The 136,970-nt window shown below is 41.5% G+C and overlaps 6 protein-coding genes across 7 annotated transcripts; 1 reads left to right on the top strand and 5 right to left on the bottom strand.

Moving 5' to 3' along the window:
- Positions 1 to 30,943: 30,943 nt before the first annotated feature.
- On the top strand, positions 30,944 to 36,459 carry cplx2a (complexin 2a). Its single transcript, XM_070827719.1, has 3 exons — positions 30,944 to 30,974; positions 33,986 to 34,164; positions 36,268 to 36,459. The coding sequence occupies exons 1-3, from the start codon at positions 30,944 to 30,946 to the stop codon at positions 36,457 to 36,459; spliced, it is 402 nt and encodes a 133-aa protein (XP_070683820.1).
- Positions 36,460 to 39,213: 2,754 nt separating this feature from the next.
- tmod1 (tropomodulin 1) lies at positions 39,214 to 58,372 on the bottom strand. The gene is made up of 13 exons (XM_070828109.1): positions 58,106 to 58,372; positions 53,617 to 53,697; positions 53,385 to 53,469; positions 52,946 to 53,082; positions 49,386 to 49,542; positions 47,909 to 48,025; positions 46,678 to 46,767; positions 45,900 to 46,030; positions 45,242 to 45,349; positions 44,862 to 45,005; positions 44,232 to 44,376; positions 43,339 to 43,438; positions 39,214 to 41,323 (listed from the first exon to the last, which is right to left on the bottom strand). Exons 4-13 carry the CDS (start codon positions 53,066 to 53,068, stop codon positions 41,305 to 41,307), a joined length of 1,134 nt encoding a protein of 377 aa, XP_070684210.1. The 5' UTR covers positions 53,069 to 53,082; positions 53,385 to 53,469; positions 53,617 to 53,697; positions 58,106 to 58,372; the 3' UTR covers positions 39,214 to 41,304.
- Positions 58,373 to 60,404: 2,032 nt separating this feature from the next.
- Positions 60,405 to 71,447, bottom strand: tdrd7a (tudor domain containing 7 a). The gene is made up of 21 exons (XM_070828066.1): positions 71,244 to 71,447; positions 70,892 to 71,036; positions 70,439 to 70,553; positions 70,123 to 70,203; positions 69,647 to 69,684; positions 69,131 to 69,171; positions 68,751 to 68,921; positions 67,746 to 68,531; positions 67,234 to 67,424; positions 66,344 to 66,545; positions 65,921 to 66,032; positions 65,528 to 65,739; positions 65,028 to 65,162; positions 64,319 to 64,402; positions 64,081 to 64,215; positions 63,800 to 63,910; positions 62,721 to 62,904; positions 62,280 to 62,449; positions 61,643 to 61,836; positions 61,089 to 61,249; positions 60,405 to 60,637 (listed from the first exon to the last, which is right to left on the bottom strand). Exons 1-21 carry the CDS (start codon positions 71,445 to 71,447, stop codon positions 60,405 to 60,407), a joined length of 3,705 nt encoding a protein of 1,234 aa, XP_070684167.1.
- A 1,486-nt stretch (positions 71,448 to 72,933) lies between these two features.
- On the bottom strand, positions 72,934 to 79,365 carry stra6l (STRA6-like). Its single transcript, XM_070827630.1, has 18 exons — positions 79,258 to 79,365; positions 78,910 to 78,982; positions 78,477 to 78,577; positions 78,091 to 78,221; positions 77,867 to 77,987; positions 77,620 to 77,665; positions 77,317 to 77,442; positions 77,126 to 77,199; positions 76,731 to 76,839; positions 76,451 to 76,604; positions 76,149 to 76,224; positions 75,975 to 76,056; positions 75,537 to 75,585; positions 75,298 to 75,415; positions 75,086 to 75,205; positions 74,626 to 74,789; positions 73,702 to 73,842; positions 72,934 to 73,576 (listed from the first exon to the last, which is right to left on the bottom strand). Exons 1-18 carry the CDS (start codon positions 79,284 to 79,286, stop codon positions 73,344 to 73,346), a joined length of 1,947 nt encoding a protein of 648 aa, XP_070683731.1. The 5' UTR covers positions 79,287 to 79,365; the 3' UTR covers positions 72,934 to 73,343.
- Positions 79,366 to 79,837: 472 nt separating this feature from the next.
- spink4 (serine peptidase inhibitor, Kazal type 4) lies at positions 79,838 to 82,214 on the bottom strand. The gene is made up of 4 exons (XM_070827553.1): positions 82,110 to 82,214; positions 80,934 to 80,965; positions 80,606 to 80,718; positions 79,838 to 80,029 (listed from the first exon to the last, which is right to left on the bottom strand). The coding sequence occupies exons 1-4, from the start codon at positions 82,159 to 82,161 to the stop codon at positions 79,984 to 79,986; spliced, it is 243 nt and encodes an 80-aa protein (XP_070683654.1). The 5' UTR covers positions 82,162 to 82,214; the 3' UTR covers positions 79,838 to 79,983.
- Positions 82,215 to 82,417: 203 nt separating this feature from the next.
- On the bottom strand, positions 82,418 to 121,953 carry LOC139198642 (phospholipid-transporting ATPase ABCA1-like). Of its 2 annotated transcripts, none has more exons than XM_070827551.1 (49): positions 121,852 to 121,953; positions 117,885 to 117,993; positions 116,605 to 116,698; positions 114,950 to 115,091; positions 114,641 to 114,759; positions 109,877 to 109,998; positions 107,684 to 107,875; positions 106,233 to 106,322; positions 100,852 to 101,095; positions 100,612 to 100,751; positions 100,405 to 100,521; positions 98,803 to 98,997; positions 97,098 to 97,306; positions 96,832 to 97,008; positions 96,504 to 96,726; positions 96,026 to 96,247; positions 95,654 to 95,858; positions 95,393 to 95,506; positions 95,069 to 95,243; positions 94,822 to 94,953; positions 94,560 to 94,699; positions 94,277 to 94,414; positions 93,953 to 94,182; positions 93,703 to 93,775; positions 93,395 to 93,597; positions 93,183 to 93,234; positions 92,911 to 93,024; positions 91,480 to 91,628; positions 91,252 to 91,376; positions 90,467 to 90,565; positions 90,141 to 90,330; positions 89,932 to 90,026; positions 89,779 to 89,811; positions 89,566 to 89,671; positions 89,330 to 89,404; positions 88,726 to 88,895; positions 88,444 to 88,621; positions 88,157 to 88,272; positions 87,908 to 88,052; positions 87,648 to 87,771; positions 87,404 to 87,533; positions 87,040 to 87,223; positions 86,752 to 86,858; positions 86,478 to 86,619; positions 86,214 to 86,348; positions 85,980 to 86,083; positions 85,745 to 85,837; positions 85,382 to 85,625; positions 82,418 to 85,286 (listed from the first exon to the last, which is right to left on the bottom strand). In XM_070827551.1, exons 2-49 carry the CDS (start codon positions 117,948 to 117,950, stop codon positions 85,143 to 85,145), a joined length of 6,816 nt encoding a protein of 2,271 aa, XP_070683652.1. In that variant the 5' UTR covers positions 117,951 to 117,993; positions 121,852 to 121,953; the 3' UTR covers positions 82,418 to 85,142. The 2 variants fall into 2 exon arrangements, with proteins under 2 accessions (XP_070683652.1, XP_070683653.1); XM_070827552.1 differs by having other exon boundaries at positions 92,920 to 93,024.
- Positions 121,954 to 136,970: the final 15,017 nt, after the last annotated feature.

Here is a 136,970-nt window from a genome sequence, read left to right as displayed (position 1 = left end):
GCTGTAATGATGTATTTGTTCTGAACTTGCATATTTTCATTTCATGCTACTTTATACTTGTGACTGATGCTTGAAGTGTAGTTAGAGTTGATATTTATTTTGCAGATTCAAATTTCTCATACAAGACGTGCTCATCTGTTGATAAGACATGCCACACAATTGATTCAGTGCAGCACACTATACTAAGTGGTCTAAATAAGCTCTGCCTCCATGTTACAATAATGCTAATCCAAAAACACAATATACACAGTAATATAACACTTTGAAAGGGGCCATTCTGCATGATAAGTGATACTAATTTTCAACTGATTAAAAATAGTGTTGCAACTTTACCTATTTTACGTCGTCAAACGTTTATTTCTTTATCCCTGGACGGAAGTGGCATTGCTTTATTTTGACAAGCTTTCTTCCGCCTCAGAATGGCACTCAGCTACGTCACAAAACCTGGCAACGCTGCTGAGTTGAGGGGAGCAGAGATGTGAGAGGGGTAAGGCCATGTACTGCTGGCCTCACTGGATACTGTGTGCAGCTGATGTGGCTGATGAGTGTAGAGCTGGCAGTACATGAGCACCTTGAGGCTCAGTCACATGTGAAATCTGCAGAGAAAAAAAACAAGCAAATCAGTATTTTAACACATTTGTCCAGAACAGATATGCAGAGTCTGTTTGTTGGATCTAAACTGTTTTATGTATAACCAGTTTTGGAGGCGTTTTGATATGGAGTAAATGATCTCAGTATGGGATGAATGCATGAACCATATGAGTTGGATGTACTAAAACAGTCCTGGCAGCAGGTTAAACTGATTTGACCTTGAAGACAAACAAGCAAAACACCCATTCCTGTTTTAGGGCATGAACCCAGCCGCCCACAGAGAAACTCTTTCACAGCAGCCAGCACCAGTGCAGAGCAGTGACTGTGCAGCAGTCATGGAGGCGGCAGCGTTTTGTCTCGGCTGCAGCCCCCATAACGGCTGCTCCTATTTTATAACTGTGCTGCATTGCAGGGCTGCTTCCCCCCACAGCCATGGCTGTGGTTGCATAAGAACTGATGGCATCTTGGTGGTTTGGAGAAGCCCCTCGAGGGAGATGGGTGGAGTGGGCTTGGGTGGGATTTGCCTGAAGAAGGAAGGGAAAAAAAAGTTTTTAAAAGGACGAAGGTCTGAAGTTGAGATGGAAGAAGAGGGGGAAAGACAGAAAGAAAGAAAGAGGGATGATAGCAGGGCATCGACATACTGGTTCTTGGGTGTGTGTGTGTGTGTGGAGGTTGAGCAGAGATGGGGTAAGGGGGGTTGCCTGAGGGATGAGTCGCAGTGAAGGAATGTGAGTGTGAGTGTGAGAGAGAGAGAGAGAGACGCAGTAGGACGTGCACAGACACAGAAATGCACTTACTTTATCTCACTCCTCTGCTCTCCTCCTCCTTCCACTCAGTCCTGAGATATCACTAAAACGCCGCTATATATTACAGTGTGTATGTGTGTTTGCGTTTGTATGTCCGTGTGTGTGTGTGTGTGTGTGTGTATGAATCCGGAGGGATACTCTCAGCGTGGGCAGTGCAGTGGGGTCTAGCACTCTGTGTCACAGTTCTCAGCAGTGACGTTGCACTGCAGGGCTGCCTGCTGTCTCAGCTGACACGCTTCATTTCCTGTAAACTGCACATCCTGACAGTCAACATGACACACTGGTTATTATTCAGCCAAATTAGGTTTTTCTTATGCATCAGACTGACATATGTTATGTCAGTCTGGCAGGAATGATTTTCTTCTTCTGTCCATAAACTCTATATCTGTATGAACCCATGCTGTCTATGGTATACTCCACAAATACCCCAAAAGGTTACCTAATGTTACCCTCACAAGCATGACCAGTCACACTTGTCAGGTCAGGTTAGTTTTGGCAGAACAAGCTCCACTTGTTTAGGGTGGATGTCTGAATGATGTATCTCTTATTCTGTAGTTTTCTGCTGGTTTCCTGTAAAGATATGTGTTCTTAGTGCTGTTGTCATGAAATGTAAAACGTGTTGCCTTTGTTTCTTATTGACAGTATATCATTGTGCTGTTCTTTATCAGCTTATTCCTACCACCTGAGTACATTATTCTACCCTGCAATGGGTTCAACTGCAAAATTCTCCCTCTAAAAGGTATAAGAACTGCACAGTGTAGTCTCCAGGAATGAGGCATGGCCCTCCTTCACCCTAACATGTATAGAGTTTCACAGTGGAGGAACTGAGCCATGCGTTAAAAAGAGAAGATGTATCTAGAGGGCTTGGCTGCACTTTACTGCAGTCACAGTGTCTGTGATTTGTGGTTTAGTAGTCGATGAACTGGCAAAGTGCACAAACAACATGTGGCTTAGCCCATATGATAACTGTATGCTTAAAAATGACACAGATACATATAGGATGCTTTATGAATACATAGCTAAAACTGGCATGTCGTTCAACCTGAAGATAGTGAAAAATGTTTGTAAATGTGGATATTTTAATGTTTCACATATTATCATGTTTTCATATTTTGCCATGTTTTTACATAACCGAACATTGTTGTTACACGATTGAACACTGAGCAATATCTGCTGTGAAAATGATGGAAGAGAGAGAAATAAAAGAGGGTTTGAAAATGTGTCGTGACATCACATGGATGCAGAGAAGTCAGGAGCCCACAACTTGTGACTTAGTCATGTGGTTTTAACTCAGTGGTTCTCAGTGCCCTTTTTATAGTCCATACTTTAAAAGTGTTTTTGTGAATTTTCGGTCTTCTGGAGTAACAAATGTTAATTTAATGAAATCGGTGCTGCTGCGACGTTCCTCTGATGTTAAATTCAATAAAGATTTCTAAACCAAAGACAAAGTGACAGAAAAGCAATGATGGATGGTTGACAAGCTACTATTATCCAGTGATGGAATATGAGATACAAAATTTACATTTTAGTACTTTAGTCATTCTGCAGCAGCACCCATCAGCCCCCCCCCCCTCCACTGTACATTTGTGCTCATGTGATGCAGAATACCCACGAGGCATCGCTCGTTCTTCCCCTCTCTTCCTCATCTCATCCTCACATGCAGACACACACCTGAGAGGGAGAATCCCCCAGATGTCTTTTTTTCTTCTTCTTTTTTCGGGGTGGGGTTTAGAGAGCAGCTTATCACAGCAGCTGTGTGAGATCACAGCCAGGAGAGAGAGCAGGATTTCCCTGCCTGAACAAGTACACAACGACAGGAGCAAACAAACGCAGCAGATAAACAAAATCCCATCAGCACGCACAGATTATCAATTGTTCCTGCTCAGTGTCGCTTTATCTGCTCTCCTTGAAATGTACTATCCATTTCTCCTTTCTTTGATCGCCACTTTTAAACACTGTTCCTCCTGCATTATTGATGAGGAGATAAAAAAAGGGGGAGAAAAGATTCGCCAATACGAGGAAACATTTTAGTGACCACAGTCTCTTTTTCTTCCTCTCTCAAAGGAGGACAAAGTGATTTTGCTTTGACATCTTATTCACCCAGATAAACATCAGGAGGTAAACTAACATCGTGCTGATTTAGACCCAGCAGTGGTACATGGTGTTGGGACAGTGTGGGGCCGGATTTTAAAGAACGATGACCACAAGTAAGATAAATACCTCTTCTGCTGGCCTCCAATGATATTAATAACGTGTTCATTACAAGTAGGAATGTGGGATAGACTGTAATTAGAGTCTTTTTTGCACTTGTTTGCTTTTGGAGCAGTGAGGTATTTGAGTGGGAGCAACGTCAGTCAGTTTGCTGGTATGAAGCAATCGTGTCACGCAGTAAGATTCTTAGCAACCTGTTTTTCAGAGGGGAGTTTTGCTGTTGAGATGCTCAAGAATTTTCCATCAATCAGTTCAATGAAAAATACACAATACTGATCATTTTGCATGGATGTATGATGATTAGTCACAGTTAAATAGCACAAAATATATCAAGCCAATCAAAGGACTACAGTGCCCACACACTAGTTTAGGCTAACATCGTGCACATTGTGTTTTCTGGTTTGTATCAGACTGGGGCAGTTACAAAGATATGAAACTGGGCTAAAACAAGCTTTTAAAAACTGATTCCAACAGGTCTTGTTTCACTTCTTCATTGCTCTTGTCACAAAAATGGCAAACAACAAATCTGTATTTTCATAAATCATTTGTTTCTGTCATCGGTTCCTCATTCAGAGACATTTTTATTGCAGAGATGAGATTTTAAACAGCTTCTCTACCACCTCACTCATGGCAGATAACTGGTGATTTATGATTTACGACTCAGAGTATTACAATCAGTGAATTAACCACTGAATGCAGTTCCATTACGCCATGTAAAAATGTGCTGTGATTGGATGCACTTCTCCTTACTGTCCACAGAGAGGCAGCAGCATAACCAGAGTGCTGCTCTTATTGCCATGACTGCAATGCAAGCCAAGGTCTCTTTCAAGGGCACACATCATATCTGCAAAGTCACATGTAAAGCAGGGAGAGGCTGTATGGGCGTTTTCAGCCGGAGCCAACAGAGTAATACACAGGAGGAGAACCAGCTTTTAGTCTAGACAAATTTGTTGAATAGATCTGTAACACTGACACAGCAGCTCACACTTGCTGTAGCTGCAAACATTTGGGGTTGAAACTTTAAATAGAAGCAAAAATGTATGTTATAATTACAGAGAGGTGCAACCAAAGGGTGTTTAGCAGGACTCCTGACTCTCTTTTACTATCTTTTCCAGACAACTTGTGGACGTGATGGCTGCTACTTATTTTGGCGTAAATCTGGGTTTCTACCAGGGCAGTGGCATAAAATTTGTGAGGTATTGCTAATAATGATCCATAGTTTTCTAAGGTGGAGAGTGTGTTGTACAGAGAATGAGCAGGAGAGCCATGAGAACTCTCCTCCTGCCTTACCTTTTTATAACCATCAAATATGCATGGCCCCTCTGAGTGTACATACTATATAATGTATTCACAGATCTCCGCTGCACTGGAAAGCTCATCATCAGCAATTTATGTGTGTGTGTGTGTGTGTGTGTGTGTGTATGTGCTCCTCTCCAGGACAAGACACGAAACAATCAATAAACACTGATTGATGGTTACTGGAAGAAGGGAGCTGAAAAGCAGAGAGAGGAAGAGTCTGGTTTTAACATGTTCTCTGTCTGTAAGCTATAGTGTGTTTTTAACCCATTTCCATTCAAACACTAGAATACAGTAGATCTTGGTGGTGGATGGTTGTCAGTGTTTCTCATAAGTAAGCCCAAATTTGCCACAACCCCCCCCTTGCTTCCTGTTCCTCTGTGTCCAACATACAGTAGCATGGAAGTGACATTTCCATCAGTCCCTTCAACCGCCCTGTTTGACTGTCTGCCATCCCCAACGGTGGAGGAAGTATCCACATCCCTTCAGTGAAAATCACAAGATCACAAAATAAAAATCTCCATTGAAAGCAACATTCATGCATTCAAAAAATTACCTCAACAACCTAAAATTGATAGTTTCATAACAATGTTTCAAAGGACAATATGAAAACAATGTAACAATATGAAATTTGTTGCCTGGCTGCCCGACAAACCCGGACAAGCGCCCATCAGGATTATCACCTAATTCTGCAGCACCATTGTGCCTTTAGGAAGCTTCAAGAGTTTGCCCACAGCCTTGGTTCCTTCTCGCTGCTCTCATAGTGTCATTTTTGCGTCCACCTGGCAGCTGTTTTCAGCAAAGAAGTCTAAAAACTCACTACTCACACTACACTACCTGCTCAGCAGCAAACCTCAGAAAGACAAACTTAAACACAAGCAGCTGAACGCAGCGGAGCATTTAGCCGCTAAAGAGACAAGTGTTTCCCTCAGGAATAGGTGGAGACCAAAAATAGAGCTAAAAGAAAGAGAATATTGGACTTATAGTTTATTCATGAGGTGGATACAAACTACAACTAAATGATTGGTAATGTTGCTTTGTAACTGCTGACTGTGCAAATAAGCAACTGTGGGGTAACCACCAGCAGTAGCTGTAAACTGGAAGGAGAGGAAGAGAATTCCCTCTCTGTCATCCTACAGCAGTGGACTTGGATGGAAATGCACACATTCACACACACACACACACACCAACATACATGGACACACACTGACACACCCATTCTTATTGGACATGGGCTGTGGGGTGGCTACTGTAAGAATGCTCTGTCAGCGCAATCTTTACCACTGAAAGGATGGATTAAGTGTGTGTGTGTGTGTGTGTGTGTGTGTGCGAGAGAGAGAGAGAGAGAGAGAGAGAGAGAGAGCGAGAGATAGATGGCAAAACAGAATAGGATTTAGGTGACTGACACATAAAATAAAAGGTGACTGGATGACTGCACCTCATAAAGCTACAAACTATGACCCATGGAGTATTGATCACTGCACAGAGGTCTACTTTAATCAGCACCACTAACGCAGGCACACACACACACACACGCACGCACACACACACGCACACACACACACACACACACACACACAGACCACTCATTCCCTGTATTGCTGATATAGATTCTCTCTCTGTGTGGTTAATGTTCACTATTATTCAAAGATCCTGCAGTTTAGTGTAGGTTAATGAATGCATGGATAGATAGATAGATAGATAGATAGATAGATAGATAGATAGATAGATAGATAGATAGATAGATAGATAGATAGATAGATAGATAGATAGATAGATAGATAGATAGATAGATAGATAGATAGAACTTGATGTCCTTATTTTGTGGGAAAACAACATTTTCATTGTTTTAATGAATAGTACTTTGTAGCATTTTGTCTAGGAAAGCACTCTGCAAAGTTATTTAACATATCTGTGACTCTCAGGAACATGGGTGCAAATGTGGCTAGTTTATCCTGCCAAGTTGGACAACAGAGCGTTTTCTAATTTAAGGAACCCCGCTTTCAGCCAAACACTCTCGGCTATTAATTAGGACGACTTCACAGAGCAGCCAACAAACAAGTACACACACATACACTTTCCTTGGTCTATTTTCTGTGGTCTTTCTCACTTGTTGGCCTCTCTTTGATGCTCCCATGCTCACGAGAGAGCACACACACATGTTTATAGATGCATAGATGCACACACACAAGCACACAGACACATAGACACACACACAAGCATGCACACACGAGTAGGCACTCTAAAAGCTGGGGGTGGCAAGTCTCATATCTCACGCATCACTCTCCATGCCGCCTCTTCTTTGTCCTCTTGTTTTCTTTTCTCACCTGAGTCAGAAGCCCGTCCAGCTTTTCTACTCGACCATTAATTCAAAAAACAGCAGGTTGGACACTTCAAATGTGCTTTTAATACAGGTAAAAAAAAGACCTGTCGATTAAAGTCCTGTCTGATTTCTCTCCATTGAACAGCCATGAAAAGATTAGATTTGGGCTGAAAAGGTAAAAGTCATATTTTCTTTTGCTGTCAAACTTCAAGCTGCCACACAGAATTAGTAGAAAACTCTAGTGGACCTATCCTCGAATAGGACGGGACTTTTTATGATACATTTTATCTTTATCATTGATTATACTAAGTCGTTTTTCCTCTTGTGGAATACAATTACAGGCAACTGTTACCTGTTCAGCACTCGTTGTGTAAGTGGTTGCAAGGGCAGTACATCTGACAGTAAGAAACAGTCCTCTCGTTTACCCCAAACGAGCATTTGTTTCGACAGGAGCGACCTGTCAGAGGTGCTCTACAGGAAACTGCCTCCAGTGCAGTTTGTCTCCTCAGGCAAACACGACACTTTGGTCCTAATCCAACTCTCTGTGCTTCCTTTGCTTCTCTTTGGAGGGGATGGAAAGGGGGTGAGAGGGTAGCATCACTTTATGACTTTGTTAAGTCTCTAATGAAAGTATTCACAGCTGAGCTAGCGTTAAAAATTCTACGATACAACCTCAAATGATGTCATTTGAGGTGCATTGCTGAAAGTTGATGAGATAAAGTGGCCAAACACTGATGCTGCAATGCTATGGCCATATTCTCATTTATTTTTCACTGTGTCTCTCTCTTTTATGGTGTCCAATAAAAGATGCAATAAAATCTCTGCAAAAGAATAATTAGACTTATATTAAGGAAATTAATCACTTTCCACACTTTGCCCATGATCGAGCTCTTAAAATGTAATTCTTTAGCCGTCCTTCAGGTGGTTATGGAGGACAAGTTTACTCTGTTTCAGCCACAGGAGCTTTCTTTAACCCCCTCAGGGTTACTAGGACAGTGCATTCCCATTTGCACTGTTTACACTGTTTGAAACCCAAACAGGTTATTAGAGTTTGTATAGGAAAACTGAATCTAAAATCTGCTCAGAGTAATCCAAATATCTGCTCTAGCTGTCCACTGCACTACCTTCATGCACATATTTGGTTGTGTGGTGGGCGTGAATCCAGCTCCCACCGTCCTGTCACGTTCCTCTCTTCCCTGCATTGCTCCGTGACAGTTCTACTGCACTAGCTTTCTAGGGCACGATGCGCTCTGCTCTGGATGCTTTCCAAGTGTTTTTGTACAAGAGAGTGGGGGGCCCAGCACTCCTGCAGCATTTTATTCCTATTTCAGACAGGTACAGAGGAAGACAGAGGAGAGTGAAGGTAGCAGGAGAATTTGCACTGCCCACACCCTGCAGTCAGAGTGTACGGACAATACAGTGGAGTGACTGGACCACCAACGCACAGCGAGAACACAAACTTGCTCTGAGTGTGGAGTACCTGCATATTTTTTTTTTAGAAGTCCAGTCCCGGTCATGTTTTTCCATCGACAGACGGCACAGTGATACCTGCTGCACCATGCTGTGACTCGGTCTCTCAGCTACACCTTTCCCTTCCCTTTGTCCCACTTATCAAGGCCAAGTGAGGAAATCCAGTTAGGCATATACAGAAACCTCACAGTTTTACTCTTGTTTATGTCATTTGTCATGTTTTGAACACAAGCAAGCGCCGTCTCTTCGCTCTGGAGTGTTTCCAGTTGTCATACTGAGCTACTTCCCTCACCCCTCCTTTGGCCCGCTGTTGGACCTCAGGGAGCGAATGATCTCTTGACACCACAATATGGCACGCTGATGTCACGCTTGAGAGAAAACCTCGTAACTCCAATTTAGGTGAATTATGTGATGTGTTTTTGTGATGCAGCGTAGGTTTTATTTACAGACACTTTTTTTAAAGACAAAAATGTTAACTAATTTCTGACTTGATATTTTGGAGATAACGGGTCATAACTTGGGTCAGGTTTGGAAATCACTGGTTTAAACGTTGCAGATGCGATGCTGCAAAATTGTTGCTACAAAATTATCCAACAGGCTGCAGTAGATTTATTTTTGTTACTTCACAACAGATTTATTATGGTTTTGTTTTGCCTTTTGGTTCCTGCTTACATAATACATCTCAGTGTTTGGGAGGAGTGAAGGAGTAGGTAGTGGTTCTCACCCATTGCTATGCAGCAGACTATAGGAAGTAACTGTTGAAGGGAAAGGAAGGATACATTGGAAAGGACGAAACTTTCATGTCACTGAGTGTATGTTTGTATTGAGACGCCACTCTGAGGTAGAAGAATCAGGACCAAGAAATAAACCGTTATACATGAAGAAGACGTCTGTGTTTCAGTAACATAAATGTGGAAATTAATTATCCTCATCAGATGATTCAGATTTAATTCAAACACTTTACATGTGAACCATTATTCAGGTCTCTCCTCCAAGCCTGGTTATTGTAGCTGATAATTTTAACTGTGCACAGTTAATTCTCTTGTGGACCTGCACGATGGCGTCACCTGTGGTGGATTGGAGATGTGTGACTTCAAAGTCAGCTAGGTAATAAGCTATTCTCCAAGCAGTTCGGTTCATAAGGCCATTCTATTAGCATAGTGTAAATCCCCGAGGCAGTCACTCAAACAGTCAGTCATTCAGCCTTTCAGTCAGTCAGTCCGCTCACTGCATGAAGCCGTGAAGCTGTGATGCCTTTACGCATTGCAGCAGTACACACCTCCCTCTTTCTGGGACTTCAGAGGTCCTTTACGGGTTGATGGACACACACACACATACACGCACACACACAATTACATGCGAGCCCTCCGCCTCCTTTCCCTCCTTCTCTCCCTCCCTTCACCTCCTCCTTTTCCACTTTCCAGTGTCTCTGGAGACCTCAGAGTGCAGCAGGGATGATGGACAGCAGACTAATATCCAAAGCTAACGACTCCTCCCCTCTGACTTCACAGAATAGCCTGACAGAGGCCACCGTGCCCTTCAGATGGAGGAATATGACCCACTACAGTATAGAGGAAACCTTGGTGTTGATAGTGCCTGAGCAAAAAGAAGGGGAGGTACGCTGTGAGATCATTAATATTGTAATATGTACTTTAGAATATGAATACTATGCCTCTGCACTGGGGAATGTGAGATTTGAAATTTTATAGTCATGCAGTCTGTGCAGAAATCACATTTTGTTCACCTCACAGTGCACTGATTCAGTGAGGAGTTAATACAGACTAATACAGAGAGGTCCAAACAGTCAACGCGCCTTCGCTCTTATACATTTGCCACAAGATGCCACAAGATACTTTTGAAAATCTATCTTGTGGCATCTGCGTTTTTTGGAACAAGAGCCTCAAAAGAATTTTTCGAAGAGGTGAATCGCACCGGTTCTTTATCATCATGCAGATCATTATAGGTGCCTTTGACAACACACAGTGGGTGACGTACAGTATGAACCCTTTGTGCTATTTTGGGACAGTAACTATGTAGACACTTGCCTGGGTCTGCAGGGGGATAAGGTGAGAGCAGGGACATAATGGGGTTTATCAAGGATGGTTAGTTTAACCCTGTCAGCTGGGTTTCAAGGGCAATTGTGAAATTAGTTTCACGAGCAAACAGGCAAAGATCAAAGACGGCGCAGCTTGCAGTGTGTTCATCCAGTCAGGTGTGTGAGGGGTTCATTTCAAGGAGAGACCTTGTCAATCATCTACTTTTAAAACAGTGTCTCAGAAGGCTCACAGTCTTTGCACAAAACATTCAGTGAGGATTATGCAAAAAACACATGACAAAGATTGGCCAGCAGAGTAACACTAAACTGCAATGGGGAAAACAAAATCACACTCAGTGGCCTAATGGTCAGTCTCCAGAGCCGGGGATTGTGGGTTTGAATTCCACCTGTGCTGCACTCGTGTGCAACTCTGAGAGCCAGATAATCAAAATATGTAAATGCTAAAGTCACGGCTGAAGAAGAACACTGATGTCTGTTGCTAAAGCATTTTTTTTTTTTTGTAAAAGATGAAGCCACTTTATGTGCTTGACAATTTTTATTTACTGCTTTCTGCTGAAGAACCTCTTACTCCTGCAGTGGGTGATGCACAGTATGAACCATTTGTGCTATTTTGGGAGGCATTAGACAACATCATCTGTCATCAAGTTTACAGACATTACTAAACATCATATGTATGGAAAGTAAGTAGATGGAGCTTTTACTGGAAAATATTTCAGTTGTTGCATGTAATATGAAATGTTTGGACGACACCTTTAAAATGACATGCATGCATACATGCAGGATTAAAGGTTTTTCCACGCATCAGACCTCAAAGGATGTTTTTGGCTGCCACTGCAGACAGGGTTCATCCTCTGAATAATCTGTCTCGGGGTATATGGTGTACATCAGACAATTCATAGCTCCAAAGTGACTGTGTCCCTGTGGCTGACATTCTGCTCGCTTGCATATTATTTCACAATGAATAGGATTTGATACATGTTCCTTAAATATCCTATGCCCTGCTAGTTGATACTTCAGAGGTGGTATAGAGGCCATGAGGTGAGACAGCTGGTTCTTTGTCAGCAAAACTGTTGTTTCTCATGTACAGAGGTGACTGCTAATGAGAGACCACACATTTTATAAGCTCTTTCAATCCTCTTTTTTATGGGAAGATAAGATTAAAACCACCAACATTAGCTGAAATATCTTGACAATGTAAGCACACAGACGTACCCATCCAGCAAATGGGTCTGATGTTATGCTGCTGATGGCAGGTAAGATTGAATGAATGCCTTCAAAGGAACCTTGAAAGGATTTGAAAAGGCCATTCACAGAGGATCTCCTGAAGCAGGCACCTAAATCGCTACCTTTTTGCTACATTCTGCCTTGAGAAATGGCACAGCAGCACTAAGGTGCTGTCCTGTGACATAATCCACCTTTCATTTGACTACAGCAGGACCGACAGGCACAAGTTCAGCATCCAATACTATGCTGTATTTCAGCGTCAGCTCCTCTTTGTCCCGGGGAAACAGCTTCAGTAGATCTAATGCAGGTCAGTATTTCCACAATGTGCTATACAATGCACATGTGAAAGGGGGTAAACATATTTACTTATTGGTCATAAGAGGTTCTTTCCTAACTAAACCCTAACCAAAGTAAGAGGTGTAGTGATACATGGGGACAGTAATTAACTGGGGATCATAGTCAATCCTCTTTTATATTTACTATTCCATCATTGGTGCTTTCTCTATGTTAGCAAATATACTTCTATTTACAGTGCATGAAAGGTGCACTGCCCTTAACTGTTTTCATATTGTTTCCCCCTGAGAGTTGATGTAAATTATAGTATTCAAATATGTGGGAGAATGTGTATTTTTGTCAAAATATTAAGAAATAACTAAGTGGAAGAGAGCAAGAGAAACAGCACCAGAGCTGTGTTTTCAAGTGACGGCAGTGCTATGTTAATTTGCCCTTTTTTGAATGGCATGCGGTCCCTGTGGAGCTCTGCCATACATATTTTGGTATAAAATGCTAATGCAGTTTTCAAATGGCATTCACTGTAATTGTTTGTGTGTCTCATAGGTTGCCACAGCATCAGCGTATTCAGTGTATTCACACTGTGTTCATTCCAGTAGCTCGGGCATAGACTGGTAACTTCCTCTATTTTGGCACATACTCCGGGTGAATCGGTACCTGGACACAGGCCACATGCTGACATGTGGACAATTAATACAAAGATTTGAACTGCTGTTGTGAGACTAACAAAACTCAACCAACAACAAGAAGATACACATATCACATAACACAAAGAGAAAGACCAGACCGGGGTGCCAGATTACAACCTGGCTGTTTGAATATTGTGCTATTAAAAGTGCAAAGTGTCCGTAGACACGTGGAGTGAAATGTTATTAAAATCCTAATAGTTTACAGTGATAGAGATTTGTAAAACATTCGTATACAAGAGCTTTGTGGGGTTGTAGGTTTATGAGCATTTTGCATTAAGTTGTGACAGACAAAGATGCGAAGAAACAAAGTTAGAAGAGAATATTTGTTTTATCATACATCATACGTCTTGAAACAGTGGCACAGTGGATATGGGTCAAGAGCAAAAATGGCCAACTTCTGCACTTAAAACCAGGAGACTATAAATCATAGTCCCATAAAAAATAAACAAAACTATACTGTAGTGATGGTGGACAGTCAGAGGGCAACAACAGCAGTGTGTGTGTGTGTGTGTGTGTGTGTGTGTGTGTGTGTGAGTGTGTGAGCATGCGCGCTGCTGCTGTTTCGAAGCCTTTCTAGGCTATAAACAAGTTGATGGATGCTTGTGCCAGAGTGTGTTGACTGGACACAGCCTCCTGTGTCTTGATTAATTGATGGGAGATACAGCAGTTTAAGGTCCCCCTGGTCCTCTGTGTGCACTCTGCTTGTCTGCCCCACCATGTGTGCAAAGTGTGGCTACGTCACTGTGAGGAAAAAAGCAAGGACGTTATAAGCACTTGCAGGGGCAGGAAAGGCTTATTTTAGAGCTGATGGTTTAGTCGAGCCTCAGAAACAAGGTTAGGTTACAAAGAGAAATATCACATTCTTTGCCCCTTACATGTATCCTCTATCTGCCTGTGTTGCACTGTTTTTGCTGGATGCATAAATATATCTATTATACCATATTGACAATAGCTTGTAAAGATAAGATTGAATTATGAATTCAACAAGAACACAGACTCAAAGTGAATTAAAGTGTGCCACCAGTCATTCAGCCATATCGAGAAGTACCATTTGTTCAACAAAAGTCAGTGAAAGCAGAGTTGGACAGGATGGCCTGAAAGTGATCAAAAAGATTGATGAGCCAGCAGAGTGGGTGAGTTCCATCATCATCGTGGACAAAAAAAAGAGAAAACCCAGAGTCTGCAAGGATCCAAGGAAACAGAGCAACAGTAAGAAAACACTTCAAACTTACTACAAGAGAGGAAATAATGTCACAATTTTGCAAATCCAAAGTACTTCAGCAACCTAGATGCATCATCAGGATTTTGAAATGAAGATGAATGACACAAGTTCAAAATTGCGCATGTTCAGTCCATTTGGTAGATATAGATTCCTTTGATTCCCATTTGGCATTGCTTCAGTGCCTGAGATGTATCACAAGACAATCAACATGATCTATGAGCATTGCGAAGGTATGGACACATCTATAGATAACCTCATAGTATTGCAAAGCATGAAAGCTGAACAACAATGAAAAACTTAAGAAAAAGTCCTGGAAGCCTGAACCTGAAGCTGAATAAAGAGAAATCCCGGCCTGGGATGAAGGAACTGACATTTTCAGGGAGACACCCTGAGCAGTGAGGGTGTCAGACCAGTGGGACGTATGAAAGTTTAATGGAATGATAAAGTTCATGCCAAACCTCTCAGAACAGATGGCACCCCTGAGACAACTGACTGAAAAGGCGATTGAAAAGGAGTGAAATTGTTAACTTGAGAAGTCATGGAGCAACGTAACGACAGTGAGGAACTAGTTCTGAAGTTTTATGTGAGAAATGTCAGGATTTCATCAGATTCACTACAGAGTGGGCTCGGAGCTGTTCTTCTTCCAAAGTATGATGACTTGCAACTGATCACATATGCACAGAGCTCAATGACAGATGCAGAGACGAGGTACTCACAAATTGAAAAAGAACTACTCAGCATAACAAATGCACACAAAAGATTCCACCAGTTTGCGTCAGGACAATCAATCAGTGCTGAAAGCCACTGACTGAATCCCAAGAATGATCATCCAGTTGCAACACTACACTAAAAGTGATGTGCACCCTGGATAAGCTTATGTAGACAGCCGACACGTTGTCCAGAGCTGTTGACCCAGTGGAGCCAAGATTAATGCAGATGTGAAGATTGGACTTATAAAAGCTAGGATAGAAATGAAACTCTAAGAACATTGACAAAAACTATCATAGATAGGTGGCCAAACATCAAGCAAGACTGCTCACCTGAGTACCACAGAGTATTGGAACTGCAGAGCAGAGCTGTCAGTCGACATCTACAAGGGAAGTAAAACATTCATCCCGAAGAATATGATTGTGCTCAAGAAGCTCCATGGAGGACATCTGGGGACTGAAAAATGCAAGAGATGATCATGCGAGATGATGTACTGGTCATGGATCAATCAAGATGTGTCAAACTTCCTGAAATATCAGGCAGGCAGTCCTGCTGGGCCACTAAAGTCACATTGAGTGTCAGACAGACCATATCCGAAGGCACTGACCTTTTTGCTTCTAAAGGGAAAGACTATATTGTGGTTACATATATTGTCCAGACATGGTGTGCCAAGCAAAGTCATTACAGATAATGTACCACAGTTTTCCAAAATGAAACTCTTGAAACCGAACTCTTTGCCGAATACTGAGACTTTGTGCACACAGGATCGAGTCCTCACAACCCACAGTCCAACGAGTTGGTGGAAAAGTCACCCCAGACAGTGGAGAGGCTGATGCATGAGGCAAGGGATAGTGGACCAAACTTCTGTGTACTGCACAATGATGCTTGAGTGCGGTAAATCACCAGCGCATCTTCTTAAAGGACGATGCCTAAGATAAAACCTATCCCATCCAGGAGGACATGCTGATGGCAAAAAAGAGGGAAAAGGTGAAGAGATTCAAGGAACAGCAAAAGGTGAAGCAGAATTGCTGCTATGACAGAAGAACACAAAACGTACCTGAACTTCTCAGTGGCGACCGAGTGAGGTTCAAAAGACAAACACAGAATGCAAACGTTCTCAGTGAAATCAAGCCAAGGTCATATAACACTCAGACAGAAGATGGAATTATAACGATCTTCTCATGGGACAAACTACTGGACTAACATTGGATGACTGATGCTGCTGAACAACTCCAACACACACCTGAGAATCCATCACCTGAGGCACCAGGTCCAGTTCAAGAACAAACCATCAAAAGATCCTCAAGACACATGAAGCCACCTGAGAGACTCAAAATATTTAATACTTTAAGTTTTAGTGTCATTGGACAAGTTGAACAGACTAAGATCAGGTTACCTAATTAAGTTGGTTAAGAGTTAAAGTTGAATTTAAAAAGTTAAAAATGTTTATTTTCATACCAGTAGAATATTTATATTTTAAGAAAAGATGACAAAATGATAAGAGGACATAGTGATTTGCCTGTTCTCATTTGTATTCCTATCATACAGAGCCAGTGTAGAGACTAGAGACTGTGAGTTAGGTGAACAACTCTCCTGTCAATATGTTACTAACTGAAGTTACCAAAGATCCATCTCTTTCAAGTGTGACTCTGGTGTCGTTATTGATGAACCCACGGCAGAAACAAAACACAGGTGATGCATCCATTAGGGGAAAATCTAATACTGACTTCTGTGACTTGCTGTAGCATCACATTATGTGCTGCTGCTGCAGAGTCTTTTCCAGCCTGCCAAGAAAACATTTTCCAGGGACTGTTGAGACAGCTGGCATTACACCACAGTGGATCTCTGGTCTGCCGGAGGAAAATGAAACATAAAGGTTTCAGATATCTTAAGGACCTGATTGTACCTGCTAGAAGGTTGAACACTGTCTTCCCAAGCCTCTTATTATTTTAACTATTTTTGAAACTTGTCATCTTGTCAAGAGGCTTTGAGACTAGAGACACAGATCTATTGGTGAGCTATTTTTAAATAATGCCACTCCCTGACTGACACAGTTATCCACAGATCCTTGTCTTATCTATGCGTAAAGCAAAAGAGAAATGTGTAGACTGGACCAAAAAGTGGAACAGAGTAAAGGTACAAATCAAGAATGAAAATGTTAATAGCAAACAATGAAAAACAAACCACATGTCAGCTGCGCTCATATTGTTGTATTAACAGTGGTGCAAAATCACTAATGAGAAGAAACCCATAGTGATTCATCAACCAGCTCTGCAGTTCCTCTCAGCTCTACAGTGTTTTAGCATCTTTCAGCTCATTGTTTTGGTTTTATCAACCTGATCTCACAGAAATATGTGGAATGACCACAATGACCTTTTAACACCACAATACGTAATGGTGGTGAAATATTTCTTAGATTAACATGCTGAAACCATTATATGCCACATATAACCGTTGGAGAGTACCAGCAAACGGTGCACCAGACCGTCATGGTTGTGGTAACAATAACATTCCAGTAACAGTTGCAGTTTGGTTAGGTTTAGGCACCAAAACTACATGATCATAGCTTGGGTTAAAATAAGTTTTTTAGTTTTGTAAAATGACATAAGCTATGATAAAAAGTTATGTTATGTACGTGACATTCAAATCAAGTCAACATTGACTTTTGGTTTCATATTGGACATGAACAGTGTAATTTAAGTGCTCACCATGTTAAAGGCTCCTCCTAATTGGCTTTCTATTGATATTGTTTCTGTAGTGCCTGCGCACACTTCAGTGTTGAAAGGTTGTGGTTATTTCAGTATTTCAATGAGGCCAGTCTGAGTTTTACAGTCTGCAACTTCACTGTTTTGTTTTCTCGTCACTCTCGTTAACCTTGTTTCCAGCAGCAGGCGGCCCAGCAAACGTTCTGACAAACCCATTGTACACAACCTACCCAATACCACACAGCAGACAAAGTTAGCAACTGGCTGGGCAGCATGGTGGAGCAGCTCAAGAGTCACATGTTGGTGAGTTGGTGAAGACCAAAAACAGAGCTAAAAGGAGTTGTTGGATTGATGTCTGTAAGGTGGCCACATGACTACAGCTTAATGCCAACGTTGCTGTGTGTCTGCTGGACGTGTAAACCAACGCCACAATTTAACAAGGTGATAATATGAAACGCTGTATTTACAACTTGTTCTGCTGCCCTCCTGTGGCCAAAACATTCAAACACTGCTGCTTTAAACCTCCATATCCTGTCGGTTTTTCAGTACGCACATTTTGTGAAGTGTTTTTTTTTTTTTTTTTTTTAGTTTAGTGGAATGTATGCAAGTGTGATTTTTATTTCTAAAGCGTCTTTTGAGATTTGTCTGTTCTCTATGCAAGAATTCCTTTACTCAGAGATTTTTCATTCAAGAGACAATAAAAGCGACCCTGAACCTTAAAGGCTCTGATACATCAACCAAGAACTACTTAGCCTAATTAAGACCTGTGAGGACATGAAGGCAAACCTTATGTAAATAGCTGACTGGGTGTTTATCTTATATGTTGCCTTTGACTTTATCTGGGCTCACTTGGAACCTTTAGGGTACTTTTTATTTTTAAATAAATCTGTCTTTTCTGTTGAAATCGTGAAATTGAAATAGAGCCTTCACATGGGTGATATTAGATTCATGTGCTCCCTCCCTCCCCCTCTCTCCCTCTGCATGCTCTCATCTCGTCCTGCAGGAATAGATTCTCTTCCTCCGCCGCTGCAGCCCGACTCTGACACAACCGGCATGTCTGCAAACTGAGAGCCGCGCACTGAGACACACACAGAGGCACAATCCCTCCTTCAGCACGCACAACTTGTGATTTCTTTCTCCCCTGCAGAAGGAAAAAGAAGGAGGGTGCTTGTAACGCTGCGAAGAGGCATTTATTTGGAGGAATCAAGACTTGGAGGAGGATCAAAACAAGGTAAATGATGTCCGAACAACCGAAAGACAGGGATATGTGTGTGCGTGTATGTGTGTGTTTGTGTGTGTGTGTGTGTGTGTGTGACTGTACTGTACGGGACCGGATGGTGATAGGTGCGTGCGCTTGTAAAAGATGCTGATGCCTCCATACACTTCCAAACATATGTGCATATCACGCATTGGCTTTAGAAAACAGCATCTACGCCTGTGGCTGCAGTATTTTAACAGAGAGCACGTACTGTACCGTATTGTGATGCTGCAGCGCACCAGGAGCGGTGAGTTAACACTGTAAGGGTTCATGCGAGGAGACACTGCTGCTGCTGCTGCTGCTGCTGCAGATGATGATGAAGAGGAAGGAAACCAGGAAATGATTTAAAGACGCTCGGCTGCGTGGTGCAGATTCGACTTTGAGCGAATGGAGATGCAATTCTGACATAAAAATGTGCAGCAAGTTTGTAGGATGGGGCTGTTTTTTTTCTTTTCTTCTGCTAGCTTTTCTTGTAATGGCAGAGCTGTAAGTGCTGTAAAATGCAGCAAAAGCGCCCGTGAGGCTATGTCGTAAAAATACAAAAAAGTAAAATAAGCAAATAAATGAATGAAAATAAAATAATCGTTATTAAGTACAATAAGGTTGAAATAAACATGGTCTTGAGGCTCTGCCAATCTCCTAGAAAGATCACAGGAATATTCTAATAATAAAGTAGGAGATTTTAAAGCACCCTGATGTTTGTAAAGTCACAATTGAGCCCCTGAGATGTAAAGTCTCAGCAGCAGAAACATGGCAATAAGGTTATTGACCATTGAGCAGGGTAACTTTACATGCCAAGGTAAATGGGATTATTATGGTCATATCATGGGGAATAAAATGCCATAACGCTCAATAGAAACTCATAAATGAGAAACATAGATAATGTAGTATAAGTGGAAGCAAGCATCTTAAAAAAGTTTGGGTTTTTTTTCTGTGTAATGCTCTGCAGACTGTGTGATGTGATGCTCTCTAAGGCTCAGGAACGGACACAAATCATGGTTTCGCTCGCTCATCTTTGACCCTGTCTTTGTACGCCTTTTATTCTGGGAGTTGTTTCCATGAGGATACATCACAGGCAGCCAGGCAGCGTCAGCATAAATCCACACAAGATGGAGTGTTGGTTGTAAATCGAGGGCGCAGGTGTCTCGAAAAAACTCAGGACACAGTGGTGCACTGGGGGTAAAGCCATCTTAACCCAGTTTAATCACCCTTTTGTTCCGTGGAGTAGAGGTGATGATATTTTGAGGCTCTCTAAAATGTATTTTCATAGTACTCAGGAAGTAGAATTAAAGTGGTCTAATGTATATAAAGATATTATGACTATTGTTAAAGTAAAAAAAAGCATTTTCATGTTTTTTTTGTCCTTTGCTAAACAAGGATCTCCAGCTCAAGGTCGTGTCTTGTCCGCATTGAGCCTCATCATCATCATCCTCCCCCATCCCATCAAACTCTTGTATATGAGAATCACTGGAGTGAAACTGCATGTCCTAACAGTGGTATTCATGCAGTCATAGCTTGTGTATTCTGTCCCCTGGCTGCAGGTCTGTCGCTGATAACGTGACCACTGAAGGAGGAGAACACAGAACTGCTTCATCATGAATTTTGTAATGAAAGCTGCGCTGGGAGGTGAGTGGTCTGCCGGGCTGGTGGTTGATTTAACAGCACTGCAGTGTAAAGGATTTAAAGGGCTGTTCAGTAGCAGCACTGCTGTACTAGTACTGGCCCCGTGGTTATGGGGACACCGGGCTGGGATAATCCATCCTGCACCAAACTCCTGATTTCAAACATCAGATGCACAGTCCTTCTCTCTTTCTTCCTTTCTGCATCCGTCTTTTAAAAACAGGGTAGGGCTTAATTAAAACACAACGTAATGTTGGCAGACTTTTATACCCTGACAAGATCAGAATTATGGAAACCTGTTCATGCTTTGCTGCTCTGCTTTTGTCTTTTCGACCAGTGATTCCCTAAAAGTGTATGAAGTCTCTCTAAACAAGGTTAGAACTGCTGCAGATGAAACAGGACAGCAGCAGCAACAGTAGGTCATATACTGATAATGTTCCCTAAGATATGCAAATAACTTACACGTCCAAAGTGTCACCTTCTCAGGGCAGCAGGAGCCTTATTTTAGCTTGATGGACGTGTATTTTTTAGTATGCACCGTGGAATTTGAAAAGGAGTTTATAAGCACAAGGGAAGTTTAAGATTTTCTCCTAATCCTCATTACACTGTGATAACATGAAACTCCCCAAAATTAGAGTTATGAGGTTTTTACATGACTTTACTAATCAGGCAGTCTATGCTTTTTAAGCCAACTGCTGGCGTCTTTTCAGGCAAGAGAAATAGAGACAGGCTATTTTGCCAAGAACTATGACTAAAATTTTTTTCACGAGACTTTTGTCCTTTAAAGCCTTCAGGCATTATCCTTTAGAATATTATCTTAGTTATTATTTGTCCCCTAATTAGTCCTCATTATAGTCCTGTAATTCATCCTCCTTGTCAGCTATAGCTTCAAGGGGAAAGGCAGGAAAGTGGCACCAGTAGTTATAATGCAGCAATCCGACACATACCAGTCGATTGTGCGTGATGATCTGTTGTCGCCCCGGTTACAGAGGTGCTAGGCAGTTACAGTTGGGATGTGGAGTTGAAGCTGAGCCCCTGCTCCTCATTGGGATGCAGAGGATGCTGGCGCTGCCTCGTTCTGCATAGCTGCTGTGCCTCGTGTCTGCGCTATGAATTCTTAAATCAACTGCATTGCATTGGATGCTCGGTTTACTCCGCATAAGTCGGGCTGCACTACGCCTGCGGACTTTGGGAATAGATTTGACAGTGCGGGTGTTTGCATGTGTGCATGTGTGTGTGTGTGTGTGTCTATGCCTGTGCTGGAGAGATGTTTTATAGATATCATAAAGGACAGAGTGTGTGTGTGTGTACTGCATCTCCAGGCAAGATGAATTATGGAGGCTGCACAAGGCCCTACTTTAGGATATAGATTTGTGCGTGTGAGAGAAAGATGAGAGTGATAAAGGATGCGGGAAAGAGAAAGTGCCAGTTTCTGTGTCTCATAATCAATATGTATGCCTCCTAAGGTGATTATTCTGCTGTCTATGCATTTCAGACATTGTTGGCGGAGTCCTGACTGTCTTTGGTTCTGGTCCATGTGTACTGACTGGGACACAGTGACCTCTTTCCACAGAACTGTCTGCAAAAACGCTGACGCTGCACTGGATCATTAAAGCGCCCTGTGGGGGGAAAATCAGATAATGAAACAAAGCAATTAACCAAGTAATCAATCAGTTCTGCGATCAATCTGATGGTCAGTGTCTGTCAGTCAATACGCCAATATTAGTGAAATATTTTGTAATCAGTTAAGCTGCGTTATTGGGCGTGCCTGTGGTTTAGTGGTCTCAGCTCAACCATGTAACCGTGAAGTCAGTTTGATCTTGGCTGGTGAGTTTTGTTGCATTACATTGGATTCCAACATTTCCTGCCGTGCTTCACCATCAACTATCAAGTAAAGGAGACAAGCTAAAGACTATATGACCTCTAACTTGCAAAAAGAGGTGCCAGCATTTTCACTAGACACACAAGCACTGTAGGTCTAGTGATGGCAATGTTGGTCGATCGGTCAACCACTTTGCTCGAGACTGAAAAACAATTAAATTAAATGAATTCATGGTTCCCAGAGGATGAATCTTACTGACTTTGGTGATCCCCTCACTTTTCCTCTAGTGCCACCATTAGGTTGACTTTTTCAGTTTTAAGTGAAATATCTCAACATCTGCCAGGTGGAGTTGTGAAATTGGTGCACACATTCATGTCCTCCTCAAGGATGAACTGAAATAACTAATTGAATTAGAAGCGGAATAAATCAAGCTATGTTTTTTCACTCTAACTCTGAATAGACAAGGGATCAGATCTCATGGCCTATTGTTTCCTTGCTCTTTTCCATCCTGTGATTGTTTTGCTTCTGTTTGGGTGTAGGTTCGCTATACTGTTTTGCTGAGTATGTTAGGTGATGAGCATGTGGATGAGTGTCTGCGAAAGAGAGGATGCTGCCAGTGCATTAACTAATCCTCCAAGGCTTCTTTGGTTACAGATACTTGGAAGAAAACAGCAATGTTTTCAGCGACGTCTGTGATGATTCAACAGAACTCAACTCCAGAGCCACACATCTACAGAGTTCACACGAGGCAATGTCCACTGCAGATGTGGCCAGTTGTATTAGAGATGATAAAAACTCACAAACAGCTTATTGAACAGACTGGCTTATTGCATACTTGAGGGTCAGATATGAAAAGCAAAAACAAAGTTGGTTTAAACTTGTTCTAGTGACCTTGGGCTTGCTGAGTTTAGGGAAGTGTAGTGTAGAAGATAGAAAGATAGTCAGGCCTATTTTACATTCTTAATCCTCACTTACCAAACAGCAGAGATAAGATGAGCTCTCAGGTATTGTCTTCTTGCATAGCCATTTAAAATCTTATCGTAGGTCAGTGGACATGGATGTAATTAAAGTCAGTGTGTGTACTACATATCTTGTGTTAACTGGCCCCTGGTTTAGACCTGCAGGAGACAAGAGTGAAACTAAGCTCCCTGAAAAGTGCTGGAAAACCCCTCAAAAAGTCATTAAGCCCAACGTACGTTTAAAAGCAAACCAAGAGATGCATCAACATGTTATTTTTGTGCCAGTCATGTGTCACGGCAGGTGGTCAACTCAGCCACAGAAAGCCTTTAAGGTGCATGTGGCAAAAATGTTCCTCCGACATCTCAACGTCAACGTCTAGAACCCCCCCCCCCAAAATGGTGCATAGGTATAACTAATTATGAGTGTGTCAGCACAAAATGGGAGTCATTTTCTTACCTGAATTCATTAAAATTAAAAGAGAAGTATTTGTTTAAACTGATAATACTTAATACCTCTTATATGTAACCACTAAATCATATTGACTTTACTTGTAGATGAAGTCGTTTGAAATTAAAATATACTGCACCTTTGGGTCCCTACATTACAGTTTGTGAGTCACCACAGGAGCACTAAAAAATTCTCACCCTGAACAAAGATGATTAAGTCCTGCTTCATTCCACCATTGGGATTATTATTAATCAATCAAGCGCTGTTGTTATTTGGGAGCCATTAAACAAGCCCCTCGCACAGCTTTTGCGCCCGGCCTTGAAGCCAGGAACCATTGAGCTTTCCTTGTGCATTGATTGCTTCTGCTCCTGAGTGCTTCAGTGCTGACTCGGCACTTCCAAACTCCTGAAAGCTGAAGTTAGTTTGACAGAATAGGTGGCTGTTAAGTGAGGTAGACATCAGTTCAAGCCCAATCAAACCCTGAGGGCCTCATGCAGCAGTCAAACTTTGACAGTATCAACCGAAAAGTTAGCCCTGTACAGCCAGTAAGTTAGATTTACAGTAAAGTTTAACATTGGTTTTATTTCTCATTATATATCAGGACAAATATATACCAAGAAGAACTGTGATAGCTTCTTTTTCATTGTAGTTATACTAATATTTGACATTGAATTAGACAATAAATTGATGATATTCAAAAGCGACCCAAGTAGCTCCGTTGTTTGATGTTATTTTCCTGCAAAAGGGTTTCTTTTCATATTATGGGTGTAAGAATAGAGGGCGTTCCAGGGGCTGTAAAAGACCTTCGAGGCAAATTTGTGAGTTGCGTTTTCGGGGTACGTAGGTAGAATTGGCTTCGAATAAAAAGGGGAGACAGCTCTTATTTTGGCTATATGATGATGAATGATAATATAGATTTGAATAGGATCTCTGACTCATTTTTCGCTCTCTAGGCTGAAACCAGAAGTAGTAAAATGTATGTGCTGTTTGGATGAGACCCTTATTGGCTTGTTGGTACTGTGGGATACTTAAAATAGCTTATGACAGTAAGTGGCCTTGTCCTCACTAAAGCTTTGCGGCAGAAAAACAAAACATATTTCATTTTTAATCCTTTTGGAGGCTCAGCTGACAATAGAACTTCCCAATGCAAACCTTTGCCAACGTGTTTCTTTTGTTTTTCGTTTTGCAAAATGCTGCAAAAATGATGTGCTTGTAAATAAAACGTTTTTGAAAAGCTTGCCACTGCTGCAACTTGCAAAGGATGAAAGACAAGTGAACAAGAGTTGATCCCAGCATTCTCAATGTTTTGTATTTTTCTATGACTTCTCATGGGTTACATCCACACTTAGCAAACAAGCTAATACTAGTTTGTCATGATATTGAAAGGCAGCTGAACTACCAAAATGTAGTTTTTGAGTGTAGTAGAACTCCATGAAAAGACTAAAAACGCAACAAATCAAAATAATCCTTAATTGGAATAAACGTGGACTCTGCTATTGTGTCTTCATCCACAGCTGAAAATAGTCCCCAACAAATGCTCTGTTAGCTGACATGTATGCTAACATAAATGTGCTGCCAAAACCTTCAACCTATTCTTACATCGTCCATCATTATTAATTCTTAAACCCAACTTCACCATGTTTGATCATATGTCGACATGGGGGCTCAACACCGTTTCAGCAAATAGATCAATTCCCATTAACGGATGACATTTTCAGTGCTTAGATGTGACAAAGCTGTGTGATCTGAGGTGAAATGAAAACAGAAAACACCTTGAGATGTTCTTCTCTCTCCTCGTTTCCTCAAAGAACAGATCACATTTAGCAGCACTCTAACATGATTGGCTGATGGGAATCAGGTCTTCATCGCCTGATTGGTCCACAGGGTTACCGCTGGAAGACACACACACACACACACACACACACACACACACACACGCACACGCACACGCACACACCTCCCCATCCCATTCCTCCTGTGCATTACTCCAGTAAATCAAATTCAGTTCATCAAATTGACCTTGAGCTCCTCCCAGAGTACAAAGAGTGTGTGTTTATGGTGTGCTTGACATATACTGTATGTCCAGATTCTATATAAATAACACCTTCAACCATCCAAGTTACAAATGGTGAGAGAGACTGACAGAGAAAAAGACAGAGAGAGGCTTTAAAATGAAAATGACTTTTACATGAAAGCTTTCTTTTAAACTATATATAAATCTGTTTCACTTGCTCCAGCATCCACTAAACACATACTGCGAGGAAAGGACTCCCATCTTAACTCAGTCACTTTATTTTCTTGAAGCTAGTGGATAATGAATCACATTGCCATGATCAGTTCACTTTTTCTATATCTGTTCAAATATAATACTCAGCAGTCTGTAGTGAAACAGGGTAGGAGTAGAAAATGACACTTGACTGAATAAACATTTATGAAACAATTGGACTTTAATTGTAAACCTGAGATTGTCTCACTTGTTTGTAGCTGAAGTATGAAGTTTATCCTGAGGGTGATGCTACAGAAAACCCCATGGGAGGAAGCAGGAATGTGCTTAGCAAGCATCATTGCAATACCTGGTGCAGGAGGAAAACATTGTCCGTACTGGGAAGGGATGGCATCGCCAAAAAGCATCACTGAAAACATCAAAATCCACATCTAATTTCAGGAAAATACAGCCACTAGTTTAGATACTTTTATCAAGGAGAAGTTTTTACCTGAAGGTGGCCGTGCACAAAGCACAACATAGAACTATGACAGACTGTAGTGACAAGCTGTTGTATTAAACAAGTAAAAGATTGTTCATCTTGACTGTACAGACCAGACCTACCGCTCAATGAAAATGATTTAAATCACCATTACCACTCTATGGAGTATTATTTTATGGCAAAATAAAATCTATATTTACAGAATTACAGCACATTATATATGTGAGCTCCCACGTTTTTCCTCTGTTAGATTTGGCTACCTGCTCCAAAAAGTAACCTTCTTCTCCCCTCCCTCCTCCTCTTCCTCCCCTAAGAATGTATATGTATATATATATATATAATGTATAACCACTGCCTCATCTCATTCAAGGGTCAAGGTTAATTTATTTTTCATTTTACAACACAAGGTTGCACGATGATATGAAAGTTGTAGTTCTATTCATGCTACACACAATTCAATTATCTGTATATACATGATGTATATATCCAAGCTAGGTCCATTTGGTCCAGTTGGCATAAAGCTAATCTGGCCACTGCATCTGGAGTGTTTTGCGGGATGGTTTGTGTTGCAGTAAGTTGTTTTATTTTATCCAACCATGCCTCTTACCAGCCACAGTGTGGTGTGTCTGCCTCACAGTCTGCCATTGGACAGGCTAAAGAGACGCAATGCATTTTGGGGCAGTTGAGATACTCAGAAATTCTTGCTAATCTAATATATATCTGGGAATTTCTCTCACCACATACTCAAAGTTGACATCGTACCTAGTGTGAATAGTATGTTGAGATGCAATTTCAAACAGAGCCCAAGTTTTCAAGCATTAACGCCACCAGTGTTTTCTAGTGTAATAGCCTGAAACCAGTAGCAGGAACACATACTGTGTCACCAGTGTGTGTGCATTCTCGTAGGCATGCACGTTCTTAACAAAATGGAGACGCACTCATAAAAATGTCCACAGGGTGCCTTTAAAACAGTTTTTTAGCTGCTGTGTGATGTTTACCACAGTAAAATAGCCAACAGTTCTACGTCTCTAAATAGAATGCTGCAAAGAAAGAAACAAGTATCTAACTGGTTGGGTCAGGCTATACTGCTCCTCCTGACTGTCTATGTCGAATACAAATACGTCATCACTTCTTCTTTAGTGGAAAATAAACTGAAGGCTTGCTGCCCACGCCAAAAAACTGGCACTCAGAAAGCAGCATTGTATATACAGTAAGTGCTGATGGCTGCTGGACTGACTGACTGACTCACGTCTTGTTTCCTCCATAATGCATATTAGACTGACTGGAGAGCCTGAGACACAACAGCAGAGGTGTCAGCAATACGTCCAGGGCTACAAGAGGAAACCAGTATTGGTGTAATGACAGCAACACAGACGTTGGACAACTTATTGCTGAAAAAGAACAGCAAAAGTAGCACGAAGGCTCTGTCCTGACAAAACTGCGTGGCAGAATATTGAGACCTCTCTAAAGCTACACGTCAGCAGCTACGCTGTGCAGCAGCAGTGATGAGTCCCAGCCTTTTATGGATGAAGCTGGAGTGAAACGGTGGGTGACATTGCTCCCACCGTGTTTCCATTCCAATTTGCAAAATTCTGCCCTCTGACATTCAAATGTTGTACAGAACGGACGGCAGGTCGATTCAGTGTCCACAGACTCAAATCCAAGGCCAAACCCTCCCAGATAGAGCTGCAGTATGCTGATGATTATGTAGTAGTAGTAGTAGTAGTAGTAGTAGTAGTAGTAGTAGTAGTAGTAGTATGGTTGGGGTTCAACAGCATTTTACATTTACTCCAGTTTATTTATTTAAATTCAGTTTAGAATTCTGAACCTTTTAAATCCTCAGATTGTAATTAGGTGTCCTTAATGTATAAAAACATAAATATAAGATACTATAAAACACAAAGATTTAATTTTGTTGCACATTAAATCTGACACATTGATATAACAGTAACAAATTCACATTTTGAGCATCATGCATCTATTGCAACATGGACTTCCCTTTTTTCTAGAGAGCAATGTGTGATTGCAAGTGGCGTGTAGAAATTACACACACCCACACCCTTAACTTTCCTTTGACACTTGACCATATTTCTTAAGCTTGCATTTATGAACTCCAGCCTCACAGCAAAATGAAGCCGTCTCCCTTGTCCTGCTCGATACACGTTGTGCAAAGTTGCTCCACCTGAGGGAAATTTAAGCGGACTCAAAGCATAACCGCCACCAATTAATGCAGTGGAACAACAGTGAGCACACTTTCTCCTCCTTCTCTACTAATTTCTTCCCTGCCACATTTTTTTTCCGCCGTTAAATAAGCTGTGTTGAGACAATGATTTCTGTCCTGAAGGCCAAGCCTAGATCTTTATACTCATCTGCGTTCCCACCGCACTTTGGATTTAGAGAGGGATTTGTCTGAGAACCCTGAGTGGGAAAAAGAGTGGATAACTACTGTTTATCTGATGCTGTCAAATGTTCAAGGGCTGGGAGAAGGTTAGCTAAGGTTAGTCTTCTTTCCTCCTTTCCCTCATGACTTTTGATTTAACAAAGATTTCAGAAAAGAACTTTCAGAAGGAGAGGATTAGGGAGATGACACCTTTTATCCAAGCAGCAAAGTAATGCCCAAAAACCGAGAAAAGGCTCATAGAGTAGTATGACTGTGGAAGGAGGAAGATGGTTGCCACAGGAAAAAGTCTTATAAAGACAAATTTGGCAGATGGACAAAAACCTTCGATGATCTGTATGTTGGACAGCTTGTTTATCGTGGAATAACTAGTGTGAGAGACCTCTGACTAAGCTCCTACACAGCATCTTTTTTTGTCCGCAAGTCAAATTCCAGACAAATATACATGTAGACTAAACTGGCTTTGGACTGGCACGGTGGAGAATTTCTCTGCAAAGTGTCTTTTTGTCTTTGCTGATGTTGACTCATCTATTATAATGTTGATTATGCAAAAACGATAAAAGGGCGCAAAAGGCCAACCTGTCAGCTTTCCATTACAGCCTTTTATCAGCTTATACAGTGAATATCATTCAGGCAACTATTACTTCTACAGTACGCAGGGATAAAGAGTAGAGACACTTTAATCAAAAACATAGCTTGACACGGCTTATGTGATGCCTCAGAGCTTAATAGAATTATTCTGGTTTGAATGGACATTGCTGTATCTCTAAAACGGTTCACAAAGCAGGAGCGGGGATCATACACAGCTCAGTATAACTCACGGCTTTGTCTCCCGGGATCCTCTTCTTTTACATTTGAACAAAGACGATCCAAATGTGCCAAGGATTTGGTGAAACCAGACCAAGTTTGTCTCTGTTTATTATCTTTTGACAACAAGGCTTAGCTGGTTGTGAGTCACTGCTCCACTTACAGGATTCAGTAGCAGTGTTTACATGAACCCTGTTAAGGATATTCAGGTACCCCGATCATAAGCTGATACTGAATCCTGTTTGCTGATCATCACATAAGCTCTTGTTGAGAAATCTGAACCCTGCTGAGACATTACCGAGGACACCGATGCCTGTCAACATCAACGAGTTACACTTTGATTTTAACAGTATGTGCAAGCGCGTTGTTTTACTGACTAAATCACAGGTCAGAGACGAAGATTGCATCATTGATCAGCGATCATCCCATTTCTCCGCTGCAAACACTGATTCTTAAGCGGTTCAATTTCAATTCCAGTGGCAGCGTTAGCTTATATCAGCAGCTGACAGGAAACAAACTTGGATGCAAGCTGTTTCTTAGCAACGCAATTAATATAAAATGGATTCTGTGCGGTATGGATGGATGCAGGGTGAGCGGTGATTAAAAGTGCCAACAAATGGTCCAGAGCAACACTTTAAGGGGAGAAAAAAAAAAATAATATGTATATATATATATATAAACACATAGTAGTGTGCACACAGGAAAAGTAATTGCTCAACCACACAAGAACTCATGCATGAGAGCCTAAAATGGAACTAAGCAATTATTTATATGCACCTGTGCATATAGGGACACTCAACATATATGCACATCAGTTCTATTCATCCCTCTCTTCCACACTGTCTTACGCTCTCTCACATACACACACCTGTAAGACAGCTAAGATAGTGAATCATGGGCGGGCAGATATTGCTATGTCAGCGTCAGTGTGCTGTTCATTAAACGCTCCTATAGCAACACCTCAGTTTGCTTCGGATTTCTCTCTCTCTCTCTGAATTCCTTTTTAATCCATCTCTGTCTCTTTCACTTCCATGAGCCCTCGTTGCTGTGGCGTGCCAAAGAGCACCTGTCCATCAAAGAATGTAGACTGTACAGTGGTGCACACAGCACTGACTGTAAAGTTATTTAAAGTCTCCGTTGGTGGCCATTTTCTTTGTCTCTTCAGCCATTTTGACCATCATGCTGTCCCAATTCTTTGACTGTGTAATGGCTCAGCAGAGAATCAGGTTTGAGCCCAGATACAAAACTGAAGGTGAAGACTTCACACCTTTACTCATACGATCAGACAGGAGTTCAAACACCAGACTGGTATAGAGCCATAAGCTGTATAAAACATGTCCAAAGACAACAGGCAGAGGGTCCAAGGTCTGATCGACAGGCAGCGATCAAACTGGCAAAGCAGGCAGAAGAGAAGGCTGGACAGCGAGGTGTGAGCACAATAGACAATCTGGTAAAGAATGAATGCAATTTATAGCTGCCAATTAACCGAACCTGCACGTCTTCAGACTGTCTGTCACCTTTTATTAATGAAAGGTGGATAAAAGGTGGAAATACCGAAGTCTGCTGATTTGAATAATTTCTTATTGATCGTAGTTTGTCAGTCTTTTTCTAAGCAATACGTGATCACATCACCATTCAAACGCACATGTAGTTATCACATTAACATGGAGTCATGTCAGTATGATTAACGCTGTGACATTGTGTTTCTGATGGTCTTTAGTTCAGTATTAATTTGATTCTTTTCCTGGTTCGAACTGTTAAATTCATTTAAGTACAAAACTAGGCCCATGCAAGCACTGTTCCTAGAGGTAAAAGCTCAGCAGCCACTTATCCAAACTGACTTTGACTGGAAAATAAACTAATAATAATATTTCATACCATGCTGCATCGTACTTGTCCTAATGTTTCTATTTCTCTTTGTACCCTTTCTTTTTCTTCCTCCATTGCTCTTGGACTCATCCCATCTCACTTCATCCCTTCCTCGCCTCCGTCTCTCCTGTCTTTTATCTCTCCGCATTTTGCTGCAGTTCATTTTTATGCTGATGAGTCAAAATACTAACGATACCGGGGGCAGCTGCAGGCTGAGGGAGAACTCTGTCTTTCTTTCACGGTTGCTTACTTTGTCTCCTCAGATGCCCCTTTGTCTGTCTCCTAACCTTTTCCCTTCACCACCTCCTCCTCATCCTCCCACCTTCGCTCTCCCTTTAATCCTTTTCTTCCCCCCTTCTTTTACCCTCACTTCAACTTGTCTGTTTCTTCTTGTCACTCTCACCATTTTCCCCTCCCTCCATCTTTTCTACTGTCACACTCTCTCCCTCTCTGGTCCCACAGAAACTGCTGGGTAATCCCACTAACTGGAACAGCTCAGCTAATTGGACTCAATAGTTTCTGACACATTCTCTCCCTCTCCTCATGTTGTCGCCTTGTTTTCCTAAATATGTCTTGTTTTGTCACAGTATTTTGCGGTATACTGAGTCCCTACCTCCCATGTCCTTCTCTCCTCTTTTCTTTTTTCCCCTCCTCTTCACTACTTATCTGTTCCCATCTTTGCCCAAATCCTTCAGACCACTGGCTTTCATCATCTTTCATCTTTTTTTTCTGTGCTGCTGATGCTTGGTGACAGGTTTCTCTCGTTTCTCTTGTTCTTGTTTGCAACGCTCAGCATTTTTCTGCCTTAGCGTCACGAGGCATTATTTCATGGGATGTTAAACTCCTGCAGGGACAGTAAGAGGGCTTGCGTAAGACATCTTCCAGGGATCGTGCCTTGTTGTGTAATAAGCAAATCATATTCATACTCTATACTCACAGCTCTCACTCTCCTTTATTCCTTTGTCTTGCATCATGATTATGCAACAACTCTCCACTAGTCAATCTGCTTTTCTGTTTCAGCGTAAGTAAAATTGTACACACCCTGATTCATGGTCCCTCTCTCTGATATCATGGCACCATTAAGCTATACTACAGTGGTTGCCCGCCTCCTGCTAGGAGACCGTCAGAGGAGGACGTCAAGGTCAAATCATCAGTTTTCTCCCTGGACATGTGGACGTTTTAATGACCTGAGAATGAGCTTATATTATGCAGTAATACACCAATTACATGGTGATTTTTTAAGGCGGATTGTTGGGTTATTTTCAGGACAAAAGAAATTGAATAAAGGGATTATTTTTCCTTTAGAATTATGCTCCTGGCATTATGAAATATAAATATAAAATATTATAAAAGGTCTCTGAAACAGTATGCAGATGAGAAACTATGAGAAAAGACCATCGTCTCTTTTTCTTCTGCTCCATCTTTCAGTAAATGTGTCTAAAAACACTGTTTAGATTTGGCTCCCCTTCTGATGTCATGAGGGGATCTCTTGAACATGTGACCTCCTGCAGCCCTTAAGCAGGCCATCTGTCCTCACCCTCTGAAGACCTCCTGTATTTGCCATTGTTTTTTTCCTCATTTACAAAATCTCCTGGTAACACAAAGAAGTGAGAGCAAAGCAGAAGCAGATTGTTCTGTTCTTACAGAGCTTTCAGAAAGAGGCTGAAAACAGCTGCAACAGCCATGTCGACTATGAGAAAAATAACGTGGTTTTTGAACATTAAACCACGTAAACCTGTTCTGGAAGGACCTCCAAATACCAGAATGAACTTAACTTTCCCCACATATTCCTTTAAAGGTCCCATACTCTGCTAATTTTGAAGTCGTGACAGTCAGTAAATCCTGGCCATAGTAAGGAAAACCATTTGTTTAGCATGCATGAATGAGATATGAGCAGCATTAAACATTCTGGTGCTATGCAGGTAGCGGAGAGTGCCTCCTGTCCAAATTTGTGTATATTATCAAATTCAAATTTTATTTGTCACTATATAGTAAAGAAATGAGCAGAGAAATGCTTTGCTACTGTCTCCAGTAGATTGAAGTGAAGTTACTGATGTAAAAAGTTAGTTAATTTGATATGTACAATAAGTAACAATGAGTATAAGGGTAAAACTTACAAGGACTCTAACAGAGACTATACAGTTAATGTAGAAGTCGGAGAACATGATAGAGGAAAATTATAAAAGCAAGAATAGATATTTACATATCAAAATAGATCATTTTGAGATAAATGTGTAAAAATAATGAAAGCACTGAAAGGGGCTAAAATTACAAAACAGTTTTAACTTAAATCATTCAGAGGGAAACTGGGTTGTTTAAGTAACAGGTATTAAGCAGCAGTGGCGTCCCAGAAGTCCACTTATCTCGTATCTGTCTGACGTTGATCTGTCTTTACTTCACTGCATCTTACAGAATAACTCCATAGTTTGACATCTCGGTCCTATGGCCGCCTGCTGTAGCTGCCATTGTGTCTCATGCATTTCCTCTCCTTTCTCCCTCTTCCTCAGGAGGTCCTCCTGATGTGGGCAAGATGCTGGGCGGGGAAGAGAAGGAGGAGGACCCCGACGCAGCGAAGAAAGAGGAGGAGAGACAGGAGGCGCTGAGGCAGCAGGAGGAGGAGAGGAAGGCCAAATATGCCAAGATGGAGGCGGAGCGGGAAAGCATGAGACAAGGCATCAGGGATAAGGTATAATGACAATGACCAGCCAAGTCAAGCCTCACGGTCACCTGTACAAAGAACAACCAAACAGGGGATTCATTTTCTAGCAGTGGATGCTAAATGTGAAAACTAAAATGGAGAGAAATAAAACAGAGAAGCAAAAGTAATAAAATCAACATAAAATTGTGTCAAGTCCATGTGAGACGTTTTGATGTTTTTGGACGGCGTCCTGTCTTTTGATGTTTAAGTAGCTTCTAAAAGCTTCACATCTTGGCTGCGTGACAGCAAAACTCTCTTTCTAACAGACCTGTGTTTGACATAGACTATTACCACACTGTTTCTGTTTGCTTTTATGTTATTTTTGACTTTCTCCAGGATTATAAAATAGATCAGTGGAGCATCAGGAAGGAGTTGTACCGAACTGAGAGAAGTAGAAAGCCGTAGATGAAGAAAAATGTGGAGCCATGATTAATACGAATAAATGTGAGTTTTTAGACAGAATTGGGTGGATCAGAGAGACGACTGCATTAGACTGCAGTCCGAGACGAGCTTTTGCAGAAATTCTGATCCAAAGCTTCTATCCAAACAGTATCATATTTAACGAATTCATTTCAATGTGATGTATCTCTTTTGAGTCAAAGTTTGCTTCTCTTCTCCACAATTGTGAGGCTGTGGGGCTGCTGTGAGGGTAAAGGCTGCAGTGTAACCACTTCACTGACAAGACAGGCAGTCTGTGGGTGGGGCAGGTCTGAGGGGGATACTGTGAATCAGAGCGAATGAAGAGCAGCCCTCCTCTATTCTCAAGTTCTCCCAGAGGAGAACAAGTCCCAAAGTGCTTGTTATGGAAAGGCTTCTGTCGGCTTTCTCCACTTCTTTATCCCGTTGTCCACATTATAGCTGAAATCTGTAACGTTCAAACTAGAGTATGACAAACGGCAATATGATAACAATGTCTCAATAACCCCGAGTATGGAGAGCATTTAAGTGTTTCATAACACTCCTTTGTGCAAGTTGACAAAAGTGATGTATTATTTTTAGAAAGCTCACAGTCTCAAATTCTGTCTTTGGTTTTGACGAATGATGATTCCCAGCCTGTCCTCATACTGAAAGCAATAGCTGTGGTCATTTGTTCAAGGGGGTTAAAATGTCCACTGTGAATGTAGGCGACCTCTAGTGGGCACAGTAATTATGATGGCAGCAAGGGAGGAGCTCCCTGACGTTGTATAAAAAGCGCAGAAGTCTGCATACGGTGGTCAGGGTGAGTGGATGGATGGGCCAAACACAGAGCTTTCACCCTGGAGACGGCTGTTTGTGTTGTAGTGTAAAAACAGAAGTCAATATTGAGTTAGGGTTAACCTTAACCCTTTTAATGTACCGTAAGGTAACGCAGTCACCAATGTGGTGCCTAAACCTAACCAAACTGACACTTTCATAATGTTAACTTATGTCACATATGCAATGCAAGTTATTTGCTTGATTGTGGTAACCATAGAGGACACTGAACGTGGGAGGCATTAGAAATCGACCTATTCTGTCGTTTCTGTACGAGGATGTGTTGATAATTCCACAAATCCACTTTTTTTTCAATGCAGCTTTGGTAGCAAGAGCTTTCACAGCTGGTATGAGTTTTGTTGTACGCCTTTGTCAAACAAATACATCCCAAAGATTTTTGACGTGCACCCAAGACATCTACTCTGTTTTTGACATATTCCAGACCACTGCTTTGCTAAGAGACACAGACAGGAATAAGAGAACGATGAAGCCTCGAGGAAAAGCCTTCATGAAAAGTTCACTTTTCAGTAGGATGGACGAGTAGCATCTGCCGCATTTATGTTGTCGTAATTACAGGTTTCACTCTTGGCGCTTAAAAATACAGAAGTGCCAGTATTTCCAAGCAAGTTATTCCATCTGAGCACCATCATTCAATGCAATTAAACCCAAATGTAATGCCTCATATTGCCAATGCACAGAATACTTCACCCTACATTCGTACGCACACACACACACACACACACTAATAAGATGAGAATGCATCGAGTGACATGCAATTCAGTTTTTCAACAGAAAAAAAACATCTTCAAAGTCAATCTCTAACTTCCAAGTACTTCTTCTTCTGTGTTTGACCACCAGTACGGCTTGAAAAAGCGCGAGGAGGCGGAGGCGGAGGCAGCAGCCGCCGCAGAGGAGCCTGCTGCCGGCAGCTTGACTCGACCCAAGAAGGCCGTGCCGACCGGCTGCGGTGACGAAGAGGAAGAGGAAAGCATCATGGACACAGTGATGAAATACCTGCCAGGCCCGCTGCAAGACATGCTGAAGAAGTAGGCCAGCTGGGCCGCTAATGCTAACGGTATCTAGCTCAGTTCATAGGCTACATTCACAAGGTTGGCTCAGATCAGGTGTTTCTTTTTTTTTTTTTTTTTTCCATCCACATGACAGATGTGAACTTTTCTCTGTTAAGTGCATAAATTGAAGTTTAATCCAGTGTGGTCTTTTGATTTTCGGACAAACTGGAGTTTTGTGGTGGGGGAGGTGAGTCGGATGTGAGCCAGCAGTGTGACCTGTGGCCGTTAGACTAAGCTAGGCTGACCAGGTGAACGTTAGCAAGGCTACACTAATGAAGCTAACAGCAAGCAGAGGCGCTAAAAACACAATGTTCGATGGTTTATCCTTTCAGTCTGAGAGGCTTTAAACTCATTTTTTCTGTCCTCTGCGGTAGCTGCAGAGCTCCCTCACAGCGCTGAAAATAATCTGTTCACTCAATTTGTACATAAATAAATGAATACATTACAAGCCTCAAGGTGGGCAAACAATCATAAAATATTATATGAAATTATTATACTAACTGTGTGTCTGTCTCTAAAATAACTGAAAAAAAAAGTGTGATAACTTGATAAGCCATATTTTAAAAAGGAAATTTAAAGACTACTGTTGTGTGCTCCTAAAGCTACTGTAAAGCTACTGTTTTGTGTTTGACCATGTCTGAAATTTATGTCAAACCTTTTGCACACAGTGTTACACATCCTCTGTCAGACCTGTTGTCTATCTCCCCCGACACACAAATCAAAGTGTAATAACATCCATGTAGTGTAGTGTTTAAAAATGTTTCTATTCCCCTGTTCAGTGCGTCTCCTTCTTATGTCTTGCATGCCATTTGTCTGGACAAGTTTGTTGTGTGGATATGTGCAAACTCACCCCCCCCCCCCCCCTCGCCCCGTTTTATCCTCCTCTTTATCATGCAAAAAATATTAAGGCAATAACTCCTAAGTTTGAGTGTGTTTTCACCACCGTGTCGATATAACCCGTAATAATATCAGTAATAAAAAAATTTTAAAAAAAAGGATATGTATGCATTCAGGAACTTTAATTTACAAGTTTGCAGGGTTTTCTTTTTTTGTTGTCTCGTTGTTTTGATGAAGAATGACCGTGCAGCCGTTCATACAACAGCCAAAACCTTAAGCTTTCAGCCATAAAACCCGAACTTACAGTATATATACTATTACTATCAGGATCTACTGCTAGGGAGAGAACACTGAATGAATCTGTATGAATAATATAAAGACATATGTATTTATGATTTCTAAGCTACAATAAGCAGTGTTAATTTGACAATGGACAACAACACTGGATTTTGCATCATGCGACAATTTGCGAGAAAGAGACCATCCTCCCTCACCACACACACACACACACACACAGACACACACACACACACAGTGAAGTGAATACTGCAGTCTGGCTACTGATTTAGTTACACAGCAAAACCAGAAGTGTTTTAAAAGACGACGTGAAGTGATGCTTGATTCAGTTCCTACTTATTGTTGGTTTGGGTGTGAAAATGAGCCGCTGATGGCGGCGATGTGGAATGCCATGAGCAATAAAGGATTATCGTGTATGTTTCTGCCTGAGATTCAATAAAAACTTAAAACCTTGTTCACAGACATTAAAGACGTGTCATCTTCTGTCCTCTGTGATGTCAGGTCGGCTTCCCACCCTTATACTTATTCTTCCCCTTGTTCTGCCTTGTTTTGTGTAAACTCAGGCCTTTGTGTGTCTTCAATGTTATTAGTAATACCTGTGTGCTTTCCCTACTTTGTCAAGTCTAAATGTCTGCTGTAAAAAAGGCCGGCTGTAAAGAACCTTGTGTCTCATTGAAAAAAAACCAACCACCATCCTTGGAACAACTCTTGCCATACATCACTGAGGACATATTTCAGAACAATAGAAATAGAAAAAAAGGGACACTTAAGCAAAAGAAAATGTCAAAATCAAAATTTTTTTTAATTCTTATAATCTAATCCTTAACTTGTGTTATAGTAATGTCACTTCAGCTCTTCCTTATTGATGAGACTATTTTGCAGTGTGAAAGGTTGATGGGGTCCTAGATTGACTACGCTCAGATTGATCACTCAGAAAACCTCAGATATGAGTGACTACTTCCCTTGCTTGTTATTTCCTAAAATTCTGTCATACAAAGACAGACAAAATCCACAAACAGCTGCATACATTGTAAAGCCCTTGCAGACAGCAAATATCAAAGTTATTGTTGTTACTGTTGCTGTGTCATATAGCTGGTAAGGGTCATTTTTGAAACTGGATGGTGATTGTAAAAATAAAACCCTAACTCATATCAGCAACATTTAAAAACAAACTTCCTTGTCAACACCTACAATCTTAGATGACAGTAAATTTTAGTGTGTTTATTGCTCCATATCTTAGCTTTCACTTTACATCACACAACGCTGTGATATTCCCAGAGTCAGACAAACATTGCAAAATGTCGACCTTAATATGACCAAGTGTGGCCTGGACATGAGGTTTGTCAGTTTTCCAAAGTTACACTGAAAACCTGAGGGAGACTGTTATTCTATATTTGCAGCTTAACTACAAAGTTAGCAGAAGTGTAGCACTGTTGTTGGTCTGAAGAGGGCAATACACCGACAGGGGTGGACAGTCCAACTGAACTACTTTGGTGTATTTCTTCCTGTTTGCCACAGAGTGTCACTGTTGACTAGAATTTCCTATTGATGTTTAAGAACAAAAATTATAGTGGAAATTTTATTTTCAAGCTTTATTTATTTCATAAACAAAAATTCAACCACAAAAGGTGAACTACCTAAAAAAAATACAGAGTCAAGCACTAAAATATCAGAAAACACGAGACAGAAAAGAACAGGATGCACAAAGACTGCAAATGAGTCCTCGTGCTTTTTGACCTTTGGCATTCAGTGACTTATTGTTTTATAGATGTTTACATCCATATTACCATTATGTTGAACAACGCCTACAGCACCTTTTAACAGATTTTCAAATAACACCGAATGGGTTATTTAACCCTTAAACACGGTGTCATTTTCTCATCTCCGAGCGTCAGTATCAGGTACAGTTGTTGACATCAAGGTAACATGGACGGTACAGTCGGGTCAGTTTTCCCTTTGAGTCTGCAGCTGGTAGTTAACTGATTTTCTTTAAGCTGGAAATAAAGACCCACTACGCCATTAAAAAGTAGCTAGACTGCAGATCATTTCTGGTGATTTTCATTGGAGCGGTTTTATTTTCAGACAGCAACTCTAGCCCCTGGTAAGATGGAAGCTTCCTCATTGTGCTGTTAATTTTAAAAGTTGCTCAAAATATAGCACAGCAGTGTTCATCATTACCAACATGTAGCTGTGGAGTTGGAGTTGGCAACAAGGACACAAACATGCATCCACAGACATGCACTGTCAGTGTGTGTGATGCCATATTTCAAATGTTGAGTGGGGAATTTAAAACCCATCCCAGCCAACGAGCATTTTGAAACTGCAAATACTGCAGTCTGTTAACATTTCTTTAGAAGAAACAGATCTGTGTAATCTGACAGCTGTAAAGACGTTAGAGGTTTTCCTGTGTTTTTAAATCTGTGTCTACCATTCATTAGTGAAATACCTGGATTGAGGTGTCTCATGTGAAACCTGTAATAAAAAAATCATCAGTACCACCCATTTCATATTAAACCACACGATTTAGCTCCAGTAAATTAAAATAAACAAACACAAACAATCAACGAAGCCAGAACTGGTTGAAAGTGTAGCAGAAGACCGTTCAAATACTCTGACTTTGTGTTATTATACAGTGGATAAGAAGAAAGTGTTCGTAGGATATTTCAGGTTCATAGAATATCTAATTTTAGTAAATAAAACTTGGCAGTTCTCATTCCCGGCTTGTGGGAATGAGAACTGGTCATATAAATGCAGGATAATGTAACAATGTAAAGTGTGATTAGAGAGGAAATTTTCATTTACAGAAACATTTTTACACAAGTTGTTACACTATCCAGCACAAACAATCCAAGTCATGTCAAGTAGTTTGAATGTCTTCTGACCCTTCCCCAAGTCTGTCACAAATAAATATATTCTGTATATAGTGACAAATCTCACAGTAGCCAGGTTTGTAAATCTATCTGTCCATTACTGAAGCATCTGTACGATCATGTCTAAATCCAATTTTATAGTATTCATAAATATAGTTTTATTTTTTAAGTCTGTCAAATTCAAATGGGACATTGGCTTTGGTGTATAATTGGTTGTAAATTATGCTTGTATCTCGATCCTGAAGCAACATCACAAACATCTGAGAACAACAGTAATGACAGCACAACTCATTTACAGCTTAATAATAATAATAATAATAATAATAATTAGAATTCATCCAATTCATCAGTAGAAACAGGGATTGCTATAAGTGTCCCCTCACCTTTCAATGGGCCCTCATTCAAACCCAGACCTCCAGCCCCTTTTTACGAAGGAATCTAACACATGAGGAGAAATTAAAGGATTCAGGATGACAAGCCTTGCCTGACTAATTCGTAACAACGACCTACAGCAAATGCTCAAACCTGGAACCCAATTCAAAACTTCAGAACGAAAACCAAGCAACCTCACCGTCTGCATGCACTGAAAGCTCAGGACACATTTGCTTAATCCCATTGGATCCTTTAAAATCCACTAAAAAAAAACAGTCTGGAAAGTAGAGATAGTTCATAGATTGCATCTGAACAGCTGAACCTGACGTGGTGGGCATGGTCTTCTGGGTGGGCTTGGAAAGATGGTAGGGGTCGAAGGGGAACAGAGGGTTGAGAGCAGCCCTGGTTTCTACACATTCGTCCGACATTTGGGGAAGATGGGTCCTCCCTCAAGCCTTCTCTTTCTTACTGCAGACAGAGAGGAGGTGGGGCAATACGGGAGGAGGTGACAGAATGGAGGATGAAGAAAGAGGAGGTGAGAGGACGAGAGGGAAGGAGGGAGGAAGAGAAACGAGAGAGAGATGAATTAGAAAAACAGAGCGCACACAGGCTGCGTTCATCATCATCATCGTTGTCGACTTTGGCAAAAGCGGAGCAAAGTTGCATGATTAAAGCAAAGAGAGCCGACGAGAAGAAGGTAATGGTGTTCAAAAGGACGGACCGAAAGATTCAAGCGGCTGAGAGAAGTTTTAAAAGGAGAAAAAAGAAATAAAAAGGCAAAACTTTGATAAGAGCAGGGCTGGATTATCCCATTATAGGGCCCCGCCTGACCCCTTCCTACGTCCCATTCTCTGTGTAGTGTGTATGTATTAGTTATTCATCATAACAAAATGCCCAATGTAATGACAGTAGATACTGATACAATAAGGGCTGAAAACTAGATTTGAACTTGTGGGTGTTGCCTTAAAAGGTGCTCCAATGCTTTAGGTTTGCACTCCTGCTGCACAACACTGTCAGACTCCAGGTGGAGAGTTTAAAGATGAATAACTGATGCAGCAGAGCCAGATGTTGTCTTTCTTATTCCACACATTTTTCCCTCGTCAAAACCAGGTGCCTACATTACCCACAATTCAACTCCACCGTCTCCAGTTCTGTCAGAGATTCGGAAGGCTATGCTAGGAGCGGCTAATTTAGCCTCGAGCCACCAGCCTCAAGCAGAGATGAGGAGCTACGGAGGTCTGGTACGTCCACTTCTCACTAACTCCACACAGATTTGATCATTTTCAGTCTTGTGGTCCTCAGACCTTAACGACACGGACTCAAGTGATGTCCTACAGCTCCCTCTGCAGCCACAAAAAGCTTTCTACAACTTTATCCACAGCAGTACTCCTGTAAACAGTTTGATGGGTAAAATAAACACCATATCTTTTCAGTTTATACACTAATTTAGTGCTGCTTGACAAACTGATTAACAGCAAATCTGCAGTTTATCAAATAGTCATAAACAAACTGCCACGCAGTGAACTTGGAGACTTCGCTGAAGGTCTGGGGCACTGGGGCAGCTGCCCTCTTTGCCAAGACAGCAACCCAGCGTTGGATAAGATCAGTATTCAACAGAGCAGAAGAGAGGACAGAGGTTGAGCAGACGAGGATGACTGTGTCCAGACAATGCAGGAAGAGTAGAACAGCTGAATGCCAAAGTGTATCATAAATAAAGTGGCCAAAGAATAGACTATAGCACTGATGCAGAAGTGATGCAGAAATGGTTTCTGCAGCTTCACAGCACAGCAAAAAGAGGATGGAGCTCCCAAAGACTGCAGTAGCAAGCAAAAAAGGGGACAGTTTCATCCTGTCCAATCAGATTTCAAAGGCAGTGTCTTGCTCCTCCTAGAGTGCGTGACAAAAACAGAGCTGAAACCTGTGCACTCCTCTCTTCTGTATTTCACAAGTCCATTTGGGGAAATTAATCATTTCCACTGTTTATTCTTCTGTATTTCAAAAGAACGTGTTCATTTAGCCTCGCAAAAATTTAGCATTTCATGATGACATGATAGCAGTGATATTTCATGGTCAAGTTTACTTTTCATTACTGTTGAGTGCTGTCTGATATTTCTCTCTTTCTGCATCTTCCAGACTTTGAATGTCATTTGGTTTGTTGCCTTGTTTGGCAGAGGTTCTCTCACTTTTTTTCTTGGGAAATTCTGCGAACAGAAAATGTATTCTGACTATGGCGGGTACTGGAGAGCAAATATGGGAGACACTGTTGGAGATCTTTGCAAATCAGAGATGATTAGAGGATGAAAGTAAGGAAAGTGATGACAGGTGCTGCGGAGAAGCAAAGGAAACTCTCAGAGGAGCATGACAGGCGGCGGCAGCGCTGTCCGCTGGTCTGGAAAAGAACCAGGTGATGGTTGGCAGAAGAAAGGCGAGGCTGAGCGGTCAGCCAGTGCAGTATTTGTGTTTCAGATTTATTTTTTTTTTACTTAGTCTTGGACTTGAACTTTTTCCCGAAGGCCCTCTCCAGCTCTGGGACAGACAGGGTGAGGGTGAAGGAGCCGTCCGACTCTGACCTGACGACCCGGGCTTAAAGATGGCGGGGGGATGAAAATGTTATGACAAGATTACGACAATTTCAAGTGGTTAATAAAAGGTTACGAGCAGACTATAAAACCATTAGAAACAAAACAGCCCATAAAACGCATCCAAATGTAATCATGTTTCTGATTCAGTCACGCGTAACTTCACTGGCTACACCTTAAACTGCGTTTTGTGCAAACACACTCACAAAAAAAACTAATTTTGTGATGCTTATAAAGTCACATTTTGATGAGAATGTGTCAGAGATGAGTTTAATTTATCTCTTTGGTTCAGACGGCGTTCCATCAGCAAATACGAGAGAGACCTCAATAGTTTGATGTGCATAGCAACAGCCATTATGTTCACCAGTTTTATTTTGTTCTCTTTCTCATGCACTTGCTCTTTTCTTAGTGCTGATGTCACAAGTTAGGAAGCCAATGTTTTGATTGGCTGGGGCTTTCTGGCCGTAGTACGGAGTTACCGGGCGATGATATCACTCCATGATTCTTCTATTAGAGTCTGATTTAAGTAGAACCCAATGTGATATAGTGAAGATAAACGTGTCAGCACTGACGCACGTAACAACCAACGCTGCCAACAGCAATACTACTGAAAGATGAACCAAAGCACTGGGAGGTGTCATGAACTCAGTCATGAAATCATGTATGCACTACAAATGTTATCAGTTGTTATTGTCTGTTTCCAGTTTGTTCCAAAGACTTGTTGTTGCATGTGCGGTTTCAAATGTGTGCGTGTGTGTGTGTGTGCGTGTGTGCGTATGTGTGTGTGTCTAACCCACCCAGGTCGTTGTTGTTCATCATGGCATTGGAACCTCGGAGGCGTGGGCCCTGCTGGGTGAAATGATACCCAAACTTCAACAGCGTGGTGTTTTTCTCCAGCATGCTGGCTATCTCCATCTCCACCTTGTTGCCTAATGGTTGGCTCTGGAGTTTGGAGAAAGAGAGAGAGAGAAAGAGAGACAGTGAGTGCGGGGAGTGAGGGATGGAGAGGAGATAAGAGAAGAGGTGTAGACATGAATTAAAAGCAGGTAAAAGAGGGGGGGAGGCAAGAGGATGAGCACACAAAGTGGCTAAACACCGGTGCCACTACAGGTAAGGGTGTGATCTCCATGGTAACGGAGGATGAAGTGGTAAGATGGTTATTATTCCAATCGATCAATCAGTCAGTCAGCGAGGCTGAATGGACGGGAGATGCAGTAAACTAGGTCGAAGTAATGAGCGAGCAGTGAGTCACAGATGTGTAACTATGCAGGATGATACATTACAATGCAATCGGGGAGCATTAGACTGAAGTGGCAAAGATGGCCTGTGTACACTACCTGACACACACACACCCACACACATTTTTCTGCATGGTGCGTGTGTGTCCATGTGTGAGAGAGTCTGCATGTGCTCTATGCAGTCGGTACCTGATTGTCTATCTTGAGCTCCTGTAGTGTGGTGTTATTCTGCAGTGACTCTATGAGGGCCAGGATTCCAGTCCCTGTAATGAAGTTTGACTCAACGTTCAGGCTCTTCAGCGTCGTGTTCACCTTCAACATCTCTGCCAGGGCCTGAGGAAACACACACACAGCACACATTGTATCTTAATTCACTCACTGGTTTGCAGCTATTTCCTCTTCATGCCAATGACTTTATGCATTATGTCTAATTAGATAAGACTAGCAACCTGACTTACTGTATTAGGAGGGTCTAAACCTTGATGCATCTTGAAAATAAAATATATGTATAGATCTAGTTCGGGGTTTTATTAGTATCGTTTGCATTAAATGTTACAGTTGTGACTTACAAATGCTACAGGGTCGTTGCTCCTGGTTCCTACAATACTAAAGCGCTCCACCACAGTGTTCTTCATCAGTGCCTCAGCGTACGCCTTCAGAGTCTTGATGGGGATGTTCTGGGTACAGAAACACACACACACACACACCACTTAACATCACAGCTCACTAAATGTTAAAGGGTTCTTTAATTATATATACTAAGATCTAAAAAAAAAACAAGTAGTTTTTTTTTTACTGTTTTCATCCTTCATCATTCATATTGATTTACAGTTAAGAGGATTTACCTGTATTGCATCATAATACTGAAAAAATGCTTTAATTTGTTCATGAAATGTCTAAAATGTGTAAAAATGAATCTTATATTGCATATTTACAAGATACGTCACTCAAGTTTATTTCTTGAAAAGTAGCTTTTTAAATTTAATCAGCAAACTAAAAATGTGAAAACTACATTTTGTGCAGTAAGGTTAGTTAGTTTGTGCTCTTGGAACAAGATCAAACATGATATGTACAATTAATACAGAAACAGATGTTTCATACAACATCTACAAAGCTCGAGATAAAGCAGTTAAATCAGATCCCTGTTGGCTTTGAGTTGAAAATACAGCAATAAACGGACATAGCCTAGTTATTCTTAACAGAACACACACACACACACACACTTACCCTGATGTTGTTGAGGTTGACCTCCACCAGGTCAGGGTCGTTCCTCTTCATTCTCAGCAGCGTGTCTTCTACATCAGTGGCGTTGGGCTCTTCATCGGGGACTGGTTTATACTGGGTGCACTGAATTACACCTACAACACATTTAGAGGACACACTCATGGACAGCAGGAGACTGTTGGGACTGTGGATTCAACTCAGTTTACTGTGGAAACAATCCTCATTTAAACATGTCTGTAGCCCTTTCCCCGCTTCTTCAATTAGACAGCCAATTAGTAAACCTGTAACACTGTAAACCGTGTTATGTGGACAGCTGATTGCTCGAGACTTGCAACGCATCTGCCCACAGTCCCTTTGCCAAACAAACTGTGTGTCTGTATGCGCTTAGTTTTGTCTACTTTATCAGTAGCACTTAGTTTTAGTCCAGTGTTACTATATTTGTGCATCCACAGAGTACAAAAATAAATAAATAAATACTGAGCCTGTCATCAGAGGCAAAATAAACCAACATTCTGCCAACATGAGGTCATTTCATTTGATTAGTGCCCAAGTCAACTCAACATTTTTCTTGAATGAGGCGATATTTTCTTCAGACTAGCTGAGTGATCTGCTTTATTTTGGTTTTTTTACTTTTACTAGTTTCTTGAAAACCACTGCACCAAATGTATGCGTGAAGTGACGACAGGTCATGCAACTGGCAGATTTCCCCAAATAACAGACTCAGAAGCTCCATAAGTTTTAGCGTGTGTGTGTGTGCGAGCGTGTGCGAGCGTGTGCGTACTGTTGAGGCCTTGCTTGTTGACGATATTGCTGCTGGCCAGGGCTTCGTAGTACTGCTGGTTACTCATCAGGGTGTGCATACCCAGGATGGCTGCAAGACAGTGAGAAGACTGGATGAGGATGGAGAGGACGAAGGTAATAAACAGAGGGTCAGAGGAGGAAACAGAGAGAGGGGAAGCCAACACATCTAATGCCAGTCAACTTGCACCCATACAGTTGACCATCATGCTAATACAGACGACACAGCAGCGCTTGCAGCATCACAAGCAAGTCAAACCGGACAAGTACGCTGCCAGTGATAATATGTAATGGCTTTGGTTTGTGCTGCCAAGGCTGAGGTACCTCCTGTCAGCTGACCACAGCTCATGTGAGGAACCCCGCTGGTGTCCTGGCAGCAGTGAATCTGAAATTTGTTTCTGCACTGAGCAGCTGCTCTGATGACACCATGTAAAAGAGATGATTTAGAGAGAATCATCACCTCATCTGTTTGTCAGAGAACATGAGAACAGTTTGTAAAGACATAAACAGTTTGGGAACACATGCTGTACACCGAGCTGCTTGTAGTAAGATCCTTCAATAAATCCAGGGACTTGTTGTGCCCCTAAAACATTTTCAACTTCTGCTGTGAGCAGCAGTTTTGTTTGATAATACTTCTCTGCCGTGAGTCCGGTTAAAACTAAATGTATCTTCAGTTTTAAGGCCTCAAATATGTTAAAGGTTTGTGCATGCAGAAAAGTGTTTGCCTCAGTAATGACACTGGCCATTTATTACAAAGAATCGATGAGGATTCCTGTGTAATGCATGTGCAGCAAAGACGCTGGACTCCGTCAAGCTGCGTGGGTTTTCCCCAAAAGTCTCCTTAGCACAAGCCGACGACATGGACATGACAGAGGACCAGAATGGTTCCATGCAAACACTGCGTGCAGTCTGCAGATACCCTGGATGGTGTTCAGCTAGCGAACAGAGAAATCCAGCAGGGGTGGAAGGACTGATGGAGGGATGAGGGGGAAGGGTGGAGGGAAGGTGGAAGGAACGCTAGAGGAAATGGAGAAGATTTAGATTAAGGTAGAGTAAATGAGTGAGGGGAAGTCGAGGCAATGATGGCGTTGGCACCGATTAGTGAGAGAAGATGAAGAGTAATCAGACACCCGCACTTCATCAGAGCCAATCAATGAACTAGACACGTAGTACATGTGACTACGAGGGGAGGTGAGTGGGTGTGATGATGTTACCTGCGATATCACAGAGTTCAGCATCAGAAGCGCTAGCCAGGGCTTCTTCTAGCTCCGGCTCCAGAGTCACACTCTCTATAATGGGGTCCACCCTCTTTTTAGGCACCCAGGCTTTCCCTGCAACATGAGTGGGAGATAATGTCAGATACACTATAAGTACTAATATTACTACTACCTAAACCTTAGATGATGACATTTTGTGAATTAAAGCTCCTCCCTTCACACTCACACTGGCGTTTTCACTTGCACTAGCTAATTAAGACCTCTGCTCAGGTTGAAGTCAGATGCAGCCTGGCTGGGAATGACATGAAGCCATTCAAGTCCAGACAAATGTTAATCAAGTCTACACAGTCTGAGGAGACGCTTGTGCATTTATTACACTTTATTCAGCATGCACAGCACCAGGACCCCGAAAGTGAGGCTCCAAGTGGGACACGTCGGACCTTTCAGAAGAATCAGAGTTTGATTACGACTTGGATTTTGATGAGGACGCTTTTCAAAAGTCAGAAAGTTGTTATTACGCTAACTCCGATATGACATGAATGCAGCATTGGTGCTACACAGACGCAGCTCAGTGCATAGAAAATATATCCAACCATGACACAGAAATCACTGTCATGACCTTTTCACTTTTATATAGACAGAAGAAAAATATTTCATCACATCACACCTGAACACAGGCTGTCGTTACTACATCTGACTACAGATTTGTGTCTTTACTGATAGCTCGGCTATGCCTGTGCTTGTGGTCAGCTCCCCCAGTTTCAGCCAGACTTTTTTTGACCCCCATACAAACAGCCGAGTAGTGAGATTTTACTCAGCTTTTTGAAAGTCAACCTGTATCCTCTCTTGGTCCCAGTCATACCGCTGCATCCTTTCGCATTGTGCTTTAACAATGCAACGGAAGGTTTAAAATGGTAACAGGTAAAAGTCAAGCTGTTTTAGGTCTGCTTATGGACCAAACTGCACAGAGCATTATCTCAATGTGAGAGGAGTGAAGACAGACGGCTCCGAGCTGGTTGCAGAAACTGCTGCATGTTACTCGTATGCTCTGTTTCACAGCTGACTGGCTGTTTCACAAGATCAACTAAATGTTAACTGCCTTGCTCAATGGCAGTTGTTGAAGGAGGGGAGATTGTTACTCATTCATTAAAAAAAAAAATCTTCCTCATGGATACCTGAGATTTCCATGACAGCTCTGACTTTAGGGTTTGCAGACACACCTTTTAAGGTTTGTGGCTTCGTATCAGCCATGATTCATTTGAGAGTCTGTCTGAATCGTCTCCAGCATGGAGCATAATTTAAACAGGTATGTTCAAAGAGTCCACACTCTCCTATGCTCACATACTTGGATGACTCAGGACCAAACAGTGTTGACATCCAATGATCTTATCACCTGTTAAAATCATAAATCATAACAACTTTGAGCCACGCAAAGCCACATTTTCATCTATACAACGACATAGCAAGTTCTGACCTCTCTTCTCCCCTGTGAAAGGCACCAGGTCTTCTTTGTCTGGATGCTCTTTGGCCTGTTTCTCCAGATGGGCCAGCAGGTTGTCTCTCTGAAACGTGCCCGTCGGGGCTTTCTTTGTCTGGTCCTTCTGCCGCATCCCAGCTGGTAACAAAGCATTCTAGACGAGGATGAGAATTTACATCATTTAAAGGGCTGGAACAAATGTTTCAAATCTGTCTTGCTTCTCTCTTTCTATCATGATAGTGAAAGTCTTGCATCATCAGTGCAGGACAAGAACAAATCACTCCAGGATTTCTTCCCTGCTACAGTAATTACTGAATAAATCACTAATCAACATTCTGTGTTGTCTTGCAGGCACCGGTGGTACCATCGAGTGCACTCTCTTTGAGCAGCGCTCTAAACAGAGGTGGGGAACAAATCCTGTGAGATGACTTTTTGATTTTACATGGTTTGTGCTGACTTAAAATGGTAGAGAACTGTCTTTGTCAGAGTAAATCTTCAACCTTAGGATTTTGTTCTGAGGAATCAACAGTTAAAGGTGCCTGAAAATTAAGTTTAAAGAAAACTGTGCAAAAAGCAAAAACGCCAAATCCCTGTGGAAGAACACAAAGACTCACTCATTTGTTAACAATTCTGAGGTGTGAGACACAAAAGTATGATAAAGATTTTAAATTATTAAAGCAAAGTGAGAGAGAATCTCTGCTCTGGTTAGTGTCAGTCCCACATCAGTCACTATAACCAAGAAATTTCCCAGAGATTTGCTGCTCACCACGTTATTTTCAACCTAAAGCAACATTCAAAACCAAGCTCTGTGCTACTTATAGCTTTGTATCTTATCTGTCCTCTCAGCACTCAAGAGGTCTCTCTCTCTCTCTCTCTCTCTCTCTCTCTCTCTCTCTCCTCATAACTCTCTGTCAACCTCTGTGCCTCTCACCCTTACTTCTCTGCCTTTGGCAGTATGTATGCTTGTGTGGGTTGAAATATAAGTAATCTTTCTCCTTCTCTGTTTCTCTCATTCAGCCTTTCCAGCAGTGGTCCCATAGGTGTTCACATGACTTACAGTAGTATTTATAGTAAAGCCAGGAGTATATCACACCACCATTGCCAGGCTTTTTATGTCACACATTATATCAGCTGTAGATAACAGCCACACTCTCGGTCCCAGCACGTTATTTTTACCAGCATGAGACTCTGTCTGTCTCCCCTGTCCCTTCTACTGTACTTTTCTCTGGTCTTTTTTCCCTGTCGTCCACCCCCTACCGCCGGTCCATATCGCTCTCTCTCCCTCTCAGCAGCCATGTACAGTACATAGTATAGATATACTGTATGCTGTATAAAGTGCATATATAATACATAGTGTGCATTTAATTAACTAATCAATTTGAATTTCATATTAAAGTTCATCACATTGTATACTGTGTAAATTATTTTCTTTATTTTATTTTAATGGTTTGGCAATATTGTTTCCAAAACTTTCATGCCAATAAAGCCAAACTGAACTGAACTGAGCTGAGTGAACATGACAAAAGCGACAAAATGTTTATTTCAAACCCACAAAAATGGATTTTTGTGGCATTACATTGTAACATAACATTGATATATTATCACCTTAAAAAGTTATATGGCAAACTTCAGTAAATAAGGAACAACATTAAGATTCAACGTTGACTCCTTTTAGCTTCTATTTGGTCTCCACCAACTCCACTTGTTCGCTAGCTAGTTGCTAACTTTGCTATTTGGCTGTTTGGGGCCGTGCATGCAGTGCACAGTAAGTTTATCAGAGGTTTTTTTGCTGAAAATACCTGCCTAATGCTGCTGGGAAAAATAGCTGAGTTGAGAATAAACCAAAATATTAAAGTTTTGGGTTGCTACAAAGCTTAGTAAACACATGAATCAGAGCAGCTTTGCGTGATGTTGGTGAGTAAAAAAAAAGTTACACTTTAGGGTGAACTTTCCATGATGTGAGAAATATTACCAGAAATCTAAGTAAATGAGATTTGTATAAATTTATTCCAGATTTAAAAACGACATTAGAGCTCTCATCCAAATCTGTCAGTTCATAAGCAAACAGTACGAACTGTGAGGCTGTACTGTATGTACTAAAAACACAAAATGTTCTCTTGATGATAAATAATAAATTAATCTTTCTTAAGTCATAGTACAGCTGGCAGAGATGCTGTTTTTTTTTGTCCAACATCATCAGACTTTTTCAGTGCCTTACTGGAACTGATGTGGGAAGTCTTACTAGGAGGGTTACAGCGCGTTTCCAAGTCAATGGACACTTCACTGTTGTGTAACAGGTTGCCCTCATAAACAGACACAAACAAGGTAAGCACACACGCACTGCCTCTCACTGTTTCTTCTGTTTACGTCATGGAGTCCCTCAGGGTCACTCACAGCTGGCATTAGTCTCGATAACACACACACACATTCCCACAGAGTCCTGCACATATACCCTTCCAGTCATCCCCTTGGCATTGCGGGGGAATCCATTCTCTTTATGAGCAGTTAGACATTCATCAGAAAGCTATTACAGCTGCTGTCACCACCTCCCCCCATGATGCATCACTGAGGGTGGGAGGCTGGCAGTGGATGCATCAAATGCAGAAATAAACACGTCATAAAAAAGCAACAGATACTAAACATTAAAGTTTAACCGATGTACTGTACCAACTGTAGCACAATGAGAAACAACATGGTATAAAACATGTGGCCTCCCATAGCCTGCTCTTTATACAAATAGAGAAATACTATTAATGATACAACACCAAAGACTAAAACTGGCGCCGTTTCACCTCCGCCTTCATAAAAAACACCTCACTCATGTACTTTTCATCACAGATTATACCTGATTAACTGATTTTTTCTTTTCAATAAATTGTCTATGAAATAGCAGAAAATAGCAAAATTTGTCTTGAAACATTTTTTATCCGACCCACGGTCTATAAACTAATTCAGTTTTCAGTTTAAAATGATGTAAAACAGAGAAAAGTAGCAAGGCCTCATATCTGGGTAACTGGAGCCACTGATGTTTGGCATTTATTCTGGGGTTAATGAAATAAACAATGATCGCTGATATATTGGTCTATTGGCAGAAAATGTATCAGCTTATCATCTTATCATTAAAATCTGTATACACCTGATTGCACTGTATGAATCCCACACTGTTTATATTCTATGATTCTAACGTCACATTGTGCGGCAACACTAACTGCCCGCTAATTGACTTTGAATTGGCTGGTTTTGCCTACGCGGCATTTGGAGCACACTCCATCAGCTGCCACTGTATTAATACTGTGGAAACCATTATTTACATTACAGCCATTTACTCGTGAGCACATTCAAGGGCATTAAAAATGTTGCACTTAACGCAGTTTGACTGGCTAAAAACAGAAATTGGCCAGTAATAATTCAGACAGAAGCACGAGGTCATGTGTTAATAGCAATGTACAGCGTACTGCAGTATATTACAACAGGGAACTGTAGGACCACATAACTCTGCACTGGCACCAACACAGTGACAGAAACTCCTCCATATGGAATTTATATTATAAACTCACATCAGGATCCAGCTCCTCTAATTCATCCTCTAATCGCTGCAGCTCCTCTTCCGACAGTTTCTTCAGCAGCTCGTCCTCGTCTATGTCCCTGTACTTCTCCATCTCCTTCTTCAACAGCGACATGATGGACGGCACACCTGGAAATGAGGATAATGTCGCTTCAACACGACATGAATACAAACCCTTTTAAGAAAGAGCTGACACCCAAAATTGTGTTGGTTGGATTTTCTGTTTAAGAGGATTTGCATTAAATATTGATCTTACAATTCAATTTCATGTAGTTAAAAATCCAAAAAACACTTAAATCATCGTTATCTTTGGTTTTGTACTCTCTTTAGCAAGATCTCTGAGCTGTGAGATTCAGTGTCGTCAGGGTGAATTCATTAGTTCTGTACCAACACACAAAGGGATCCGAGAGGTATTGAAATGGTTCCCTCACCTCAGTAAACCCTCCAAACGAGAAAGACAGAATGTAGGAGATCAGGAGCCTGCAGGACCCTGGGGTTTCAGGAAATGGACTGTATCTGTGGAAACAGCAGAGAAAACACTGGTAACATGTATGTTGAAATGACAGTGTTTGAAGGACCTGATTGACGGGGAAATGCAAGTGGACAAAGAGTCACATACTACGGCGAGTGTCAGCTGTCGCACAAAAACTCGCCTGTCCTCACCTCAGTGACCCCCAGCTCAGGGGCAAAGTAACAGCAAAGGCAGCCAAGTGCCTGGAGCTCTCCTGGGAAAGAGAGAGAGACCTGCAGGACGCAGAGGCACAGAGTGAGGACAGATTAATAGCTCTCAGAATCAGAAACAACACATACTCTAAGTCATCTGTGGAGAAAGAAATTAAGCATCAATGTTCCACTGCTGTTTTCCTTTTCCTTACATGTTCCCGTCTCCATTTCTTTTTTAAGTAACTGACAGATTACTACAAAAGGCTTGGCGCTGGTATTTAGTTTTAAACAGTATGTTAAACTGTTGCATAGTTTTCAGTGGCTCCTCATTGAACTACCATATCTTAAATACTTATGTAAAGCACATAACCTTTAGAGGCCTACTGATGCTGTTTTTACTACAGATTCACTGAAGATTCATTTTTCCATTCTCCATTCTTTTAATTTTCAAATAGCATGTGGAAGCATCTGGCTGTTTTCTGATGAGGCTACTCATGTCATATTAACCATTTGTCAGCTTTGATTTCTTCAGGGTAGCTGCCTGGTCTACTGACTTGGATGAGAAGATCGACACCACTCTCATGTCTGTACGGCAAATATGAACCTACAACTAGCAGTTAGTTAGCTTAGCTTAGCATTAAGACTGGAAATAGGGTGACACAGCAACTCTGGCTTTGTCCCACGTTGACAGAATCCACCTGCCGAGGTTTTGTGACAGACAGGTAGCAGCTTCCTGGAATCTGCACTGGTTGCCTAGCAACTGCTACTAACCAGGAAATAGACACTTTACACCCAAAAAATGGCCAGTTGGTTATTATTACATTTTGGTTTTTGTATGAATTACACAAGCATGTTAATTAGTGAGCTTCAGAGGTGCTGGTTGGTGGATTCTGTTAACTTAAGTCAGAGCCAGGCTAGCGGTTTCCCCCCATTTTCAGTCTTTGTGCTAAGCTAAGCTAACTGGCTGTTAATTTCAGTTTTATGTAGGCACATTAAACTGCCATTGATCTTCTCATCTAAATCAGCATAGTAAATGACATGTCAAGCAACCATTTTGGGACTGGTCTTTAAATTGCTACATGCTGGGATTTAATAATATGAAGGTTCTGCAACAGTTCAAAATCAGATAATTTAAGATGAAAAAGAAATTGATTTGAAACATAGTTATAGATGAACGAGGTTGTGCATGTGGTCTTAACACTGGTTTACATGCTGTAACAACATTATCCGCAGACTGGATTCTCACTGTAATAAAGAGAGCTGCGATGGCTCTCTGATGTTTACCTCATCTAATATTCATTTTGAACAGGACCAAACCAGGAGAGAGAGAGAGAGAGAGAGAGTGGAAAACCTCCTCAAGGCTGCTGGGACAGCGTGATTGTGATTGGTTGGAAGTTGGCAAACCTACTGGGTGATGTAGAAGGTGTCACCAAAAAGTGCTTGAATAAAAAAAAAAACATCTGAAGTCACAACATCTGAAGGTAGCAACTAGATCCCTCGCACAAGATGATCTGCATGCGTTAGAAAAGCCTTTACATCCTGTTGCTGACCCATCTGCCATGAATCTCTGTCAGAAGCGCTGCTCTGCTTTTTTTCATCAAGCACTCTGAAGAAAAGTATAAAAGTCAACCCCAGATAAACCAAATATCTTATCCGGAAATGTGTTTTCTCTTGCTTTCCTTCTCTGCTGTCAGTGTGGACAGACTGTAGATCTGCTTTCCTCTCTCCAGCTCCCTACATCTCTGGACAGAGTCTTGGCTGTGGGAGCAGAAGACTGATGATGGACGAGCTGCAGCAGAACATTTGTGGGTCACGGCACCAAGTGCTCGGCATACGCGCCGTCTCTAAAAACTGTGGATCATGGTTGGAAATGTGTTGTGAGCTGCTGCTGATGGGTGTCCACATGACAACACTAATAATAACTTTACTGAGCCTCCATCAGAATGAGAGTGTTCTCAAATTAGGCACACAGCGCTGAGCTTAATAACTCAACCAAAGTGCAGAAAATGCTCCGTCGAAGGACTACAAATGTCAGTGCAAACATTTCTTTTTGATCTTAAGTATGTCAGCAAGTGTGTTTTGGCTAACCTCCTAAAAGGTGGGGTCAGGCGTGCCGTTCTTTTGTTCTGCTTTCACTAAGCTCCGTGACAAGACAAGTTTCCAAAACCAGAGATGAAGAACTGGGCTGAACTCCAAATATCGCTGCAAGTCGGCTGGAAGAGGCCGACCTGCTCTGGTGATATCAAACAGACTCGTGCCTCTGCTTCATTGGGGGATGTTCACTGGGCAGAGAGGAAAGACAACTGAAGACGGCCGAGCCAGAATGTAGCCTGTAAAGTCATAAGCATTTGACGTGACCCTTGACCTCTAAACCAGGACTGTCCGGTCGACAAGCCTCTAAGAATAGCAGCACTGATACGGGATCATTAATCAAGTCAGATGAGTGTAAAACTTTTACACTGATGCCACACCATGAATGGCTACAGCCTCTCTCCCAGTAAAATTTAATTTTCTTTTTTAAATTTCTTATTTTAGGGTTAGGGTTAGTGCTACAGCGGCTTTCATAGCGATTCCTTTGTCAATCTTTCTGCTTCATTTTAAACAAACTGAGTTTTTCAGCAGGGACACACACATAAATCTCTGTAAAACTCACACATGCTCTTAGAGTGGCCAAAAACTCTTAACAGCCAATAAATCAGCACATAAAGCACGGTGAGAGCACAGCAAGTGACTTCCTGCTTAATGGTAAACAGCTTACACTGTCATGAAGAAAAATGACATGTACAGTAAGTGGCGTGTGAATATTTCACTTAAAATGTCTTTGCTTTGGTTAAGTCCAAGATATAATTCTGTCACCTCTAAACTCATGTCATTAACATGGGCACTTGAACTATGCGGCCTGACACCATCCTCCATATGTGTGTAATACTTTAACAAGTATGTCATAGATTCCGATTAAAGAATAAAAACAAAAGCAATGCTACAAACTCCAATGTCCTCAAATATTTAAAAAAAAAACAATAAAGGACTACAATTGGCACTTAACTCGCAGCAAAATCTCTAACGTATCCTAATCTGGTAAACTTTTGAATTCAGATGGTGGAAAATGAAAAAAAACCCCACTATAGGGACAAAACCATTTACAGACTCCATCATACTTGCTATTCTATTTATCGCCTGTGGTACAGGAATGAAAGCTTGAAAGTGTCATTTGTATGTTGTCTGTCTAAACTATGTTGCATGATTGCAGTACTAGACTTGCACAGGTCCCTGAAATGGGACAGTAGAAAAACAGCTGAGAGGCAACTGGTCTGCTTACATGTAGCAGAGATAAGCTGCAGGACAGCAGGAGTGTGTGTCCGAGTGTGTGTATCGTCAGCTGTGACAGTAACAAGGGTGTCCACTCATGTAGTGGTTAAGCACTGATGCAACACATAAATGCTTACCAAAATATATGAATACACTACAGGAGGTTTGTTTTTCACACAAAGCTGGTACCAATTATTGTACACTCACACAGGACATTTAGGTACAGAACGTGGAGCCGTGATCATACAAGGATTTTTAGACATTCCACCAACTTTTAGTGCCCAGGAAACTACACCCATCAGTGATGGCTGCTGTGCTGGTAAGTCTCCACTTTGGGGACCAGTATGGAGTCGTATATCATGGACTGTATAATAAGGGGCCTAGCAGCTCACTTGCTGCCTTGGACATGAGTTCAGGCACATTCTGCAGAGGTCATGATGTCCACAGATGTCTCAGGTCTCAGAAAGCAGAGTAAACAGGGCTATGCTGAACAAAACTAAGAGGAACACCATAACTTATGAAGTAACAGAGGTAACAAGGCTCCATTTACTCTACAGTGAAGTATGTAGGTCAGAGGAACTGACAGCAGACATGTCAGCGGACAATTGTTGCATCTCACAGCACTTATAAACTGAAAACCTGATTTAGCGAGTTAATCATACATTTTCTGTTCACAATAACCGCCAAGACCCTAACTTACCTCAAGTCTGACTATTTCTAAGTTACAGTGATTTTAAATGCTATTTGTACAAAGATGGGTGGTCAAGATGAACCCTGTGCTGTAGAATAATTATTGTACATTCACCAATCCACTGGCATCACATTAGTTTGACAGAGTTCTTGTATCACAGACACCCTGGTAGCAGCTGTGGCCTGTATGATGGACTGTTTTAGAGCCCGGTGCTTTCCGTGCAGGGCTTTGGCTACAGGACTTGCAGCGTGCGTTACTTTCAGAGGGGAGCCTACAATAAAACACTCTCCTACAGAAGGGGAAACACCAAGAGTGAAATTATAAAAACCACTCCTCAGTTTTCCCTGAGAATCCCTCCTCATGGAAACTTATTTCCTCCAAGTAGTTTTAAAAGCATTGTCCCGCACTTTCTTTTAACCTTGACATGTGATCATCACTGGTTTGACTGTTTTACAACATGCAGTATGATTTTTGCATTTATTTCCGTACCTCCTCCAGCGCTATTTATAGCCGGACGGTCCCGCTGGGTGACAGCTACGAATACTTTGACCAGATATGGTTTCCTTCAGAGCCGCCTGGAGTCGCACTGCGCCGTCCGCTCTGCTGCAGGCGCACAACCCGGGAAGTCCGCAAAAAACTCCACTAGACGAAACCGTCCATGACCCGCAGATAATCCTGAATTCAGCAGATTTCACCGCGCTCACGAAGTTTCCTCCTCCGTGCCTGGTCGTCTCACAGCGGGTTCGTGGAGGCTGAATCTCATCTCCCGCAAAGGGCAAAGTAAACTTATGGGGAGGGATCATCCTCCTCCTCCTCCTCCTCCTCCTCCCAACACGGCTGCCCTGTCACTCCAGTGATGTCATGAAGAGTGACTGCGTCCATTATCGGACGATTATCTAAGCTTCACCAAGTACTAACTTTGATGCACAGGCGCCTACTTCTGAGTGCGGGTTTGACCTACTCGACCTCGCTTGTCATGGCAGCAGTTCATTTTATGACACAGGATGTCACAGACAGTGATGGAGGTGCCCAGATAATGTAGTGACAAGTCGCTCAAAAAGGAAAATGTTAGTACAAAGAATAGTTAGTAGATATTTTTGGGAAATGTGCTCATTTGCTCTCTGGCGAAAAGAAGACAGATGCTCTCATATCCAGCCAGCAGCAGGTTAGCTTAGCTTAGCTTAGCACAAAGTCTGAAGCAGAAACAGCTAGCTGGGCTGGTGCTAACAAAATCCGTTACCAGGCAACCAGCAGAGTCTGCAGGAAGTTACTGCGCCCAGCAAAGAAATAGTTCCGCACGTAACACCCAGAAAAACAGCAAATTCTTCACACTTTAGGTTATTATTTTTCTTATTAAGATAAACGAGATATACTTTGTTCAGTGTGCGTTAGGTTTTGCTTTGTTACTGTTGGACAGAAGAAGACTCAAGCTAACCTGCTGCTCACTGCGGACTGTCCTATGCATGCACAACTACACATTTATATGTTATCATGTATAGTGCTCCTTTATGTTGAATAGGCATACTTTTTTCATTGACTAAAATATAGTTTTTTGCTGCCTCCGTCCACAGCTGTAGATTGCTCAGCGTCTGCACCAGGACTCCTGCTTGCCTCTCCAAACTGAGGGCTTGCTGACTGCCTTCCACTGTAAGTAATGCACAGACTATGGGTATGTACCCCATACAAAACCACTTAAAAAAAATGTGAACTGTCCCTTAAATCTAGTTATTTTCCTCCACTAGTCATACTGTGTGAGCCACAGTTGTATGACACCCAGCCATATCTGCTGCTCAGCCCTGAACTACTTTCATGCTGTGGCCCTCATCCCCATCTTTGCTACAAACAAGGAAACTATGGCAGACGGGAGGTATATACTTATATCTGAGTGCTGGATAATGGATATACTCCAGTTAGATTTTACATTTAGTCTTTCTGATCATTTGAGCTGCTCTCTCAGGATGAACAACCAGTGAAGTCCAAGGTGAGGCAGCCTTTGTTATCCTGCCAGATGGGAAGTATTTAGTCAAAGTAAACCTTCCTTTGGCTAGATGTTTTAATAGAACAAATTGAGAACAGCTTTTCATGTTGAAATGACACTTGAAATGTTACAACTTATTCTTTTCACCCACGTAACAGGATAATATCAAACAAGATGTTCCCATCAGCGACGTGCTAACTGTGTAAATTAATGCAGTTAAGTCATTTAAGTTGGGTTAATATGAAATGATATATATCCATATGTGTATACACAAATCTAAGAGCGAAAATAAGCCACACCACTGCATGCTTAAGACACAGAAAAAAAAACATATTAGATGGGAGAACAGAGTTATAAATAAACACGCACAACAAACCATGCAACACAGGTGACGCAACTTGAAGAAACAAAAAAAATGCTGATGATAAATTAAAGTGACTTGGGCGAGTTTCAAAATGATTAGTTATGAGACTGGAAAGAGCAATATTCGATGGCATCTAATTTTTTTTCCATCTTTTTCCTTATTCAGTTTGATTCATTCAGTTTGAATACAAATGCACTCAACAGTGCCTCAGACAACTGTGAGTTTTCTAGTTCTTAAATTCAGAAAAAATGAACTCAACAAAACATCTTTTGTCTAAAGTTGACACGGCCGCGACAACAATGGACTTCTTTAAAGTCTTTGATGACTTTTAGGAAATGAAAATAACCAAGAAAAGGAGAGCTGTTGGTTCAGAAATACGTTGAGTTAGACTTGCGGACACGGTGTCAGCTTGCTGGTTAATTTCCCAACATGCATGAGAAGACGTCTTAGGCTGCCGAGGACTGCTCACCGCCGATGTTGGCCATGGTGCTGTGAATCCAAAGGTCCCTCTCCTCCATGGCAGTGTCCACCAGGTAAACTGTCAACCTGCGTTCCCACAGCTCACCTTTACCCTCTGATAACTCCTTCACACTCTCCACCTGGGCGACCAGCGCTCGACCCTCCACGTGGTTCCTGAACAACATGGAGGCCTCCTCGGACCACTGGTGACGTGTCACGCCTGCAGAACGGACAGGAGGAGGCATCAGTAATCGGGCTGATGACCCAAGCTGCTCCACCCGGTCTTATTAAGGTGGAGCGGCGATTAATCATCATTAATCATCAAACAATGAGCAAATTAATTGATATTGAAAATAATTGTTAGAAGCAGCCTCTGTCAACAGTATCTCAGTGTATCGTTAAAACTAGCTTGGATTAAGAAGAAGAGCATCAAGTGTTGAGGACAACTTGTTAAATATTGAGAAATAACTTCAATTAAAGTACATAATAAGCTTTGAGTCAAGTTGAAAATTATTGTGGAGTAACCAAAATGTGAGGGTTAAAAAGTAACTACTCAATTCTACAACTAAACTTACTATAAAATCTTTCCCATTACATATAAATTAAACATTGCTTTAATGCATATTAATTAACTAGTAAAGCCACTGAAAGACAATTATGACCCATCTCACCTGCCAGTTGAGCAGAGAGAGCCTGGAAGGGCAGCTGTCTGAATTCTTCTATCAGAGGCCAAAGGAGGGTGCTGCGGACCAGCTCGTGCTTGCCGTAGTCCAACTCGTAGACAGACACCAACCCGTTGGCCAGAATGCCCTTCACCTGCACACGGTGCCAACTAGGTAGAGGCAGGCATCGGTTAAGCCACCAATCATCAGACACCAGCAGCCTCTTGTTTTTTGTTCATCACCTCCAGACGGCAGCACAAAATAGACTGATCTCCCATAATCTCAGAGATACACACAACCAATACAAGGGCAGTTAGATACTGCATAAAAGTTAAGATGAACTCATATGTACATTTATACAGCTTGCTTGAAGATCTAACAAGATCATCTACTGTTTAAGATTTCTATCATGCATCCTTCCTGACTTATTATAGTCATCGTAATGAGCACACAGAATTGAGTTACCATGACAACATAATGGCATATTGTTCGTGATGAAGGAGCAAATCAGGTCTGACATGTGTATCAGGATTGCATCAGGTGCCAGCATATCAATCACCTACTTCTTGTCTATTTTGGCAGCGTAGACCTCTCCTCTCTGGATGTGCGTGACCGTGTTGGTCTTACACGTCTGGTTGTAATAGAGGATCATCTCCCCCATCAGCACCACCAGCTTATGCAGGTCCTGCCATGGCTGCAGCACAAAGTAACCAGGGTGGCAGGCCGCCGGCACAAACACATCCATATTTTGACCAGGCTGAAAGGAGAGGAGAATGATTTGCATTTATTGAACTTTAAAAAAAAAAAAAAAAAGTTTTACTTTTTAACAGTAGATTTCCTTGCACTTTAAATATTGGCTGATTCACCTAAATTGTAATTAACTCTGGCAAGTGCACCCACACATCAGGTCCACCAAGTCTTTAAAAACAATAATCGTTTTTATCTGGATTATCTTGTTTGATTAATTGCTCAGCCCCAACAGCAACTTACTACAGAAGACTGATTACCAGTTTACAATGTTATGACAGTGGAGACATGAAAATACATACTGTATATGCTGACAGTTAATATTGTAACAGGCTAACAAAATACAAAATTTAGCCCACAGATCTTCCTAAACAAAAACAAACAAATGATGAATCAGTGGGACAACGGGACATCTACTTGGTCCCTAGAGAAAGTATTTCCACCTCCACAAACCTGGGGGAGCTCCAGTGGAGGAGGCATCGCAAGTGGCTGCGTCCAAGTTTTGTTGGTTGTGTCTGTAAGAGATGAGTCCTCTGCCACGTGAAGAGGTCGGGCTGAGGCCTTGACAGCGGGGTTTGGGACCGCGCTGCCCAGGGACAACTTCTCCACCAGAGCACTGAGAGCTAGAAATTTGGAAAATGCAGATAAGTGCAAAGCACCTTCAAATTAAAGCCAAGTCAGCACTTAAACCTCATAGTCACTGTGCTTAAATACAAATGTAGACCAAAAAATGTCTTACTATTCTAATATTTCAACATGGTTAAAGTTTGGAGAACAAACAAAAACTCCTTCTAAAAAAGGACATGCTCAGACTTATTAATGTAAACAGACTGTTGGTGGGAACAAGCTCAGATCCAGAGTGGATGTTGTGTTTGGTCACTTGTCAGTATTCACCTGTGTCCACGCTGCGGTTATTGCTGGTGATGATGATGTTGTTGTTCTGTGTTGTGACTTTCTGCCACAGCTCTGACTGGGCCAGCTGGTGGTTGATGCTCTTGCCCAGCTCCTGACTCTCAGCACCAATGAAGAGGTACATATGGACCAGCCAGCTCTCTTTGTCCTGGTCTAATTTCAAGATCTAACATTATGGAAGAATGGGAGAAAAAACACACACACACACACACACACACACACACACACACACACACACACACGTGTACCTTGAGGTCACTGTGATTGTTTCACAATGTTCTCCGACAAGGCCTTTCTTGTAAGCTTGATTTGTAGTGTTTATATTTGGAATATTTGGAGCTAGATCAACACAACTCCTGCTACACCATTCACTGTCAGTGTGCTTCAAGCAGTCGAGCGTTTAAAATCAACATACACATTGTGGCCACTTTATTAGGTACACTTTTGTAATACTAGTTGGGACCCCCCTTTGCCCCCAAAACAACCTGAATTCTTCATCGTTTATCAACGTGTCGAAAACATTCCTCGGAGATTCTGGTCCATGTTGACATGACAACATGAGACAGTTGTTGCAGATTTGTCAGCTGCACATTTATGCAGCAAATTAGAGTCCTGTGCAGGACTGTTTTTTTCATCCTGCTTCCACTGGATTTCTGACCATTACAGCCCACTCCGCCCACAGTGTGTGTGTTCTAGTCCTGCCCACTCGTGTGTGTGTGTGTGTGTGTGTGTATTCCAGACCGCCTGGTCCCACCCACAGCAAAGTTTAAACCATTTGTTGTATGAATTTCTGAGATATCTGAAGCACCCCGTCTGCCTCCAGTAATCAACCAAACCCCTTGACTATGTGTGCATGCTTTTATATATCGAGTTGGTGCCACATGATTAGCTGAGTAGATATAGGCATTAATGAGCAGGTGAAGTATATCTAATACAGTGTGCGCTAAGTGTAGTTTTCTGCTATATTCATTGCATGTTTGTCCATCAGTAGTAATCACCACAGGAAATAGGACAAAAGAGTTTAACTTGGATATATTTTTAACTTTGTTACGGTATGTTACCTTCATTTTGCAATCTTCAGAGCCCATGATGGCCTCCTTCAGCCACTGAACAGCGTCTGGGCTCCAGTCTCCCTCTGGAACTGTGACGTCAGCCAGGCGACATTTGATGGCCTGGAGAGAGCAATAATACATAAAAAACTATGATCCTTTACATTAACATTTACAAACAAACAAAACAACCAGCTTTAGACAGACTTACAACGTTACCATCTTCAAAACAAACAAAATAATGTCATTTAATTTAACCTTTTGGAAAGTAAAAAATATTCCTGGTTCAGGACCTGTGGTGGGATGATGGTGAAGTCTTTACAGAGAAGAGGAGGGACCTCTCGGAGATCAGTGACCTCTACAGTTGCTGGGACACCAAGGTCAATGAACAGGATCTCCATCACTCTGTTGCCGTACATGTTGGTGATCTGAAAACAAGAGCAACAACACAAGTGCCTGCAAAAACATATGACTTGAAACTTTCTCGTGAACAATGTAAGAGAAAATGCATTCTAATGGTTCTGTTCTTACTTCCACTCTGGACCACTTTCCTTTGAAACGGGCTAGACAGACCTTGCCACAGTAAGGTCTGGACACCAGGGAGTCAGACGTCATCTGGCAGGAACAATTGCAGAGACACAGTTATAAAGGCCCTCCACCTTTCCACAGGGGAAAACTGGTATATGAACAATCACCAGCTGTGGGGAACACTGCATATGTTAGAGAGCCAAACCATTACGGTTTGAAGCCGATTCTGTATCATACCGGAGGCTAATAAAGTAATAATTTCAGATATATCAGAGGGATGGCTTAACCTTTTATGTAGCCACACGCCAGTCAGGGATGTTAGCTAGCAGCTGCTTTACATCAGCTATTAGAGGCAAAATACCTATTATGACATCGCAGATTGGGATGTGGCATTAACTGCAACATGCTCCAAAGGTTTCAGAAATGTGTGCCAACAGTATTGTGTTTATGAGTGGGTTTACTCTTCCTCTAAATATTTGGATAAAGCCATCCCTGGTTTTATCACATTGGATCTCAATGATTGTAAAACTCTGTTTGCCTGCCTCTGTCTGTACTAGTTGAGCTCTTAACAAAAACAAAGTATGGATTTGATCTTACAGGTCTGTTTTTAGAAAGAACTTCGAACTACTGCTCTGAAAAATGCTGTACAATTAATTGTTCAATATAGTTAGGTGCCAAGCCGAATGGAGGTATTCTCTGAAATCTTGTCTACCTGGGTCTTGAAAATGATCTCTGTTTCTTCCAGTAACTTGTCGAGTCTCACGTTTCCTCTGCAGGGCAGCTGGCAGTAGAAGATACCATCTGCACACACATTTGTGACACACACATCCTGATAGGTAGCATTTACCTAAAGGCAGCAAAAAGATTATTGTTAGATGACACAAGGGGAGGATTAAAAACACTGAGGACCTGACAGCCATGATTGACAAGCTGCTGGTTTTAATTCCAACTCAATGAAACCCTGTGAACTCTTATGTTCCTATAACACATGACTGTCTACTGTTGGATAAGACAGACCAATGTAAGAACGGTGCAACAGCACCACTCACTGGTACAGTGAGTCATGAGAGTCAAGAGAAATTAAACTATCCCTTTGCTGCCATTTAATTGGCTTAATACATGCATGTTTGTTAGATACACACACAAACTGCTACTTTTACAAAGCGTTCTCATGCATCACACTGCACATGTAGTTGGCACCACCATCCTTACAGTCAGAGGGTTGTTCATGGTCGTGTCCCGCAAAGCCCTCATGCAGGCGGAGTTGATGTTGATGTCATCATCCTCTGAGGTGTCGTACAGCACTACCACAGGCATCTCATTCTGCTGACACGGCTCTAATGTCTCCATCAGTAGGATCTTTCCGACTGCCAACTTGTCCAAGGAGGACTGCACCAGTGGATGGGAGCTGAATGCCTCTAGACCTGGGAGAAGGAAGGTAAAGAAGGAGGTAGGACAAGAGGAGAAGGGCTCTTAGGGACTTCGGTTGTAAATCAGTTGACCACTGTTAATGTTTTGTCCTTTCTGTTGTGATGTCATACTGCTCACACCTACATCAGTTGCTTAAAAGCACGTCTTCAGGTTATTTCCTAATGTTTGATGTACCTGCAAGTCTGACATTAGTAGCCTGGAATGGCAGAGAAATGAAGTCCTGGTGCAGCTCCAGCAGGTTTGTCACACTTGTTTCCACAGAGAAGCCATGGTCCACATAGTATACCTGGCAAACAGACAAACAGACAAAAGCTCTTCTGCTGCAGAAACGCGGACCTATTCTGTAGCTAAAAAATGTCTTCCTCAAACAAACTAAAAATCACCATAAGCTGTGTCCCAACTCACAGGCTGAATCCTTCAAATTCTACATTTCTGAAACAAATATTCTATGAAGTGCTTAAAATGTATTTCCTTCCCATCCCATGACATTTTCCAGGGATATCTGTTTTAAAATTCTGAGTTACAGCACCAGTTAAATAACAAATATTTTTTAAAGTAAAAACAACCTGCCTACTGAGAACTAGATAAATTACTTACTTTAACCTTGTTAGGGGTCATAACCTCCACGACCTGAGCTCTGGCCAGCTCATCTCCGTCCTCCCCTCTGACTGCTACCAGCTGACCAACAACAGGGTCAGACAGATGGTGGACAGAGCTGTGGCTGTAGAAAGAGTGCATGGCGGCCTCCATGGCCTCCTCCATGGCCTCCTGGGCATTGGAGTAGTTCTCACCCACGTACCTGAACGGAGAGACCAGAGCAGGCCAGTCATCAAAAACCGAGACTTGGATGTTGCATCAACAAAGCAAAAATGAACAGTTGCTTATAGTTTGGTTTTTTGTTTATATCTTAAGGTAACCAGATATTTGCGATATTATAATCATTCTGCACATCCAACTAAGGCTGATAGTGTTGTGAAATACTAAGAGGGCAGAAGGATATATCAATGGCGTGACGTACATTAATATAAGCTGGAGCTTGTACATTATTTTTTAAATTTCTATGTAATAACTTGGTTTAATACGATCATACTGGACAGAAGGTCAGAATAGCAACTATAGTCTGCTGCAGTTATTATACAATGAGTAAGCTACATGGGGCTTGGAGATCACTACAGAAGAGACACTTGCAAAAAAGATGTTTTCTAACAATAATTCTTCACATTAAGCAAAAAAACACAGCCCTTTGTGTGTGGCACTAAAATGCAATAACAGACTGCAAATACAGCATATTTTAATATAAGCAAAGGTCCTACATTCAAAGAATTTTGCTGAATTTGCTCATAACGCTTTAAATTATTTCTGGAGGCTTTTTCCACATTAGCAGGTGAACCACACTTCTATTGTGAGAACTTAAGTTAAAAATAATACTATTTGTAGAGTTAGGGACAATTAATTACATTCCTGTCTGCTAAAATAATGTGCCTGACCTTATAGTGACAGCATTGCTGCCCTTGGCATCAGTAATGAGAACAGAGGGGTACTGCTCTGAGGGAAGAACCAGACAGGGAGGCATCACAGGACCCAGAACCTCCAGACCAGAGGGAAGAGGATGGCTTGTGCACTTCTGGCCGTCTTGGCTGCCTTCTGTCTCTCCTCTGTTGGAGTTATATAGGATGGCCTGACCATAGGAAAGTACATGAATGACAAACACATTAAAAGACAATTATTCAAAGACAGGTGAGTAGGAACGATGTCCATGAGCTCCCTGAAGAATTAAAACGTGACAGCAGAGAAGAAATCATTAAAACAATCCCTTTTTCTCCACACAAATCATTCCAACTTATCACTTCACCTGTATCAGGGCACTTGCAACTAAGTGGGCGTTAACTGTGGGAAAAGAAAAATATCTTCCAAGGTAACTTCACACTGCTCTTGAAGACTTACAAAACATGTACATTGTGTTAACTCCGGTACACGCTGTACTATTGCATTCACTGACCTTCTTCTTGTCATGCAGCATGGGGTACTCCACAGCGCATATATCCAGCAGAAGAGACAGGTTGTCCAGAATATGTTCGGGGAAAGGCATCTTGTATGTGTCCATAAAGAGTTTGGGCAAAGCAAGGGCCCACAGACCATGAGTGTACTTGGACAGAAGCTCCTTTATTCTCTGACGCACCTCAGTTGACACGCCAGCAGAGGGTTTTGAGGGAGGACAAGGCGCACAGTCAGAGGTAGAGCAGAAGGCGACCTTCAGAAGGGGTAAAATGTTAGGGCCAGGTTGGCCGGAGGAAGCCAGTGGAGGAGCGCTGGTTGTTGCAGGGCATGTCCAAGTGGGGGCTAAGGACCAAGTGTTTTGGTTGAGGGTAGGTGTAGGCAAGTTCACATTATCTTTACATCTACTACTAGCATTGACTGGAAGATTGCCACGGGGTGGTAGCTGGGGAGCAAGAGCTGGGTTGTGGGCAGGACTGCGCAAAGTGACGGAAGATAACGGCTTGTCTGAAGAAGCAGCAAAAGGTTGCGGAGGAAAAATGAAAGTGGGCTTTGCCAAAGGCTTTTTAGAGAAAACCCTGGGTTTAGGGACAGGAGGAGGGGGCCGGGGGATGGACGGTTGTACAGGTGTTGATAGACGTGAAAAAAGGGGTGTGGTGGTGGTACTTGAATTGGTGGGTGACGCGCCTGGGGGGTTGGTGGTGCTACTTCCACGGACAGTAGAGGGCTTGGGAAGCAGAGGAGGGTAGATCAGGCAGTCAGCTCGGGACACGCTAGAAGCTTTCTCCACCTGTAAAGACGAGCCAGAGACAAGGAAAGGGACACCCATCAATTCCTGTTAAGGCCGAGCATAGGTATTGACAGAAACCTCTGACAAAACATGAAACTGTACCTGAAAAACAGTTTTGCTACATGACACCTAACTACCTTTATCAACTTGTATAGGCCTTAAACATTAGACGTCACAATATCCACTTTATTTGTTTGGGAGTTTAAGGTACCAACTCACCATACAGATGTGTGTCCACTTCTCCATATCTACGAGCACCTGAGGGTGGAGCTTCTGATTGAACATGTCACTGTAGACCCCGGACAGCTTTGACATCCACAGTCCACTGTAGTATTTCTCCAGGAGCCGAGTTATTCTGGTCTGCACCAGCCCGACGTCATACACACAAGACTGCATGGGGAGATTTTACATGATTCATCACAAGTATGCCACTGTGCATTTTTAAATGGGTTTTTATTTTTTATTCACCATAAATTAAATGAGCACACAGATAAGTACAATGAGTACAAATCAACTTGCGCAGAGGTAAAACAACTGCTGTGACATCACTTATCAGGGGTGAGACACAACTGCGACGCACATTAGATGTTTTTCTGTACCTGGGGTTTGTTAGGTGAGGAGACTTGTTCAGGAGGCTTCTCTGTGGGGAAAAAAAGTGCAAAGGAAGGGGGAAAGGTAAACAAGTGCATTGGGATACAGTCCGCAGCAGATTTATCAGGCAGGTTGTTAGTTCATCTTGTGCTTTCTGCTGCCCTTTGCAAAAGCCCTTTTGACAATGACAGTACATCATGACAATGAAGCTGACAGCAATAAATACTTTTTTAAATAGATCTCTTTTTTTCCCTTTATATGGAAACACATTTCAAAAGGGCAAACTGACCAAACTGACAAAATTGGCCCGAATGGTGCCTTGATACGTAGTTGTTGGTTACGAATTGAGTACTAGTTGCAACCGCGCAATCCCTGGCTGGTTGTGGCTGGCTTACAAAATACATTTCTCAACTCAGACAGCAGTGGTCCTGATTATAGCTCTAAACAAGAATAATATTATGTTAATTACTTTGACATATTTATCATTACTAGTGCAATACAAGTTGGATTTAGGTCACACATACCTGTAGGCTTCTGGCAGTTTGCAAAGCTCTTCTCATTCCTGTTGGCAACACAGCAGTCTTTTACACATAATGTCCTTTTCACAGCAACAAGCAGTTATAAATATCCTGCTGGAGTTTAACAATGAGCTAATACAAGCTGGTCTAGTGGTCCATTTTATACATTCTAACATTTGGTGTTGTCATAATTGTACCAAAATATCCTCCCATGTCAATGTTGATATTTTGAGGTTCAATTGTGAATAGTTTAGAGAGCAGTGGGCAGAAGACTGAAATTACTATACCATGACTAATTCATTAAAATAGGTACCCATGAGCAATATCTTAGTATTGAATACTACCAAAAAGTAGTGTTCACATGCCAACTTATTTATGTAATTATGTCTAATGTACTGAAAATGAATAATTGCTTTGAAATAAAAACTGTGTATAAATGAACCATGTTTTGCTGCATAAGGTTTGTCCACGTGTATGTTCACCTGTCAGGCATGACATGCTGTTTTATGACTGGCTGTCTGTGTTCCACAGGGGTGACTGAGCTTAACCTTTGGTCCGACTGCCTGATGTTTCGGGGAGAGCACAAGCAAAAGTTTGGTTTATGAAAATAATGTCAATTACAGAAATGCACCGCACTTGATATGTAAAGAAAAGGTCAGAAAAGGTTTGACATGACAGTTGAATAATAAGGCTACTGTATTCTGGCTATTATTTCTAAAAATCGTCGTCCGACCAAGTTGTAAGAGCAGCTGCTGTTCATCTTTTCTTGATGAAAACTGTAATGTAGATATTGTTCACCTGTAGTCTCCTGAAGCGCTGAATCCTCTGTAGCCTCCATGGGACAGAGAACGGTTTGCCGACCAGGTAGACGCACCTTGAGCTGACGGCTGGCGGAGAGAGGACCTTGGCAACACTAAAAGCATTGAAACGGGACAATAGATTAGGTTACTGGGGGACAAAAAAGAAGTGGGATACAGAGATGGGTTTGAGGAATTATAAAGATCTTGGAAGCTCTTCTTCCCACCTCTAATCCCAACTAGAGAGCAGCGTTTACTCAGTAAAACATATTCAACCTGAAGCCCCCTCAATACCTTGATGTAGGTTTAAGTGTTCATAACCTGGTAAACAAACCTTCTAATCGTTGGGATGGAGACTCTTGATGTGAAATGTGTTGCTATTCTCTTAATGTGAAGCCCTTAGCAGAGATAGAGCCCTGATGTGAGAAACAGAGCTGTAACAAGGGTCTCCTACCATTGAGCATGTATGGGTTGGAAGGTTTGAATCTCATCCGGCAGTTGACGACCTGGGAGCGACCACATTTCTTGGAGCTCCTCTGCTTGGCCACCAACTCAGCAATGTGGGCCGTCTCTTTACACACGGCAGCAAAGCATCTCAACTACAGAGCAGATTTACTGTTACTTATAAATGCAGAAAAGTTGCAATGTAAATGTCTGCATACTGCTTTGGAAAAAACACAAACACTTGATGAATTAACTTTTTGAGTTCCTCAGTTCGGTGCTGATGCCAGCTGACCTAAAGCAGTAGTATAGTGATGCAAAAATATGTCACTGTCACACCCAGTCAGACCTAGTAAAGCCCTCACCTCACCCGTGCGGTGCTCCATATGGACCACAGAGGGGATGCTACAGAGGTAGTCCTCCAGTTTCGAGAAGCCCAGCTTCTTGAGCGGGATGCTCTCTCCGCACAGAGAGCGGTACTCTGACTGGAGACTGCTGACAGATATGCCGGTCTTGCTGGACTGGAGCACAGACCGCAACATTTTCTTGGTGGACTCTGCGTATGACATCCTGGGAAACACACACTGAAACAGAAACAACACAGAAATCTACACCAGTGATGCTAGAAATGCACTGTCGCATTGTTTTATTGCCACTGGATTCTGTTGTACTCCAGTTACAGACATCACAGACACAGACAAAAGCAACGTGACATTCAGTAAAGTGTATCCATGTTCGCCAGCTGCTTTGCAGAATTGTTAAATTAATTTAAAATCATACTGGGGTGGAGGAACTTGCAGCATTTAAGACACGATGCAGGCTGTGATGGACAAACCTGATAATAAACAATGTGTTCTCAGGCCTAGTTTAATTCAATTGTGGCGTTTGGTGGGACAGTCTAAGGATTTTGGGCTCCAGCTGATTTTTCTCTCCAAAAATGCTTCCAAAAGTGAGATTTTAATGTAATGTAAAAGTTGACATAACGAAACATTCACGTTTAAGTGCGAAAGCAAAAGTCAACACATGCAGGAATTTAATGACTATTTCTGTGAGGTTAGTCTACAGTTGAACAAAATAAGCCACTACAACTAGACTTTCTGTGTCAAACTGGTTTTCAGATTCTCAAACAATGTCAAGAATCTGGGACATGGCATGCATGGTTGGGTGTGTCCAGAACCACTTGGCAAACTTTTGTTTTCTTGGTAAATAAAGTTGAAACAGAGAAGCTTGTGACCGTGGAGATCGATTATCGGACCTCTGCAGCACGGACGTTGCGGGCGTTAGCTAACGGCTAACTGTCCTTTTTAAGCTAGCGTTGAAATAAAGTTGGTAATTTTGAACCACAGTTGACCTTTCACAAACTAGCCTAGTGTGCAGTTATATCAGCTCAAATGAGATGACAGACTGAGACGTTTCCACGTTTAAATTACCTGTAATTATCTTTAACTAGCCAAACGACCGTAGCTTCTTCTTCTTCTTCTTCCTTCACCGCCTTCAACGTCAGGTTCACGCCCACAAGTTCAAACGGTCACTACCGGTCAGCTCCGTTGTTTTAGCACAACTAAAAAATTGTCCTCCTGATTTAACGAATAAACACCTAATTTTAGTGTAATTCCATGTAATTTATAGGTGCTCTAGGCTGCAATCCAGTGAAAGGGGTCTTCGGATGTTTTTAGCTTGGTTAAATTGTGAAAGTATGCTGCCTTTAAGTACTGTCGGAAATGACCAAACTGAATCCACCAATGTTACTTCGACTATTTTCTTTAATTTCAGACTGAAAGCGTTTTCTTGTGCATCAAAACCATATTAGAGAACTTATAAATACACAGTAGCAGAGCTCTACAAACTACATGATCACCATCAGGTCCAATATTTTTTTTAAATTGAGAATATACAGTTGCTATGCAGGTTATGAATAACCATTTACATCATATTAAACACACTTAGATTGGAGAGCAGAATAGCTGTGTGGTGTAGTTTAACATTTGCAGAGTGCTAAAGAGGTTATTGTGAGTATGTACACAGATAAAGTCACAGTTAACCTTGACTGTACTATATCTTGACTGAAATGATAACTCTGAAGAGGGAATAAAATCGTAGCTACATATTTCACAAAGCAACTCATTAAATTACATACCATCAATGTGTGGCATACGTTCTCACAGCTTCTTTAAGTTAGAACCCACATGCTGATAATTACACTATGAATCTGCCCTCTGGTTTGACAGAACTGTGACCTAATAATTGAGCACATGAACTAGATCACATCTTGTTAGGTGTTGGATGCAGGACTATTTCTCAGAAGTTGTCACATGAGTAGGCTTTGGTGGCAAATAATATCAGCTGCATTGACTTTGTCAAGCCTTTAAAAAAGACTCCACGCTGCTCTTACAACATGGAGATTCACCACTAACGGACACAAACAAGCCACTTTGTTTCAGATCAGACTCAGTGGAAATGCTTCTCTAACAGTCTTCTGCTGGTGTGACTGTGATCTCTGGTAGGGATGCTGCTTGGTGGCTCTGTGTCTGAGATGCCATGACCCAAGTCTGTATCGCTGTTTCTGTCTGAGGAGATGATGTCTGTGACGATGAAGACAAGGAGAGGTTCTGCTTTCGGACCAGGATCAGATGAGGGTTCCTCAGTAAGGTGTAATACAACATCCACCTCCTCCCGGCCCGGCTATTCACAGGGGATTCTGGGAACAAGTAAAAAGTTAATAAACTCCAAATTAAGAAAAATTGTTGTTGCAGGAACTGCAAACACACACACACACACACACACACACACACACACACACACACTCTCTCTCTCTCTACTGACCAGATGGCGTGTTGAATGTGGAGTATGCAGACGCAATGTGTTTCTCCCGCTTGTTGGAGACCAGCAGCTGGCAGAAACACACCATGACTGGATTGTTGTGATGGTGATCAGCAAAGATCATCCCAATCCAAGTACTGTAGCCTGTAGCACGCAAGAAATACTGTTATATCCACACACCACACATGAGGAGTAGCACTGCATTTACAATGTATTTAACAGAATGTGTTTATAATAGGAAAAATATATAGTTTTCAGACAAACCACCCTAACCCTCACTTGCCAAAAGCAATAAAAGCAACTAATGCAGCAACACAACTATAAATGCTGGCTGCTTTTTATGAAGTTTCTCTGACAAAAGATATTACTTAAGTTCAGCAGTTCCATCTTTCCATTAATTGATGACAAAGCTGTTTCTACAATTATCACAAATCTTGCTTGTTTTTTTCCATTTCTGTCTCTTTCTTTGTTTTAGAAAATGTCTTCTGAAAATTGGTCTATTACTGGCAGTAATCAACATCCAACATGACTGAAATATATTTCTAAATTCAATATTCAAGTTTGAATTGGTAAGCTTTTTTTCCCCCGAGTTATCACACTAACTTTTTGATTTTATCTCAACACACAGTAACTGCTCTGATACTATGAAATGCTGCCATCTCCTGGAAGATGTGGATACAACACTGGTGTCACAGACACTCTGGGATCAATCCAAGTCTCAGTCTACAATATGACCCTACTGAACCACACCACTGTCAAATAATAATAATGACAACATAATATTTTTTGTCTCTTATCTACCACTGCACAATATGCAAACTGAGGTTTGGCTGTGATATTTTATAGTGGTAAAACTGGAAATTCTTAATTCCTCAAAACAAGACTCCCCTTTGGTCTCACACAGGTCTCAGTTGAAGTTAAACGTACCAGCATCCATGGCTTCGTATCCTCTCTGCATAATGGTCCGGTCTATGCGGGACACCAGCCACGTTCCCACCACAATGCTGAACAGCAGCCTCAGTATGCAGGTGCTGATTCCCATCACCACGTTGTAGAAAAAGAAGAAGTAGTTGAAGCAGTGGAACGCCTTCCTGAAGAGGAGGAAGAGAAACTGATTTCAAGGTTCTGTGTCGTACAGATTGACATTTAACATAAGGGATTTTAGTAAGTTAGTGTTTAACAGCTTCACAATCACACAATGTCCTCAGACCGTCCACACGCACGGTTAATGATTTAATATTATTACTGCTTTGGCCTGTCTGTCCGCAGCACTTCCCTTTTCAACATTCAGTTAGAGGCAAATAGAGGATCTGGGTTTTAGTGTGATGTCCCTCTGATGACTTTTGTGGCCCACACTTACATAATATCTATACTGAAATATACCAACCTGTTGTTGAGAGCCAGAGGTTTGTGTTTATCAGTAGGAGACATTTTGTCCTGAAGGAAGAAGACCTGAACCAGAACGACCTGGAGAATCACCAAGGAGATCACCAGACTGATGGTCAGACTGTGAGACACCGGAGAAATGTAAACGTTAAAAAATGTGTATGTCTAACCGTCCTTTTGTATATCCGCAACTGCAGGGAATAGCAGCCTTACAGTATTACTCCCAGGTTGGTGAGCATGCTCAGTGTTTTTCCATGCTGTATAGGAAGAATCAGCATATAAGCAAACAGCAGAGCGAACAGGAAGTGGACAAAGTGGACAATCAGGTAGCCTGAAGAGGAAAATACAGAAGAGACATCTTGTGTAATCTCGCTATGTCCATGGTGCATTCGCAAAGCTATTCCTTTGTGTGTGATCGGACGACAAAAGAAATGACAGGATGACAAACTTACCCCAAAGTGTAAACGCTATTTGCCAACCAGAGTATCTTGCAATGGAAGCCTGTGAAAATTCAATGAGCAACTTGTTTGTGCATTCATAAAGTCCAATGATCAAAAGTGTGTGTTAACTGAATGCACACAACAAAGTAAGAAGCCATATGCTCTACATACAAGCACCCGTATGCTCTACATATTTGAAATACTTAAGCATGTGCTCACACAAGTAATATTTCAGACACTTTTCTGTCCACTGTGAGAGCCAGAATCAAGCTGTGATGATTATGAAGTGTTTTTGCACAGCTGACTGAAAGCAGTGGCCTTATGGTTCACAGTGTGAGGACCAATATTTAAAAAAAAATGCACTGCATCAAACTCATGTCATGTTGTGAATGCTGGTTTTGAGTCTTTGGTGTGTGTGTGTGTGTCTGTGTGTGTGTGTGTGTTACTTACGACGCTGACAGCAGAGCTAGGTTTGTGAAACTTCTCAGGCAGAAAATCCTTCTGTCCTTTCCACAGTCTCTTCAAGTGTTTTCTGCGGCGACAGTACACCGTATCATTGGGGCTTTTGTGATAACAGGTTGGGAAATTTCATTCAGCTTTCCATCGACTTTTTAGGTTGCTTACCTGTAACATGCCAAGACATGGAAGGTGTAGGCTACAGAGTTTAGACTAGCAAATATGGTGGTAGCCAGCCAAGACTCTGCAAAAACAGAAATAAAGACACGTGACTTGACTTAACTATACTTAATGTTCATCATAAATAACCAACTTAAAATGATGATGTTTCTATTGTCCACTCTACCCCTGGTTCTTTTCGTTGTGTGAAGGTAGAGATAGGGCTTAACCTTCTGCTCCAAACATATGTACACACACACGGAGCATGCATTCGGCTACAACAGACTACAGGGGGGTGCAGACCAACTCACTCCTGGCCACGTCAATGAATTCTTCCAGCTGTGGTATCATGGCTCCCAGAACGTCCGTCTGGTTACAAGAAGTGACCAGATATTTTAGTGTATTCTTCCACTTCTCTACTTGGTCGAAAGCCACGTTACTGAGACTGTAGTCTGCCAGAGTCATCTGGAGAAATGACAAACAGACGTATTAACACCTGCAGCAGATACACAGATAAGATGTTTGTGAAAAACTCGTCCATAACAAAAGGATGAGACATTTGGTTTTATGTGAGGAGATGTGCTGCTGTACCGTATACAGGCCTATAAGGGATATAATGACTGTGCCGATGATCCTGTTAGGGAACTTGAAGTAGGGGTCCCATTCATACACTCTGCTCTGGAACCAGCTGAGGGACTTACTGCGACACAGACAGGAAGGTGAAAACCGCTGTGTGTGTACATGTGCAGTAGTGTGTGTGTGTATTGATGACCGTGTGTTGCTGCCTTCAAGTGCTACCTCAAATATGTTTTGTGGCAGCTGGGATCGATATTGTTCTGACGCTGCGACTTCTCATCTCATCATGAAATTTTTGGTAAACTGCTTAACTGCTTAGCAGATCCCTTAACAAGCTATAGAAATGGACACTGCCACTTGTACAAGGAAGACTTGAAAGCAGCATTAGTGCACATGACTGTGTGTTCTACCTGTGTACAGTTGTTCCCCTCAGCAGTCTCTTAACATGCTGCACCTGGTGTTGATCAATCAGCTCCTCAGGGTCCTGACAGTAATGTGACATAGAATCTTGTGTACAGATCATGAGGTTTTATTCACAGGGAAAATACACAGGAAAGTCTTGATTGGGAAATTTGTGATTATATGCACTAGGCATGCTGACCTCCTGTTCCAGTTGCAGATGTATTCGGATGGCTTTGACCAGAATGTAGACAAATCGCCCCAAGAGGAAGACGAGGGAGAGGATGCAGGGCCACTGGACAATCACCTTCTGGTATTTACCCAAGATCTTAAAAAAAAATCATACACACACACCCATTCATTTATTTATTTTTCTTGTGATATTGTCTCGTGGAGCCTCACTGATCTGGGTGTGGGCTGAGACCCTGAAATGGGTGGAGGAGGCTGGTTGCTAGGTGGAGGTCAGACTGCAACAGGCTCATTATATGGTGGGTTTAATACTCACGTCACCATTGGGACAGGTGAACGTATCCCAGACCATTACCATGATCCTACAAACAAGCACAGAGATGCACATTATTAAACTATTAAAACTATTAAACTATTAAACTATTAAAGCTATTACAACCCATTCATCTGTCCATCTACAGCCCAACTATATATTTTAGTTTACATACAATTGTAAAAGCGGACACAATAGAGAAAGAGACCTACACTGTATGCCTGAAGATATAAAATGAATGACTGTTTACCAGCACAGAGAGTAGAGTATTCCCAACACGGCCCCAGCTACTCTGAAAGGTGTGGACAGACAGGCAAAGAAAGGGAAATAGACCAGGCCCACTTCTAAAGCTCCAATCAGGTACACTATAGCTGAGGAGGTGAACCAGGAAACATCACAGTCAGACAGTGTGCTTATCCTGGTAAACAGGTGTGAATATAGAGCCTGGGATAATGATAGTGGAGAGCGGTGTACCTCTGGCCCAGGACGGGACAGTGAAGGGGATGTAACGCTCAGAGAAGAGCAGCAGGACTGTTGAGGACACAGCACCAAACGCAAACCCATAGGACCAGCGATTACTGAGGCTGCCTATAGTATCCAAAGGCCTGGGACACAGAATATCATGAATACATACAAAAATATACAAAGTGGTTTGATATATTCAAAAGAGTATTGATAGATGTTACACCATCAAATTTTGCAAATTTCCCCAATGTGAGACAAATAAAGGTTTATCTTATCTTATCTTATCTATCTGAGTTTTTAGGGACTTAAGGACCCTTAGGTTGTAATATTGTAACACATATCGCTGTTACTCTTTCTCTTGACACTTATAGTTGTCATTGCTGCCGTACACTTACACCACAATGGCAAAACGCCCCTGTAGGAAGGGCAGCCTATGGTCGATGCCCAGTCTCTGGGCTCTTTTCTGAAGGAATGAGAGCACCCCTGCAATCAGCACCTGGGAGAAAAAAGATCAGAACACGACACATTAGCAAAATCACTGGAACAATGCTTTGTTTGCACCACTATGAAACTATGTGAGAGTGGTAATAAGTTAATTTATACTGTATGTGTGAGCTGGCAGGACAATGCACTGAAATGAGAGGTGGAATTTTTCATTATGAATTTTTCAATAAGCCTGAGACGTGCAGTGTTACTGGTTGAGAAAGTTACTGAAATGTAACCATTTAAAAACACATTGGATGATCTGGAAAAACACATGGTGTCAAAGCTAAAACAGGGCTGTTATTCTTGCTTCATAAAAAAGTAAGTATTTTAAAAACAACCTACTGCTGGTATGAGTGAAAGGTGCAGATAGAGGTCCATAGAAATTCCATTTTGACAGCCCTCAACTGTGGAGACCCTGCAGAGGAGACAATAGGGAGTTTCATTAAGCTGATCTGATCTGTAGGGACGCAAAGCAGGATTATAAAGACAGAGGGCAACAAAATGAAACTAAACTTGTCAAACGAGGTTGAAAATCATTAGGACTTCATGATATGAGATCATAATGCATCAATAAACTCAGGTTCAGGCTTACAGTCGCTCTTTGCTCAAGTTGTGTAACATCACTGTAACCAGCCAACAGCTGTAAAGAACTGTATCATAATGCAGGGAGTATTTTCCGTCTGTACTTACACATGTTCCACTCGGTTTCTTATCATCATCGATGAGTCAATTCGCTCAAGTCTCAAAAGCTTTGTGTCCGCTCTGCTGTGAGGACTGAGGAAGCGACTGGATTGATACCACTTCTCCGTTTCCTGGTTTTAGCCATGTGACTCACACATTTGACCTTTGACCTCAGAATTCACACTTTATTCCTCTCCTATTCCTTATTTCTGTCCACCTGCTCTGTGCTTCTGTCATCTACGTGTCTTTATTCTTTAGCCAATACGCTGGCTTACACTCTCTCAGTTTGGCTCTAACACGCCCCCCCCCCCAGACATTACTGTCCACTGTGTTACTCAGTATAAAGAGTGTAAATATTTGGCTCTGCAGAGATAACCAGCAGATCATTCACCTCCTGCTTTCACTCTACAAAGGAATGTTTTCAGGTATATTACCTTAATACATTTTACATCCTTTTCCTTTTCCCTTGTATGACCTTCATTGAAAAAAAACACAAATTTCTAGCCTCAATTTTACTCCTTCTATAGAAATGATCCTGACTTCTTTGCTAATGTCAGACTTATGTATAAAAAAGAGAAAATATCAGACATTTATTCATTGCTGATTGACATTTATTACTCATTGCAACGACGCAAAAGGTCGGTACGGATCCAACTGTGGTGTCAGAGATCCATTTTGGGTCAATAATCACATCCTGATTGGTCAAGTTAGCGGTGACATCATCCCTTATGTACATCAGCAGCTCTCCTCTTTGGCAATCAAAATGTCCATCTTGATTGTTCTGCAGATAGGATCATAACATGACATGGCTTCATGGTTAGTTCTGCTCAGCTGAGATTTAGTCAAACTTCAGTCAGTGTTGGTGATTAGAGGGAAAATGGGACCAGTCAAGAGATTTTTCTCATGTCAACTCACCTCATGTTAACTCACAGCCTTACATCCACTCTGAATGTGGCCATAAGGCTGAGCAACAGTGGAACGATAGTTGGAGGTTAAGTGTTAAAAAAAAAGTTCAACATATTCCACCTATTGTCAAGCATTGAAGGTTTGGAGATGACTTGAAGAGTCATGAAGAGAAATCTATTAAATGTATTTAATTGAAAAGAATGCAATGTTTTGCCGGTATTCTGTTGCTGGACATGAAAGCGCTAATGCCAAAGAATTCAACATTTAGTCACCAGATGTATGACAATCATTTCATGGTATTGACTAATGACCACTGGCTCTCTTCCTGTACAGACCAAGGGATGAACAACAGACTTAACTGTTTGCTGAGCGTTTGAATCAGATGCTGCTTAGTTTAGTTTTGTCTAATTTAGTTAGTATGTGTGAGGGGAGCAGATGTGTGTGTACTCACCGGCTGCGGACACACAGCGCACACTCGTTGGCGTAGGTGTTTCCATCGCTGCCACACACGGGAGCAAGGTTCAGAGGACATGCCGCAATCTCCTCCATGTTGAGGCAGGAAGGCTGCCAGAAAATAAATCAACAAAACAATACAGAATCTGATGAGACTTACCTCCATTCATTACCCCACAATGAAGCTTATTCATCATAGTACAGGATTAAAATCCCTTCTTTTACACACTTTATACATGTGTTATCATTCTCTTTCTTACACACACAATCACACACTGATCACCCCCCTATATGCACACACACAGGTCCAAGTCAAGAAGCAGCACCTTTCTCATGAGTCCAGATTTCTCCTCAGCACCTGGAAAGAAAGCAGATGACTTTTAAAATTAAAAATGTATAAATAATTTACTCCATATGCCATAAAGTCCTGCTTATATGCAAGTACACAAGCAGCCTGCTTGATACAGACAATAGCATCATCTGTATGTTAAAAATATTAGTCCCTTTCAGCCCTCTATTAAATGGTGTTGCCATACAGTAACAATTACTTTTATATCTTTACTAAAAGGCAGTAATATAAAATATATGTTTTGCTGTTTACTTTACTGTTACTGTTTACTATTACAACTTTTAACTTGTGTTTAAAAGGGGGAAAAAAACATTATTTTTATTCACATGCAATTATAGACATTTTGTGTGTGTAATGTATCATCTAGATTTTAAGTTACATCACAGGACAGTATAGTTTTAACAGAAGGCACTGTGATATCACATCCAAATTATATGTTGGTCTACTTTTGTGTACATTTTTAGTAAATAAGCTCTGTCAGCTTTAACAACAGCATTTAAATCCTTGAAGATAGTATATTGTAGATGCTTAAAATACACTGCAATAATACAACATAGCTCAGATAGGATGGTAATTGGAATAGTTGGCAACACTTTGGGCTGTTTGTATAAACCATTGCTTGATTTATGTTATATTCATTTCACTGTGTAAATATTGGATTATACATTTCACTAAGTTTGAGTTGGACACAAACACATTTTTAGAAGAAAAAAAAAATGATTTCATGATTGCTCATTGTTGCCATATGGCAACATTTTTTTTTTCATTTTCTTTTAGATGCTTCCATTATTTAAGCAATTTAAAGTAATAAAACACATTAAACATGTTTTTTTTTTAAAATCATGTATACACTATAAGTACAGGTAGAGTATATGAGTGCCTGCTGTGTGATATTGATATATGTATTATTTTACAGTACAGTGCTTTTAAAGAGCATGCGAGTATTTTATATTATCTCACTTTGACTTCATCAACACTATAAGAGAGCAAAACCTCCAAAGGGGGAAGGTGAAAACTTTCTTATAGGCACCACATTTCATTCTGTAGCATCTAAACAGAAACATCTCAAAATTGCTCTTCAGAGTTAAATCAGCAATGACTCTAAAACTAAAATCCAAAAGCACCTCAAGTGAAGTGAGTTTTCTTTTGTTACCTGCAGCCACGCAGATGAGCAGGAGTCCCAGAAAAACAACTCTTCCAGTCATGATGTTGGTGGATGAATAACCGAGAGTGACAGAAACCCCTTTGTGTGTTTTTATCAGCAGTATAACTGTGTGAGGGTGTGTGTGGGAACGCAGCAGGTGAAATTCCACACGTGGACGCATGCGCCCTGGAAGTGTAGTCGTCAGCACACATTAACACACACGACCAAACACACAGCAAACACACACTCTGTTTAGTCAGAAGCCCACGTTATCTGTTTTGTATCTACTGCAGCAAAATAATCAAATCAGGAGTCTATTTTTTTCAAAATGTATGAATGTTTTTATTTATTAATGCAAATAACTATACACAATGAGTAACAGACTCAAACAGCTGTTTAATACTTAAAAATGTAAACAAATAATAATAATATTGAGCACGAGAAGAGAAAAATCACCATCTTACTGTCCTGCTTTTCTCTCTTTATCTCACTACTTCTCTGCTTTTCACTGTTCCACTCCTTTCTCTCTATCACATGTAAGCCTTCGTTCTCTTTTTCAAGTGTCAAACAAATGGTTCAATGCGGTGGCGGATTTTAATTTTGTCTGAATTAGGTCTGTGTTCCGGTGCAGAGATTTGCTTTAAATGTCTAATTCCCAAATCCCCACTCCTACGTCTTTGACACAACAGGCTGTGAAGTGTATAAAGTGCTCACATTTAGGCGAGGGTCCGTCTGCAGCACTGCAGCAGTGATTAGATCCCAGAGACAACGGATTTTATATGACACAGAGCACCCGTAATGACAATCTGTCAGCAATTTAAACCCTGGATATAAATTTTTGGATTATAAAGCATTACAAGCACAACTCTAACTGCCGTGGTCCCTGTTTATGTGTAGTCTGGCCTTTTGACTAGCTCTGCGGACATTGTGTGAAGCATCTAAACCTCATGTCTAAACTTTGAGTTACTGACAGTATTTTAGTGTGGCAGCTTATTAATGTGGACAGACAGAAAGACTAGAATTTGGCAACATCACCACAAGATAGAAAAAACTTGCAGTCTGATGGAAACTGAACGAGGGAGCACAAATTCTACATAATACTCGCTTGTTTAATCTGAGCTGCTGACCACGAGAGAGGAGAATTGCGGTGAGGTGAGCTGATGAATAAAGAACTAAAATCAAAGCACAGCTTTAACTTTACAAAGCAGTTTCCCCCCCCTCAAGATTATGCTGGTTGATCAAAGATACATATTCAACTCCGTTTGGCACAGATAATGTTTGTTCACTCCACTTGTAACATGGTTTTTTGACTCGACATCACAAAGTTGCTACTGTACATAATATCCACACTGGTGCTGGCTCAGATCCACAACACTCGTTACTGGAAAGGTTTCCATCTTCAGACCCCATACAAGCAGAGTAGCTGTGAAACTGTCGTCTCCATGTATGGGAGCTACAGTTTTACCTGCAGGAACATTTCCCTCTGATTCCATCTCATGGCCAAAATCACATTTCAATACAGATTTCCTTTTTTTTTTTTTATACAACAGAATTTGGATTCAGACTCCAGATATACATATGTGCCCATAATCCGACAACAATGAAGCACATTTCAGTCGTCTCCAGTCCTTTACAACCTGATCCGATGGCATGCTCCGGCACACTCTCAGAAGTGCTGATAGTCCAGGTGTGTGCCCAGTGGAAAGCATGCAGTATATATTTCCAATGAACTTTCAAAAACCAAATCCTTCAGCAATCTTCAGCTTTCTCTTGAATTCACTACTGCCAGTTTACGATGGTCATCTTGCGTCCATTCTGATTAACCTTCAGTTCTATATAAAGACAGCAGGGCGAGTACAAACAAGCCTGTATATCAGACTGCATCCTGTGCAGACATCAAGCAACCATGAGATTTTTTGTTTTGTTTGTTTTTGACAATGAATTTGACATTTATAAAAAAAAGTTTCATTCATCATCTTCACAAAAAACTCCTTTTTGTTGTGCTTTGATGCATGTTGGTATCCGTCTTATACATTTCTTGGCAGCCTACGCACGTTGTTGTTGTTGTTGTTGTTTTTAAACGGAGTGCTCAGATTTCTCTCTCCACCATGATACAGTATAGGCACTGTGCTGGACAATGTCAAGGACACAAAAACCAACAAATAAAAAAGACAACTTAGTTATCAATCTTAATTGTTATCCAAACAAAGAAAATAAAACTCCATAGAGGTTATATTCGTCTATTAGAATTAAATTATCTTAAAAAAATCTAATTAGTAAAAATTAATATGTTGCATGATTGCCTGTTTGTGACTGAAATCAATTGGATTGTGAAGGCCTTTTTTAAACCATCATTTGCATCAATAAACAGCTGTGTTTGGTAATGAAAAAATGGAGAGAGGTTTGACCCTGATAAAAAAAGTAGTCAGTCTGTCTTTTAGCAGTTGGCAGTGAATGATCAGAGCTTTTTTGTTTTGTTTTACACTGTCATGATTTCGCCAGCAGAGCAGCACATACAGAGTCCCACTGACTACTGCTTCCTACTGTTAGGAACGGGGATCCACAACTAGAGATATTTTTCCTTCTATCGTCCCCGATGCCGTGTCCATTGAGTGAGTAGCAGAGCTACAAGGTTTCCAGTCTGACACAGCATGAGAATCCTGCTGTCGCTTCAAGTGTCAAGGGTCTTCTCTTTCTCTCTGTCCATCTAGTGAAGGAGAAGCACCAGTCTCCAACCCTCACAGTAATCTTCTCAATCTTCTGCTAATCTTCTCATCTTAAATATATTCATATATATATATTTCTTGCATTGATTTGCATTATGTTTTCAGTGTCTGTCACAATACCTGCAGTCTCTGCCTTTTAAAGAGGCTATGTGCTGAAGTGCAGGTCCACTGAGAAATGAAAACAATTAAAAAAGTCTAAAAAAATACAAATAAAAAAATGAGCATAGTCCGTCTCCCCCTGAAGGTTAGTGGTCCATATTTTCTAGGCTGGGGGTGGGTGAGGCATCGCAACTCCCACTCATGGTATGTTGTGGATTCAAACGCAGCTCTCCCTGGTCTTGTTGTCCATGAGGAAAGTGTTTAGCTGGGAAATGTCCACTACCACAGCGTCCCGCTTGTTCAGATGGACGTCTTTCAAATGGTCCTCATCACTTTGGTCCTTGGCGAAATTTACAAACACCTGCAGGAGAGAAAAGAAGAGGAAGGTGGAATTAGTCCTAGCCAAAGTCAGGTTGCAATCTAGTTACAGTCAGGGCCTCAGGGACACTTGCTTACTTGGTCTAGAGTTGTCTGAGAGACGGAGTAGTCCTCTATGCTGAGCTCCTCCTTCTTCTTAGAAAGCAGCGAGAAGATGCGGGCGAGGGAGGTGAGGGAGGTGGGCAGCTGGTACTGCAGCATGTTGCGGTGTTTTTCCTTCAGTGTGCTGCCAGGCAGCTCCTGCTCAATGAACTCCATCACCGGCTGAAGGTCCGGGTCTGGGCCGGCCACCCGCAGGATGATTGTGTAGCCATCACCAAACCTGATAAGAACATGACGAAGCACATGTCATTCAGATGGGTTGTTTAAGTGATAATCTGAAACTGGTATTTCTAATTTCTCATGTGTGAGCCTTTGTGAAATTCTGGTGTGTAATCCCACCTGTTTTTGAGGTGTTGCACACTGCCCAGACATCGGAACCTGCCGTTGACCATGATGGCCATTCTGGTGCAAAGTGCTTCACACTCCTCCATGCTGCAAGAAACAAAGGAACACACCCGCATACGGTTAGTCACGTCGAAGTAAACATCTAAATGAATAACAAAAAATATTTAACTGCATGTTGATATAATAGCTCTATGAACTGAATAAATCTAACAGAGATGCCCAGTCTAACCTGTGAGAGGTCAGGACTACAGATCGACCCTCTTTGATGATGCTCAGGATTGCATTCCACAGAGCGCGCCGTGCCTTAGGGTCCATGCCTGTTGTCGGCTCATCCTGTGAACAGCAAACAACAGATGCTCAGCTGCTGCTACAATGGGATGTTGAATGCTCAATCTGTCTTCGGGGATAATTTAAATTAAATAATTCATAAGTATTTGTGCATGTTTGGACATGTTCCACTGACCAGGAAGACTACAGGTGGTCCTCCTATGAGAGCGATGGCAGTGGACAGTTTCCTCATGTTTCCTCCGCTGTAGCTGCCCGCTGCCTTGTCCACATACTTGACCAAGCCGAGCTTCCGGATGCCCCACTCTGCCACCTAGTGGACAAGATTAAGTTTTCATGGGTGCCTATTTTTTTGTCTGTTTATTTGTATATTCCATATAATGCTTCAATAGACTACGACATGTAAGTGAAAACAGTAGGCCCATGTTTGTGTGCTGCTGACCTCACAAACTTCCTTCTCAGGTACTCCTCTCAGGATGGCGTAAAACTCGAGGTGTTCTCTGCCGGTCAGCAGGTCGTTGATGGCATCAAACTGAGGACAGTAGCCCATGTTCTGATGCACCTCATCTATCTCTGTATTTACACTGGAGTGAGATAATCACATAAACACATGCTTTATAGAGTGATAACAAAGTCCAGCCTTGTATTGAATGTTTTCTTACAAATGAAAGAAAGAACAATTTCCAGTGCAAATCAGCAGGACTAGCTTGTCTTACCTCTTGCCGGCCAGGTAGGCCTCTCCACTGGTGACTACAGAATCTCCTGTCAGCATTTTAAAGGTGCTGGTTTTCCCTGCCCCGTTCACTCCTAGCAAACCAAAGCACTGCAAGAAAAGAGAGACAATGTCAACATCAGGACACAGTAATATAGAGATTCTTTACTATATCTTACACATTCGTGATATATAAATAAACCTTCTCATCCTCTGACAAAAATAATTTTAACAATACACAAATTGTTTAACTGTACAGCTGTAAGCCGTGGGTATGTTGTCTGTGCCGTACCTCTCCAGGGGGGATGCCGACACACAGCCGGTCCACTGCTGGCTTCTGTTTCCGCTTGTAAATCTTGGTGAGCTGTCGGAGCTCCAGGATGTCGGACTGCCCTCCTCCGCTCAGGATCCTCTGTCGCTCTCTGGCCACGTCTTCATCTTCTTCTCCGATAGGTTTCAGATGGCTGATGGATGACCTGGAAGAACACAGGGGGGTAGACGGAGGAGAGGTCATATTCGAGACAGACTTAGGGGGGAAGACTTTAGTTTACCTGGAGGGAATTCAAATTGTTTTGAATTATGACATCTTAGTATGGATTCTGCACTCTGATAGTCTCATTCTGATGGATCACACATATATTGAAGGTTTAACCCACCTAGCCTTAATGCAAAAGCGGTACTGAATGAGGACGGTGATGCAGAAGAAGATCACGCCCTCTATAGCCATTGCAAACAGATTCTTTCCCACCATGTCCCAGGCCAGAGGGGAGCGGAACCGGTTTTCACCTACAGAGACATTTAAAGACATTTAGAAAATGTATCTTTATCTCCCTTGTCAAAGCAAAAAAAAAAAAAAGCGTACAAGTGCGGTAGTTGGTAAAAGAGGTTTGCTGTGATTACCAAATCTCTCCAAAGCGTCGGCCATTGCCTGGTTCTTCACCATGTCGATCAATCCTCTGCCCAGACAAAAGTGAGGGAAGATGAGGAAGACGTTCTTCAGGATGTCGTTGATACCACCGATTTCCTTAAACAGGAATGAAGCCAATATTCACAGTCAATATTCTGTTGTTAGGCTAAAGTACTCACCAAACACTAAACAACCAATCACTCTACTGCTCCTCTAACTATCTGAATTAAACGGACTTAAAGAAATTATTTACATTGCCTCCAAACAGCTCCAGTACAAATGTGGAAACGCTGCCGTTGATTCCTATCAGTATGTTAACGCTGGTCAGAACCACGTAGGCCGTGCTGGGGATCTTAAAGAAGAAGGAGGCTGGGTACATCAGAGGGGTGATCGACCATCTGGGAAGACACAGCGAGATCATTTTAGATGAGGAGAGGTTAGGGGAATAGTAAAAATAGAAAGAGAGAGGGAGCCAACCAAATTAAATGTGTGTCAATCGTACCCATAGAGCAGCAGCAGTAGGGCCAGCACAGGCAGATTGGTGGAGGAGACGTAGGCGTCTTGTTGGAAACACACAAAGATAATGATGACCAGTGTGGCTGGGACGATGTAGTTACACTGCAAGAAAGGGAGAGAAGGGGGGTAAAAATGACGCTTCAGTAAGTTTTATCAGGCTGCATTTCTATGAAGGTATTACAAAGACAATAACTGCATTATGTCCTGATATATTTCGACTTTTCTCTTCTCATTCTTAGTATAGGTAAGAGACAAGTGTCTGAAATGTCTTACCATATCCCAGACAAAGTTGGCCAGCCAATAGAGGAAAGGCTGCACTCCGCTGATGAACTGCATGTGTTTGGCCTTGTTCACTCTCTCCTGGATGAGGAAGACCACAAAACTGGCAGGAACAAAGGACATGGCGAAGATCACGCAGATGGAAACCAGCACATCTACTGATGTCGTCATCCTGAGAGCGGAGGAAGCAGTGAGAGTGAGAAGTGACGTCTCTTAGAAAAGGTCATAGAGATGTGAAAAAAAAGTTGCACCCCTCGTATTAACAGTTATACTCACAATGCGACCTGTGACAGCTGCTCTTTGGTGAGGTTGAGCGGGTGATTGTAGGCAGTGATGCCAAACTTTGTGGGGTCTCTTCCGGCTTGCAGGCTTGAGCGCAGGATGCCGTTGTTCATCACGTTGAGGAAAGAACCGATGCTGTGCCAGCCCTTGTTGTTGAACCAGATCTGAAGATAGAGAGGCAGACATTTTATCTTATGTAACCTTCAAAGGGAACATACAAAGCAGCCTCGAAGTAAATTCATAGCTTGGTGATCAGCTGAATGTCACAAGTCTGTAAAAGTAAATATATGATTTCCCTTCGGCTCCATCTCCCTCTTTAGCCTGTGCCTTTATTTAGTTCTTGAATTCACAGACTGTGAAGCTCAAGCTCTGAAGGCAAGAAGAGCAACAAGAGTATCAGCAGTGTGGAGCTGAAGCTGTTTTTAGAAGTTAATCTGTGATAAAACAGAAATCAATTGTTATGCAGTCAAATTACACTATGTGAGTAACTAAGAGCTGCATTATTGAAGAGTTTGATAAGGAAAGCTTGACGGTAAGCTACTGAGCCATGTGCTGTTGTATAACCAGTGTGTGCGTGTTTGATTGTCCTGGTGCTAACCTTGACGTTATTCTTGGTGTCCAATCCTTCGATAAAACTGGACAGACTGTGAAAGAAACGGTCTGCTGCAGTTCCCTGGAGGAAGGGAGGGAGGGGGAGAGAGAGAGAGAGAGAGAGAGTCTTCTTTAGCACTGTCCTCACTGACACTGTCTTAAACCTACAATAATACAAGTCAAACCAGTCTAGATGAATGCAGTATGTAAAACAATGGTGTATAGTGTAATGAAACCCCTTACTCTCTCTAGACGGAAGCGTCGCCTCAGCTGAACGATTGCATCATTGATTTCATCCGTGTGGGACAGAACCTGAGAGCTCCTGGCGCCCAGCGAGAATCCACCGTATCTGTATAGAGCACAGACAATTTAATATCAGCGACGGACACAGAAGAGAGGCTCTCTGGTCAATATCATTGAAAAAAAGATAAAGACGAATCATATCGGATAACGTACCTGAACTCATTGACCCAAATCTTGTTCTTCAGACTGTAACGGAAGGAAAGAAAAAACATTCAGCGCTTAATCCTTGAATAAGAAATGATACACTGAAGCAAGAATTTGCACAAATATACGTGTGTCACACAAAATTTGTAAGATGAGTGGTACCTCTTGCCAATGATCTGAGCGTAGGTTTTAACCAGGTAGTCTGAGACGTTTCTGTCGGTCAAATTCTGAAGAGTGTCTTTGTCACTTATCTTCATCTGGATACACAAGCAGACAAAACAGTGCGCCCTTGTTGAAAGTTTCTTTCACCTTTACTGTCATTTTGTATTAACGAACACTTCAGTTTTGACTTCTTGCTTTGTGTCACCAACCTGTGGTGGTGGAAGTCCGCCGGCACCAGCAGGACACTCTGGAAGCATCCTCTTGCGTCCTTCACAGCTGCACTCACACAGTGGAGAGGGATTCTCCATGGACCAGTTGCCTTTGTCAAATATGTCCTTCACACTTTGAGCGACTTCTGGGACCGACCACTCGTCCTCAACTGCTGTACAGGCAGTGTCCCTGTAGCACAGAGACAGACGAGGCTATATTTAACTCCAAAGCTCCATTTTAGGTGTATGTGTAGACTACCATATTTGTGTGTTAAAACTGCATGTAGATCTACTTTAGATCTTTAGATTTTCATTTCAAAACTCACGGTATAGGTTGTCCTTCCATGCAGCGTGTTCCAAATCCTGGTTTTTCTGTCAAAGCTCCCAGCAGTTTGTTGGTGTGTGGGTCCTCAGGTAAGTCATTGCTACAAAGGCACAGAGCACCCATAGACTTATAATACATATATATATATAATAATAATACATATATTATTGTATATGTAATACGCTTTATATATATATTTATCAAATTGTCTTTAAGTGGAAGTAGACACATTAGAATGAATAAAATGTACAGTAATGCCAGTTTGCTAATAATAGACTGACAATTTAAAATGGCTTTATCATTCTTCATTCATTTTTGACACCCCCACTCTTTGAAACTTCTACTATGAGCTTCACAGTTATTCCAGAGTTATAATAAATGTCCTTTCACTAATGTGTTCAGTGCAGTTGTCAGCATTTGTTCATAGCTAAGCAGGTAAGTTTAAAATACACCAGTTAGGTAGCATGCAAACACTGTGCAGTTAGATAACCTTTTACATCTTTAATGGGCTGTGCACTTTGTAGATGGAAATAAGATCTTTATTTAGAAAACGCTCCTCTTTTCTTTTTCTTAACTGATTTTTTTTTCTTGATAGAAAAACAAAAAGATTTGATTTGGGGTGAATGGAAGATTAAAAAGTACTTTGACAGATATTTGGTTGCTGGTGTAGCACAATGGATGCAGAGAATCAGCTTTTATTTAATCTTTTATTGTACAAGAATTAGACACAAATTGATGAAAATGGGGAAATGCATTTTTTTCCAAGCAGAAAGACTCATATCTCACCTGATGAAGGTAAACTGTTCTCCATACATGCTGGGATCCAGAGCCAGACTTGGGTACTTTCCAAATGGAGGAACAATCAGACTGAACACCAGGGCAATACACACAAACACCGCTGGAAGAACAATCTGAAAAATAACATAATGAAGCATCTCAGAACTGCTGCGTCCTTCTAGTGGGATAAGATCGATACAGGAATAGTAAATGCATATGAACATAGCATTAGTATACCTGAGCAAAGAAGCCTTTCCTGGAGCGTCGAGCGTAGAGGAATCGTTTCCAGAGCAGTGCGACAAACTGCTGTCTCTTCAGACTCCAGCCTTTGACCTGGTACGAACCTTTGCCATCTGTTCCACTGAGCCAGTCGGTCTCACGGGATTCTGGACACAGACACCACGAAACACATGAGCAAACTTGCACCATGACAAGCCTGTGTCCTGATTTTGTAATATTGTTAATGACCAGTTATTACAAACTGAATGAATGCAACTTCATTGGCCCAAGGCAACTGATTTCTGAACTTTGCAATATAAATCTGGCTTTCTTCAAACAAGGAGAAACTGCACTTTTTCTCCATTAAAAACTGAGATGTGATGAATTTTTCCTCATTAGCTATACGCTATACCAGTGGTGGGCCGTCAGGGCCAGCAAGGCCTTCTCTGCTGGCCTAAACTCAGAATCACTGATTTACGTTTTAATATTTTCCCATTAATCTTTTTAGATTATTCCTAATAGTCTATGCTCTTCATTTCATAGCGCGTCTCTGTGTCTCTTCCAGCAGTGTATGTCTATATTAGAGCTTTTATCCAATCATATTTCAGCCATCATGTGTTGCCAGGGTCAAAGAAATCTACCCTGAGGCCTTCAGAATCAAAAGTGCAGGCGCCCGTAGCTTAAAATACATCGCAATGAAACTGTTGCTTTAACCAATCAGATTTCGAGTTGGTGACCCCAGGACCTTCTAGCAGGTGTACGATGACGTCAGTATTTTCATGTCCTCTGATTGGCTGGTCAGAGAGCTTAGCCAAAGCTAGCGATTCTTATCTGTAGCGACCTGCACAAGCTTAAACTTTATCATAATCGTAAGTATTAATAGCAGTTTTTTTTAACCCACAATGGCTGACGGAGGAGAAGATGTTAATTTGGTCACAGATATACTTAGAAATCCATTTTCAAGGCGGACTTTCCAAGAAAAGCTGAACATTTTGAGGAAATGCCGGCCCACCCCGAAACTAGCAAGCCTGTCCCAGCCGGGAAAAGGGACTCTGTGTTTGGAGCCGAGTCGGTGGTTAGAGTGTTTGATGTATATGGAGCAGGTGTGGCTGCAGTGAAAGGAGACTTGTTGAATTCTTTTAATTGGGTTTCTTGCTTTAGTGATGACATTCATTCTCCAGCATGAGATACCTGTCTGCGATGCAACGTCCTGTTATACTGCCTTTCTGTATAATACTGATGGTTTCTATAGCCGTGGCGTCATAATGATGGTATTAAGAGGTGGTTTGATTCAGGTAGGATGCCACTGAAGGCCCAGGTGTAAAATGAACGGCCTGCCACTGTGCTATACACTATACACTATACGCTATACGCTATTTTTTGGTGAAATAAACCTTTGCATTAGCACTGATGGGCAACAAGACTGCATGCTGGGTAGTGCAGTTCTACCTGGGTCACCTTCAGAATCGTTGAAATCAAAGTCGTCCTCAGTGAAGGGCTTCAGGCAGCTCTGGTGGTCTCCAAACGCATGACGGCGACGAGTTCTGGTTGGGACGACTCCATCTGCAGCCACAAGAGGGTCAACATGTTTCAGATCTTCTGATTCATTTAAAAATAACTCCTGCAATAATCCACAGTGGCCTACATGATAACCTAAAAGCGATTAATGATTCTGCTAATACATCTCTAAACTGCACTGGACAATGCATCATGAATCTCACCTGAAAGCTCAACAGAATCCACTCCACTGTCCTCAGCCACTTTCAGGAAAATCTGAAGAGTTGGAAGACACTCGATTAAAACATTGGCAGAAGCACATAAACAATAAAGCAAATAGAAAAACACTCCATCCCCACATATTTTATATCACTACTTTTGAATTATGTTCACTATGAAATGCTAATTTTGACCTGAACTCTTTACCGCTCCTTACCTCTTCCAGGGTGGTATCAGATATTCCGTAGCTTGATATTGCCAAGTCAGTGAGTCGGTCATCCAGCTCGTGGAAGAGCTCTACGAAGGCTCCATCTTTAGCTGACTGGTACGGCAAGACGTAGGTGATCTCATGGCCAAGGTCTTCAACCAGACGAGCCTCAGGGACATGCTTGAATATCACATTAGAAATGAGGGACACATCTGCAGGGAAGAAACCAGCAGAAAGAGTGAGAGGTTGGTGAGAGGGAATAATAATACAAAATAATTGAACAGGAATAACCACAGGAGCCGATTCTCAGTTCTTACCAATGGTGGTGGTTTCACTCTCTGGTTCGCTGCCCAGACCAGCATCTGAACTGCTCTCTGACACACTATCCTCCTGAACCAAACACAAAGAGTTCAGTGAACAGTTTAACAAGTTAATAAGTTATGTTCACTGAGCTAAAACATAAAGGAAAAGAGGACCTTTTTTTTTTTAATCTCTTGAACATCACAAGAGAAGACTACTTCTCTTGTTTGTATTAAAAACATATCTCCTCCGTAACATTGCTCTTACCTTCTCGGCCTTCTTGCTGTAGGAGACGGTGCTGGCAGAATTCCTGCAGGACTGAAGTGTCAAGTCATAGTCTCTCTTGACCAGGGTCAGGTAGTAGCCCGTGCCCAGCTGATTCTTCAGGAAGAGCGAGGAGCCTACACAACACAGCTTGCCGTGGGAAATGATGGCGATTCGGTCTCCCAGGATGTCAGCCTCATCCATGTGGTGAGTGGACAGAATGATGGTGCGCCCTGATGGAGGATCAGAGGGATCAGAATTAAATATATCGGGGAAAAAAATCAGTAAATACTGTATGACAAAGGACCATCTCTCAGTTGAATTTACCTTGTCTGTATTTGAGCAGCAGGTCCCAGATGCCCCTGCGTGCGTAGGGATCGACCCCAGCAGTAGGTTCATCCAGGATCACAACCTTTGAGCCGCCAACAAAAGCCAGAGCCACGGACAGCTTCCTCTGCATCCCTCCTACAAAGACAATAGGAAGAAAAAGTCAGGTTTCAGAATTACAGTGTATATGAAAATCCCCCTGTAAAACAGTAAAAGTCCAAAAAGTCCAGTATTATTTATGAAATGACTAAAAGGAAAAAAATTACAAATTAATCAGACTGACCAGACAGTGTGCTGGTGCGGGACTGTCGTTTATGAGGCAGACCAACATCGTTCACAATTTGCTCCATCTCAGCCTTCACCATCTCCTCTGGCAGCCCCTTCAGACAGGCGTAGAACCAGATGTGCTCCTCCACTGTCAGCCTGGATCACAGCAAACCAACGAAGCCCACAGTTACCAAAAATACAAGAAGCTTCAAGTGTGCGAGAAGTTCAGTTCTTGATACCGAGATCTTAAGATACTGAGATGTTGAATGTATACGTACATGCTGAAAAGTACGTTGTGCTGGGGACAGACGCCCAGATTCTGCCGGATGGCGCTGAGCTCAGTGCGGATGTCCTTGCCGAGGATGTAGGCTGTACCAGAGGTGGGTGGAAACAACCCTGTCAGGATTGACCTGTCAGAAAGCAGAAAGAGACACCATCAATCGCCATTTCGACAACTGAGATTTCAACATCTATGGACAACATCTCAGGTGCTCTGTACTGTGGATAATGTGTGCATTTTCTTACATAGTTGTGGTCTTGCCGGCTCCGTTGTGGCCGAGGAAGGATGTTATCTGTCCATTATAGAACCTCAGGGACAGTCCGTCTACAGCCAGCTTGTTTCCATGGCTGTAGACCTTCACCAGGTTCTCGATGTAAACACCCGGCTCGATGTGGCTCGGCTCCTCCTCGATGCACACAGCTGTGGACAAAATAAATTCAACAGCATTGACATAGGTTAAGGTTTGACATGACACATAAAAGCGACATCATTTATCTACACTTAAAACTTGTGGCAATATTTCACAAAAGCTTATGATATCTGAAAATAATAATGATTATGATTTGTACCTGCAGCGTTGCCCTTCTTTGACAGAGGGGTGGCGAGGTTCTTGTTCTCTTTCTCTCCACACCAGTAAGTCTTCGTGAAAGGGAAGTACCAAGGCCTGGGGATCCCATACTGACCTGGAATAGAGTGAATTGTTTTGTTTTCAGCACGGTTCACCAAAACAGCCTAAACTCATACTACTCTCACTACTACTTAACTGGACATCATTGATTTAACAATTTAAGAGAACAGTACTAAAATCGCTAACTTTATCCGTGACTCACCAGGGAACACAGCTTCGATGTACCAGGTCATTATCCCGTAGAGCACGGCGTCGAACAGCATAAGGCTGATAGAGGTGGTCAGGTTGTAGCTGTCTTCCTCCAGAGGGCTGGCCAGCAGGTTGGACCACTGGATACCCACCCCTTGCTCCTCAAACAGGGCAAAGTACTCACAGCCAAAACCGAAAGCCACAGGAGAGAGCAGACTCTGAGAGAAGAACAGAGATGCCGTTGGATTAGATTAGCGGAAAGAAAAATAACTCTGGATGCAAAGACCTTTTGTATATCACTCAGAGATTAGACTAGGGAGATTAGGGATCTAAACAACTCAGCACAAAATATTTGTGTTCATATTATTAAATTTCTGCTACACACCACTACAACTTTTGCTCCAAATCCCACGTAGTCTTGCCAGGCGACACACAGCACGTAGGGCAGGTAGAGAGTGAAGTATATAATGCCACCGCAGGCAGCTGCCAAGTTGGCACGAGAGAACAGGGTGCTGATGAGGAAACACTGCATGATGGTTACGACGCCAAAGGATCCCAGGAAAAGAAACACCACGCCTGGGTCACTGTATGGCAGCAGGTTTCCCATCTGAGAGGGTAGCAAGGGAAAGAAAAGAGTGAGAAAATGAAATAGTTTCCTGGTTACAGCAGTATAAAATCACTTGTTTTCCATAATTTGATGACATGTCTAGACAATGAAGTGTTGTGATCACGGAATAAGAGAGTGACTATCAATGTTGAGCGTGATCAGTGTGACTTCACTTGTTTTCTACATTTTGCTAACATTCCTGCATGATGAGAAAGTGTTTAAAAGTGTATGTGTGCATGTCTGCCACAACACCAACCTTAAGTAACATCACCAACAAGCCAGCGCTGATCAGGAGTGGAATTAAACTGCTGATGAACCAGCTGAGCCAAAGGATGCCGTTGTTCAGTCCCATGATCCTCATAGTCTCCTTCAGCCGTGCCTCCTTCTCGTATACCACGCCCTTGATGATGATGGCTACTGAGTACATCCATGCCAAAGTCATGAAGAGGGGCATTGACCGACTCATCACCCGCAGGAAACTGAGAGAAAAGTGAATAATTTTGTTTGGTTACAGCCCCTTAAAAATAACTGTGTACTGAAAGGTGCAGTTGGTGTCTGACACTGGTGTCACAGTGGTCACTTACATGTCATCTACATAGCAGGGGTAGGGCATCTGCTGAATGTAGACGCCTGTCCTCTCCTTAGTGCCAGTGATGGCTCTGATGATTCCATGCTCGATGACGTCCTGCAGGTAAGAAAATCCGCCCCAGATGTACCGAAGGTCCTCGAAGGGGTCTGCCCTGGGACCAGGGTCCCAATAGCTGCAAAGCAAGATGCAAATCAATAAGCCCATGAGAACAAAATAAAACCTGCAATGGATCCGGAACAATATTTGGACACAGCCTCTTACCCATCTTTAATCTTGTTTGTCCTCTCCACATTATCAATGTCCATACGGATCTTATAGTTGACGTTGGGGGGCAATTCGGTGCTGTTGCTAAGGGCGATGTCAGGAAACACGATTCCAGCCCAGAATTTCTGGTTGTTCAGGAGACCCATGGACTTGTTGACCAGTCTCTCCTCATTAGCTACTGGCTCCAGCTTGTCCAGGTTCACACACTGAGAGGACAGAGAGTGGGATTATGGTATATTTTACTCTGAGAGGAATGACGCTGCATTTGCATGAGGTGTTGTGGGGTCTAAGTGGCGTGTGAAGGTCTGTCCCATCAACTTAAAAGTAGGATGGAAAGAAGAAAAAAAGCATCTTTTAAAAGTCAAACCAGACTCATTTGCCTTGAGCTGACACTGAGTAACCCCCCCAGACTTGTTTAGCCGATTTGTTGAGACCTCCTGCAGATTAGCCTCTTGCATACTGCACATAGCTGATTTATACCTCACCCCCTAACACTGTGTGAGAAACCAATGAGTTCAGAAAGCATAATGAAAACCCCACGTGAGCGCTCTTAATGATACAGCCGTGGCTTTTATGGTCACTTAAGGCCTTGACACAGTTTTTGGTGTGAGGAATGTCAGTTTACACACATATTATATGGCCTCCTTAAAGGGTGAGGCTGTCAGTAGGTCAGTAGGTTGTTTGCAGTGTTGCTAGACGTTAGTAATGTTGTTTAACATTTGTGTGACATGGATACCTAATTGGTCTCATGCTAGGGTTTAAAATTCCCTCTTTTTAAATTATTAGTTTTATGCATTTCACTGCATCATCCACAATGGTAAGAGGGATGAAGAGACTAAGTGCAGTCTAAGGTCATGAGCTGGATTCATCGGTCTATGGAATGGAAAAGTTCATCATCGTCATCATATCATTCTTTATTTAGCTAATCTGATCATTATATGTCAGAGATACATCACATGGGTATTAGCTCACATTTAGCACTGAACCTTGATTTATATTTTATAGGAATCTCAATCAAGAAATTCCCTGACACAGATAATTAAGACAATTTATCGGGGCATGAACACTGATTTGGCAGGTGGTTGTTTATAGCTATGGCTTGGCTCTGGCATACTGACCCACGATTCAGATACAGGGAACAGTGACACACTCAGCACAGCAATAATCTGATTCGATGAGGGAAGGCAGTTGTAAGAACATTTGATTTAAAGGCTTTTAATAGCCGTGCAGAGATCTCAACGCAATTCAAAGTGCATTAAAAAACAATCAAAAGATGCGGGAAGATTTTGTAATGCGATGACCTATGTGGACAAGTAGCATTTAACCCATTTCCCCACTTGGTTTTCTGTGAATTCTAACCTAAATGGAAAATGTCCCTAATAAACCCATTTTACACACACACAACTTGAGACCAATGCAAATAAGCACTAACAGGCAAGGTCCTTGAAAACATGTACAACTACACAGTGATATAATTTCACATGTCTGCATATACAGTCTGAACTTGCCAAAGTGAAAACATCTTAATATGCTCCACATTCTTTTTCTTTGATGTCGAAATAAGTTTTGCAGTCTATGTAATGAATATGTAACCAGGAAAAAACGACATACAACGTCCTTGCCGATGCTGTTGCTCCCATTTTGAGGATATTATCTATTTTAATTGTGTGTGTTGGTTTTTGTTGATGCATCCTATACTAACCTCCATGAAGCGTGAGATGGTCTGTATGGCCTGGTCGGTTTCATTGAACACGTCTCTCCAGGTATATGCGGATCCTGCAGGTCTTTGGTCCTCTGAGGCCTTGGACAGGAAGTGCGACACATCTGACACACGCCACTCAGTCCCACTGAGCTGGGCATTGAAGAAGGCGGCACTGGCGTTATTCTGGAGCAGGGTCTGGAAAAAGCAGGATTTATTTTGTTTATTATAGAGAGTAAATGTAGCGTTGCATGGTGAAATATTAGAGTGGAGTCCGATAAAGAAAGAAACCAGACATTTACATGTGTGACCTAGAGTCTGTCATAAGACTTTAAAATCCTCATTAACCTTCTTCCACTTGCGCTGTAAAATTTGTGTCAGACAACAGCGAAAAAAGAAACTGTTGAATAATGTCTGTATGCCCTTAGGCTTCTTTGGTTTTGTGACCTTTGTTGTTGCTGCACTCTGCGTGTGTCTCTTCATGTGGCCTGTGACCTACTTTGCAGTGAGGCTTTTCTCAAATTCATGATCTCTATTATCACAGCCATTTTCCTGATTCCCAGACAAAAAACTATTTCATAACAGACACAGGCTGAAATAGCAGACAGCCATCTTACCAAATACGATACGCATTATCATTTACAACGCTGTTATTTCCAAACCTGTCAGGACAGAGCAAAATACGTAACAGAGCTATAATTGCAATGTTTAAAACTGATTCAAATAAATGATGTTCAAAAAACTCTGCAAAAAATACTTTCCACAGCCTCACATGATGATTCCAACAGAAACAATTTTGTTTTCTCTCTTTTCAAGTTTTCAAAATGAATTTAAGTTTTACTCCGAGCTCCAGGACTCCTGGTAGATACAACTAATAGTCTAAGCACGTACTAACTTTCACCACTAGGTGGAAGTATTGCTTATGAGATTTATGTTGAAAAAGCCAAACATTTCTGGCCACTAGAGCCACTTTATGAATTATATTCCAACGGATAGAAGCTTTTTTCCTCAGAACATGACGTTCAGTCACTCATTCTGGTAGAGTCACTAGTGAGATGAACAATTTTTTGAGTTTATTCATGTACAACAAGTCCCTGTGAGCAAGAAAATGCTTGTTTGCTGTGATCACAGTGAGAACGAAGTGTTAAAATGTCTTACTTTATGTTTTCAGACTGCTGCCAGACCAGACACCAACTCTTTTTCTAAGTTTTGTTTTAATTAATCAAATTTCATGGCTGACCAGAAATAATTTGTCCCTTTTCAGCTGAATTATCTGTCTGGATATCCGTCTCTCATTTGTTGCCCAAAAGACACGAGCCGCCATGAAGAATGGACTTCTCTTTGCCTCTCTCCTCTTTCTCCTAATTCAGGGAATTCTCAGATATTTTGTTACTGTAGTCACAACATGGGCCTAAACCAAAGTATTCTGGGTGGTGACCCCCCTACAGAAGCTTTAGAAGTTGTGTGGCCCTTCCTTTGCAATTCACATCAGACACATAATTATACTTCAGTCACAGAGATGCACAGATTACTGCCTTCTCATGTAAACAGGAAGAACGTTGAGAACACAGTTCTGACGTGTGTATGTGCGTGCGTCCCACTCACCCTGACCATGTCCATTTCCTCACTACTCTCCATGAAGGTCCAGATTTTGGGTTTCATCTCGTCCCACATCCCCCCGAGGTCCCTCAGCAGGCCCAGTTCCTGGAAGGTCTTATTAACCTGCAACACACAGAAACACACTCAGTGTCATTTAATGGGGCTTCATTCATGATTCTGCTTCTTTTTGGATGTGAGAGGGCCTTGTCGCACCTCATGGATGATTCTCTGTGTTGCTGGAGTGTCTGGGGTGTAAAGGATCTTCCCCATGAGCAGAGGCTTCAGCGCCCTCCAGATCATCCTGGAAATGGGGCTGGACTCCAGGCTCCGCATCATGTTGTTACAATACGGAGCTGGAAAAGAAACACGGACATTTTGAGTCTTGAACCAATTGTTTAAAAGTTTATTTCCTATGCTGAATAATTAAAGTAGTAAAAAACTTTGGACACTTACTGGAAGAGTTGTCGTAAGCGGAAAGAGGTTCGCCATCGCTGTCGTTGCCATGGTTTCCGAATAGGGCCTTGTAGTTGTTGTCTTCGTACCAGTTGAGAGACTTGATTTTGAGGCCACCTCCCTCGGGGTGTCCACAGACGATACGTGACACGGCCTGATACATCTGGTTTGGAGAGCCTGTGGCATTTGCAGTTAGATACAGGATCTCCTTACGCATATCCTTCCAACTCTTCATACTGGCCAGCTGGAGGGACACGGACACACGGAGAAACATTAGCCGAAAGCTACAAGCTCCAAGTCCAAATGCAGGTAAGCTAGGGTCTACAAATACACACAGATACATCTCTCAAAGCCATGTGTGAGCATGCAAACACACACACACACACACACACACACACACACACTGGAGGCTGCAGACATTTTTTGTAATGTCTGTGTATTTGAAGTGTTCATGGGCTACACTGAATGTCATCTTCATCTACACACATACATCTTGACTACACACATACAAAAGTGGGAATTGAAGTGTCCTTACAAAGCACATTTCAGAGGATAAATATATTATTTAAACAGTATACAATCTAATAGGATATGCGGCTGGAGGAGTCTTTTACTGTCATGATTTAAGTTCATCTAAAGTACATGGATTATGAAATGTACTTGTTAACAAAGGAGGATTCTGTTTTAAATTATTTCAGTCTGGAAATTGTATAGATCAAGTCTGTGAAATGAGTTGTAAATGGCACCAGCTTTCAAGAACAAACAAGGTCTCTCTGTGCTGTTCGTGAGTTTGCTGAATGTCCAACATGTCATATCTTCTCCTCGTGCCCCCACATCTGTGTTTAAACTTGCTCTGTACAAACTTGCTTCCAGGGAATCTCATAGGTCTCATTAATTATAACTCATAGTGTGACAAGTGAAAATAATATGTCAGCATTTCAAAAGCTATCATCTGTCACAACAGAGGCAGCTTATGTGAACCCCACATGTCCGTGTCTGTGTGTGACTCAGCAGGTTTGAAGTTATTAAAGGTTATTATCGCCCGCACTGTGAGTGGTATTCTATACATGGACATCAAGTGTCACACTGTGGGGTGGAGACACTTAGCACTGAGCTGTCTGGTTGACTGAAGATAAAAATGCTGTTCCTGGCACTACCCCCCCTCCCCCTCCCCACCCCGTTTGGGTGCATGTATGTATGTGGATTTGGATTTCTCTATAGAAGAGAGGTCAGATAACAACACACATGATTTGAAGTGTTACATGTTATCACAATGTTTCTTACATAAAAAGCAACTATGGTGATGTACTTTCTATGACGTACTATCATTTGTTTCATTTTCTTGTGACATTAGCACAAACATTAATATTAAATTCCGTGGCTATGTTCATCATAACTACTGCAACAGGGCTCTTTGTCATATTTGTATACCCTTCACACTACTGCCCTTGATAGTCTTTCAACGGCAACAATCAAGTCAGTGTTACGTCAGACTGAAGAGAGCAGGAAATTCTTTTTGGTTCACATAGAGGTTACTACAGGTCAAGAGACAAGTTGCCACAAGTCCCCTGTTAAACTGTCCAAACTGGTCAACTGCACATGCAATTATGTCACCAACTCGTGATAGGGAAGGAATGAACGGAGGGGAGTTGTGGTTTTCGTGCATGTAAAACACAGACAAGGCGGAGGAAAAGGGGGGCTTTTGTTTCCTGAGCGTGAACCACAGGAGGTTATGTGGGCTTAGGGATAAGCTCAAGTTCATGGCAGAGGAAATCAGCATTTTCCTGAGGTGAATATGTGAGAAAGAAAGAAAGAAAGAAAGAAAGAACATAAGAGGTTGCAGCAGAGCAGGGGGTGGTAATGAACGCAGAAGGCACCAGTGGAAGGTGCGAGAACAAAGAGAGGTTACCATCGGTCATTCTCCTCATAGGCAAACCTCCGCAGGCTCCACAAGTAGAGTGCTATTATACTGACGCGAGTTGAGGCACACACACACACACACACACACACACACACACACACACACACACACAGAAGCTCCTGACACGCCATGCATGGGTGTTTGAGAACAAATAACGTTGTTTTCCCTGTCAACTCTCTGTACTTTCAAATCAGCTGTCTATTATTCTGCCTGTCAAGATATTCAACACTGTTTTCCAGCAAAGAGAAAGTGAGACTGAGAGAACTGTTGCGTCTCAGATCACAGATGCTGTGCACGGTTGCTTTGCAGCTGAGCCTTCAGCCACATCAAAGTGTCACATGCTTTCCTGCTCACGCAAAGAACTGTGTGTGTGTGTGTGTGTGTGTGTGTGTGTGTGTGTGTGTGTGTGTTGGACTGGGTGCATATCTAGGTCTTTGTGTTGCGGTTTTCTTGTATGGCTATGTGTGTTAAAAGGCTGGTGTGCACCTGTAAACATGTGACTTCATCTGTTCATTGCCAGAGGCTACAGTGGCTGCAAAAACAGCAGTGACAGACAGAAAGCTCAAGCACCATTTCCTCCTTCTGTTCTGGTGTCAAATCCTCTCTCACACACGCAGACCACTATATTCTAAAACAGTTTTTTTTTTAATAACTACCACGTGTGCAACAAACTGTGACTGCCAAACATTTTTGTGTGTGTTAGTCTGAGCGAGTCAATATTCTTTGGCCTGTGCTGAAAATGCTTTTATGTGACTGAGTATATGTGTCATTTCCCTAGAGGGATGATGCCTGCGTTAACTTGGGTGACTAGGTGAAAAATACACACACAGACTCACACACACACGCACATGAACGCAGAGGCAGGAAGCAGAAGAGAACCGTCCCGGAGTAACCTCGTGGCTGAGCCTGTATGAGGTTACTAAAGTTCAAATTTCCATTCCAGTGCACACAGCTATTTAGGGCTCAGCGGCCAATCATAAATTAATTGTTAACATGAATTCATACATTTTAAGTCCATCTAAACCAGGCAGTGACCTGATTATTTGAAGAGTTTGGAGTATAATTAGTTTAAACCCACTCAAAGCAAAAAATGTTGACACAAAATGATGATTAGCATTGGTGCAGAGCCTTACATGAAACAATTCATAATAATTACCTAAAATGTATTGGTTCATTTTTGTATTTAGATAATAATGTTTCTGAATAATAATTAATAATAATTTAGATATTTAATACATAAACTTTAACTCTGTAAGAGGTTTGGTTGAATTTAGAGACCAATCAATCTTCTGTCCAGATATCAGGTTGTAGGTTTCTCCTTGATGTCTGTGATCAGGTTTTACAACATAGAGGTTACTAAAGTTTATTTGCAAACTCCCGACAGCTCTGCTAAGCACCTGCTTAAGCCACTTAGGGCAAACAATACAAAGAAGATAAATGTCAGAAGTGTTTCAAAGAAACAAATTAAAATTAGAATAGATTATATGAAAAATGCATTTACTTATCGGGGGAGGAAATTAATGATCTTTTCCCCCTTAACTACCACTAATCATATTGAAGGCTTTAGTATCAGCTGTTGTAATAGTCTGGGAATGAGTGGGAGTCCAGATTATTAGAGTTAAAATCTCTGAACTGCTAGCCTCCTGAGCGAACCAAAATAATCTACTTACAAACAGAAAAAAAAGGGTTAAGGAGAATACTGCAACTAATTAGGATTTAACAACAATATATGAAGAGCATGATTGCCTGTTGAACGCTACTAATGAGATTTGATTAAGAAATTAGTGACGGACATCCACTGGTGAAAACTTATTTCATTCTGATAATGAAGATTATGTAAATTATGACACTTTTTCAAATCCACTAAACTTGCTTCAGACTTTCCTTGCACCACCACTCACCACCACTCTTTTGCTACAAACCAGGTCTGTCAAAGTGTGTGGAAAGCTGTATTTCTACATATCTCATCCACTGGCAGAATTTCCATGCAACCTCTCACACGGCTTGTCTACTGAAAAGACATTTGGAAAATATGTTTTCATTGTGGTTCTTTTTGCCTTCCAACAGTGATAACTGAGTGGACTGAAGTGTTTAGGAAGGAGAGGTTACATGAGGGCATTTCTGCACTCTGCCAGCTTTAATCTCATCTACCAACCAGCTAAGCAAAGCTATAAAATCTGCTTCAAACAAAAGTAATACACCCTGAGGAGGAATGATTTCTGTTAGCAGCAAAATAATAAGTGATTATATATGGCAAATTCCAGTGAATATGCCTCCCACATGTTATACTTGAAGTACCAGCGGCATAAAATAAGCACAAGCTCTCCGTTGGGGTATAAAAGATTAACATAAGCTCGTTTAGGAACAAACAAAAACATGATGAGACCTGGGAGAAAGTTGTGGAAGAATGATTTGGGGATTTGTCTTTTCAACTCTTCATGAGTTCATATTTGTTAATCATTGCTCTCTCACACCAGGCCAAGCAAAAACAGAACTTGATATGGTGGAAAAGAGGGGAAAAAAACATTAGCGATTGAGGACAGACAAGAAGACAAGATCATTGATGCTCTTGTAGCTGCTTTGACAGGAAACGTTTGCACACACACACACTCGTACACACTCGGCTCAGCTGGGTCTTTATGTTTTGCCAACGCAGCAGAGCGGGAGCCTGAGAGAACAGTGGGTTGTGTTGTTTTTGTGTGTTTGCACCACCAATTGCTGCTTCTCTTCTTTCTTACTACATTCCACCTGCTCAGACTGGGTTTCATCAACTCAGACCAGGCATGTGAGTGTCAGTGTGTGTGTGGATGCAAGACAGTGAAGACAGCGCACCTGGTTTTTGGCTGAGTAAGGCCGTCATGCCACCACCTAAAGGAACACTTTGCTCTCATTTAAACTTGAGAAAGAATTTCTTTGTGGAGCTTTTATGATGTAAACTGTGATTTCTGTATTTCTGTATTCTGTCTGTCATGTCTATGCAAAATAGTAATCTGAGGTGGAGGCCTTTAGTAACATGGCTGAATGTCAACAAACGGGACCCGCATCGACACGTGACATCTTGCTGACCTCGGGGGGGATCGCTGTAGAGTTCATGTGTGTCAGTCTTGTTTTTAATCATGCAGTAATTTTAATGAGCACCTCAGAAAAGGTGATCATTTGATGATCATTTGAAACTCTAAAAAATGTCAATAAATGAGTGTGTCTATGTATACATGTGTTAATACAGTCAGTATGGCCTTGACCTGCTCTTGCACTACTACTGCATGTGATATGTGTGTGTAAGATAAATGAAATGACTTAACCGAGAGCTGATTCTGGGTAAAAATTGATTGTATCCACAAACATTAAACCTGAAGACTGAACTTTGGAAACAAATATTTCGGTAATTCTGTTTGTAACTGTTGTAACATGTGTGGGTTGTGTTCTCTGTATGTGTGCTTGTGTGTTTGTGTGTATCTACCTCTACGGCCAGTGATCCCAGGTTCTCCAGAAGATTGTTGGTTGCAGCTGAGACTTCCTGAACGACTTTGGGGTCTGACCTCACGTCCTTCTGTTAGAGAGAAAAGGCAACATTAGCATGTTGTGGAGATTTTACTCTGGTAGTTTTGTTTTTTTGAACAATTAACGCAATAAAATGTAAAATAACACTAAATTGTTACTCATAATTTCTCATTCTATTCTACACTATTTTCCATTTTTTTCTATTTATTCACTTACTTAATTTATTAACTATTAGTATTAATTCTGAAATCTCTCTGTGGGTGTCATTACAGTTTTCCTTCTTATGTTTTCATGACACAACATAATAGTTAGGAAAAGGCTCATCGTGGAGGCAGAGAAAGGGGAGAAGTGTTTAAAGAGAAGTGGGGGAGGGGGGAAACACATTGGGGTCAAAGGTGATGAACAACGGGAGCCGAGAAAGAACAACAAGTCAGTGTGGTTTTGACCTCCTGTGTTTCCATCCGTCAACTGCTCTGTGTGTGTGTGTGTGTGTGTGTGTGTGTGACGGAGAGAGAGCAAGCGTGTGTTCTAGTCTATCACACTAAGTTGTCAGCTGCTGAAACGTCTGACACTTGATAAAGCACAGGTGAAGACAGAAGAAGACTGAAGACAGAACAGCCGTCCAGGAAGAGAGAAAGAGAGAGAGAGAGAGAGAGAGAGAGAGAGAGAGAAATACCGTAGCTTCCTGATGTGTTTTCTCTCTCTCATTTGCTCACTTGCTCTCTTTTAATGACCTGTATTCCTCTCTCTTAAACACACATACACCCACATACAGAGTAACTAATGGGAGAAAGTGGAGTTATGCAAGAGTTCTTGTCCTCACTTTTTGCACAATTGTGATACTTTTGGAAAGGGATTTCCATTCTTGCATCAAAGTTTATCAAAGTTTGGACATGTGTTTTTGGGTGAATCAGGTCCATGGTGAGCCATAAAAATTATGATTTTATTCTCATATCAAGAGACAAGAGAGCAGCTTTGGTAAACTCTTTAACAGCACAGCAAACACGGCAAAGCTCTGGGTTATTGGGCATTGATGACTTGATTTATCTCTAAAACAGTGATGATTCTTAAAGGACACAGTCCCTCTTCTATTGTCTGTCTCCCCTCCTAAGATCAGTACTAAAGAACACAATGTTTTTCCCACCTCTTGTGTGGTTTGCCATTGTGACTCACGTTGAGTCACAGGTTTTATGGGAAGGGAAGATACAGGCAGAGGAGAGGTGACGTTGGACAAGGACGGTGTGTGTGTGCACTTGTCCACGATTTCCCAACTTATACACCCAAGTTAAACTATGGAAATAAGATTCATGTTTTTAAGAATATTTAATTTATCTTGATTGTGATTTTAAAGCTCAAATACATAGTAAAATCACATCTAGTCAATGTGTTTGACTCAGCTGATAAACTCACCCGGATAGGTTTGAGGAAGTCCAAGTTGGACAGGAAGTGGTTCTGCGCCTTGTCTAGCCAATCGCTGGAGGACTTGCAGATGATCTCTTGCGTCAGGCTGGACACGTTGCGGTCAGCGATGTGGACAAACTCCTCCAGGGGCGTGGTGTTACAGAGGTCTCTGAGATGGAAGCCGAAACCTTTCGTCAGCACCTGAGCAGAGAAAAAGAGAGCACAGTGGTTCAGAAAGAGCAGTGAATTATGAAATGCAGACGTGCTACATATAATGAGACGACAGAGGAGGAGAGAAAAATGTTAATATGAAAACATAGTGGCAGATCTCCTTCGACTTGGGTTCATTTTACACTCACTCTTCAGTTTAAATTAATACTACACAATAAATGTTTTAAAGGTTGTCCTGCCATTAAATACATGGCGAGTAACAGCGCTTGTGTTCCTCACACAGTTCCCTTGGTGCTTGTTGTTGACTCTTTAAAGATTGTTATGTATCAGTCTAAAAACAATGATGTTCACACAGAGGTATTGCAGTACAACCTTGAAGGAAAGAGATGGTGTGAATGTTGATGCTGGGGCTCGCCAAGGACATGTTCATGTTTTCAAGACATGTAATCCAAATAAAACTCCACTCCTACAGACTCAACTGATGATAAAAGTATCTTTGTCATTTAGAAATGGTTTAACACATTATTTGGAAGAGGAAGCAGGCAGAGTAACACAACGTCCTTTTATGGCACATTAGAGCATTCAAGGACCGGACAGAGACTCTGATAGAGTCGAGATGTTAGTGAGCGAGTGTCTCTGTAAGTGTGTGTGTGTGTGTGTGTATGTGAGAGGGAGAGAAAGAGAGGGAGAGAAAGAGAGAGAGGAGCACACTGACTTATCATCTAAATGTCCTTGACCAGTCTGTGTTATGCCATCATGTCCATGAGAATACAGATTGTAAACACACACACAGACACACACCCACACGCATGAGTCCTGGCTGGTAATCTTTCATTGGAAAAACATCAGGGCTTACAGCAGTTAGTTTGGAGGATTGGGAATCATACTAATCTGATGGAGAAATCCAAACATATTTTTCCGTTGAGGGATTTTTATGTTCATCTATTTGTGAGTTTGCTCTTGTGCATCTCATTTCTGCTTTGTGTTTCATATTGTCAAACAATTGACAAAATTACTGTTATTCCACGTAACGAGGAGGGAGCAATAATAACCCTGCCTTCATTTTCACTCTCCTTAAATAATGTTCCTAATGACCGTCCCGGACTAACGGACAGTCATCCTCTCCAATCTTTCGACGTCTGGGAGACGGGCGCCGGGAGACAGGGATGGATAGAGTCGAATCAGATGGTGTAACGTGGATTGGTCTTTGAGCCCCTGTCTCTCCACGTGAGGAGAAATGGGGAGGGGGAGAGGGGAGAGGAGCCGTTCTGTCATGTGACACCAGCCCTCCTATTGCAAAGCAGGGGTGATGTGGTGGGCTGGGATGGGAGCTGTTGTTGAGGTAGACCTGTGCAGCCGAATAAGTCAATGTATGAGTGTGATATTGGGTTACACAAATAAACCTGACTTGACTGGGAGAGTAGTAGGCGTGTGCGTGTATGTGTTAGTGTGTATGAGGTTGCTGTGAAATAGATCATCGTGTGAGCTAGAAAAATAAATGGCTCGCAGGAAGAGAGGAATGAAACTCGGAGCGAGCGAGATAACAATGATCCACAGCGGAGACATCAGTGAGAAATACGGAAACCAGAAAAATGTTAGAGAATCAGATTTTTTGTGTGAAATAAATGTAAGGAAGGATGAGTGTGAGGCTTTTGGTGCCCAACAGCATCTACACCCACCCACCCCCCCACCCACAGTGATTTTTCTGCTGGGTATTAAGGGCTTAGCTGTGCCACAGCAGAATCCTTTGGCCCAACACATACTGTCAAGCCAAGGTCATTAGATTTACGCCCAGGCAATGTGGCCAGGGAAGTGTTTTTACCTTATATATGAAGTGCACAAAATAATACTGTACTGTTGTGTGCTTTGGCACTGAGGCAATATGAGCAGTCAGTAATTATATCATTTACTGAAGGGATGGGAAAGGAGGATTTATTACTATTTAATTTAGAATATGTGGCAATGGCAATATCTGGCAATATATCAAGCAATCGAGTAAATTCAAAATCCTGAGAAAACTGTAACTCCTACCTTTTCTAGATTGACGTCAGCTTCCACTATCTGCTTCACTGCGTGACGAGGAAGTGAAGCATTGTGGTGCAGGAAGTGGGAAAGGGTCTCATTGTCACGCAAAAAGTCCTTCAGCTTGAAACCTAGAAGAAAAACGAGAAGCATTGAGTCAACCAACTATGACACATAGTTGTTCCCATGTCTTTTCCACTGTAATGTTGCAAACCCGTTTACTATGCAATGACCATGTGAAACAAGTCATAAAATATATTAAAATTCCTCTCCATGATTTAATGCTCAATGATAACCACAGTATGTAACACATCTCTAATTAGTGGACTCATAAGAACCTATCATTGAATTAAATGACTGATTATGCCTTTGAATACTGAAACTTTGGAAATGCACGCTGACCTCTCTGAACTTGGAGAGCTTTTTGTGCTTTTGCTGCATTCCAAAGAAGTCAAACCCATTTCTGAAACCGGCCAGGGTCAGCCATGTGGTTGCACACGCGCTCAAACACACAAAGCTCTGAATTTTGTTCTCAGCCGGGGTTACTGCAGGGCGTTCCACTTTGGTCCACATACTGCTACCAATCTTCCTCTCTCTCAAACTCTGTTCCTCCCTAAATCTCCCTGTCTCTACCTTTCACTTACTTTTTCATACCCTGAGCCACTTTTTTTTGTACAAGAACTTGTCCTGGACTTTGGTGAAACTAGTTAAGAGGAATCACGCAGATAGAACAGGAATAGGTTCTGCAGCCTGCAGGTACACAGCAGACTGTTTTGGTTATTAACAGCACTGTCTCTATTTGTTGTGTTCCTGCATACTTGAATGTTAGCTTCATGAATCAAACGCAACTGATTATTTCACTACTGCTCTGGATTAGTGAGATGAAGGAATGAAAGAGAACTCCTGTTACAGCTCTGCCAGTTTATTTCACTCTACTCTGTTCTCCTCTTCTGTTCTCTCAGTTTAAAACTTGGTAATGCTCAGTGTTTTAAATGCTTATCTTAAAATATCTTCCGTATCCCACTACCTCTCTTCCCGTCCCTTCATCTGCAGTAAATCTTTTTCTACTTGCTATGTTTTTTATGGCACTGATGACACACACACACACACACACACACACACACACACACACACACAGGAAACACTTTGCCTCTGTTGAACTGAATCTCCCTTGGGAGGAAGTGAAAGAGAACAGTGTGTTTCTGTATGTTAAGAGGCCACATGTGTGGTGTCCCTCTCCCTTACTGCCTCCATGGCTGTGCACTAGAGTGTGTGCTATCCGAGTTTGAGGTGTGAGTGTGTGATACGCATCCTTAACATTCCTGCTGTCCATACACCTCTGTGCATGTGTGTGTGTGTGTGTGTGTAATCGTGCACCTGTGCCTGTGTATGCATGTGTGTGACCTCAGCTCTCAGGAGTGATCAACTAGGGAGTGCTAATAAGGTGTGATCAGTGTCCCAGTAGGAAGTCACCGCTCCCATGGTGCGTTGCATCCAAAGGCCCTTAAGGACACACCAGACCGAATGGAGCTACCTCATTGAAACGGAAAGTCTGGCAGTACTTTGTGTCATCAGCAATGGTGCTTGTTTGTTTGTTTGTATGTGTACATTTCATTTCCTTGTTTTATCTTATCTGGGTGAGTTTGTCTTTATTTGCTCTGCGTTATCGGGAACAGAGAGGGTTTCTGAAGTATGACAATGTAAGAAGTAACAAACCTTTTGGGTTTGTGCTTGTTTTTCCTGTGTTGGAGCCAGCTGGATACAAGGGTGAGCCCTACATTAACACTTACAAGTCTGTACATGCCTCTTGTGGTGCCTATCCGGTTTTAAATTACGCGATACTGACATCACGGCAAAAGATGACTGCTGCACAAATTCTAACAGCGGAGAAATAAATCCACAAAGAGAGTTGGAGGAAAAGATACTGAGAGCTGTTTGTGAGAGCCTATTAGAGCTTTAGACCTCTAAAACAGGACATTTCTGTGAGGTGATGTTATTTTCATTAGTTCCCACTGTCCAAAGAGCTATTTTAAGTGTAAGCTTGGTTTTACCACTCAGGCTGGCGATATTCAGTAAGAGTAAGAGTTGATGTAGACATGCTGGACTGATGTCTATAGTTTAGGGGATATGTAATCATTTTAGTCCTCAAGGTTCCTTAGGCAGAGGTACATGGATCTGTGTGTGTGTGTGTGTGTGTGTGTGTGTGTGTGTGTGTGTGTGTGTGTCTATGCAAACTCCAGAAATATGTGTTCAAGAAAAAAGGCTGTACAGTTTTCTCCAGCTTATAAAACCAGGCTTAGACATATCAAACCTTTGAATTAAAGCCTTCAGCGAGATGAAATATGAGGATGTGGAAAGCTAAAAATGTAGGATGTTCTTTATTATGCAAATCCATTTTCCGCTTCACTTTTGGGTAGACAGGTGGGAAGGTAAGAAAAAAAAACCTGTGGCATATGAAAAGCTCAACACTAAGGATCAGACCATGTTTATCTCTAATCTATCTCTCTATTTAGATCCAAAAATATATCATGACTGTGTTCTTAAAATGTCTGTTGATTTTCATTACAGTGCTCCTGTACTGTCAGAGAGCAGAAATGCATTAGACCTGATTAAATAAAAGTATATCCCATGTGATTCATCCAGTTATCCTATGGGGAAGAAAACTCATCCCTCTCTCCAACCCTTTACCGTCCCCTCTCTGTCAGCGTAAATCTCATCCGTTGACCCCGTCAGATGTTGAATTATTAACCTACACGTGAGGGGCTCCACTCTCCGCTCTTTGATCCATGCTGTTTTTTCTATAGCATCACTCTGTATCAGCAGTACTCTGTTTGTTTTCTCCTGCATCATGAATGACGGTGCTGACTCCCCACACTACATCGGTGCATTCCCTCACGTAGATTAATGACAAACACAGAGTGGAATATGGGATTTAGCGCCATTGGACTGCTGTGCATTTAGAAATCATTTGGAATGAAGCCTCATTTAAATATTCAAAGGGCTGAGTAAAAAAACAAAAGACCAAAAAAGGTCAACACAGACCCCTGACTCTGTTCATTCCAGTTAAATTCTAATGACCCACAGATGGTAGATAAGAGGAAAGAAAGAAATAGATTGTCTTTTTCTACATGTAACCTCTCCTTTTTCAGGCCATGCCGTGCTATGTAGGTCCATTACATAACATACTGTACCTCTGGGCTAACGGAGCAGACGGCAGCCAAAACAATGAGAAACCTTGACTGTTCTGCTTTGTTGCAGTTTCTATCGCACACTCTGCTCAATTTACCGTTATATTAGGGTCTGATGCGAAACCCAGCTAATAGCCCTCTATTTATAGTAACTAAATGGAGCGATGATCCCATGTGTATCAGATATATATTGCTGTAGCAAGGCGGCACTGATGGAATAAACAAAAGGACGCTCCATCTAATTAGACGCCTTCATTTCACTATAGCAATTAACTGAGGTCAGTGGTTACATCACTGCTGTTTACTGCTCCTTCACTCTGCCTTCCTTGTGTTATGCACTATTGTAGTTATAGTTGTTGCACTATTATAACACACTAATTTTCTTTTTTATTCCGATTGTCTTCAGACACATGGCAGGCTGGAAAACAGACTGCACTCTTCCCACGTGAGAGAAATGGGTGCTGGATTGAAATGAAAAAATCTTTTCCACTGAGAAAGCTAATGTGTCTGTCTGACTTCTGCTCAAGTGAAATAAGGTAAGTGCAGAGATCAGCACAGCCCTCTTTCCTATTTTCAGGCTGCTTCGACTGAGTCAGCGCAAAGGAGTCGTCAACAACGTGTTATTTTAGAGAGATGACCTATCTCTGCTGCACAACAGCCATGGTCACGGCGATTGATCGTGGCACTAAAATTTAAGATAATGATTAAATGCGTCTGTAAAACTGACAGCAGGACGGCTTGATTTAACACAGTAAGCAACGTCATTCCAGTCAGAGAAACTGCATTTTCTACCAGATCAGGGCAGTGATTTTATGATGATTGTCACAGTGGTGCGCCATTTTCTGTCTTTCCTGTCTGTTGCCACCACAACTGCCACGTAATAACAGATGTTAACACCCACTGGCTTCTGGGAGCTGGGCCCACCACCTCTGGCAGGCAGTGATAAGCAAGGGACATGTTACACTCACAGCTCTGCTCTGAATGCTACAGCTCCATAAGCTGCTGCACTGCAAAGCTTACCTCGATGAGTCACTTTGCATAGTTTAGACATGTTGCAGATCAATTTTTATCGCTTTGTACTATTGAGTAACATCACTCACTCTTTCTTTTTCGACCTAAATCCTTTACAACAACATTGAGTATCTCTGACTCAATAAATAGTTTTATTTATTAATTATTTTGGCAAGAGATGGGGCTTTTAGAGAGGCTGATTAAAAATAATGTCTTGAAATATTTTTGGGAGACGACCATTTCAGGTAGACTGAACAAACTACAGTCCTCTTTGGTTTCAATAGATAATCGCTAGTATCACATATCTTGACAAAAACGACTTCCTTCTTCGAATTTCAGGAACCTAACTATTTTCCAAGCTGAACTCAGAAGCATTCGCAGCAATGTATGGCTCAACTATACATGTGATTCACTGACACAATGAAATCATATTTGCATGTGCAGTTGTGTGGCAAGCGTTCTTTTCTGTTCAAATGAGCATGCAGGCAGGAATTTATGACTTGGTGATCAATATGAACGGCTAGGTGACAGAACTCATCACTCAAAAAAAAAAAAAAAAAAGCTATGTCCTTACGAGCTGTGTTCTTCTGCAGCTTCCTGAGAGCCCTCAACAGCCCCTTGTAGCCCTCGTAGCTTTTATCATTCTGACTGTGCAGCAGGATCTTCTTGGCATCGATGAGCAGACGGGAGATTCTGGTGATGTTCGCAGAGAGACAGGAAGGAATTAGACACACTCGAAGCCTGAACTCAAAGCCTGAGAGGTCCTCTTGTCATTTTTGTAAAGGACTATTTTATAATTTTTGTTGATCAAAACAATGAATAATTACACAAAGCTTTGCACTATGTGAATGCAATGAGTCAGAAAGAGGGCCATGATACTCACATAGAATCATTGAAGTTTCCCACCACCCCGGGACTCTCTCCAGGGGTAGGGTTGCGGAAACAGGGGTTGTTGGCGTTACAGATGATGCCTTGTACCCAGGGAAGGGTGCCCGCTGAGGGCATGGCCTTGTTGGGGAAATGGCCTGGAAATGAAAAGGACAGCAAACAATTCTTATGATCAATTTTAAATTTGGACTTAGATATCATTAAAACAGAGAATCATCATAATTCAGTGATGTCAGTAGGCCTCACCGGAGAATATAGAGATACATTGTCACTCTTGCAAATCAGGTGAATCCTGCCATTATAAGAGCCTTGTCTGAGGAACTAGTTAATCCACTTTACTCTCCACCAAACAAACCTACCCGCTAAAAAGTATTCCACTGTGTGTAAATAATTTCCCAGTTGTTTTAACTGGAGTAAAGAGGCCCTTTGGCTAAACTATTGTTACACATTTTCGCAGAACTGGGAACCAGAAAGAGTGGCCTCATTACAGAAACAGGACTTCCGACTCATCATGTACACAAACTATAACATATAGCCTTTGGAACCAGATTTAACATTGACATTATCTTTACAGTTGTTTGAGATCTTATCAGCTCATTGCTACTGTTGCAATTTACTGAGCTAAACAAGCTATTTTACTGAAAAGACGGGATCAGGAGGTTGACCCACTTATTTGGAGTTCACTGTGTTAAATGTCTCCAGACTAACTTGTGATACGCTATCATTTGGTATCATTGGTTTTGCTCTTAACAGGGCAACTGGTGTGGTCAAACAAATAAAGTGATCACATGCCAGCTCATATTGATTAAATAACTGCACTTGACTTGTTCTAATACCAAACTTTAACCTGTACCAATCTATTTTAAAATCTCTTCCATGGAACTGGCTTACCTGAAACTCATCCAAGAGATCACACGTTCAGAATAAATGCATCAAACCCCTCTGAGTGAATTAACTAAACATGAAGATACCTGTAGGTTTTCAATAAATAATAATAAATACTCTTATGAAACTCAGTTCCAGGTGGCTGTTTTCCTTCCTCAGGATGTTTTAAACCTGTGATCATCTTGAGTTGAAATGTGGTCCAAGTTGTGAAAGCAGTTCTGCTGACGATTACATTGTAATTCCCTTTTCCAGGAGCTTAAGGTCCTATCACATGTTCACAGAGTGCAAACAAATATTGACAAATCCAACCGATCCTTATGTGAGAATAACATGGAAACCTTGGACTAACATGTTGATCTTACCAAGAACAGCGCGGTAAAAGGCAAACTAAATGTAGTCAATGTCTTAGATCGGTAGAATAAAAGACTAATGTCCATTAGCAGGAGTAAAATTAGACACGCAATTGTATTTGAGATAAATAAGACAAAAAAAATTAATGCACACTTTCAGCTACTCCCATCTTGATTTGAGGTAAACATAAAAAGGCACTAAATGAACAATTCTTAGGGTTTTTCCTCTTATCTTGGGAATAGTTTGATTATTCTGAGGAATTCAACTACACTTTTAATGCAACATCTGCAATTGAAATTTCTTTCTGAAAGTATTTAAAAAGCAATGAGACTGAATTCTTGTATTGCATGAAGTCAACATAATGTTTAACACCCTCCCTCCCTTCCTCCCTCCCTCCGTTCCCTGTCTCCTTACATTCATGTTGCTCGTAGGGTGGATAATGTATTCGGACTGAGATCAGGATGAAGAAGATGAACAGAGGCCAGATGATCTCAATCAGCAGCTGAATCTAATAAAGGAAGAAAAAAAGATGATCACAAGTCTCATCTAAAAATAATGTAATATATTTTTTTTGTGTTTAGAAGATTTTGTGTATTTTCAGAACAGCTAAGGTCTACTGCTTTGAAAGAGTTTAATGTGTGTATGTGCATGTGTGCGTATATGTGTGTGTGAGTGTTTGTGTGTGGTGGGCACTGTCAGCTGTTGTCTTTTGTAAACAGTAATCCCACCATGAGTCTGGGTAAAGTATATGGGTTAATAGGGGGAGACAGAGCGAGGCGGAGATAGAGGTCTGCAGGGTTTAGAGGACTATGAGTTCGTCCATCTGTTCCATATGGTCCCTCCACTTCAGCTGCCCGTGTCCCAGCCCTAACCAGGCGGCAGACAGGCGTGGGGATAAAGACTAAAGGCGCTGTCTTAGAAAATGCACTGTATCTCTTTGTTGGAGATAATTGGACTGGATGTCAAGCAGCCACAGCCGTCACTTTGAGGAAAGGTTCCCGCTTGATGGTCAAATGGCTTAATTGTATGCAGATGAGCCTCCTCACATATAAAGAAGCACTGTGCTACAGCTTGGAACTGAATTTGATTTACATAACTTTTGAATGTGTGGGCATTGCCCAGAACAAGATGGAAAGTGGACAATGGACCATGTACTGCAAAATGTGTCATCATCCAATCTTTGACTGACTCACAGTAATCTGTGGACTGCGATGCTTTTCAGCCCAAGTGGCTCAGAGGAGACTTACATCATTTTCATTGTTGTTGGCTGCATTGGAACCATTAACATAAACATCTAGAGGGCCTTTGTGATGCCCTTATGACTAGTCATGTGGTACTGGAAACATCATCTCTGATTCAAAGTTTATGCATTAAGCAGCTAACTTCAAACAAGAAGACGATGCAACGTAAGCTAATGATTTTGCCTAGCAGCATATATATCTGAATACTGTATGTGATACTGAGACTTTTGAAAGGTAAATATAAAGGCATATGTCTTCTATGTGGATCACAAGTAAAATCAAATGAAGAAATGATCTAAGAAATTAACATCAGGGCTGAAACACTAATTTTCAATGAATAAAAAACAGTAAATAAAAACAAATTGCCAAATAAATAATTGGCTGTGTACTGTGCTGTGTACTCATACAGTCCATTGTTCTTATGAGTCAGTCATCGGAGGCACTCCTACTTACAGTCTGTCTCCGTCGGTAGGTGAAGTTCTTCCAAAGCAGTAAACCCAGTTGAGTGGAGACAGCCATGTTGACGTCTTCCCAACCTCACTGAGCACGCTTCAGCTCCTCACTGCGAACGCAAAAACACAAAGAGACGGTCAGCCACTGCACACATGCGCATCAGGCAACACTAGTGCTCAGACAGTCAACATTCTCCTCACTGTGAAAAAGCCCAAGATTAAACAAAATCAGCTAACGAACCCTCAGGAGCCCAGCTATGTACCTATGGGAGAATAAAAAGATTCACGAAGAAAGAAAAATAAAAAAGTCACCTCTGCACACATTGACGAAAAAAATTCATGTGAAAACAGAACAGAAAGTCCTGACATCAACAAACCATAACCAAGCTCATGCAAGTGTACCAAATATAGCTGTAACGTCCTGCTGATCGTGCCACTATAGGGGAAGAAAAGCAGTGTGGAATCACAAACCCTTCATCAAAAATACCATAGAGTCAAGGAAAAAAAGCCGTCGGGAACACAGCAAGCATTACCTGGCTGCCGATTTTTATATTCACGGACAGAAAACAACAGTCGCCTATTGAAAACTTTTTCAACTCTGACACGCAGACCAACCAAAAGTGCAGCAACACTCGGCGGATGAAGTCGACTGATGACTGAGGAAGGCTGCTAACCGCTGCAGACTCATGTCCACTTGATGTAGGCCGTCCAAAGGTCAAGCTACACTTAAACTGAGAGGATGAGTGGGTGGTGGGGAGTTTTCATGTGGCGAAGGTTGCTGTTTTTCCTGATTTTCACCTTGTACACCTCAGTATCACGTTTGATGTAAATGTAACAAGAAAGCTTCACTTTAACCCTGTGTAATCCCCATTGTTCAGTCTAAAGAAAAAGAACCCACTGATTAAACAGCATTAGTGGATTTGCGCAAAATTATGTCATAAACACTTTTACATTTATTTTTTTCTGGACTGGCTTTGTCAGATTTACTGAATGGCATGTGACTCATCCCGTATGAAGACCTGTGTGGGATGCACACTTGTTAATGCTTATTTGTTTATTCTATCTGCAGATTCAAACATCCTTTGGATTTGTAATCAGATTTGTTTTATGCAACATGCTTGGATCACACCACCAAGTCCAACATTTAGATGACAGACTACAGGAAAAAAGACCAAAATACTCACTGCAAGACGAGTTGTATTATGGCAAACATTGAACAATTTCCATGTTTAAGACACCCACCAAGTCCATGCAATATTTTACACCAAGTATTGCCAATAATAATGCAATCGCCTCATTTGTGTGACTGATTCTTCAAATCTGATGGTTATTCATAATGCTGAATGCCCTGTATGCAGAATAAAGCCGATTGGATGGCACAGAGAGTGGAACAACAGCACAACAATGTCAAGGACACAGCGATGTTCAAACATGATCGTCTCCACTGATCATCTGCTTGTGGGCTGAGTACAACCACCCTAATCAAATCATTAATCCAGTTTTCTATGACACCACATTTTCTCCAATGTAATCTAATGACACTGTAGTCACATCTAACCACATCACATTCAGTCTCCACTTACTTACAGGGTGAATCTAATTTATACCATGGCTGCCAGGATTTATGCTTTCTAGCATTTAATTGCCAGAGTGGATGACCAAAAAAGACAACATGGTAAATAGAAATCATAAAATATAACATCAAAATGTTACTTTTACTTTTAATTTGACTTTTTCTACCAGTAACTCTTATTTTCCACAGTTATGTGTAAATGGCTGTATTAAGTAAATCCACTGGAATGTATGAAATGTCGCAATAAAAACCAACAGGAACTTTGGGATCAGCAAACAACACAGTGACCCATGTGCAATATCTGCTGCACCGGTACATCTGTTGCCCCTGTGAGTCACTTGGTTTAATGGCAGCACTCAGGGCACATATTTAATCATGTCACTGAGAAACAACGCAGGATACCTGCTGTGGACTTACTGAAAGTCACATGATTGAAACAAACAAATATTCACTGGCAACTCAACTGGCCATTTGACTGGACGAATTATCGCAGAAGCAGATAGGATGATTTAACAAGGGGCGCAAAATGAAACCCTTTAACAACCATAGAAACGACATTAATCCCTATATGGCTGCAGGGCTTAAAAACAAGCACAACAATCAGCACACGCTTGTCGTTAGCCTCAAATTAACATTTTCTTTGCTCACACAGACGATGTGAGTTTTTTCTTTTTGTCTTTAAATGCTTTCAACCGCACAAATCCTATGAAAGGAATAAGAGAAAAAAACACCACCTACATTCCCATATTGTGATCTACAGTGTTGCTGTACGAGTGGGTGGACGACAATGTGTACAGTTTACACCTTCTTCATATCAGGCACACCTTGAATGATATTTTTTATCCTCTTTCCTCCTAATTATATTCCAGTTATTGACTATCAATTTTGGTACCCAAGTACCTGGTACCTGTTTACATGTTTATCATTCATCATTACATCAGATTGTCATACATCAACTTGCACTGGCTTGATTCTAACACGGTTTTCTGTAGTAGCTCGACTCTTCTACCCTCCATGAATTGAGTGGCTTTGTAAACACTGTGGCGAAAGCACATCTTATGCAGAGATAAGGGGGCTCTGCTGAGTGTTGAGCAGCACAAATGGTGCAGAGCCAGGGCGCCCCTAGTGGTGGACACACGAAAAACCTTCATTTTATACTTGTTTACCATCAATTCTCGCTCACGTGTTATATCACACTCATACAGGATTTTTTCCCCCTCCATTGTCTTCACTGTTTCCCGACATCACTTCACAGATCGTTCAAAATGGAAGACAAACGGAAAGGACAGTTCATTTTTAGCCTTTTTCAGTCGATACAAGAGCGTCGATGCTTTGAGAGAGACGTCTTTACTGCTTCAAAACACGGGGGGAAACATAGATGCATTTCACAGCTCCATCACTGTAAACATGCACATGAATGAAAACACTAAAAACAATCAGCTGCATTGCTGCGATGACTCCTCACAGGTTGTGAGCACAAAAAAAACAACAACAAAAAACTGAAAAAATGACAGAAGTGAAAAACAATGCTACTTGTCATGAAGGGGGGCATCTTTTTCACTGTGACCCAGAGTCAACATTATGACAGACTGTCAAAACCCACCGTCCGAGTGACTTGTGTTGCCTGCTTGTGTTTCATTGTTCTGTCTGTGAGGTTACTGTCGGTCATTCGCGATGCTGCCTCAAAGCAGCGTCAAGTCAGCGACAAGTAAGACGAACATGGCTTCAGAGAGGAAGTGCAACAAATGGGACTTAAAAAAAAACTACCATTAAATGCCCCTCTGTAACCTTAAAACGGAGCAATCCCGTGGATTTAAATCTAATAGAAAGAGACAATGTTTTAATTTAATGTCTGCTTCTCATTTTCAACTTTAAGCTTTATATTTTCTGTCGTTGCAGCGAGGGCTTTTATTTTGTTGAAGAGAGAAAACCGGAAGTCTTGTGTTTGACTTTAGATAACTTGACAATAGTCCTTTTCACAGACGGACGGAGAAGACATTCAAGAAACGTGATAAAAGAGCAAAAACCAGCAAGGACAGCACTTGTCATTTTACCTGAACAACAGCTTTGCATTAAACATTTAGCGTCCATTCAGCACATTACTATTCTTCTTCACCTCGGCGACGTTAAAATGAAAAAAAAAACTCCAACAAAAAAAACAAACAATTACTGTACAGCAATTGGCATTAAAGACCAAAATCATTTTTGATTTTGACATTTAACCACTCAGAACTAAAAAATAACACTAAGCTGACAACATATGCAGAAATAATGATATGAAGATATGTTTTAACTGCAACACATACATCTCTTTGTTGATCCAACAAAGAAACTCACAAATCCAACCCAAACTCCCATCACCAAATAAAAACAGAAAAAAAAACTCCAAACTCACCAGCCTTGACCCTGGACGGTGTGAATATCCACTATTTCTCTTTTCATAAACTGAAATCCAGAATAATTTATGAGCGGTAAATAACCCGCACTCCTCCGCGGCTCTGAGTCTAAAAAAAAACAGTTGATTTTTCCTCCAGCAGGCTTTTATAGCGCTGCTCGATGCGGAGCGGAGCGCAGCAGCAGCAGCAGCAGCACAGGAGGAGGAGGAGGAGGGGAGGAGAGGAGAGGAGGAGAGGAGGAGGAGGAGGTAACCTGCGGTCACCGTCTGAGGCTGCTCCATATATGGCAAAGCACGTGCGGAGTCAAAACATCTCTTAAAGGGACAGCGACACCTCTGCACCTCACACGCGCACTGCTTTTCAATTTATGTCGGCCTCAAGAGGTTTGTGGGGAAACATTGAAGTACAACTATAAGTACCAGTGGCAGGCTGGTAATACAACTACTGACAATGATCATCATTGCAACTCTGCAACAACTTACATATTCACAAAGACGAGGCTGCACAGTACTGTGCAAACATTTCAGGCAGGTGTGAGGAAATGCTGCAAAGCAAGAATGCTTTCAAAAATGTAAAATTCAATTATTATTCTTATTCATTTACAAAACACAAAGTGAGTGAACAGAAGAAAAATCTCAATCAAATTGATATTTGGTGTGACCTCCGTTTGCCTTCAAGACAGCATCACTTCTCCCAGGTCCACTTGTACACAGTTTTTGAAGGAACTCAGCAGGAAGGTTGTTACAAACATCTTGGAGAAATAACCACAGATCTTCTGTGGATGTCGGCTGCCTCAGATCCTTCTGCCTCTTCATGTGATCCCAGACAGACTGGATGATGTTAAGATCAGGGCTCTGTGGGGGCCACACCATCACTTCCAGGACTCCTTGTTCTTCTTTACGCTGATGATAGTTCCTAATGACATTGGCTGTATGTTTGGGGCTAATCAGGCACCTCCCTGATGGTATTGCATGATGGGTACATTTCTGCCTGTATTTCTCAGCATTGAGGACACCATTAACCATTGTACATAGAGATTTTATGTTGTTGGACACTGTTGGTTTTTATATCCCTGTCTTTTTTCACCTACTTTTTATCTACATAATAAGTTTATTCTTTTTTTTATTTTAAGTTTGTCTTTGTTCAGCTTTGATGTCCTTGATGTTATGTCTATTTCTGTCTTCCTGTAAATTGCTCTTGAAAGTGTCTCTGTGAACAGATTAAAACCCACATTTGCTTGGGTTCGCCTTTGCTGTCTATACTAGATCCTTCAATACCAATCAGCCTGTTCTGCTGCAATAGATTTTAGCGTGTTTACTTTCTGTTGGATCCTGTCACCACCACTAACCCCAAGAGGGTGGAGCAAAGAGGATTTGGAGGTTGGCTGTCAGAAGCTTGCATGCAACATATGGTACATGGTACATGTACATGTACATGCAGGCACTGCCAACAGGACTCAGCTTTCTCGGCCAAAGTAGCAGACACAGAGGTCTTTATTGCTTCAGATGACCATCTACCATCAAAACTGACTAGACATTCGAGTGGTGAAATTTCCATTTAAGGAAACCCATTTAAAGAAAAAAGGGAAACTGTGTGAAAGCTCTAATGTTTGCAAGTTCTTACATCACCTAATTTAGGCCCGTGTTCTCTATAGCTACGAAGAAAACACGTTTGAGTCATTGTTTGAATTATTAACACTGAGAAAAGTGTAACAATATATACATTGCTTAATTAAGTTTCCCCTGGTGACATAGAAGAGCATAGCTCTACGTCCTGAGGCTGAGCCCCAGACAGCCCTGTCCAAATTTAAGCCCTTTGCATCTGAAAGCAACAAATCTGCAACTTCAAACTTTTTTCTGGTGTAGCTGGTGTAGGGCAAAAAGGGAAATAGATCTATGTGGATCACAGAACATAGTTTCTGTTGAATTTGAAAATACAGTGAAAGAAATAGGGAATCTGCAGGGTAATCTGTTCAGACCACAAACTGTTACACTCTATCAGTCTTGTCTCTCCAAGTCTCCACACAAACCTCTGTGGAATCAAGTGTCACCTTGCTGACATCCTTCTCCTCTTTCTTCTTCCTGAAAAGCAACGCCGTAGGTGAGTGTGAATGTGGATGTCTGTCTGTATGTGTGTGTTGGCCCCGTGACAGACTGGCAGCCGCGTAGTACCTACCTCTCACCCAATGTGTGCTGGGATAGGCTCCAGCCCGCCATGACCCTGAACAGGATAAGCGGCTTAGAAAATGGATGGATGGATGGTAACTTGGCATTGCTTCATTAGCACTTGCTGCTTTCATCCATCAAACTGAGAGTCAGACCACAAGAGGGCAAGGACGGCAGGCCAGTGAACCTCGCAGAGACGCACAATACACTATACACCTTCAGTGCAGCAATACATGGTGGCACATGCACTGATCTGGATAAGAAACGGTATTCTTTTGTTTCATTTCAACCCAGCTTATCAGTCTACGTTGCTGTTTCTGGTGCCTGCACAGTGCACTGTGTCACATGCCTTGTGAGGATGACAAGTCAAGGTTGTTTGGCTTCAGTTTTCAGTTTACATTTGTCAGAGGAGACTCCAAAAGATTTTGTCCCAGGTATCCATAAATGATTTTGGTCCGACTTTTGTTGTCTGTAACTGTGATGTAAGAGTGAGAGTAAAGCTGAAACATGTCTCATGTTAGACCTTGTTCTTGATGTTACTGTGATTCACGTCAGTCCTGTAGTTCCACGTTCCTCTCTGCTGAATGACTGATTAAACAACAACTATTTTCCTTTGGGGATATTATATACATTTTCTGACTGGGATCATATCATTTGAAATCAAATAAAGCAAAATGATGGTGGGTGTTTCTTACTTTGTTAGAAACCAATAAGAAAGCTGTGACTGCTTGTCACTCCTGACTGAGCACTTACTGTCACTTTGAAGACCTACAGAAGACTATGGCTTTCAAATTACTCATTTTTCAAAACTTCTAATACTAATCTCCACTTCACCCAGACTTAGTTTATGAAATGTAGCCTCTAGTTTTTTTTGTGGATTTCAGTAGATGACAAAAAGAATGCCCCTCTAACAACAGCCTTCACATGAAGTACAAACATTCACTGCAATATTTCCCAGAAAATGCACTGTGTTCTGTACTATTTCACTGCCCACTCAGTGAATGAGTCCCAAAAACTTGTCCACCCCACTGAGTGTGGCTACACAATGACAGACTGTCTTGAGCACGGCTGCTCTGTTACTGGACCACTCTACTGTCCAGCAGCATTCAGTTCAGGAGCAACATGTCATCAGACCCCAATGTCTGCTTTAATTTGTGTGAATGCGTGGCTGCCTGCCACCCACACCAGACTGAACTAAACCAGAAGGTCGTCTGAGAGTGGACCTTGTTAGCAGAAATACTAAAAGGCATTTTGCCTTCATGGTGATAAAGTGAGAGGCAAAGAGAGGAGAGGGAACAACTGCACAACATTCCTTGTGTTACACTTCAACAGTGCCTGCAGATTTATAATCACACATGGTCACGGCATGCCATACCTCTCTCCACCATGTTACACGCAGAACATTGTGATCCTGCACTGCATTGTTATTGTAGGGAGCCATTACAAAAAGATGGAAATTAACCACAGCTGACTCCACACTTACACCATCTTAAAGTCCTCCAGAAATCGTCAGAATTAAGAGGATAATTTCCCGCTAACACTAATCCTATTTGTTTACTGACTAGCTTTTGTTGATGTTAGAGGAAAGCTGCAGGAGCCTGATATACAGTCCAGGCGTACTGATGTACAAAGAACATGACAACTGTCTGGCAGTGATTATCTGGCCTGGTGTGCCTCCGCTGTCTTTTACTCTGTTCTCTTTGCTTAAGGGGGCAATTAGTTTAAATATAACACAGGTGATGGTGGACTGCTAAATCGCTCTTCTCCCTTCCCTTTTCCACATAAATCTGTAAATACAGAAGTGGGAATACATTATTAAAAAAACAGACAAAGCTTTAATTAAATGCTCTGCATGTTCCTGTCCCCCAGCGACATGCTGGACAGTAACACTTTCCTGCTTTATCTATGTTCTCAGACAACTTCAATCACACAGACTCTCCTAAAATGACCTAACAAGATTATCAACTGTTCCTCCCCGTCCAGAAAATGTTATTTGATACATTGTAACAAGTGATCTTTCAACTTTCAGTTGATTCAGCATTAGAAAATTATTTAATATGATAACCTCCATGTAACTGTCTTTGGTACATTGAGTCCTGCACCGACACTGGCAACTGGAGCAGGACACAACAAAATGTGGGAAAAGATAAGCGTGGGTCGCCCCCGTGGATGGGGTACACTGAGGTCTCCCCGCATGGGGCCTCATTAAAACAGGATCCTCAATCACAATGATTAGTGATTAATCCATCAAAGACGCTCCAGAACTCATGTGTATGGATGAAGACAGATTAACATGATCCAAGATGACTGACTTATAAAGTAGCTCATTTTGTTTTATCCAGAGAATTTAGGGTTAACCAAGAAAAATTTACGCTACTGTCATTTTTTGAATAGTACTCTTGACTCACTGAAAATAACGAGATTTGAAAAAAAGACTGATGAAGTAATAGCTGCATGGAGACCAGAATCTCCAAGAGTCTTTTAAGTATAAGTTTATGGGCTTTTCTGGGAGGTGACGTGGCTTTAGTGGTTCTAAATGATTGTTTTGTATTGTTTCATAATGGTCAGACTATTCTCTGTGAAGCCTGGAGTTTCTTAGAAAAATTATAAGCTTCCTCAGTGGTTAAATTGAATCAGCTAGCGAAGTGGTTCATTTAGAAAGGAAGTGATTAAATTTGCTTTTGAATTAAACAATTTGAAAGGGTTCAAAATGTGCTAGTTTAATATTTTCTACACATTCTGTACTTCCATGATAAATACACAAATTAATTTCAAATGGATTTTTAGAGAAAAAGAAGAATCAGAACAATGTTATAATTCACTGAGGGTCAGAGGTCACTGTCAGCGACACAGCGGCTCCCTGGAGCTAACAGGCATTCACTGTCTTGTTCCGGGACATTTGAGGACACTAAACTGCAAGAATGAAATTTATCAAAAATCGCATGACAGATTCCAAACATGGTGCACATGCACAAGGTGTTAACCTCCGCCCAGCCCAGGACAAAAGTTGGAGATAGAGGGCAAAGGCAACAATTATCTCTTGTCATCACATCATGCTGGAAGGAGAGAGAAGATGTGTCTCTATAAGGCCAGTTGTGTTGAACATTGACAAGAATCGCTGTTGTTTCTTTGTAGAGAGTTCAGCCGTTCACATCTCGTCCATTGTGGCTATGTGTAGTAAGCTGTCAGGTACAGTTATTCCCTCTGGCTGGAGAACAATGGTTTGTTATGGCTGGCACAGCGTGAGGTAGCTTACACGCTCAGGACCGATGGGATCACCAGACTATAACCCACTTAGGAAGTTAAAACACGATCACAATGTCTTGGAATTGTGGCCGTGAGGATATGAAAATGAAGATTCTTTGTGCACCAGGTTACAGCATGTTCAACCAAGTGGGCCGCAGAGGGAGAAAGAAACAGCTTCTGGACACAATGAAAAATGCAGAAAATGAAGACTGTGATTGCATAGAGGATTTCTTTACTGTAATTTGACTGTTGAAGATTTACAGATATAAGGTTTATGGAACTCAAAGTGATTTGGGTAAGAGACATACAGTAAATAGGTGGCCGTTATGTTTTTTTTTACCATTTTGTTTGCATATATTAACACAATCAGTTATAGATAGAACAATTTAACAATAACTTGACCGAAAAAGTCTAAAAGTTAGTCGATAGATGGATAAAAAACTTTTTGTGGATGTTCCGGCTAGCCCTTGGGAACCCAAATTGATGCCCAGATGGGAGCAGCTCAAAATCTGAGTGAAGTGGCTGAGACATACTGTATCTTTAACCATATTTTTAGCCCTCCTGTGTACGGCGCTATCAATATATTGTAAAAATGTCTTTGTGACTTGCCAATCAATGGTATTGAGCTTGTTTGCTCTTTACGCTCATGTTACTGAACCATGCGGCCGCGTTAAATGATAAAAAGCTGTCAGCCAGGCTTCTCTATGCCCCTTCAGCTTTGTGTTGGCTGATGCCAAAGTTCCTCATCAGTCACTGGTTGGTTCTCTTAAAATTAGCCAGAATAGAATATTATAGTTAACTCAGAAACACACATTTATCTCCATACTGTGAAGTGGGGTATATGAAGTATATGAAAACACGTCAGAGTGATTATGAGCATCCGTGGCTGCTCTCAGCCTCTGCAGAATTACACAGAAAACCATCCAGACAACAAACTAGGCATCTGATGTCTGCGACTGAACAACTAATGACAGTGTTTGAGTGTTTGCCTTCACTTTAGTGCTGACTGGACAGCTCGAGCTTTTACCTACCACTCAAATGGGGTCGCACACCTACAGAAAGTGTTTTCACATGAATAAAGGAAACAGTAGCACATAATTCATTGTGCTCGAGGAGCCCGTTGAAGTGAGAGACGTGTCTTGTGTACAATCAGGGGAAGTGAGAAAATGGTGCGCAGTAGCACTCCTATATCAGAAGAGAGTTATAAAAAGAACCTGTTATCTCTTTCTGAGAAACGAAGACTCGTCTTAACTATGCTGGATCTTTGTTTAATGGCAACACAATTTTGTATCTAGGGTTTTAGGCTCAGAGTGAAAACATGCACATCTGCACTGAAACAGCCTGTTGATTCATTGATCACTCCATCCTTTATTTTTGCCACAGGGAATCATTTATTGTGACTTAATTTTAACAGCTGATTTTTTTTCCACAAACGGAAAAAGTTCCTCAGCTTCTCCCCTTTTTTTTTTTACTTTGACCGACAGTAACCTCGGATAGAGCTGCAGCGGAGGGTGGTGAACGATGCTCTTTGTAGGAATAAATTAAGCTTCAACGCGTCTCGGTTTTCCCTGTTTGATTTCCGCTGTGGAGCCTGTAAAACTGCGTGCTGCATAAATCTCCCCAGCCAGTGCTCAAAAACTAAAAATTTACAGGCTTGTCTGCACGATGCCGGGAGCAGACAAGCAGGACGAGAGGAAGAGGGAGAAGAGGAGGAGGAGGAAGAGGATGGAAGGTTTGTCCGATAGTAACCCCAGCACAGAGAATGATGGAGGAGGGGAGGTTTGTCCGATTGTAACCTCAGCGCAGAGCCCGATGAAGGGAAGCAGTGAGGGAGGGGGGGGGTGCTCCTATATTTACATCTGCACTGCCAAAATGTGTCACATCTGTCTGGTTACACCAAAAAAAATTACCGATCGTCCTCAAGACCCATCTGTGCTTTTGACACATCAGCCTTTCACAGGAAACCATATCAGCACGATTTGAACAATCTTGTCATCAGTGTTGCTGCAAATCATCGAATGAACTGAATAAAGGATGGAAACCACTTCCCATAAATGTTATGATACTGATACAGAAGCACACAGAAAGGAATTCTGTGTTAGATAAACACTGGTTTGTGTTTCTCCTCCTGCATGCAACGTCGGCACTTGTGTGGCCTTCAGGCGCTGTCGGAAATATTACGGATGCGAATTAACGACCACAGTAACTTAATCAGCCAGATGTTGAGAAAAATTAATGTCATTCTAGGTTTGGTCTTAGTAGCAATATCATCATGTTATAGGTAACTTGAACAGGCTAGGTCTGTATTTTGTTTGAGTTTTATGTTCTTTTTTCATCTTTTGCTTGACACATTTCCTTCTTTCTAGTGTGAACTGACAGAGGCACACATCAAAACTTGCTTACTTTACTCTGTTTGCCTTTGCCATATTGGTAGAATTAGCCTATCATAAACTGAGCTCTTCAGCTGATTCACATTCATATGTTAAAAGGCAAACAAATACTGTTGTGTATATGTTTTGTGGTTGGAAGTCGGTGGATTCACCAGTACATCACAGTCCCCTTCACTGAAGACCCCCCTCTATGTGATACAAACTGACGGAAAAACTGACAAAATAGTCTTATCGTGTTTCGATTTATTTCATTATTCATTCTGTCCAGGAGCAATTCAGTTCTCTAAGACGTTTCACACATGCGACCTGGATGTACGAGCTTTGGAAGAGCCCGTGAACGCACCGTGGTTTGACCGCTAGTTACCTGGCACTGCAGCCATCAGAGAAGTGGGTGAAAGGGGAATGATGTCACTGCCTGGCTGAGGAAGACAATGAAGGCTCCGGAGCTACTGGAAGGGGTTACTGGGCAGAAATAGCAGCCAAGAAGCTGATTATTCCAGTTTTATTTACAAAGGGATGTCTTAAAAATTAGGTTACTGGATGTTTACACCACACAAATTCCCCCACTGAAGATAAAGGATGCATTGTAGCAGTTTTGAAGTGACTGTATTTTTTTTTGTTTCCTATAAAAACACTGTGGTGTTTATTGTGTCTTTGGTAATCCATAGTCACTTCATAATTCAGTAGAAAGGATTGGTTATATCACTCTCAGTATGGAGGTTTTTCCCCCTCAGAGCTGAAAGACGAGGTCAACCTGTGCTCCATAGGATAAGAAATAAATCCGTTTCTATTAGCCTTGACACCGTAAGAAATTCTCAGAGGTCTGTGGCATTTCTCTCTCAACAAAGCGGCGTTGCTTTGCATGCATGACCCCATTACAGAGTGTCATGCAAGAAAATATATGGCCTCTGTGCTTTAAGTCTCTTAATTTTCAAGGAAGAAGTCGTCATTTAGGCGACCTTAAAGTCACACTGTAATCAGGTCAATGTAGAGCCACTGATTATATTTACAGTTGCTGCGTGCAGCATTCTTGTCTCACGATATAAGATGTGTGTGTGTGTGTTGCTCATTTGTGTATGTGCCTTAAATCATGTATGTGGACTATTAGCTATAAACAACAGTTTGTTATTAATTCCCCCAACTCCTCCATTAGTGACAGTTATTATAAATGACATAGTGTTTGTCCCCAATACATACTGTACACATACATGCTGTCCAACACACAGTGTGCACACAGCTCTGCACATTATGCATTTGTGCAGACACCCCTTGTGTGACCAATCATATTGAATAATGTCTCATGTAGATGTAATGAAGCTCTTTGGCTCCTCTAGAAATGTCCTACTTGTGCGTAGTTGGTGAATGAGGCCATTGTTGCAGCGTTGGGTTTCAAATGTATTTTTCTGTTTATTGCCTGAAAAGAATTCTCATAAGTCATGACCTTAACTAATTCTCTGTTATGTGTGCGCTGTGTACTGTTTCATTATTCGCTTCTAAATAGCGACTATTGTAGATTTAGTGTGTCAGTGTTTGTGAGAGCAACACAAGTAGGAACAAAAGTTCAACCACACACACACACACACACACACACATGCGCGCGTACCAGTTTATTTGGTACACATAATAGCTGTATAATAACCTGCGAAGATCGTAACACTTCTTGTCCCAGCTCTTTGACAAAAAGCACTTTTATTTTTTCACTGTAAATAGCACCTTCTCCAACCATAGATTCATTCATTGACACCAAATACAAGCAGTTCCATTGATACACTCTCCACGCTCCACTACTGGGATCAGTTCTAACAGAAACAATACCTAAGTATTTATAAGAGTGAGTGAAAAATTCAAAACTGAGACCATAACTCTTTTGGAGATAACTCAGAACCTGATATAATGTGTGTGCGTGTGTGTGTGTGTGTGTTTGTGTGTGTGTGTGACATATATTTACACACACGCTGTATTGATTGTATTGAGCTGTCCTTCTAGTATTTCGCCTCCCTTTAGTGAGAGTAGCTCTGACCACAGCTTAGCTTAAAGGGAAATTCCACCGAGTACTACTGCAGTTTTGGAAAAAATAGCTCCAAGACGGAGCAGCATGAATTCTGATTAACAACAACAACATTTAAACAAACAAAAATGGTCCCTTAACTGCTGACCTCTAGTCTCTGATGTCCAGGACTTTCTCTCTTGCGTGCTTCTTCACTTAATGGGAGACTGTGAAGATAATACCTATAGCAGATCACATTACCCAGGCTGCTACATGTAAAACAATCTCGTCTGGCAAGTCTTCAGGGACAACACCACAGCTTTTTATACACACAGTAAACTTGATTAACTAAGTGCTTCATTTCTGGTCCTGACACAGTTTTGATGTGATATGTTCTGGACATTTAACCGGCTACACTCAGTTCATTATCATCATTATTGTGGCTGTTATTATGACGTTTTATATTGCGCTGTTCCTGGTGAGTCTTTAGCCCTTCAAAGTACTCTATGTTCTCATATGACATGTATTAACTGTTGAGGAGCGCTTGAGCGTGACCTGTGAACACACTTCAAACAGATACTGACGTGTGCCAATGTGTCCAGCAATTAGTTCTTTCTGATTCTTGATCATTCAGATTATAATATTCCCCTCTTCAAACACATGCTCACATCTTGCTTTCTCTTGCCCACGTCTGGCAGCAGGTATGACTCATGAATGTGTGCACAAGAATGTGATTGTTTGTGTGTGTGTGTGTGTATTTCCTGCCCTGAGGTGTTGACTGCAGGCTGTGTTGACATCAGAAAACCTTTTTCTTTAAACAACAGTCACAGGGATGTGGGTTAATGCTAAACTAAAAAGTGAGCATAGTTCTATAATAGCCAGGAGTGAGGTTAATGACTATCTTAAGGGAATAGAAGTTGTGTCTTCATAGATTTTCTAAGAAGAGGTCTGACCTCAGAGCATGATCCTTTCAAACTGCTACAAAGTATAGATATCAAAAATATGTAATAGCAGTGGATAAACACATGAATAGACAGGTGGAACTTAAATGGCTCTGTTCCATTTGTGTCCCTATTAAGCCCTGCCACTGAGTCATTATGCACAATAGCAGAGCCCCAAAACTGGCACGACTAAATGGGATGCAGCCCACATAATGTTATTAAGTGACTATGCTTTTCCTGCTATGAAATGTGAAGATTATCTGCGGTGTAAAACGTTGTTAATCCCTGTCGGGATTACTGGTGCACTGCATAATACAGCAAAGAAATTTGGATTTTAATAAGAATGGAGGGTTTTAAACGTAATGCAACTGACAAGTATGAATATTAAGGAAAATATTTGAGTTGAAGGAAAATATGAATGTAACAACATGAATATTATATACAAAAACATTAGACTAAGATATTTACAATGGGGGAACTTAAGAAGCATGACAATGAATGAATGAATACATAAAAAGCTATGTGAATGATATGTACAATTAATGACAAGCTGACATTTTAAATGATTTGATTATTTATTTATATTATATATATATTATTTAGACCTTCACTGTTATATTCACTGTTTATATTGTGGCTCTATTGTTGCCTTTTCACGGCTATACAGTGGGTACAGAAAGTATTCAGACCCCTTCACTTTTTCCACATTTTGTTATGTTACAGCCTTATTCCAAAATGGATTAAATTCTTTTTTTTCCTCATCAATCGACACACAATACCCCATAATGACAAAGTGAAAAAAGTTTTTTAGAAATTTTTGCAAATGTATTAAAAATAAAAAACTGAAATATCACATGTACATAAGTATTCACACCCGTTGCTATGACACTCAAAACTGAGCTCAGGTGCATCCTGTTTCCACTGAGTCCACCTGTGGTAAATTCAAAAGTGAAGGGGTCTGAATACTTTCCGTACCCACTGTATACCCAGTAATTCACTTTAGATTAGACATTATAAATAGACATTTTGCAAAAGAGGCTGACCACAGAGCACTGACACTGAGCATCAGTGTGGCTGAATCTTTAGTGAGTTTTTCAGTTGATTTCCATTCTTTGACACTTTTGTGGAATTACTAAGATGTAACTATGGTTTATGTATCGTGTTAATGGATATCAGACCCTTTAGCTCGGTTTGTGTTTAAACCCATTGTGCGCACAAGTGCTGCACATAATGCAGAGTTTAGTGTAACCGAAAGTTGTTGCATAATGCATTTATACCGTGCTGTCAGTGGGCGACCATTGTCAATTTATAACTGACCTGACCTCTGTGTGTGTGTGTGTGTGTGTTTGTGTGTGTGTGTGTGCGTGTGCATGCATGTGAGTGTGTGGATCCTCTGTTAATGTCTGTGCACATTTAAGTGAGTTGAGTGTGAGTTTAATATTTTTTCCTGTCCAGGTGCATTTTCAGAAGTGTATGTGTGCTTAGAAATTAAGTAAACATGTGTTTATATCCTTTAATGGAAATAGTTATTGTTTCTGATAAAATTTCACTCATCTGTTCAGACTCGACATGCATACATGCACATGTATTTTCATATGTACATGTACAATGTAAAAATCTAAAGTTCATGCAGGGTGAATTATTGTTGGTTGCAGTAATGATAAGTCAAACAGATAAGATATTATGATAAGATCTCTGATGTGTGCTTTAAATGTCCCATTCCCATCTCCAGGTTACCACTACACCTCCATTCTGTGTTCAAACAAATCTAAAAAGTGCTTACAAATGTTTGTGTGTCAACCATCAGATTGTTTTTTTGGTCATGTGAGTGTCCTCTCCTGCCTTTCTAAAATTTACTCTCTTTATATGTGTGTGTGTGTGTGTGAATCAGTGTGCTGACTAGCCATCTGCCGCCCTCTGTTCTACATAATGGTCTATTCATCTCAAACAGCTGGTGGCCACACTGACCTCTGTCTATTCTCTGTCTATCTGTCTGTCTGCTGTTCTTCTCTCAGCCTGATCACTCAGCTTTCCCACTTCTTGAGGATTCCCACAAATATCACATTATCTAATGAAATGTTTTCCAGACTGGGATTACAGAGAAAATCACAGGGGTAATAGTTTTCAGTCCGCAAACAAAACTTAAGAGAACATTAACCCTTCTATTATGTTGGGGAATCAGATACAGTGCTCCCTCGTTTATTGCGGCGGTTACGTTCCAAAAATAACCCGCAAAGTAGTCAGCTTTATTTTTTTACAATTATTCTATATATTTTAAGGCTGTAAAACCCCTCACCATACAGTTTATACACTTTTCTCAGACAGGCATTAACATTTTCACACATTTATCTCTTGTTTGACTTGCAAACAGGCAGCACTTAAAAGTCACACTGCTAGCGATTGAACATTTATGTAAATTTGGTCTATTTGGTCTATTTGGTCTACACAATGCGCGTTCATACACTGTAAAAAAAAGCATGCAAAATTGCACTAAAAAAATCGGGGAGCGAGGTACTACTGCATCAGTTCCCACATGTGTTGTGTGCAAATATATAAAAACAGATTCACACCTTTTATCTTCAGTGTGTTTCTTTTACTCTTTTGTATTACAAATATGGTCAATGTAAATGATGGTGGGAGAGACCGAGAGACTGGCTGACCGACACCAGCTCATAAAGTGTAGCAGATAAAACAAATTCTCTCTGATGACCCTCAGCTCTGTGCTGTGGGTCCCTGCAGGGAGGGACTGAGGGAGTTGCTACTTTGTGTATGTGCATACAAGGCTTTAGATGTAGCTTTTAAACAGTTTGAAACATGAACTGTGAGCTGTTCTTGCTGCCCTCTGTGCTGCTTTTTTTTAGACCAAATCTGACCCTGAACATTATCTTTGCACAGACTTCAAATGCTTTAAATTGGTCAGCTTTTCAACATTGTCACTGATGATGAATTTCTTTTGGTTTCATGTTTAAAAAAAAGTTTTATTCATGTTTTGGTGAGTCTGAAATGAGTTAAATGACCTAAAATAAAACAATATTTTAGAGGTTTGGTGGTGAATCTCTGTCTCTCCATTCTCTCATTCTGTCTCAGATTATTTGTCTTTGTTCCATTCTGTCTGTTTCTGTGCAGTTATGTCACCTGTGCTTTGCACCCATCTGTACTTTGCCTGACTTTTGGGAACCTCTAGTCTGTGAGTGGAGAGAGGTAATGCTGGGTTGTTGTGTTTTCTCTGTCTCTCTCTCTCTCTCTCTCTCTCTCTGTGTTTACTGCCTCTCTCGACCCACCATCTGGGATAGTTGTCCCATATTTTTCTTTCTCTCTTTCTGCTGCCGTGGTTGTTTTCTCCTGTCAGGGCCTCTTTTTGACTCTGCTGATTAAGCAAAACATTTTATCTCCTATGCAAGTTACTCATGTGCACGTACACACACACACACACACACACACACACACACACACACACACACACACACACACACACACACACACACGCACACACACACATGAAGGGAGAGAGGAGAATACAAGAGTATTTAGGAAATCTAAATTTGATCAAATAAATAGCTTCCTAACAGGTTATATTTGCAGCTCTGAAATTGCTGACTCTTAGCGTCAAAGTGTGTGAAAGTGTCTCTGGTTGCCGAAACTAAAGCACAGTGTCTTCAACAGAAGAGGAGGCAAGTTGGTTGAACATCAACGTGAAATGTGAAGGAATAACACAAGACACAAGCACATACTGTATATACTGAATATACTTTGTCCTTGTGGGCTTGGATTGTTGTGCACACACACACACATACAGATTAATACAGCAGCGCTCTGTTGTAGTTCCCAAAGGAGAGCCCATGTCTATTTTTGGCAGTGTGGAGCACTTAATACTCTGTGAGGTACAGAGTTTATAGGAAAGGGATTGAATAACATAGGCGATCGTCTCTAGCTTGCAGGAGAACCAGGATTGCTGGTGTGTTCATTGGCATCATGACATGGCAAGACGAATCAGAATCTTAAAGGAACATCTCATCGTTTTGGGGGACACACATTTGTTTTTTTGTAAGGAATTGGATGAGAAAATTGATACCACTCTCATGTCTGTTCACGTTTGTAGCCACAACCAGCAGCTGATTAGCTTAAAGATTGGAAGCAAAAGAACATGGTATATCTTGTTTGTGTAATTTGTACAAAAAAAAGTGTATAAAAAGGAAAAAAAAAAAAGATATTACATAAAGACACAAGAATGTTAATGATCTGCTCAACCAACTCTCAATGTGATGACAAATACATGTTTCCCAAAATGTCAAATTTTTCCCTTTCAGATTGAACGAAGGAGATAGACTACATAGACGTGCTCTGCTCAGGAACATTTTTCCCATTATGCAAGAAAAAATACATATAATA

This window comes from Pempheris klunzingeri, chromosome 3, assembly GCF_042242105.1.
Source record: "Pempheris klunzingeri isolate RE-2024b chromosome 3, fPemKlu1.hap1, whole genome shotgun sequence".
NCBI classification, from domain to species: Eukaryota; Metazoa; Chordata; class Actinopteri; order Acropomatiformes; family Pempheridae; genus Pempheris; species Pempheris klunzingeri.
The sequence above is the reverse complement of the archived record's forward strand: the minus strand, read 5'-3'. Positions and strand labels throughout refer to the sequence as shown.

Bases quoted from the DNA above. Each gene is read 5' to 3' on its own strand.
- cplx2a (XM_070827719.1), top strand. From the start codon at position 30,944: ATGTCCAAAGACAACAGGCAGAGGGTCCAAG. The intron at 30,975-33,985 runs GTCTGATCGACA...CCTCTTCCTCAG, and splicing joins CAACAGGCAGAGGGTCCAAG to GAGGTCCTCCTGATGTGGGC. The intron at 34,165-36,267 runs GTATAATGACAA...TTTGACCACCAG, and splicing joins GACAAGGCATCAGGGATAAG to TACGGCTTGAAAAAGCGCGA.
- tdrd7a (XM_070828066.1), bottom strand. From the start codon at position 71,447: ATGTCATACGCAGAGTCCACCAAGAAAATGTTGCGGTCTGTGCTCCAG. The intron at 71,037-71,243 runs GTGAGGGCTTTA...TCTGCTCTGTAG, and splicing joins TGGAGCACCGCACGGGTGAG to TTGAGATGCTTTGCTGCCGT. The intron at 68,922-69,130 runs GTACAGAAAAAC...CTCCCCATGCAG, and splicing joins CCTCACCTAACAAACCCCAG to TCTTGTGTGTATGACGTCGG.
- spink4 (XM_070827553.1), bottom strand. From the start codon at position 82,161: ATGACTGGAAGAGTTGTTTTTCTGGGACTCCTGCTCATCTGCGTGGCT. The intron at 80,966-82,109 runs GTAACAAAAGAA...CTTTCTTTCCAG, and splicing joins GCTCATCTGCGTGGCTGCAG to GTGCTGAGGAGAAATCTGGA. The intron at 80,719-80,933 runs GTGCTGCTTCTT...ATTTTCTGGCAG, and splicing joins AATCTGGACTCATGAGAAAG to CCTTCCTGCCTCAACATGGA.
- tmod1 (XM_070828109.1), bottom strand. From the start codon at position 53,068: ATGTCGCTGTTGAAGAAGGAGATGGAGAAGTACAGGGACATAGACGAG. The intron at 46,768-47,908 runs GTAACATCATCA...ACTGTCTTGCAG, and splicing joins TGAACTCTGTGATATCGCAG to CCATCCTGGGTATGCACACC. The intron at 44,377-44,861 runs GTACCGACTGCA...TCCAAACTCCAG, and splicing joins AGCTCAAGATAGACAATCAG to AGCCAACCATTAGGCAACAA.
- stra6l (XM_070827630.1), bottom strand. From the start codon at position 79,286: ATGATGATAAGAAACCGAGTGGAACATGT. The intron at 77,988-78,090 runs GTACACCGCTCT...TCACCTCCTCAG, and splicing joins TGTCCCGTCCTGGGCCAGAG to CTATAGTGTACCTGATTGGA. The intron at 75,416-75,536 runs GTAAGTTTGTCA...TTTCCTCTTCAG, and splicing joins AATAGCGTTTACACTTTGGG to GCTACCTGATTGTCCACTTT.
- LOC139198642 (XM_070827551.1), bottom strand. From the start codon at position 117,950: ATGGCTGTCTCCACTCAACTGGGTTTACTGCTTTGGAAGAACTTCACC. The intron at 95,859-96,025 runs GTGTGTAGCAGA...TTCTTCTCTCAG, and splicing joins TTGGAGCAAAAGTTGTAGTG to AGTCTGCTCTCTCCTGTGGC. The intron at 94,954-95,068 runs GTAAGAAAATGC...GCTTTCTGACAG, and splicing joins GCCGGCAAGACCACAACTAT to GTCAATCCTGACAGGGTTGT.